The following is a 116,123-nucleotide window of genomic DNA, read 5'->3' on the forward strand; positions in this document are numbered from 1 at the left end:
AAAGGTACAAACCTTGTACCTATTACAAGTGTGTTTCCATACCAACCCATACGATTTGACAGTTCGCGCACGTGGAATACAAGGCTTGTACCTTTCGAGAAAGGCCCCAGATGGCAGCTTTCGTAAAAACTAGTGCCTACGCCAAATCTTGGGATAATTTGTCAAAGCGGACCCCAGGCTCCCGTGAGCCGTGGCGAATGCCGGGATAACGCAAGGAGCCCGATTGCTACTCAGCGGTAATAATTCTTTGTTGAACAGGGAATGAGCGGCGAAGTGTCTCGGGCCACAATTGTCACTGTGGTAAAACAGGCTACTATTGTGTATTAGTCGTTCTACATTCCTATAAAGACAAAGAATAGTTATTTGTTTTACAAGAGGGCAAAGTGGTTGTTTAACCGCACCTGCCAATATTTACACCCGAGCAAGCGAAAGATTCCAATATTGAAACGCGAGCGTAGCGAGTGGTTCAAAAATTGGAATCTTGAGCGTTGCGAGGGTTTCAAGGCACGAAGGTTAAACAAACTTTGCCGCCGAGTGAAACACAAAATTTTTCACCACACCAACACGAACAAAATATACTGACTATAAAACATCAAACTAAATCAAATCTATCGATCTATTCAATATTTATGATTCAAAATTATAATTTATAGGTAAATTCTACCAGTCAGCTAAAGACATCAAGTTAAAATTTGTATTGTAGCGAGACAAAATAACATCACGCGCGAGCGCGCGGATCCGAATACTTTCTCGCTCGCACATCACTACCTGTCACGATCAGCGGACCGATCTACCCGAGCGGGCGTGAAGAACTCCGAGCGGCGCGGGGAGCGCGGGCGGCGAGGAAACCGTAATAAAAGGCGCCGCGCGGCCGCCGATCAGTCATTCACTCGTTAGCGGTGAAGCTTGAGAGACGGCCTATGCTATGCCTCAAGCCTAACCAACAAATGAGCACGGGTCGAGACCGTCTACACGGACCGCCCATAAGTTCATATTCGGTTAGCCGTGAGTGGACAGAGCAAGGGGATGAGAATGCCGATGCGTACCGCCCCCGATCTTAAGTTGCGCCCAAGTGGGGCCCATGAATGACAACTACCCTCAATGTCAAAGAAGAAGTTGCACCTACCCTACAATATTTTCTGGAATAGAAATAAGGATGCAAGCAACGTATCACGTGCAAAGGAAGTTGTTTAGTTATCAATGCTGTTGAACACTACTGGACCAGCTTCACTCCAGGGGAGGGTTCTCACAAACCCTCACAAGCAGAGCAGTACAGTGTTTCGTCAACTCCATGGAACTGGAGTATAAACCGATCTACACACGTTTTGATACTCTCTCGTCTGCATACGTACCAGAGGGAGAGACAACACAGATCCTGTTATTCCTGGTACTCTCACGGGACGTCAAAGAGTACCAGAGGGGGAGAATGTAGCGAGACAAAATAACATCACGCGCGAGCGCGCGGATCCGAATACTTTCTCGCTCGCACATCACTACCTGTCACGATCAGCGGACCGATCTACCCGAGCGGGCGTGAAGAACTCCGAGCGGCGCGGGGAGCGCGGGCGGCGAGGAAACCGTAATAAAAGGCGCCGCGCGGCCGCCGATCAGTCATTCTCTAGCTAGCGGTCTAGCTTGGGAGACGGCCTCTGCTATGCCCCAAGTCCAACCAACAAATGAAGCACGGGTCGAGACCGTCTACACGGACCGCCCATAAGCTTCATAATCGGTTGGCCTTTGGTCTTGCAGTCGTCGTCCCTGAGGACCTTCAACTCATGTTTAGCTAGGTACTCCACTTGTATGATGATTATTTGTAATATTGGAAGTTAAACCAATAAACAACTGGTTCCTACTTGGCGTCTTATTCCAACCACCCTACAGTATGAAATTACTTTGCACTCTTGTGGATAAAATGCAATTTTGCTGTTTTCGAATAGCAAAGTAAGTCTACCAGTTGGTGTGGTGAAAAAATGTTTTTCTACTCCCGTGTTGTTATTCGTCATTTACAGTGTCGTGCATAGATCGTTAAAACCCTACATAAAAGATGCCCGCCCCCGCCCGGCGCCCCGCGCACTCACGCATACGATATAGCTCTTAAAGCAGTGTTAGGAAGCCTTTAAGGGATATAGCGGGCCGCGGGGCGCCGGGGGCTGGCGGCGGCGGCGGCGCGGGGAAGTGCGGGCGGTAGGGTGAGGCAGGAACAGAGGGGAGGCCGACGCGTCAAAATACAGGAAACAGTGTGAATTTCACGAAAGTTGTTCAAGAAAACTATTAAAAACTAAGTGCATGGTCGTAGAAAAAGTATTGTATGCAACGGTGTTTAACTGAGTCAAAAAATACTCGTGGCGTCTTAATAACAATTTTCGGCTTCGCCTCAAATTGTTACCCACGCCACTCGTCTTTTTTGACCTCCTTTAAACGCCTGTTGCATAAAATACTAATTCCTTACATGCGGTTAGTGACATACTAGAGCAAAGGGCGCCACCTCGTGACAAAAGGGTGCAATCACATGAGTCCTGAATTTAACGTGGGCCTTTGAGATTATCCAACTGACAAATCTCTTTCGCAACTTCAACATTTTCAACAAAGCAGTTATTACTCATTCAAGGGCATAAAGAGGGCGCGTCAGGCGCGGTGTAACATGAGGGAAACGAATAATTTTATCAGCGTTCCACATCACATTTGACGACTATAAAGTCATATAGGTACTTAAACTTTTTTTGGATTTTGCCTAGTTTCAGAGTAAGTTAAGAGTTATAAAAATAAATAATTCCTTATTATTTCATAGTACAAAATGCTACTTTGATGACGATGTTACCAATTTGACAACTACTTTTTAATTGAAAATATACCCAAAAAAAATATATTTTACCCTCACTGCTTCGGAAACACGTGTTTTATATCCTTTAATGCCAGCGGGTAAAAACGCATTTTATCCACTAGTGGGTAAAGTAATTTGACCTTGAATAGAGTCAAATTAACTGCTTTTAAATTTATAAAAGTAGGATCGAATCTAGTAATGAAAATCATTTACCACCTGTGGAACTAATGAAAGCAGTGATAAGCGCATTATTTGCGTTGTAGTTTCCTCGCTATAGTAAGGGGAAAATTTATTTATTTATTTGTGAACATCAAAGCAGTGAGTCTTCTGTACTTTTACTATTTTAATATATTCTCTGGCAATATTCGGCTTCCTCCCCACATTGCACAATGGACTAAATCATAATAGTACCTACATTACGATACAAGTGCGTAAAAAAGGAAGTTCGAAACGAGTGGCGATAAATTAAAACACGACCGAAGGGAGTGTTTTAAATCGACACGAGTTACGAATTTCCTTTTTGCACGTGTATCGTACGACGTTTTTCAGTACAGATGAGTCTTCAAACTTTCGACCTAGCATATAATGAACCACTTCTCGCACTAGTGCGTAAAAAAACACCATCTGTACTGAAAACAACTTTTTGACCCAAAATGATTGTTTTGTTTACAACATATCCTTCGTAATTAATATTCAGAGAGAATATCGGGGAGAAGAATAGAATATGCATATTGTAGTTAGAGTAGTTTTGATTGAATATTCGGGTTGCGAGCGGTCGTGCGTGCTTCAGACGTGTTACTCCATACGGTGTGTTTTCCTACGCAATCCCTGTAACTCCACTAAGGATTGTAATAAATAAAAATAAAATATTTTAGGACATTCTTACACAGATTGACAGAGTTCCACGGTAAGCTGAAGAAGGCTTGTAAAGTAAATATTTATTGCGAACCATGGTCCTTATGTACATTTTGTTTTTACACAGATTGTGTTGTGGGTACTCAGACAACGATATATGTAATATACAAATACTTAGGTATATACATAGAAAACATCCATGACTCAGGAACAAATATCTGTGCTCATCACACAAATAAATGCCCTTACCGAGATTCGAACCCAGGGTCGTGGCTTAGCAGGCAGGGTCACTACCGACTGAGCCAGACCGATCGCCAAAATGCCCTATATAAATTTCTTTGAATTTTCAATTAGGTCTAGTGGTCTACACACTTAGCTGAACTTACCTAAGTAGCTACAAAAAATATGAAACGAAATCAATATCATCAATAAGTCCGTAGGACGGTAAATGAAATAGCATTAAAACTCTTTGAGGTAATTGCCCGTGGGCGCAGAAGCTTTAATGCACCCACAAATGGTTTACGGCGAATTGGCGTTGCAAATTAAAATGTTACTGGTATCAGAGAGGGCAGAGAGCGGTTAACAGTAAGGATAGCAGCCAATACAGGTAACCCCCGACTGCGACAGTGTACCGATTTTCATGAAACATGGCTAAGAACACTCCCGATTAACACAGCTTTCAGACAAACGTTGACGTGATTTTTTAAGTGGAGATAGTTGAAGGGATGGAGAGTGACATAGGCTACTTTTTGTCTCCTTTTAATGCGAGCGAAGCCGCGGGCAAAAGCTAGTTGTATTTAAAGGCTACTGAAACAGAATAAACAATTTTTAATTAATTTTAATTAGGCTACGTAGTACCCTGTATTTCTGAGGCATACGCGGAGCTTCAGTAAGGGGTATTATGTAATGTATTGACAGTAACTATTATTTAGGTATCAGTAAACGTGAGCCAGGTACCTCATTGTGTGTAGCGAAAGCGAGAGGCTTCAGCTATTCGCCTAATTACAAACCAGACAAGTGCGAACACAGGGGATTACTAGAAAAAATATATATTACCCTAGTTCTGTGAGAATATTATAATGATATAGTTCCATACATAAACTGAAATAGATACTACTTATACACGAAAGAAAAACCGACCCAATCCATGTTAGATGTTGTGTAACAATGTTACCTATTGAACTAGGGAACAAATCAAATTATTTTTCCCCTCACTAGCTCGGAAACACGTGTTTTGTCCTTTAATACCAGCGGGTAAAAACGCATTTTATCTACTAGTGGGTAAAGTAATTTGACCTTAAATAAAATCAAATTAACTGCTTTAAAACTGATAAAAGTAGGTGAATCTAGTAATAAAGATGATTTACCACCTGTGGAACTACTGGAAGCAGTGATAAACGCATTTTTTTCGTTGTAGTTTCCTCGCTATAGTGAGGGGAAAAGTTTTGTGTTACACTCGGGTGCAAATAAATGTATTTTACTTCTCGTGTGTTAAAAAACTTGCAAGTTCAGGATTCTATTCTCGAACCACTCGCTTCGCTCGTGGTTCAACTATAGAATCCTTTCACTTGCTCGTTTTTCAATTTCACACTCGGCGTTAAAATATAACTTTGCCCCCTTGTATAACAAATAACTATTATTGAATATTTTTTGATTTGTTCTCTTTCAAGTAGTCACACTGCTTTCTATATATAATTTATAAATTGAAATAGATACACGAAAGAAAAAACGACACGGTGGCCGAGCCGGGAATCGAACCCTGGTCTTTAGCTTACGCGGCTAACGTCATTGCCACTAGACCACCCGCCCGCCACGGTACCCGACGAAATTTCTCTAGTGTACGTTATCTCTGATAAGGCTATACACTATACAGGGTGATTCATGAGTCGTGAGCAGGAGTGAACAGGGTACTGGGGAGGGTCACACTGAGCAACTTTCATAATGGGGCAACACTAAATTGTGATATTTTTTTTTCTTAACTATGACTTAATTGATAGTTAATCATCAATTAAGTCATAATTAGAACGTAATTAATAATTAGCTATCAATTAAGTACTTATCAATTAAGTCATACTTAAGAAAAATAATCACAATTCAGTGTGCCCCATTATGAAAGTTGCTCAGCGTGACCCTCCCCAGTACCCTTTTCACTCCTGCTCACGACTCATGAATCACCCTGTATAGGCGCCTTTGACCAACTCTAAGGGCGAGCAATTTGTGCTTGCACCTCCTTTATGAATCATTTATTAGGCCCACTTGCATCAATCACTTAACTCAGGGTTAGTGGGCTGTCATCTTTCAAATTCCATATAAAATGGTGGGTTAACACTCGGATTTCGTTGGTGCATGTGGCCCTTAAAGGATTACAGTTTGCGGAGGATTGCGGTTACTTATCGACACAGAAATAGGAATAAAAACGTCAGTGTCAAGTGTCAATTTCACAGTGGTGACTCACTCACTAGCCCACCGACTTGTTCTATGCTGCATCACGGTGTAGTATCTCCTGAACGTGATTCAGTTACTTTAGAGTGGTTTTCGACGCCGGCGTCTAGATCAACACTAGTCAAAAGAATATTTACTTACGATAATTTTATTATAAATTGAAATAGATATCATACACGAAAGAAAAAACGGCAAGGCCCACCGGTGGCCGAGCCGGGAATCGAACCCGGGTCTTCAGCTTACGCGGCTAACGTCTTTACCACTAGACCACACGCCCGCCGTGGTACCCGACGAAATTTCTTTCTTTCGTGTATGATATCTATTTCAATTTATAATTTATATATAGTAGTGTGACTACTTGAAAAAATAACAAATCAAAAAAATATTCAATAAAATAATTTGATTTGTTCCCTAGTTGATAATTTTATTTTCTCAAACATGGTATGAAATATTGATGTTATATGCAGCGAAGTATGACGTTGCAGGTGCGGCTAGGACGATTGATAGATAATGGAATTTCATACAAACCTTGCAGGCCAAGGCCGGCAAAGTCCTCTTTTTTAATTTCCAAACACAGATAATTGTGACATAACATCCAGGTATTTAGCCAATTAAAAAAAAAACTATAAGGGGCTTTATAGACGTACCGACTACAACTGGTACGGGCCCTAGACAATATTTGATTTTGGGTGCGTTTTCATACAAAAAAAAATTTTTTCGTTTTTCTTTTGAATTTTTTTTTTAACTTTTTGTTTTTTTATAAGCGTATACGGGGCATCAAAGGGGAACGAAAATTCGATTATTTTTGCGCTACGACGCACCGTTTAGGAGATACAGCCATCCAAAGTTACTATTTTCAGTAGACTTTATTTATTTCATACCATGTTTGAGAAAGGCACTATACATACCTCGGCGGGAAATGGGGTTGCCGGCCGAAGACATATAGACGGCCGAGCGAAGCGAGGCCGGATAGGTCTGAGTCTCTTTGTCCCGGCCTCTGTAGTAATGTACTATTATGATTATGAGTATTGACAGGTGGGATCTATTCCTGTACTAATTCCTCCTTTACCTATGCCAGCCTTTTGGCCTCTTGTTGACAGTATTTTTTCAAATTCTGACCACATTGATAATTCATTGGATCATCATTGGATCAAAGATATGATTAGGTGTTACTTAATTATATCTTTTGTGAGGTAACTGCGAATATTCTCCAGAAAAGCGTCTCCTTTTACACTGGTGAGTTCCTTCCATTTTATTCGGTGTGATCTGTCAGTGACGTTCTTCACAGGCTTACACTAATAAACCATTAAATACGAGTATATGAGGTGGCCATTTCTCAAAATTTTGGCACCGACAGGTGAAAGATTTGCTTTTTTTTTAATGTCGCATTTAAAAAAAAAATTGTAGGGATCGTTTGAATGCGTCTCAAACATTTCAAAAATGTCAAAGGCACCGATATCAATTAATTATTTTAGAAGTTATAATCGATTAAAATTCAGGTGAACGACATCATGATCAGGTGAAGGATAAATATACACAGGTTATCGACAACAGCAGCAGGTTAACGACAAATTAGTACAAATTTGTATGACACATTTGACAAGTTAACGACAAGCGTCGCTAACCTGCGTCCGTAGTCGATCACCTGTAGTTTGGTGGTCATTCACCTGATATGGACGTCATTCACCTGCCCATCAGCATTACGATAGTTTTTAACCGCCGCCCAAATCTCGAGGAAGGGGCTCATTAATATTTTATACCCGACCTTTAAATAAAATTATAATATAATAGCTACTCTGAAGTATAATGAAGTGACTTCACTTCAAGCAATCACTTGCTTACTTACACGGTATTTAGACTATAATTAATATTTAATTTTTTAAAGGGGGCAAAAAACATATGAAAAAATTAAAATAAGTAAATAAATCACAGAAGAGTTACTTTTAATTATAAAAATATAAGGATACTCATTATTATTATTATCATAATACTCATATTCTAGATTATGTTTTAATACTCATTATCATTACTTATTGATCCGATTGATCGCCCCTCGTAATGGTTCATCTGGCTTATGACAAGTGATCGACGTGTCGGTTTCCTGTCACTGAGTCGTTCACCTGGCTTTATCGCACAGGTGAAGGACACACACCACAAAAAAGCAACAATCCTTTGAGAAATGCAGCCTAAACCGATATAACAGTAATACTTTTCTCATTTAACGCACAAAACAAATATTGAAGGTGTAAAAAAGTATTATTACGATTGGTAAATTTATCATTATTGTCATCACCCTGTCCCAAAATGTCGTTCACTTGCCTATTTTAGCCAGGTGAACGATGCACAGGTGACCGACAAAATGCCAGTTATTTCGCCAAAACTCAAAAAGTATTTGCCAAACGAACTAAATATTTAGGTGCCTAAAAATAAGCAACAAAATACGAAACATATGTTACAGTTAATGCATTATCTCAAACAATAACCAGTTTATGATTGACAGAATAACGACTACTTACCCGTTACAAACTCCCGTTCGAGGTAATTAAAAATTTCTATTTTCTAATCAAGGCGTAGTGAGCACGTGCCGTTGCTTGCAGGTGATGGCCGATACTGGCGGCTTCGATTCATGCGGGGTGGGGTGGCAGAGGTGGAGTAGGGATCGCACAGTGCTTGCGAGTTTGTCTCGACAGGTCAACGACAAAAACGGCCGTGGACAAACTTTAAAGCCAAATAACTTGGAACATAAGTGTAATATTATTATCAGATACTCTAGTTTTAAAAGTTAAGGATATATGCAAATAAAATACAGCAATAAAGGTAAGTAAAGTCAATAATTTGTGTACTTTTAACAACTCGAAACATGAGTACTCCGCGTTGGGACACGGAAGGTGAACGACAAAACTTAGTTACAATTATTATTTATTTCATTAATATAAAATAAATCGATTTCAAAGCATCAGGCCTCTATGTAAAAACTGTCTTTTAATATGTATTGATAATTTATTTATGAAGATATTGTATACTAAAAAAAAAGTTCTAACATAAACGTACTGACAGGTGGGGGTGGCAAAATTTTGAGAAATGACCAGGTAACATCAGAAATACACACTGTGTAGTAAGTGTCCATACTTGGTAATAGAAGAACATCCATGATTCGAAAACAAATATCTGTGCTCATCACACAATTGGCCTCGCCGGGCTTCGAACCCAGAACCATCGGTTAAACAGACAGGGTCACTACCGACTGCGCCAGTAGACCGGTAATCAGGAACCCTTTAAGTGAGAATGCCACAAATACTCCGACTTTTATTTTTAGAGCGACATAAAAATGCAATCAGTTTTATATTAGAATTTATACTGATTCGGTCTAATTATTATTCCACGGTCCCCACTCTACCATCGGGCTCTTAGACGCACGGCCGGTTTCATCCTTAGTGCGTTTTCACATTATCCGATCCGATATCGGATGTCGGAAGGATTTCAATAGAAAAAATCCAAGATGGCGCCTCTAATGTATGCGATATCGGTCCGACATCCGATATCGGATCGGATAATGTGAAAACGCACTTACTTGGTAGATATTCCGCGAATTCGCATGAAATGCTTTGCTTCTTCTTTTCTTGCGCACTGCCGAGGAGTGGAATTTGACTATACCGGGTGGACCAAGCAAAAAAAAAACTGTAGTCTATACTGTTTATACTGACCGCATTGTTCAGCGACTTTAAAAAAAAATAACTTGTATTTTGATTTTTATTACCCTTGAAAGTTTTTCTAAGGAGTAATGTACTGCGAATTCTGTTAAGTCTAAAGTATGACAGACAACGTCAATGACTACAATAATGGCGTACATTTAAGCTAATATTTATTTTATATAAAAAAATAAAGTTTTGAATGATTCACGGTTATTTTCATTAGACTTATATTGACTGAGATATACACCGTGAAAGTGAACGCAGCCGACGCGCGCGAAGGAGGGTAGATCGCGCGCTGTCTACGCAACTTTGACATCCACCCGCCCTAGTCAGTTTCCCGTGATCATGATGCATGCAACTGCGTCGAAATATCGGGAGCTCGACAAAAATCAAAAAGGTAATCACGGTCTATATCCCGGTCAATATAAGTCTAATTAAAAACTTCATAATTTTTAAAAGTCGCTGAACAAATGTTGGTCAGTTTAAGGAGTATAGCCTACAGCAGGGTTAGCACATGATTGTCGCGAGAGTATGTCGCCGCGAGATAGACTACCCGTCCTTATGTCATTCATTGATTGCACGTAAGAAGTGCGCAAGTAATTGTAACGGGTTGGCACTGATTGACTTGCACGTTGTCTATTCGCGGATTGGCAAAGGAAAGTTCTAGTTTACGATTAACATGGATTTCCGCAAAGTAACGCCTGATTCCATCGATTATTTGTCATTTTATCGTTTAACTGTAATGCTGTGTAAATATTAAATAAAGAAATGAAATGAAATTAAATTAAATTAATACAGTTAGAAGAAGACGTGTCATCTATCTCGCGGCGACATACTCTCGCGGCCATCATGCGCTAGGCCTAATTATAAATGTATAATTTTTTGCTTTTGTTACAGGCCCTACCCTGTATACTATCTATTTATCTGTTCGACGTAGCTGGGAAGCAGTAACTTCGTTTAGCGCAGCGGCCTGGAATTCGACGCTTTCCGACCCAACAGAAAAAGGATTCTTTAGACATGAAATGTCACCTTAACTGTATAGACTGGGATTGCGTCATCTCCTTTAAATCAAATTAATTTATAATCCATATCCATACTAATATTATAAATGCGAAAGTGTGTGTGTGTCTGTTTGTTTGTCCGTCTTTCACGGCAAAACGGAGCGACGAATTGACGTGATTTTTTAAGTGGAGATAGTTGAAGGGATGGAGAGTGACATAGGCTACTTTTTGTCTCTTTCTAACCCCCCAACTGCCCTAAAATTGCGGGAGGAAGTTTGTATGGCATGCCGTAAATAGATTAAGATCGGGGGTAGGCCGATCTAAAGATAACCTCCTAAAATGGGGAATCAACCCGGGACAAAGTGACGCATATTGTGAATGTGGTGAAATACAAACAACGCAACATATGATGCAATGTTCCCTGTGTCCAGCTAAGTGCACTGCAGAAGACCTTATAAATGCTACCCCCCCGAGGGTTGGAGGTGGCAAGATATTGGCAAAATATTATTTAGTTTATAACTTATGATCCCTTCACACGATAAGAAGATAAGAAGATGCCGTAATTTTAGAATTAAACGCGAGCGAAGCCGCCGGCAAAAGCTGTTAAGTACATAAAGCTGTATTATAAACCCGTCTGTCATTTTAAACCAGTGCTTAAGAAGTGGGAAATATAAATGTGTGTCTCAAAATGACAATAGGGAGTAATGTGGCTCATTACGGAGGACTTAGTGCGTAAAACGATCTTTAGCTTACGCAGTATTACGGAGCGTTTGCAATCAAGTATTAACAGATCAAAATCGTATCGTATTTATGACGTTTATTAAAATTCCATTTCATATTAGCGCAAAAATGGTTCCGCTTACTGTTGAGTACTGTTAAGTAAATTATTCTTACGCATTAGTGCGTTTTCACATTATCCGATCCGATATCGGATGTCGGACCGATATCCCATACATTACAGGCGCCATCTTGGATTTTATCCATTGAAATCCTTCCGACATCCGATATCGGATCGGATAATGTGAAAACGGCCTTACACAGCAAAATGGATAACTTCGGAAATAAATATATATAATATAAAACAAATCGACAGGGCGCTCACCCACACACCTTACAACCTAAATGGTCGCGCACCGTACGGTTTCAGAGGAATTTCCTCCCACGAACGCTTCGGCTGTGGAATGAGCTCCCTGTCGAGGTATTCCCGATGAACTACAGTATGGGGTCCTTCAAAAAAGGAGTGTACAAGTTTCTAATGGGTCGGCAACGCGCACGTGACACCCCTTGAGTTGCGGGCGTCCATAGGTTGCGGTGACCGCTTTCCATCAGGCGGGCCGTATACCTGTTTGCCACCGACGTGGTATAAAAAAAAAAAAAAATGGATTCCCATTCAATGAATTATCTGGCGTATCCCAAACTAGGGTGAACCAGTTTTTTACAATCTAGAACTAACCTTGAAATAATAAACAGATATATTATTACAGTTTTAATAACTAGCTAGCTAAAAATAAGTTTTTTTGCAAAAATATCTCATGATATGGGACTGGGCTGGCCATGTCTGCCGAATGCCGGACGACTTGTGGGCCAAGATAACCACAGAGTGGGAGCCCCACGAGTCAAACCGGGGATCCGGCAGACCACACCGGCGATGGCGGGATAACCTGGACTCATTTTTGATTGGCTGGCCAGAAATAGCACTAGACAGAGAAGATTGGAAAAAGAGGGGGGAGGCCTTTGCCCAGCAGTGGGACACAGTGGGCTCTGAATAAACAAATAAATAATAATAATGTCACTTGATTTACATATGCGTGCAAAATTTCAGCTCAGTCGGAAACCGAGAAGTGGGGTCAAATTTAGTTTTTACGTTTTGACGCACACTAACATACTGACGACCGGTCTGGCGCAGTCGGTAGTGACCCTGCCTGCTACGCCGCGGTCCCGGGTTCGAATCCCGGTAAGGGCATTTATTTGTGTGATGAGCACAGATATTTGTTCCTGAGTCATGGATGTTTTCTATGTATATAAGTATTTGTATATTATATATATATCGTTGTCTGAGTACCCACAACACAAGCCTTCTTGAGCTTACCGTGGGCCTCAGTCAATCTGTGTAAGAATGTCCTATAAATATTTATATTTATTTATTTATATTTTATACTAACAAGGCAAGTTGAATAAAAACTTGTAATATACAAAGAAAAGAAAAGCAAGCACACCCTCCATTGAAGTGTCTGTGTATATGTGTGCACAAGCTTTAAGTATTCCCTCTTCCATCTACACATAATCTAACTTGTTGTTCCTATGCCACATCACGGCGTAGTTTTTGCGAAATGTGCTTCAGATACTTTAGAGTGGTTTTTGACGCCGGCGTCTAAATCAACACAAGTCAAAAAAAACCGGCCAAGAGCGTGTCGGGCCACGCTCAGTGTAGGGTTCCGTAGTTTTCCGTATTTTTCTCAAAAACTAATAAACCTATCAAGTTCAAAACAATTTTTCTAGAAAGTATTTATAAAGTTCTACTTTCGTGATTTTTTTCATATTTTTTAAACATATGGTTCAAAAGTTAGAGGGGGGGGGGACGCACTTTTTTTTCCTTTAGGAGCGATTATTTCCAAAAATATGAATATTATCAAAAAACGGTCTTAGTAAACCCTTATTAATTTTTAAATACCTATCCAACGATATATCACACGTTGAGGTTGGAATGAAAAAAAATATCAGGCCCCACTTTACATGTAGGGGGGGTACCCTAATAAAGCATTTTTTTCCATTTTTTATTTTTGTACTTTGTTGGCGTGATTGATATACATATTGGTACCAAATTTCAGCTTTCTAGTGCTAACGGTTTCTGAGATTATCCGCGGACGGACGGACGGACGGACGGACAGACAGACATGGCGAAACTATAAGGGTTCCTAGTTGACTACGGAACCCTAAAAATATTAACTTACTAGCTTCTGTCCGCGGCTTCGCTTGCGTTAAATTCTAAAATTGTAGGATTCTCCATACAAATTTCCAACCCCAATTTCAGGGAAGTGGGGGTTAGAAAGAGAAAAAAATAGCCTATGTCACTCTCCATCCCTTCAACTATCCCCTTTCCTTTATCCAACTATTCAATTTTAAAAAGCGCTTTGGTGTAAACGGTAAGCTTGTAAATATTTGAATAAATAAATAAATAAATAAATCAATAAATATTATAGGACATTCTTACATAGATCGACTGAATCCCACGGTAAGCTCAAGAAGGCTTGTGTCGTGGTACTTAGACAACAATAAATATAATATATAAATACTTATATTACTTAGAAAACATTCATGACTCAGAAACAAATATCTGTGCTCATCACACAAATAAATGCCCTTACCGGGATCGAACCCGGGACCGCGGCTTAGCAGGCAGGGTCACTACCAACTACGCCAGACCGGTCAAACGATGTAGGTTCAGTTGATAGGCGCTGGAAACACAACCTGACATTGCAGTACCACAATTTCGTCTTCTTTCAACGACTTATTGCTAGATTTCGTTACCCTCTTTAACTCTTTCCTCTCATTTACTCAAAGGTTAACCGGAAGAAATCCCTCTAAGGGATAAGTCCGCCTTTGTACTTCGCATCTCAATGTATGTTATTTTAATTGTGTTTTTGTACAAATAGAATAGCTTTATTTGCATAGAATAAGTATTACATGATTTATGTCTACAGATGTTATTTTGACAATTTGTTGCTTATTCTGCTATATGTATTTAAAAATACTAGCATGCAAAATTTTACAAAATACTTAATAACTATTTTTAATTAATTAACAATTTTGCTCCTGCATGTTTTCTTTGAGAAAATCATCGTGGCAATAATATTTTTTATCTAATAAATAGCCAACAAGAACTTTTTTAAACTTATTTACATGTAACTCTTTCATGCTTTTTGGTAACTTGTTATACAATTTAATGCACATTAAATGCACAATAAAGAGTTACTACTAAGTACTACTATTATTACTTAATTGCTAAAATTTATTGAAATGTTTGTGTGTGTTCCTCTATCAGCTGCTAAAGTCGATGGAGAAATATGAATGAATTCATTGATAGATTCGCCATGCACTTTTGCGGCTGATAGTACACTTCTTAGGTTGTGCAATAGGGTGACTTTGTATTGTATTGTAGTGTAGGCCGTTTTCACATTATCCGATCCGATATCGGATGTAGGAAGGATGTAAAATGTAAGATTTATGCGCTTCCAGGTCTTCATTTATGTATTTAATAGATCACACTATTACTAAAAAACGATATAAAACGCAAAAATTGCGGATTTAATGCCGATGGCACTTTCCTACAACAGTTTTTGTCCGAGGCACCATCGAACTGCCGATATCGGCAGGACGCTTCCGACATTTTTTGGCATGCCGGACCCCCCGCCAGTTGTCGGGCGATAATATTTGTATGTGTGCGTATATAATGTATGTATACGTTTGTAGTAGTATGCGTGAAAAAATGGCGTCTATTAAACAGCTGTTAATGATGAATTTCTGTTGAAAAAAAAAGATTGTAATTCATCGGTCCGAATTGCGGATACTAATTTCTTTATGTTTTAGGTAGATATAGTTAAATGTAAAATTATTTATTTTACCTGCACACACTTGAGTATTTTTATGCTCGTTATTTTAATTTTACAATAAAATATTTGAAATATAGTGCTTATAATTATTAAATATAAAACTTTTTAAAAATATTTTTTGATACAAAATCATACTTCATTGATTTGGAACAATGCGTTTTATCGGACCGACATCCGACCCTATCGGAAGCGTTTATCGGGTGTAGGATGTTGGTCCTACATCCGATATCGGATCGGATAATGTGAAAACGGCTTTAAGACTAGTACTAAAACTTGAGCAGTTTCATAAGCTCTACTTACCCCTTTTGGGCATAGATTTTTTCAAGAACGGAATGATCATTGGGCTAGGTATAATCTAACAATGGCTGATGAGTAAACAGATGTAGAGTTTACGTACACGGTACATCTCGACGCTGACAACACGTCAAGGGGATGGCAAACATCCGTGAACGGCCGCCACTCACACCGCTTGTTTTATTAATTTTCGATATGATATGGATAGCCTCATCATCCTCCTAACATTATCCTAGCATTTGTCACGGCTCATGGAAGCCTGCGGTCCGCTTTGACAATCAATCCCAAGACTTGGCGTAGGCACTAGTTTTACGAAAGCAACTGCCATCTGACCTTCCAACCCGAAGGGTAGAGGCTTTCTTGGAATTAGTCCGATTTCCTCACGATGTTTTCCTTCATCGAAAAGCGACTGGAAAAATATCAAATGAAATTTCGCACATAAGTTTCGAAAACTCATAGGGCCGAGCCGGGATTCGAGCCTGCGACCTCCGGATTAAAAGCCGCACTCTCTTACCGCTGGGCCTCCAGCGCTTAAATTGGCTTCCATGGCTTTATCTCTTCTATTTTTAACCCCCGACGCAAAAACGACGGGGTGTTATAAGTTTGACGTGTCTGTCTGTCTGCCTGTCTGTTTGTCTGTCTGTGTGTGTGTGTGTGTGTCTGTCTGGGGCATCGTAGCTCCCGAACGGATGAACCGATTTGATTTAGTTTTTTTTGTCTGAAAGCTGACTAGTGCTGACTAACTTCAGCACGGGAAGCATGGTCGCGCGATAGACGATAAAATATCAGGCCGTCCCTATCGCACTTACAAATAGTGCGATGGGGACGGCCTGCTATTTTATCGTCTATCGCGCGACCATGCTTCCCGTGCTGGAGTGTTCTTAGCCATGTTTCATAAAAATCGGTCTACTATGGGGTTTTTTCAAAATTTAATTTTGTGGTTAGGTTAGTGCATGTTAAAAAAAATCCAATTTACTTTAAATAATCTCTTCTCCACCAGTTGACCAAGAACGCTGTAAAAGGTTTGAAACGTCAAGAACTCGAGTTGTACTGTATATGCAATATAATAAATAAAATAAATATTTATTGCAAACCATGGTATGTACAGTGGGTGTTACAAAATGTTACAATATATATAAAAAGATTCACATGGACCTCGGTGGGGTGTAGCAAAGTCCTTATAACTAGGGTTTACAATATAGAACTTAACTAGGTACCTACTGTAAAATAGGAATACTTATTGTACGGGAAAGGTAAGATTATGTTTTTCTGTCTTCCATAAATTCTTGTATCGAATAATCCGTTTCCATAGTTTTATTTCATAATTCTTTCTAGTCAATCCTTTTCATACGGTGTGACCGGCGCCCGCCCATTCTTCGTTTTGCCTTAAACAATTATTGTCCGGTCCCCCCCCCGCTCCCCCTCCTCCCCCCGCCCCCATTAATGTCATTATTATCTCACGGCGGAAGTAAGCCTTTGATTTGTTTTCTTTATTTTATTTGCGGGTGACAGTTTTTTTGTTTCTTGTTCTAGCGATGGCTGTCAAGTTGTATTTGGGTGATTAATTCTATAATTTAGGTCTGATCTGATGTCTGGGACTTTTTTTTTGTTGTTTTTTAGCACAGTGGTGAAGAGAATATTTGAACGAAATTTGAAGGAATAAGTTATTACACCGTTTTCACATTATCCGATCCGATACCGGATGTCAGAAGGATTTCAATGGAAAAAATCCAAGATGGCGCCTTTACATGTATGGGATATCAGTCCGACATCCGATATCGGATCGGATAATGTGAAAACGCACTTACAGATGGGTTGGTTTTTCAAAAAAAACTAATATTTTTTTTTTTTATCATGCATAAACGTCTGCGAGCGATATTACATAATTATTTTTAAATTTTTAAAGGAAAAATGGAAAAATTCACACCTCCGGCAGAACTCCACCTGCGACCATTGGCCTTGCCGGGGCCATCGCACTTACCAACTGCGCAGGTTCGAGTCCTGCCGGAGGTGTGAATTTTTCCATTTTTCCTTTAATTTAAAAATATGAAACTAATACATACTTAATGGTGTTTTTTCCCTAACTAGGTAGTGCGCAAAGTAGTGTACCTATTGCTTTTCACCTCGAAACTTAAAAAGCGATATACCGGGCCCATTTCTCCTAAGCAACAAGTTACAATTTACAAGTGGTAGTCAATGTCTTTGTCTAATATGACAAGTTGGAAAGAGACTTCCGCTTTCAACTTGTAACTTTTTTAGTTTGGAGAAATGGGTTCCTGATAGATTTTGTTAAATTAGGCTAGTTTCCAATTAAAATATTTTATTAGACTTATATTGACCGGGATATAGACCGTGATTACCTTTTTGATTTTTGTCGAGCTCCCGATATTTCGACGCAGTTGCATGCATCATGATCACGGAAAACTGACGAAGGCGGGTGGATGTTAAAGTTGTATAGACAGCGCGCGATCTACCCTCCTTCGCGCGCGTCGGCTGCGTTCACTTTCAGCGTTACCACTGGTCGCGTTCACACTCGATGGTCTGTCCAAACACACTATACTCACAGTGTCACTACGTTTGTTCAATTCTGACTTCACCGGTTTTTTACACAAACAAATCACTGGATTCCATACATTAGATAGTTTGAAGCCATCCTCACGATTGAAATTTTTATATTTGTGAATCTCAATGGCTTCTCTTACCAATCTCGGTATGTAGTGGCGTTCCGTCGAAATTACCTTAGGACTATGCAACTCGATCCAATGATTTGCACCCGACTCAATGAGATGTTGAGCAATAGCAGACTTGCGAGTATCGTTCTTTTTGACTGCAGCAATGTGTTCTTTAATTCTGCAGGCAATAGTGCGCTTGGTCTGCCCTATGTAAGAACTGCCACAACTGCACTCAACTTTGTACACACCAGGTTTTATCTAATGTATGGAATCCAGTGATTTGTTTGTGTAAAAAACCGGTGAAGTCAGAATTGAACAAACGTAGTGACACTGTGAGTATAGTGTGTTTGGACAGACCATCGAGTGTGAACGCGACCAGTGGTAACGCTGAAAGTGAACGCAGCCGACGCGCGCGAAGGAGGGTAGATCGCGCGCTGTCTATACAACTTTAACATCCACCCGCCTTCGTCAGTTTTCCGTGATCATGATGCATGCAACTGCGTCGAAATATCGGGAGCTCGACAAAAATCAAAAAGGTAATCACGGTCTATATCCCGGTCAATATAAGTCTAATGAAAATAACCGTGAATCATTCAAAAAACTCTTATTAAAATATTTTATTTAATTAAAATAAAGACCACCACATAATTAAAAGAAAAATATAGACCGTAGTTATGTTTAAACATAATTTCTATTTAATAAGACAAAGAGAAAGATATAAAGTAAATAAATTGACCTCGTGACGTCACTCCTCGGTATTTCATAGTAATTCCATATTAGCAAATCGTTTTGACAGTTCTTTAAAAAACTGATTTGACTAGTAGGAAACTAGCCTGGATTCCGCAAAGTATTAACGCCTGATTCCACGGATATCAAAACAATCGGGCTGTATAATGCTTTCATACACCGTGTGCATATCTTGTAACAAGTGTCAGGTATATTACTGGCCCTGGACTGTAACTATCGTTATCGTGTTTGTCCTGTTTCAGTAATTACGGAGTCAACAGGCGCGACGCCGAGTGGAGCTACTGGCGATACTTTGTATGTTAATGAGTCTAATTCAATATTAATTAAGACTTCATGTACCTTTTAAAACTCCGTATAGACAAACAAAACCGGCCAAGAGCGTGTCCGGCCACGCTCAGTGTAGGGTTCCGTAGTTTTCCGTATTTTTCTCAAAAACTACTGAACCTATCAAGTTCAAAACAATTTTCTTAGAAAGTATTTATAAAGTTCTACTTTTGTGATTTTTGTCATATTTTTTCAACATATGGTTCAAAAGTTAGAGGGGGGGGGGACGCACTTTTTTTTCCTTTAGGAGCGATTATTTCCGAAAATATTAATATTATCAAAAAACGATCTTAGTAAACCCTTATTCATTTTTTAATACCTATCCAACAATATATCACACGTTGGGGTTGGAATGAAAAAAAAATCAGCCCCCACTTTACATGTAGGGGGGGTACCCTAATAAAACATTTTTTTTCCATTTTTTATTTTTGCACTTTGTTGGCGTGATTAATATACATATTGGTACCAGATTTCAGCTTTCTAGTGCTAACGGTTACTGAGATTATCCGCGGACGGACGGACGGACGGACGGACGGACGGACGGACAGACGGACATGGCGAAACTATAAGGGTTCCTAGTTGACTACGGAACCCTAAAAACGTACCTCGGAAAGAAGAATGTATGATGGCCATCTAGATGTATGTGAGCAGTGTGATAAATCAAGAAGACTACGATGTTGCTTTTTATTAATTTCTACTCTTCTTTCTTTTTTTTCTTTTGCCAAGATGTATTTGAGTGTTCGAAACGTCGGGATGAATTTTAAATTCATTATACGCCATTTAATCCGTTTCCATAGTTTTATTCCATGAGTAACTATCGCGGTAACCGAGGACAATATTATGTATTTGATGTTTAACACGTTAGTATTTTGCTTGTGAAAAATTTTGTGTTTTATTCGGTCGCAAACTTTGTTTAACCTACGTGCCTTGAAACCCTCTCAACGCTCAATATTCCATTCCACTTTTCGAATCACGAGCAAATATTGTAATATTTCGCTTGCTCGGGTTTATAATAGAACTAGCGGTTTTAAACAACTTTGCCCCCTTGTAAAACAAATATTTACTTCTTGACGTTTCCTTCATCATTTTAAATTCTCATTTTATTACAGAAAGGAATCCTAATTTGCTTATCATATTAATCTAATCATTGAATCATAATGTCTGTCTCTGCAACTTTTCTAATTAATTTGCATTAGCATGGCTGTCCGTCTGTCTGTCTGTGGCTCCGCTGATTCGTAACGACATTATAATGAGCTGAGAACTTGGAGAATAATTATTAATACATTTTATTCGGAAGGGCCGATTCGAAGTCAAATATTATATCTAGATACCATATGAATCGGATATGTAGGCATCAAAAATTACATTTTAGTTTGAGTAAACCACTTTTTTTTTATTATTATAAATGGGCTTACTCTTGACCACAGAGTAGCCAAAGGCAAAGACGTGGCCTACGATGGAGTGAGCTCGCCCAGAAGATGCCTGTTCACTCTTGATTTGAAGGTTGCCGGGTTATATGAGCTCGGAAATATAGCCGCCGGCAAGGAATTCCACTCCTTGGCAGTGCGCATAAGAAAAGAAGCAAAGCGCTTCGTGCGGATTCGTGGAATATGATACCTGCTTGTTTGCTATAATTACTTATGTATGTGGTATCGACATCGCCTCGTGATACATCCATACTTAATATTATAAATGGGAAAGTGTGTGTGTCTGTTTGTTTGTCCGTCTTTCACGGCAAAACGGAGCGACGAATGCACTTGATTTTTTTAGTGGGGATAGTTGAAGGGATGAAGAGTAACATAGGCTACTTTTTGTCTCTTTCTAACGCGAGCTAAGCCACGGGCAGAAGCTAGTTTCATTATATTTGAACATTAGATTATTAATGATATATATTTAACATCTAAAACGGAATAGTTTAATTTTGCAGTGAACCCGCAGTTGTAGTATATTCATATTCATACTCAAATTCATTTATTTCTTGCTATTACGCTAATAACACATTTTGTGCACAGATGTGCATTCGTGCTTAAAGATGTGTTTATTTAAAGATAAAATTATTGTAGTATACTGAGTTTCCTAATTTAAATGTTCGCGCTTGCGCGGTAATACGGATATTCTCCACCTGATATAATGCTCCCTTCTGTCAAGTGTGTAGAACTAATAAAATGTAATAGTTTATTTAATTAATATAAAATATATTGGTGTGTTTCTCAGAAGTGATTTGTGTATTAATTAATTGCCATCCTCCATACAATTTGTGTTCGGCGTAAGAATTAGGTTATACATTTTTAATTGATTATCTATACTTAAACATTATTTCGTATTGATTATTTCGTATTAAATTTTAAAGAAGTTGTATTGTTTATCGATTTCAAAAATAGATTCCAACGTTACTCCGATGCGCTGTTAATATTTAATCACGTTGGTTCAACTGGGCCGGCTGTTTGTTTTAACTTTTACCTATAACTCAAAGAGAACTCGATATCGAAACTCTAAATTTACGGGTCGGGTATAGGGCGTAGAAATTATTATGAGATGATGAATTGCACAAAATATCAATAAAGAAACCGGCCAAGAGCGTGTCGGGCCACGCTCAGTGTAGGGTTCCTTAGTTTTCCGTATTTTTCTCAAAAACTACTGAACCTATCAAGTTCACAACAATTTTCCTAAAAAGTAGTAGTAGTAGTAGTAAAACACTTTATTGTACCAGAAAATAATACAACACACAGGAAAAAGAGCTTATTATAAGTACAAAGGCGAACTTATCCCTTTAAGGGATCTCTTCCAGTTAACCTTTGGGCAATTGAGGGAGAATTGGAGATGGTAGGCATACAGTACAAACGGCGCAGGAAACGGATTCTAGGTAATAATAAATTATAACTTACACTAACATGCAATATATACGAATAAATACATAATATACAACTATACAAATAGCAAATGACATAAATATATAATATATAAATTAAATATATATTTACATAATAAAAGCTACAACTACAAAACCGCATACATCCAATACCTTAGTCTTCATCAGAGAGCCAAAGCTTTTTTAGATTAGCCTTCAGCGACGCGACCGACTGACACTGTCGAAGAGATAAAGGCAAGGAGTTCCACAATTTAACTGCGTAGATTGTAAACGATTTATTATAGGACCTATGTTGGTGGGGCGGGATACTCAAAGTGAGATTCACACTGGAACGGAGCCGGTGCCCGCTACCGTCAGCCAAGTATTTAAATCGTTCTGAAAGATAGGGAGGGGAAGTAGGAGAAAATAAAACATTATACAGGAGAGAAACCACGTGCATGTCTCTACGGCGACGGATGGGCAGCCACTCCAGCTGGGAGCGGAAATGAGAGATGTGGTCAAATTTTCTTAAATTAAAAATGTATCTGATGCACACATTTTGCAAACGTTCGAGCTTGTCAAGTAGCTCCTCGGTAAGGTCCAAAAATGCGATATCCGCATAATCCAGAAGTGGAATCAAAAGCGACTGCGCAAGGACAACCTTTGTACGGAACGGAAGGAAGCTTTGGAGACGTCGAAGCGAGTGAAGAGAGGCAAAGAGTCGCCTGCTAATTACAGTCACATGGGGTGCCCACGAGAGAGTCTGATCAATGACAATACCTAAGTTCCTGACGGTAGAAGAGAAAGGAATGAGTGTTCCATCGAAGAAAATTTCAGGCACTGTCACTTCAGACAACTTGGAGATGAAATGAGGACTCCCAATCAAAATCGCTTGCGACTTCTTCGCATTAACCATAAGGCCAAAAGAAGCTGCCCAAGAACAAATAGAGTCGAGATCCCGGTTGATTCGGCTTATTAAAAAATCTAAATTGTCTATGCTTGCCGCTGAGTAGATTTGCAGGTCATCTGCATAGAGATGATAAGACGAAGCAAGAGACTTCGTGATCCCATCGATAAACAACGAAAAAAGTAAAGGAGATAGCACAGCGCCCTGCGGCACCCCCGCAGACAGATCGCACCAGGAGGAGACTGTGTCATCGACCATGACCCGTTGGCGTCTTCCAAGTAGATAGTCACGAAACCAAGAAAGAGTTAAAGGAGATAGGTTATAATTACGAAGAATAGCCAGAAGAATATCAAAATCCACGGAGTTAAAGGCACTGCTGAAATCTAGGAGAACCAGAGCTGTAACCTCTTTGTTTTCTATGTTCAGGCGGAAGTCGTCAGTAACCTTAACTAATGCCGAAACAGTACTATGCCCTGGGCGGAAGCCAGATTGAAAGGGATTAAAGAGATTATGTCTGTTAAGAAACGAAGAGAGAAGTCTGTTGGCATAGTGTTCAATTACTTTAGAGAGAATTGGGAGAATAGAGATTGGGCGGTACTGGGAGAAAGAAGTCGGACTAGAGACCTTTGGTAGCGGGATCACGTTAGCGAGTTTCCAAGATGAGGGAAAGGAGCCAGAAGCAAAAGAGAAATTGATGATCTCGGCCAGGACAGGTGCGATAATATCCGCCACTAACATGATCATGGCCAGACTGAACCCATCTTCTCCGACGGCTTTAGTTTTGATGGTTCGCAGAATAGCAAGAACCTCCTGTGGTTCAATAGGGCGGAACTGAAACAGAGACGAATCGGGTCGAGGAACACTGGCTAGAAGGGAGAGAGTTCGTTGCTTAACTGAAGAGTCAAGTTCGACCGGAGAAGAACTGAAATGTCGATTAATGGCATCTAAGTCAAGGCCACTCACCGGATCTTGCTGAGTTTTGCCCACCCCAAGAGATTTGAGAAATTTCCACAGCTTTGTGGGGGGACAGTCATCAATTGCCTGGTGTATATACCGACGTCTTGCATCTCTACATGCCTTATTACAACGGTTGCGTAAGGTCATGTAAGCACTCTGATTAGCACACGAAGGATCATTTCGGAGTCTGACGCGAGCACGATTCCGCTTCGCCATGAGGGCCTTAATCTCATCTGTAAGCCATGGCGCGGGGTAGTGCTTGACTCGAGTAGGCTTTAGAGGAGCGTGCTTATCAAAGATCGCGAGCAATACGTCGTTGAAAGTCCCCAGTTTTACGTCAATATCATCAGCCAACTGTAAGGCTGACCAATCAGCCATGCGCAGGTCATCTTGGAGAGCCTGTATGTCAACGTCTAGAAGGTTTCGGCGCAGCACTATTTTATGACGCTTTTTGGGGGGACGAATTTTGAAAGAAGCGAAAATAAGGTCGTGATTAGAGAAGGCTGGTGCGTTAAATTGTCCATGCCGTGCCACTATTTCGGCGGAAGAAGTAAGAATTAAATCAAGTTGGGAGGGAGGACCATTATGTGGAAAGTGAGTGGGGCCGAGGGGTAAGATTTCAAAATTTAGGGAGGATGCCAGTGAGTTAAGCTTGCGAGACCGGTGATCGTTTTTTATGAGACACGTATTGAAATCCCCCATAATAATACGATGATCAAAGTTAGGCGATAAATCCACTAGAGCATTCTCAAGTGCATCGAAATAATTAACCATAGAAGAGGGGCTGTAAAATACTCCTAGAAGAACTTTGCTGTGATGTAAGATGACTTCCAGGAAAAGATATTCCGGAGCGTTTGAGTAGACTGCGGGAGATTGAGAAACTACTTGACAAGCTATATCGCTTTTAATATATATGGCAACACCGCCACCGCGAACTATGCTGCCGCCATTACCATCTCTAGTGCCGATTCGGTCATTTCGGAGTAGACGGTAGCCAGCTAGCGGGTATAGTGTTGACGGCAAAGAGGGCTTAAGCCACGATTCCGAGATGAGGATTGCGTGTATGTTTTTAACGTCAAAAGTGGCTAATAAATCAGGAAAGTGTGCAGGTATACTTTGTGCATTGATGTGAACAATATTGAAACTCTTCCCCGCGTTATCGAAAGTGTCATGTAAACGCTCATTCAAATCTGGAATATCGGGAGCGTCGCTAAAAGAATCGTAAGTGCTGGACGAAGACAGTGAAAAAAACTCGCTATCAAGACTTGTATTCAAAATATCAGACATCTGCGGTAAGTAGAACAAAATAAATAACTATATATATAAATAATTATTATTATTATATTCCTAAAACTAAAAATGTACACTTGCAAGCAGAAAAACGTATCTAAAAAGAAATTAAGACGAAAAAAATTAAAGCTATATTCCGTAAATTCACCTCAAATGCTCGCCAGCAGCTGAACAGTCAAATAAAGCATAAGAAAAGTACATCATATTCATTTGGATATTACTTAAAGCATTTAAACAATAGGGCAGTAATTAAGAACTACTTATTAAAATAATTGGATGGAAAAAAGTAGAGAAATTATACACTTCACCAAATACACTAGGGGAGAAACGGAACGCAATTGTCAAACCATTTTGACAGTGACGGCGGTGACAGTGACAACTTAAACTTGCAAACACCCTGCAGACAAGATTACTCGAGAATTGAATATCATTTAACCTACATAATTGCCGTACAGAGTTAAAGTAAATGTGACGTGATATCCGGAACTTCGAATGGCTGACCTTGAGAGTACATATTAGGGAGAAGTGCTCACACAGAAGAATTAAATATATTAGTTAAGAGATCATTGCAGTTAAACCCCCATATACAGTTGAATAAATGACACTATGCCGTCGATTGCGACTGACATCGAGACTTCACTTTCGCGAGCCTCGATTTGGAAGGACCCTGCGCTCCGCCGAGGTGGCAGTACTCCTGGCAGCGTTAGGCAGCACGGGTACACCGCTGAGCTGCTCATCTCTATTAGTGGACGTCACTGGGGCGGCTCCGAGGGCGTTCGATGGCACCGGTAGTGCACGGAGCTCCATCAGAGTTGTAATTTTGTGTCGCGAGCCATCTGGACATATGACAACAACCCGGCCATCGCTAGTCCAGCTACCTTTGACTCCGTAGATGCGCCGGGCTTCAAGGAATACGGCATGCCGAGTGTTGGTTAGGAACTCTGATAAAGTGTAACCGGAACCTTTAAGATGTTTCTTGGCAGCCCATACAGCGTCCCTCGTTTTAGGGCAGGAGAATTTTATAAGTACTGCCCTGGGCTTGGAGGCCACTTTGTTCACAAAAGTTTTTAGGACAAATAAAGATTAGGCCATCCATTACACTATGCCAAGTACGATGTTATGCTAATTGATTATTAGGTTACATGCCCATTAGGCCAAAACGGTTAGGCCAAGTGATAATAGAACTAACGTTCTTAGGAATGTAGAGGGACACCCGTACCCTAATAAAACATTTTTTTCCATTTTTTATTTTTGCACTTTGTTGGCGTGATTAATATACATATTGGTATCAAATTTCAGCTTTCTAGTGCTAACGGTTACTGAGATTATCCGCGGACGGACGGACGGACGGACGGACGGACGGACGGACGGACGGACGGACGGACGGACAGACAGACATGGCGAAACTATAAGGGTTCCTAGTTGACTACGGAACCCTAAAAACAAATCAAATCAATAATAAATAAACTAACGTACATATTAGTATAATATATATAAATAAAATACATATATACATAAATAAATAAATGTACCTAGTGCGAGACATCACGGTGTAGACTTTCATCTCGAATGTTTCCAAATAAGTGCTTAGGCAACTTGCTTTTAAAAGAGAGTTTACTCTGAGCTTGCCTGACAGGCAGAGGATGGAATTCCATAGACGAATTGCCTGACAGCTAAAGGACAAGAATCCAGTACGATGAGGGAGGACAGCCAGTTTCAGCGTACGAGAAGCACGAAGCACACAACCCGGACGAGCCGCTAACCGCCGAACTTGTTGAGCTTGAATGTTGCTTGAATATGTTCCTTGATTTTTTTATACGGTAGAAGGCAAACGAGCCGCCTGATGACAAGTGATCACTGTCGCCCGCCCGTGGACACCCAAAACACCAAACGGTGCGTTGCCGGCTTTAAGATGGGTGTACGCTCTTTTCTTGAAGGTTTGAAGGTCGTATCGGTCCGGAAATACCGCAGGCGACAGTTCAGTTTCACTGTTTAGTTGAGCGAGGCGTGAAGTGTCTCGAGAAGCTCACAGTTGAAGACTGCCAGCCATCCGTGATGGTTCTTTAGATATTATGAGTCTCAGGAAATTGGAGCGAAAGGGTTGAAGATCGATTGTTTCATTTTGTAGACACTTCTGCTCACATCGCTATGTAATTAGTAATGGTACCTACGTTGATTGCGTTGGCGTTGACGAATTACTACTAGCTGGAAAAAATGCGGTATTAACTGGTGTAACTTGGTACCTATACTGTAAGAGAGCACGCGCGGACTCATGACCCCCTGGATCCTAGGTTGGCCATATAAATAGACTACATGACCCCCCCCTCTGGTTCCAGGGCCTTTACCACGTGCCCCCCCCCCCCCCCCCCCCCCTGGGCTCGAAGCCGAATCCGCGCTTGTAAGAGAGAATGTAAAAGAGCGTAAAGAAAGGCTTACTTTGCTATTCGAAAACAGATAGCAAAATTTCATTTTATCCACAAGAGTGCAAAGTAAATTCATACTTTTAACTTGATGTCTAAAGCTGGGTGTTGGAATTCACGTATAAATGATAATTTTGAATCATAAATGTGAATTAAATTGAAGTATTTTATTTAAGTATTTTGATGTTTTACAGTTCATAACTATTTTCATAGTGTTGGTGTGGTGAAAAATTTTGTGTTTCACTCGGTGGAAAAGTTTGTTTAATCTTCGTGCCTTGTTACCCTCGCAACGCTCAAGATTCCACTTTTTGGAATTCCACAATATTGGAATCAATATTGGCACGTGCGGTTAAACAACAACTTTGCAACCTCGTAAAACAAATAACTAAAAATCCACCACAATGACTGTATAGTTCGGAATTTCAATATCTTCGTAAGGAAGGTATTTCAACTTCGTAAAGGGAATAGATATAAGGGCCTCCGGCCTGAAATAAACGTATAAGTATGTATGGCTTACATTTGATTGTGCGCATCGATTGTAGTTTAACTCGATTTACTTTTTTACCCACCGAGGCAAAAACGATGGGGTGTTATAAGTTTGATGTGTCTGTCTGTCTGACTGGCTATATGTGTGTCTGTCTGTGGCATCGTAGCTCCCGAACGGATGAACCGATTTCGATTTAGTTTTTTTTTTGTTTGAAAGCTGAGTTAGTCGGGAGTGTTCTTAGCCATGTTTCATAAAAATCGGTCCACTATATTGCGGTCAAGGGTTTTTTAACCGACTTCAAAAAAGGAGGAGGTTCTCAATTCGACTGAATTTTTTTTTGTATGTATGTTACTCGATATCTCCGAAAATCGTGGACCGATTTTCAAAATTTTTTTTTTGATCGAACGTGTATACCCCCGGGATGGTCCCATTGGCACCAAGTCGGGGTCTGATGATGGGATCTTGGAGAAATCGAGGGAACTCTTCAAATGTTATAGGCACATGTAATGTTTTTAGTGTATTTTTCAAAGGTACCGTCTACAAAAATAATTGATTTGTTTATAATTGGGATGTTTAGATTATTGCAATCCGATAAGAAGTCTGAATTCAAAGGTTTATAATTTTTGGCTTTTTAGTTTCTCCGTGTTTTGTAACACGCTTATTTTTGAAGGCGGTTTTATTTTTTGTTAAAAAGTTTATTTATTTTAAATTTTAATGTATGTTGGGTGCATTGCCAAGCGCCCAAGAGCGGGTGATGTTTGGGTCACCTGTTTCCGAGCGATATTTTGGTCGTGTGATACGTGCTTAATCGCAGGGGTTAACAATAAAGGGCCGCAGGTGTGTGTGCGAGAGTGCTGTCACTGCTCGTTGTCGGCCCGCTGTATCCAAATGATGCACTACTTAGGTCGGAAAACTACATAAGTGTCTACATATCCCTTTTTAATTTAATATTGCAGGGTGGCGAAAAATATGTTGGATTTTTTTAAGGATTTTTTTAGTGCGATTCACATTATCCGATCTGATATCGGATGTAGGACCGATATCGCATACATTAAAGCCGCCATCTTTGATGTTTGCCTTTGCAATCCTTCCGACTTCCGATATCGGACCGGATAATGTGAAAACGTACTTAGGTCTATTATGAAATGTAATTGAAACTGCAATAATTTAACTGAAATAATGGGTATAGATATCAACTCAAGCAACATCAGCCTATTTTCTATTTTACGTTACACGACACGTGGAACGCATTTTTTAAATTTTAAACTATAGGTTCACTCCTTCCTACGAGTATACATTTTTTGTGGTTATAACATACCAGCTTTTGCCCGCAGCTTCGCTCGCGTTAGAAAGAGACAAAAAGTAGCCTATGTCACTATCCATTCCTTCGACTATCGCCACTTAAAAAATCACGTCAAATAGTCGCTCCGTTTTGCCGTGAAAGACGGACGAACAAACAGACATACACACTTTCCCATTTAGTATGTATATAGGTTATTTAGATAGGTATAAGTATTAGTATGTATAAGTTCATTCCTATACATTTTTTGTGGTTATTACATATTTAACTGACGATCGGTTCGTTCAGCTTAAGAAAAACGTTGATTTGTTTTTGCAATTGCAACAAATTCAATTTGATATCACTTGTTATGATTTGATATCAATATTAAATACCATCAATAATTGTGACGGATTTAAAAGTAATATCAAAACAAAATCAAGCCCAAAAACAAATTTCAAAACCTGTTCCAGCCTCCTAAATACAGTTTTCAAATCATTGCTCACAAAGCGACCGAGCGGTCAGACCTCGGTAAACGGCACTCTCGGAAAGGAAACTAGGTTTCGCTGCAATCGCGCACTTTACAGAGTTTAGTTATTTACATATTCCATGTTTCCCCGGCACGTGTCAAGGATGCTCAAACGATCTCGGACAGAGATGCATTGTGTTGCAAAGTTAGGTTACACTGACACTTTGTTTATAGTGGGAAAGTAATAGTAAGTATTTTATACTCATACTCATTTATACTCATTTATTTATGATATATTATTGTTACATATTACACGTCACAATTGATTTAGGTACATAATTATTATTATGGTATTTATATTAAAATTAAAATTATTATATTAGTATTCGTAGTTTGATTTGTCGAAATATGGTAATACATTTTTAACCGCCTTCCAAATCTCAAAGGAAGGGGTTCTCAATTCGTCTGTATTTTTTTTTATTTTTTTTAATGTTTGTTCCTCGATATCTCCGTCGTTACTGGACCGATTTTGAAAATTTTTTTTTTGATTGAATGTATATGCATACAGATTGGTCCCATTTTTCTCAGAACCCAGTTCTGATGATGGGATCCTGGAGAAATCGAGGGAACTCCTCAAATCTGAAGGGCATACATATGGTGATTTTTGTGTTTTTAAAGGAACAGCATGCATTTACGTACGGAACAGTGACATTTGGTGCAGTGGAACTCCTGATGATGGTCAGAATGGAACTCCTCAAATCTGAACGGCACACTTATAGTGACTTTGGTATTTTTATAAGAACAGCATGCACTTACGTCCAGAACAGTGACATTTGGTGCAGTGGAACTGCTGATGACGGTCAGAACGGAACTCCTCAAATCTGAACGGCACACTTATAGTGACTTTGGTATTTTTATAAGAACAGCATGCACTTACGTCCAGAACAGTGACATTTGGTGCAGTGGAACTGCTGATGATGGTCAGAACGGAACTCCTCAAATCTGAACGGCACACTTATAGTGACTTTGGTATTTTTATAAGAACAGCATGCACTTACGTCCAGAACAGTGACATTTGGTGCAGTGGAACTGCTGATGAAGAGTGAGCCGCCCCTGGTTAGAGTTCCGTTCTGATAATCATTCTCATCTGTAAGTACCTCAGAATCATCTAAATTTCAAAATTGGTTCAGAAATGACGGAGATATCGAATAACAAACATTAAAAAATATACAGACGAATTGATAACATAATCCAACATTTGAAAGTATTTATCACCAGATTTATCAAAGGAAGGCGGTTTTTTTTTCTTAAACATTATTTTAATAGCACAAGTTATTTTTTTTTTTTTTTTATGAGGAACAGGTAAACCATTTGACCGCAATCTCACTTGATGGAAAGTGCCGATGCAGTCTAGGATGAAGCATGTTTACCCAAAAAATATCTATTCACTCTTGATTTAAAAAGATCCAAATTATAGTGGGTTATTATTTTAATTAAAGGATAATTTAGCATGTGTCAATTAGAATAAACAGGCTAGATGTTTATATGATTTATCGCGCGACCATGCTTGCCAGCAGTTAGCAGTAAGAACTTTAAGCAAGTCCCTCCATAGGCTCCATGTACTTAAAGTTTCTACTATAAATACGTGGTTCTTCGAGCCATTCCATAACTATTAATCGAAGTATCTAATATCATATATGTTATATCATATCATTATGCATATGTTGTTGCTTAATTTCTTATTTGAATTGTTGTATTTATTGACTTAATGTGCAAAATAAAGAATAAATAAATAAATAAAATAAAAAATAAAAAAGCCTTATATTTCTTACAACTTATAAAACGATAAAATACAATTTAAACTTATTTCTACATAATCTAATCTAATACATTTTACATACTAATACTTTTAACTATTGCGGTTTGTAAGAAGCCCTACTCGAAGGTGAAGGCCTCCTCTAGTGATCTCCAAGCGTTTCTATTGTTTGCTTTATGCATCCATTGATCACCAGCAAGTCTTACTATGTCGTCAGTCCATCGGGCTTTGGGTTTGCCTTGCTCTCTCGTACAATAAAGAATATTAAGTATTATTATTATTTGTATGTCCCTTCCAGCTCTCGGGACCATGGGGCCCCGGACTTTATTATGATTGTTATCATAATAATATATTTTGCGCTTTATTTTTCTCATACCTAAAAAAAGCTTATTTAATCAAGTCAAAGGTCATTTACGAATTATCTCGAGTAATTCATGGATAAACAGTTCGAGATTGTAGACTCCAAGACAATATTTGAGGGCCTCTTGTTTCCCGACTTGGAACTGCAGGTAAATATTTGTTTGTTTGTTTAGATCCTGTTCGTAAATAGAAGGCGTTTATATTTTTAACGATATATTTTTAGTGTTTTTGGAAAAGGTAATAAAAAATAAATACAGTTATGCACTTATGTAAGTTAAGCTAGTTAATACCCAATCGTAGAAAATTTAAATGTGGGTTCTATGTAACTTATAAGATTAGACCACAAATTGTTCAAATCGTTAAAACCAATGCTCTAAAAAGTCACATGGCCACAATTTCATCTTACTTGTAGGCAATAGAGGTAGCCATGCGTGGGGCGGAAATAACTTTTTGTTTCCTCAATTTACTAGTAATAGCCTAACCACAAAATTAAAATTTTGAAAAAACCCCCGACCGCGACATAGTGGACCGATTTTCATGAAACATGGCTAAGAAAACTCCCGACTAACTCAGCTTTCAAACAAAAAAAACTAAATCGAAATCGGTTCATCCGTTCGGGAGCTACGATACTACAGACAGACACACACACACACAGACAGACACGTCAAACTTATAACACCACGTCGTTTTTACGTCGATGCACTTTCATACGATCTTATATGAAAACCAAACAAATACCTGTGCTTACGTCGTTCTAAGCGAAGTCGTTCTAACCGGACTCTACTGTAGTTCTAATGAAATATCGCAACATGGCGCGTAGCTACATACATTTCTGGTCAGACCTGTATCTAGTTGATCTAGTGCATTCGTATGACACTCCATAAAATTTAATAAGTAAGCTGTGCAATTCCCGTTAAGTTTGTATTAGAGATGGGCCGAATATTCGGTATTCGGCATATTCGGCAAGATTTTCAATGTTCGTATTCGGCCGAATAGTTCGGTTACATTGCCAAATATTTACCGAATAAACAATAGTTATTTGTTATACAAGGGGGCAAAGTTGTATTTTAACGCCGACTGTGGAATTGAAAAACGAGCAAGTGAAAGGATTCTATAGTTGAACCACGAGCGAAGCGAGTGGTTCGAGAATAGAATCCTAAACTTTTGCGAGTTTTTTAACACACGAGAAGTAAAATACATTTGAACCCGAGTGTAACACAAAACTTTTCCCCTCACTATAGCGAGGAAACTACAACGCAAAAAATGCGTTTATCACTGCTTCCAGTAGTTCCACAAGTGGTAAATCATCTTTATTACTAGATTTACCTACTTTTATCAATTTTAAAGCAATTAATTTGACTTTATTAAAGGTCAAATTACTTTACCCACTAGTGGATAAAATGAGTTTTTACCCGCTGGTATTAAAGGACAAAACACGTGTTTCCGAGCTAGTGAGGGGAAAAGTAAATAACTAATGAAGATCTTACGTATTCCATTGCATAATAAGCTCCTATTTTTGTAACTTTCAAAGGAACTACTAAAAATGCGTCAAAATATAAACAATTGTTTTGTAAAAAAGTTAAAAAAACCGTCGTTTAAGAGTTGAGAAGAGTTCAGAGTTGTTTTTACTAAGTTTTAGTTATCCACTAAATCATAAGAACATAGTTGTAGTATGTATAACAATTATCAATCATTTAATAGTTTTAATCTTACCATTCGCTTTCTAAATATGGCGTAACCGAATATTCGGCCGAATGTTCGGTTCGGTAAGAGCTGAACCGAATGTTCGGCCGAATATTCGTATTCGGCAAAGTCCATATTCGGCCCATCTCTAGTTTGTACATTTGGAGCACGTCTCCGATTTGGATAAAAACTGCTAGGCTGATAGAGTCCATGATGCTGAGCAAGATCCACTAGGTCTCCCAAAACGTCCTATGTAGTTTGTATGAAACCTTCCTTTTTTGTTACCAGATTTCTATACATTTTCGGTAACAAAAAAGGAAAGTTTCATACAATCAACCTAGGACATTTTGGGAAACCTAGTAAATCTTGCTCAGCATCATGGATCAGCCTACCAATTTTTATCCAAATCGGAGACGTGATCCAAATGTACAAACTAAACGGGAATTGCTGAGCTACGGTTTTCGTAGGTTGTTTTGGTGGTTTATCTTTGGGTACATTAATAAAGAAAACTAGGAAATAAATCAAAATATACACTTTACTGTTGTATTTACAAAAACAATGTATGGAGGTTTAACATACCGATTTTATTTACATGTACTTATTGTAAAAGAAAATGTAGATCATCATCGCCTGTCAACCAAAAACTTAGAATATCATTTTAAACTTATACACGTTTAAACCAAACCTTATTCACTAAATTAACAAAGGGTCTCTAAAGTTCACAATAAACTATAAGTTCGATAATATTTTGTGATGGCATTTGTGTGATGAACACAGATATTTATTAGGAAACATTAGGTAAATAACACAGTCCATACTTATACATACCACAACTTATACAGACATTTATTAGGAAACAGGAAAATATTTAACAGTTCACCTGATATATCGGAGCGGTCAAGCTGATCAGAAATATCTGAACACAATTTTATCGTCAAGGTTAGTGCGTTTTCACATTATCCGATCCGATATCGGATGGACGAAGGATTTCACAGGAAAACATCAAAGATGACGGCGTAAATATATGGAATATCGATCCGACATCCGATATCGTTGAACGTCGTGGCCACATCGAGATATATCTAGCGACTGAACATATAATAAGTTACACGTTATGTCTATTTTTTATCCAATAACTTTCAAGTTCATCTACCACTGAGTCATATTGCAAGTGTGATGAAAAACATTGTGTAACTCTGGGCGTAAGAATATTGCAAACTCGAGTCGTTATATCGCTCATGTCACGGTCAAGGTGATCATAAATAACTAAACACACTTTTATCGTCAAGATGTTCGGGCGTGTTCAGATACTTTTGAACGCCCCGTCCGTTGGCGACAGTAAATATATAAGTAAGTTACAAATTGTGTATTTTTTTTTTATTTAATCACTTTCAATATCATCTAACACTATTGGAGAGTCATTCGTCATCAACTCACTCAAGCCCCCCACCAGCCGGTCTCTAGCGAGCCCCCCTCTCCCACTCCCTCAACACCCGCCCCCTGTCGGGCGCGGTGACCAAACTCTCCACCGCTCCCTCCTGCTGCTCTTCTAACAACTCATCTCGCTGTTTTTGCTCTTTTAAGTCTGTGTAAGGTATGGGTGCGTTACATTCTTGCGCGATGTTATGCAGGATCACACAAGCATTTATTATGTTCCTAGCTTTGCTTTCCTGTAATGGGGTAGTGAGTCTTCTCCAGCGTAGTCTGATGGTGTGGAGGGTTTGTTTGATGGAGTTCCAGGCGCGGTGGTGGAGGGAGTTGTAGAGGGTTTGGGCGCGGGAGGAGGGGGAGGGGAAGGGCGTCATGAGGGTTTCGCGCTGGAGGTAGCCGGAGTCACCTGTAATAGACAATTTATGTGAACACTACGGCTCAAATTATCTTTTTAGTGAGCTGAAAAGTCAACAATCGATGCCACTAAGCTTAGAATACGTTTAATAGAGTTTTTTCAATCAATCAATCAATTATTTATTCGTGATAACTACAAAATACACAAGTAAGAAAACAGAACAGCAAATAAAAGAAATGAAACATATAAGTTACCACGAAATGGTCCCGACTCAGCATAAAATGCTAACACGACGGTCAGCGCTGGTCTTCCATCGGGACCATTTTGTTGGTCACGAACGCAGCTGTACGACGCGGACCTTTTTTGCCTTTGTACCTTTTTGATTTTAACCCAAAAATAAATCAAGGCAGGCAAGCAAGGTCGATAAATAATAAAACATCAGGCCGTCCCTATCGCACTATTTGTAAGTGTTTTAATTTGATGAGATCACATCACTTATCATCGTGGGTTTAATTGTGGAGTAGGCGAGAGGCTGGCAACCTGTCACTGCAATGTCACAATTTCGTTTTAGTTTAACCCCTTCCCTTGCAAGTGCCACTGAAACTTGAGTAGTCTAATGTGCTCTGCCTATCCCATTGTAGGATACGGGCGTAACGCTGGAAGTTGCCAGCAATATGCGGAGGTGAGGCTATTTCTTGGCACATCATTTTTTATGTCAGTGTAATAGTAAAAAGTAGTGTTTTTTATGTCAGTGTGTAGTGTGGGTTAAATTGTGGCGTAGCCGTGAAGCTGGCAACCTGTCACTGATGTCAGTTTCGTTTTCTTTCAACCCCTTATTTGCCAAGAGTGGCACTGAAGCTTTAGTTGTTTCATGTGCTCTGCCTACCCCTTTATGGGATACAGGCGTGATTGTATGTATGTTTGTTATTTATTTAGAATTCACTGTAAATTTTATTCAATGACGTTATGTTTCGTTTTCGAATGTCTTTATTGCAGGTTTAAGCAGCTGTACAAGCTTCCAAACGTGCTTGGCGTGGTGGACGGGGTGCATATAGAACTACGCGACTGAAACTACTAAATTTCATGTGTTCTGCCTACCCCTTTATGGGATACAGGCGTGATTGTATGTTGTTGTATTAGTTATTTGTTATACAAATGCAAAGTTGTATTTTAACGCCGAGTGTGGAATTGAAAAACGAGCAAGCGAAAGGATAGTTGAAGCCGCCCTACAGGCTGTCCTACAGGTGTACACTCACCCAGCATGTGGAGCCGCTCTGGCTGTCCTACAGGTCTACACTCACCCCCGCTCTGGCTGCCCTACAGGTGTACACTCACCCAGCAGGTAGCCGTCCTGCAGCCGCTGCAGGTGGTGATGCAGGTGGTGCGCAGTCCACGCGGTGCAGTCGTGCGTGCAGCCGCCCTGGCTGCTGTCCACGCTGAGTATGTTCAGGTCCGCGTCGCAGATCTATGACAAAATTAGTTGGTAAGCTTAGGAATTTTCTATAACTATATTTTTACACCCGCTCTCGGTGTAAAAATAGTTACCACCTGTACCACGCGACCAATCGACCTGTCTCTCACTCATACAAGCATGGTACGCGTTTACACGAGCTTAGATTGTGTGCGTAGGAACGCGCTTCTTTCATATATTTGATCGCCAGTGTCCGAGGTGTGCCGTTAGATTAGTGATATTATTAGGTGACACAGTGGGTTAGGTTAGATATGTATGTGACCCTACTAGTTGACACCGTTAGGTTAGTAATATTACTAGTTGACACCAATAGGTTAGCGATGTTACTAGTTGAAACTGTAGGTTAGGTTAGATATGTATGTGACCTTACTAGTTGGCACCATTAGGTTATAGTTTATCTTACTAGTTGCACGTTGAGCGAGTGAAAGCCCGCTCGATTGAGGAAGACGCCCTCATGTCCCGGAGGCCAGTCGCGTAGCTCTATATGCACCCCGTCCACCACGCCAAGCACGTTGGAAAACTTGTACAGCTGCTTAAACCTGCAATAAAGACATTCGAAAACGAAACATAACGTCATTGAATACAATTTACAGTGAATTCTAAGGACTCTGATATTAAAATTTTAATAGCATATTCGGGCCATTTTTTTTCAAAGTTGTCCCCCAACTTTTTTTTTTTATTTGGAAATTTAATGTGGTTATTCACTCGGAATCGCGAGCTCTTTCAATTCTAATAGGAGAAAAAGTGTCCCAAGGCTTTTCCCTAATTCCGTTACCATTTTTTCATACATTTTGTATGGCGGTAACGGAATGGAAGGTTCGAAAAAATGTATGGAAGTGTTGGGACATTTTTTTTTCTCCTATCAGGATCGAAAAAGCTCGTGATTCTGAGTATTAATAGTATTAATCGTGTAAAAAATACCCATGTTACAAAAAAAGTGGGGTGGACAACTTTGAAAAAAAAAATGGCCCATTCATATTAATTTATTTCGTAAATGCAGATACATTACACGCCTATCTATTATGGGAATTTACAAAACAATTTTAACTATGTGTTGTGTTCCTGTCGGTGAGTAAGGCTGCCAGAGCTCAACGAGGGTGCGGTGTGCTGATGACGGGAGGACTTACGGAACTAACTTGTTCCGTCTATTGTACTTTGAGTCGTCGGCAACCCGAACCCTCCTTAGAACTTGTACACTCCTTTTTGCTGTGTTAATTAAGTACACTAGTGTACAAGTTTCTAATGGGGTGGCAACGCGCATGTGACACTGTTTGAGTTGCAGGCGTCCATAGGTTACGGTAACCGCTTTACATCAGGCGGGCCGTATGCTTGTTTGCCACCGACGTAGTAAAAAAAAAAAAACTATAAAACTCCCGTAAGACTCAAATCATCATCCTCCTTGCGTTATCCCGGCATTTTCCACGGCTCATGGGAGCCTGGGGTTCGCTTTTGACAACTAATCCCAAGATTTGGCGTAGGCACTAGTTTTACGAAAGCGACTGCCATCTGACCTTCCAACCCGAAGGGTAACTAGGCCTTATTGGAATTAGTCCGGTTTCCTCACGATGTTTTCCTTCACCGAAAAGCAACTGGCAAATATCAAATGACATTTCGAACATAAGTTCCGAAATTCATTGGTACGAGCCGGGGTTCGAACCCGCAATCCGGATCGAAAGTCGCACGCTCTTACCGCTAGGCCACCAGCGCTTCGCACAAGCATAAGGCATATTTAATTCTCTGAAGAAGAACGACGTATTATTAAACTACAATATAATTTATTGAAATTAATTTCTATAGAGTACCTACCTAGTCTGTTAATAATTTTTTTGATGAATACTTTTGCATGTTACATTTTATCTTGTTATTTAATGCATGTTAATTATAAGATGTAATGTTTTGAAAAGAAGTGGCCCGCCGAGTTTCTTGCCGGTCCCATAGTGGATACCCCCCTCTCAACTGAGGGGGGACTGAAATCTTCTCGAGGCTGAGGCGTAGGGTTAGAGCCGACGTAGCTTTATTTCACGTTCATATGCGCATTGTAATATGCCTACTTGAAAAATAAATATTTCATTTTAATTTTTTTTTTCATTTTACCTTTTTTTGATTTTCTCCCGTTGTTCCTTCTCCATTGGGAAGGTGATATACTTATTGTAGAAACTCTGATGGTTGAGCGCGTCGATGACTTGCGCGGCGCCCGCCAGGGGGCGCGCGGCGTCCGTCGCTAGGTAACGCAGGCAGGACAACACCTGATAATAAATACTAAAAATAGTAACAGTGCGAAAAAAAGGAAGTTGAGATAAATTAAAACACGATCGAAGGCACTAGTGCGAGAAGTGGTTCATTATATGCCAGGTCGAAACTTCGGAGGGCCATCTGTACTGAAAAACGTCGTACGATACACGTGCGAAAAGGAAATTCGCAACTCGTGTCGATTTAAAACACTCCCTTCGGTCGTGTTTTTATTTATCGCCACTCGTTTCAAACTTCCTTTTATACGCACTTGTATCGTAATGTACTATTTCGAGCACATGCATAAATAGCTATTTTTATGGGACTGATAGTGAAGTTCTAAATTAAAAACCGGCCAAGAGCGTGTCGGGCCACGCTCAGTGTAGGGTTCCGTAGTTTTCCGTATTTTTCTCAAAAATTACTGAACCTATCAAGTTCAAAACAATTTTCCTAGAAAGTCTTTATAAAGTTCTACTTTTGTGATTTTTTCCATATTTTTTAAACATATGGTTCAAAAGTTAGAGGGGGGGGACGCACTTTTTTTTCCTTTAGGAGCGATTATTTCCGAAAATATTAATATTATCAAAAAACGGTCTTAGTAAACCCTTATTCATTTTTAAATACCTATCCAACGATATATCACACGTTGGGGTTGGAATGAAAAAAAATATCAGCCCCCACTTTACTTGTAGGGGGGGTACCCTAATAAAACATTTTTTTCCATTTTTTATTTTTGCACTTTGTTGGCGTGATTGATATACATATTGGTACCAAATTTCAGCTTTCTAGTGCTAACGGTTACTGAGATTATCCGCGGACGGACGGACGGACGGACGGACGGACGGACGGACGGACAGACAGACATGGCGAAACTATAAGGGTTCCTAGTTGACTACGGAACCCTAAAAAAGCAAAAAGCACTAGTCCGGAAAAGTAATACTATCCGTACGATTTTGCTTTATAAAAAACGCACTTTTCGATCTTGTAAAAAACATTGCTAACTTGATCCGTGTGGTGACGGGTTAAGAATTTCACCACCCCTTTCGTCCCGTGGGTGTCGTAGAAGGCGACTGTGGGATATGGGTTAAATTGCGGCATAGGCGAGAGGCTGGCAACCTGTCACTGCAACGTCACAATTTCGCTTTCTTTTAACCCTTTCACTGCCAAGAGTGGCACTGAAACTTGAATAGTTTCAGAATATATTCAGAAACAAACAGTCATACATTTTTTTTTTCACAATAAAAGGAACAGAAAATAGACCTATAGTTTCATTTATGGTATATAGGCGTAGGGTATGTATTTATTTGTTTTTACATCCATACTAATATTATAAATGTGAAGATGTGTGTATGTCTTCGTTTGTCAGTCTTTCACGGCAAAACGGAGCGACGAATTGACGTAATTTTTTATGTGGAGACGGTTGAAGGGTTGAAAAGTGACATAGGCTACTTTTCATCTCTTTCTAACGCAAGCGAAGCCGCGGGCAAGAGCTAGTTATTTAATAAATCTTACCTTCTTAATGCAGTGTTCCTGTATATGTGGCGCTAGCTCGTGCGCCAGCGTGCGCACGCGCCGCTTGGGCAGGCGGTAGTGGGCTACGAAGTCCGCTTCCGACAACGCGTCCCAGTCGAACTGCTGGCTTCCGGGACTTACTGATGGCGTTGGCTGAAAGAAACGGCATTTAGACACCTGTTACACAAAACCCATAAGGTACAGCAGAGCTAATCTCGACTGGGGGCAAAATGTAGCTGGTCCATTTTTTCCATGTTTTACAATATTTGCATTATTAAATAGAGTGTCCACTGGTTATATATAGTAGGCGTGTTCAGTGATCATGTAGAACTCAAAAACATAGTGTAATAATGGGATAAATGGATTAGTTACAATTGCCCTCCAGTCGAGATTTGTCCCGCTGTACCTTACTGATATTATAAATGGGAAAGTGTGTCTGTTTCTTTGGTTTGTCCGCTCTTCACGACAAAACGGAGCGACGAATTGACGTGTTTGACGAGACGAGTTTGACGTTGTTTGTCAATTTCATCTTAATGTTTATCATAAGTCATAACAAATTGAACTCGTACCTAATTACAACCTTGTCATTTTGAATATTGGGTTTAAATTTGCTTACTGCGATTACCTGTCCAATTTGAAGTTTACTGTGACAAAGCTTTAAAGTGTTTTACAGTGACATCTTAGCTGTCTATTGGTAAACCTTATATCGTTGCAGTAACGTACACAAATAAATAGTTTTATGGTTTATGGTGGAAGTTAGCAATTATTTTATTGAGTGTAGAGCTAAAAGTCAAGTAGAGCTGTACAGAAAATTAAAAATTCAATTTAAAAAAAAGTAAACATCAGATTAAAAGATGAATACTCTAGATGAGTTTAAAAAAATAAAAATCAGTTGGGGTGTCTGAGGTTTTGAGTGTTACCGGAAACACGTTGTATAGTGTACACCGATTTTCATGAAACATGTCTAAGAACACTCTCGACTGACTCAGCTTTCAGACAAAATAAACTAAATCAAAATCGGTTCATCCGTTCGAGAGCTACAATGCCACAGACAGACAGACAGACAAACAGACAGACAGACAGACAGACATACACACAGACAGACACGTCAAACTTATAACACCCCGTCGTTTTTGCGTCGGGGGATAAAAATAAAATATCAAAGAATCTGACTACGTGGAAAGTAACCCACGACGGGTTACTTCCAATGATTTAAAAATAAAATAAGGATTACCGGCTCAATCGGCTCCAGTTTCGGCGTGGTTAGTTCTGGCACTTTCCGCTTTAATATACTCGGCCTGAACGATTTGGTCGTTGGTATATCCGACTGTGGATTCTGCAGTGGCTTCCGATCACAGGATTCATCAGGATTCAACGATAATTTTGACGGTGGATTCGGCGACGCTAGATTAACCGCCGGCAGTTTCGACGTTACATGTTTTCGAGCTAATTTCGATTGTTGTCTCCGTAAGGATGGTCTAAACCGTTTCGCTGGTATTCGAGTAGACTTGTTTTGTAGTGAAGCAGGCGCGTTTTCTTCTTGAGGTTTTGTTTCTTTTTGTAATATGCGTGGTTTAAACTTTGGCCGTTTCGTCATTCTTTGAGCTGTCAGTTTAGTTGGTATTGAAGTATTTATTTGAGCATCCGACTTGGTTGGCACTGAGAGACTTCCAGTAGTTTCGCTTGGTGAAGTCCTTTCTACTTGAAGTTTAGTTAGTGATTTCATCCCTGGAGGTAACTTTGTGAATCTCCGCTTGATAATCGGGTTCTTCAATGATGGCGTGGACGCTATCAGATCTGTGACTTTTATGGCTTTTTTAATTCTACCTAAATGTAATTTTGCCCATTTCGATGTTTTTTCCGTTTCGGTTGAATTCGATGGTTTTTCATCAATCGATTTGGCTAATTCTGAATTTGGCTTGGAATTTACTGAAGACTCAGCAGATAGTGAATTCTCGGAGACTACTGGCGGAGTCGGCATGGATGTAACTTTTTCCGATTCCGGTTTCAACTTTGGTCGTTCGGATTCAGACGGCGTAAGTTTCGATGTAGATGGTACAGGATCAGTTAATGATCCTGTTTCTGATTGAACAGCGGATCCTGAATCTATCGATATGGGTGACATTGGTGGGGTCAGATCGGATTCAGAATCAGACACTGTTATCGTTAACGTGTTCGTCACAGGTCTCCTGTCTGCTGAAATCAACGCGCTTAAAATCGGCGCGGTGGCTACAACTTGTTGCCGTGGTAACTGCCTCGGCGCGGCGGAGATCATGGCGCTGAGTATCGGCGCGGTCGGCGTGGCGGGTTTGTTTGTCGGCGTCGGCGGTTTTGGGTGGAGGCGGCGCGTGAGCTCGGCTAGAGGCGATTCGATGTCGGCCTCGCCTTGTAGGATGAAAGAGCCGCTGTCTAAACGCTGGAATATTTCATTTTATTTCGTTTGTTTAAAAACAATCATCAAAGCACTTACTAATTATTGTCCCAGATTTGTAAGAACCTCTTTTTGATACACGACAGCGCCCACAAAACGTAAACTCGCGGAACCTAATGAAATTTTAAATAAAATCCTTTAATATTATTAAAAAAAATCAAGTACTTAAAAACAATATTTCGCTGACTTTAAATATAATCTAACACATGTTACATTTTTGCGGATCTTCGTTAGTGAGTAATTTACGATATTAATTTATCACCCAGGATTTACTTGTTATGTCATTTATCATTCATTTTTATTAACCGACTTCAAAAAAGGAGGAGGTTCTCAATTCGACTGAATGTTTTTTTTTTTAAACTAGTGCTGTGGCAGAGTCTGTAATTTCGATTCAAATGACATTTTAGTAAGTTGATAGAAATCGTATATTTGTTTAAGCACCTCCTTGTACATAGGGCCTAATCGATTCAACCAATTCGAAATTAATCGTTACATTTGGCAAACGATAACGTCTTAGCCACATCACAACATACTTCAAAACAAATGTGTCAAAAATGTGTATTTACAAATCTGGGACAATATAACCACATTATAGTAAAAAAAAATACGATACAAGTTCGTAAAAGGGGGAATTCAAAATTAGTGATGGTAAGGAGTGTTTCAATTGAGACGAGTTAAGAATTTCCTCTTCGCACCCTAGGTAACACCATAATATGCACTCATCAATCTCATCATCCTCCTTGCGTTATCCCGGCATTTGCCACGGCTCATGGGAGCCTGGAGTCCGCTTTGACAACTAATCCCAAGATTTGGCGTAGGCACTAGTTTTACAAAAGCGACACCATAATATGCACTGAAAATAATATTAAAAATTATACATTAAACATTGCACAAAGTACGTTTTGCCGTTTTTACTGTTATGGTGTGTCTGTCCCTTTATACTGTATTTTTGAGTAACAAATAAATAATGACATAATGATTCAGAGATAATTATATTGTTATAAACAACTGACCTGCGATAGTATCGGGTGCAACCTCCCATTCCCCAGACAGTAGAACTGCAGGGCAGCCCCGCGGTTCAGCAGCCTCTGACACGCCGCCGCAGATTCCACTGCTACCAACATCTGAAAAACCATACATCGATTATGATGACCATGAGATTCTGTCAAAAGAACAGCTCTCAGAAGGCATTTCCATTGTTCACGGTCCGACGGTCCGACACCTGCAGGCGACCAACCGACATTATTTGACGGGTTACCCTCATCTGGCAAAATAATTTTAGTCCAAAACACACTTCGCATAACATGTTTTGCAGAAACACATTCAGTCGAATGGTAATTTTGCAGAAAACTTAATTGACATTATTACTACCACGCATAAGCCACATTTGGCAGAATATTGTTTTACAGAACATCACTTTGGCCAACTTTAATTTAGCATAATTGTATGTACCATAATAATCTCATTGTAAAACTCCCGTGAGACTCATACATATTTAAAAATATTTTAAGCGGGTTACTCACGTATTAAGTCGATATAGCGTTCGACATGTTTCGGTTCAATTTCGAGAACCTTTCTCAAGAGTAGCGACCCCGCCTTTACATGTCGAGAGCGCGACGCATACTAGTATCAGTAACGCTATATCGACTTAATACGTGAGTAACCCGCTTAAAATATTTTTAAATAATCTCATTGCATAATATTACAGAAATATTACTCGCTATCAAAAAAGAAAAGCTGCCCCAGAGCCACCGTTAGGTACGACGACGAGCGAAGCGAGATTTGCGAGAGATTTGACATTAACACGGGATTGAGTCATACAGCCAGTCTTGCTTACTATTTTTCTTTGAGTCACTCAATTTAAAGAAAACGGAAGACTTATGGGGAACATCAGTTAAAGTAATTAGTCATGTCATAGATATAATAGCACCTTACTTGGCCGTAATATATAATATTTCAATTTCACAAGGCACCTTTCCAGATCTTATGAAATGTAGCAAAGTCATACCGCTTTTTAAATCGGGTGATTCGAGTGATATAACCAATTTCCGTCCCATATCAATACTTCCTGTACTAAGTAAAGTCTTTGAGAAGCTAATGTTAAATGATCTACTGGGACACTTCAACAGACATAGATTACTTACAAGCAAACAGTTCGGTTTCACAAGGGGCCGTTCCACGACCGATGCTGCTTCGGTACTCATTAAACATATATATAATTTTTGGGAAAATTCTTGTGATGCAATTGGCATATTTTGTGATCTTTCAAAAGCCTTTGATTGTGTGGATCATGGAACGCTCATTTTGAAATTAGAACATTATGGTTTGTCTATAAATGCCCTAAACTTTATGTCTTCTTACCTTAGCAATAGAACACAAACAGTAGTTGTTAACAAAACTCGCTCTAGCGGGACTGTAGTCCAATTAGGAGTGCCACAAGGCTCAATTTTAGGTCCATTCCTGTTTTTGGTTTATATAAATGATTTGCCATGTATAGTGAAAAACTTTTGTGAAATAGTACTTTTTGCTGATGATACATCACTGCTTTTTAATGTTGACCGAAAATCTACGGATTACAATGTAATTAATAGCACGTTAGCTGATGTACTGCAGTGGTTTACTGTCAACAATTTACTTCTTAATTCTAAGAAAACCAAATGTATTCGATTTTCTCTGCCGAATGTTAAACCAATCGATACAAAAATACTTTTGAATGATGAATGCTTAGAGATGGTAGATACAACACTGTTTCTTGGTTTAACATTGGACAAAAATCTACAATGGAGTCCTCATATAAAGAAACTAGCAAGCAAATTAAGTTCAGCCGCATACGCCGTTAGGAGAATCAGGCAACTGACTAATGTTGAGACAGCTCGCCTAGTGTATCATAGTTATTTTCACAGTGTAATGTCATACGGTATTCTGGTTTGGGGCAAAGCAGCTGACATACAGACTATCTTTGTATTACAAAAGAGAGCCATTCGTTCTATTTACAACTTAGGAACACGTGAATCAGTAAGAGAACTCTTCAAAGAAATTAATATCTTAACTGTAGCTTCCCAATACATTTATGATAGTATAATTTATGTTGTTAAGAATTTAGACTGTTTCACTAAGAATTCTGATATCCATAATTATAACACTAGAAACAAAAATAAGCTTGCCATAAAGAAGTTTCGTGTCCGTAAAGTACAGAAGTCATTTGTTGGGCAATGCATTCATTTTTATAATAAGTTACCTGACACTGCTTTGAGATTACCCCTCCCAGCTCTTAAGAACTACTTAAAAAAATCATTGATGTTAAAGGCTTATTACAGAGTCGAGGACTATTTGACAGACAAACATGCATGGCCCGAACCAGAAACTACAAAAAACGAATAGCAATTAAAATAATTGTATTATGTATAGAGGACACAGTTCAGATAAGAAAGCACATCAAATATTTTATATTTTATGTTGTGTAGGTAAATTACATATTTAATGATATTGAGATTCATATTATCTTTTTCTTCTATGACAATTTGATGTTTTCTCTGAAGAAGAACGACGTATTATTAAGCAATAATATAATTTATTGAAATTGATTTCCATAGAGTACCTAGTCTGTTCATATTCTTTGATGAATACTTTTGCATGTTAAATTGTATGTTGTTATTTAATGCATGTTAATTATAAGATGTAATGTTTTGAAAAGAAGTTGCCCGCCGAGTTTCTTGCCGGTCCCATAGTGGATACCCCCCTCCCAACTGAGGGGGGACTGAAATCTTCTCGAGGCTGAGGCGTAGGGTTAGAGCCGGCGTAGCTTTATTTGACGTTCATATGCGCATTGTAATATGCCTACTTGAAAAATAAATATTTCATTTTCATTTTCATTTTCATTTTTATTTTCATTTTCATTTTCATTTTCATTTTCATTTCATTTTCATTTTCATTTGATAACCGATTCCTTTTTTTCATAAACTGGCACTTATTTACCATCACCGTATTATACACTCACCATAGCATATGTGAGAGGGGAGTCGAGAACCTTCTGGTACAGTTTTTCTTGGAATGTCACGTGCGGGGCCGCCTTGCCGTCTTCCGCTGTCTGCAACAAAATTTTCATTTTAGACTAGTTTTTTCCCGCGGCTGCGCCCGCATACGTAATCATACAATACGTTTTTTCATACAAATTTTCGATCCCCATTCCACTCCCTTAGGAGGTGAATAAAAAAAAATCCTTTCTTAGTGCTCCTCCACACCTTGCCAAATTTGGAATCTCTTCTCTAAGACCAGCGGTTTCGGCTGTGCGTTGATGTCAGTCAGTCAGTCAGTTTCTTCTTTTATATATTTTTTTTATTTTTCAAGTATTTCTCAAGTAGGCATATTACAATGCGCATATAAACGTCAAATAAAGCTACGCCGGCTTTAACGGCCCAGCCACGACATTGGTCTAAGCGCGACAGCGGTGAGCGGCAGCCATACGCGCGAATGAAAAGTCCCATCGCTGTGTCTCGCTCCAATGTATGGCCGCCGCTCACCGCTGTCGCGCTTAGACCAATGTCGTGGCTGAGCCGTAACCCTACGCCTCAGCCTCGAGAAGATTTCAGTCCCCCCTCAGTTGGGAGGGGGTATCCACTATGGGACCGGCAAGAAATATATTTAGATATCAATATTACACCTTACACAAAATCATAGATCAACCTAGCCCCAAACTAAGCAAAACACTTGCGTAAAATAAACTTTTTAACAAAAAATAAAACCGCCTTCAAAAATAAGCGCGTTACAAAACACGGAGAAACTAAAAAGCAAAAAATAATAAACCTTTGAATTCAGGTTTCTTATCGTATTGCAATAATCTAAACATCCAAATTATAAACAAATCAATTATTTTTGCAGTCGGTACCAGACCTGTTCGTCGCCTTGCTATTGCCTGTTTGCCCCACCCAACCATACGCAGGCTGGCACCGACTCCAAAAATAATTGATTTGTTTATAATTTGGATGTTTAGATTATTGCAATACGATAAGAAACCTGAATTCAAAGGTTTATTATTTTTTGCTTTTTAGTTTCTCCGTGTTTTGTAACGCGCTTATTTTTGAAGGCGGTTTTATTTTTTGTTAAAAAGTTTATTTATTTGTTGATTTTTAGTGGTTCCTATTGATATTATACGTATCAGTCCGAATACATGTACACTAGTGAAAGAATTATCCTTTAACTCCTAACCATTGAGGAGTTGACCTTCCATCATCAGCTCAGCCACATAAAATTATTACTATCAGGCGTAAATACTGGTTTACCTTTGAAAAATACACTAAAAACATTACATGTGCCTATAACATTTGAAGAGTTCCCTCGATTTCTCCAGGATCCCATCATCAGACCCTGACTTGGTGCCAATGGGACCATCTCGGGGTTATACCCGTTCGATCAAAAAAAAATTTTTGAAAATCGGTCCACAATTCTCGGAGATATCGAGGAACATACATACAAAAAAAAAAAAAAAAAAAAAAAAAAAAAACATTCAGTCGAATTGAGAACCTCCTCCTTTTTTGAAGTCGGTTAAAAATATATTTAAAAAAGTAAAATGTGGCACTTAAGACGCACCAACGTGCGCCTTTAGTTCAGCCGCCAGCCCTGCCTTCTAAAACACAGCTAACCGCGGTACTTACGACACCAGCATTGCAATGGACGAGAATGGAGAATAGAGAAGCACCGAATATTCGGTTACTATTCGGTATCCGGCCTATTCGGCCCTTATTTTAATATTCGGCCGGATGCCGGATAGTGACGTACTCCGGATACCGGATGTGCTATTTTTTATTGAATGATTTTGGGGTAGACAAATGAAATGTAAAAAAAAACAGTTACGGCTATAATACTTCTAACCATAGCCCTTAATTAAAAAAAAAAAAACAATAAATAAATAAACAAAAATAAACGCGAAGTTCTCTACGAAACAACGCGCCCGCTCCCTGCTTAAATTGTAGGTATTGTAGGTAAAATTCTGCTGCCGAATATTCGGCAGCCGGATACCGAATATTCGGCCGATGGTTGGGCCGAATATTCGGTATCCGGTATCCGGCCAAATAACTATTCGTTGCATCTAATGGAGAACATACTTAAAGTCCACCTGGCTCTTTCACAAGGTATGACGGCGAGAGTGGTAATAGACTCCAGTAGAGGGAGTCTTAAGCTAAAAAAAGGTATAATTATACTCACTGGCAGGTCCAGTCGGACCCTAGGCCTCAACGCCCATATGGCGGCCTTCGGCGGTGGCTTCTGTTGGTCAGACACCACGAGGTGCCCCTTCAGCCGCCAGCCCTGCCCCGGGCCCGTGCACAGAACGTAATTGAAGTCCACGGGCCGATCCTTCACTAGGTATGACGGTGAGAGAGGTAATGTTTTCCAGTCGAGGAAATCGAGAAAATCTGAGGATAAAACATATTTATCTGTGACATTCATAATGTACAGGCAAAAAAACGGGGAACAGAGGCATTAAATCTGAACCTAAAGTAGGTATAGGGATTAGAGGAGGTAGGGCATAGTGAATGATATTCCGCTTTGTGTGGTAGGGCACAGCACAGCGGATATCGTCTCGCTCGAATCTAGAGCAGAGCCCAACTGGGGTAGTACCTCCGCCTTACAGAAGACCGCAGCCAAATAGCACTAGACCCTACTCATAGTGTTGTGTTCCTGCCGGTGAGTAAGGCTGCCAGAGCTCAACGAAGGTGCGGGGTGCTGACGACGGGAGGACTTACGGAACTAATTTGTTCCGTCTATTGTCCTTTGAGTCGTCGGCAACCCTAACCCTCCTTTGAACTTGTACACCCCTTTTTGCTGTGTACTTATACTTAACACAGCAAAAGGGAGTGTACAAGTTTCTAATGGGGTGGCAACACGCATGTGACACTGTTTGAGTTGCAGGCGTCCATAGGTTACGGTGACCGCTTTCCATCAGGCGGACCGTATGCTTGTTTGCCACCGACGTAGTATTAAAAAAAATAGGAAATAATGATACTTAGCGAAACAACTTTTTGACCCAAAGTTTTGAGTATATTTAGCGTTACTCAAAACAATTACCAAGAAATCGAATCTCTAATTAACAGAGTTTCAGTTAGGTCTAAAAGTTGAATGTTTGAAAACTTGAATATTTTAACACAAGTCAAATTATATTCTATTGAAAATATTTCAACTTGTGTTATACCAACCTGAGTTTGGTTCACATGGGGGGCAAGAACCACACCGTTCTACCCTAGGGATGGTCAGAGGGCGCTACGAGTCCTTGTATAAATTACTCATATGAGAGATAATTTCGACCTCAGCAGCTGTGACCTGGGTGGCCGAGCGGAAATAGGCATCTGCCGCGATTGCAGTGTACGCTGATTCGATTCCAGCCTCAGGCACTGGAGGCCTTGGTCACTTTTTCTTTCGTATGTGTAATTTACTTCGGTTTTAATTTATATATATATAGTGGTGTGACTACTTTAAGATAGCACAAGTTGAAATATTTTCAATAGAATATAATTTGACTTGTGTTAATTAGAATTTTAACACGCGTTACAAAGAAACTATCACAATTAGGTACATTTTTCCAGACTAACTACGGTACCCGAAATTTATCATATAAATATTCTATGAAACTTCAGTAAAATACAACTATTCACTTACTTTTGTATGAAATATTGTGTGTATATTTTTTCGGTATCATTTTAAAAAGATTCTCAACAGGGACCACCTGGAGCAAATCAATATTTCCCGCAGTTTTCAGAACACTGTTACTTAAAGCTTTCGTGTCTCCGTTTTCGTCCACTGTACCGCTGGTGTTGGAAGTACCTTCAACTGGGGTTTGTTGTGTTTTAGAACCTGTAGAATCTTCAAGTTTTGGTTGAGTCCTATTAGAATCATCAGTAGGTTGTATGATTTGCAATACTGAGCCACATAGCAAAGCTTGGTTTGCAACAATGCTAGACTGTGGGTTCATAAGTATAGTTGGTGTGTTAACACAAGAAACTGGGTTAACCATAAATGGACCAGGTTGCGGGCCAGTTACAAATTGGTTCATAGGTTGATCTTGCTTAAGGACTATGCCATGGAAATTTTGAGCGAGTAAAGTCCCGTCTATCGTTAGGCTTGGCTGGTTGATATTTGTTTGCCTCAATGGTAGTACTCCCGCCATATTGGCGACACCCCAATTTGGAATGAAAATTTTTGGTGTCTCTATATTTTGCGTAATATTTTGTATTGCTATGTTCTGTGTTGGTATATTTTGCGTTGGTAAATTTTGCATTGCTATATTCTGTGTTGGTGAATTTTGCTTTGCTGTATTTGGTGTTGTTGTATTCTGTGCTATTGCTGCTTCTCTTGCGATTATATTCTGTGTTTCTGGAACTTCATTTGTGTCCTTATTTTGTGTCTGTAGATTCTGTATTGACAAACTTTGCATTGTTGTATTTGAAGCTAACAAAATCTGTGTTGCTATCGTGGCTGCTAATTCATCTGCTATATTTGCATTTGGTTGAGTTTGATTTTGCATAGCTATATTTTGCGTTACCATATTCTGCGCTGTTACATTATGTATCGGTGTATTTTCCATTGCTATATTCTGTGATGATACGTTTTGTGTAGCTACATTTTGTGGTGATATATTTGATAATTGATTTGGTAGTATATTTTGTGCTTGAGGCCAATCACTTGTTATATTTTGTTGTTGTGGCCTGTTTATATGTGGTCCTTGTAACACAGGATTCGATAATAAACCTTGTAAAGGATTAAAATTATTCAGTGAATTTTGAGAGTTTTGTACAAAAGTCCCATTTTGAGATTGCAGCAAAGACTGAGTTGATGGATTTATTAAATTTTGTGTAGATTCGGTATGTAATGAATTCTGAATAGTCTTGCGAATGAGCAAGTTTTCTGACAAGGAAGTTTGCTCTGATTCTTGCGTCGGAGTCCGTGCCCACGGCGGTGGGACCGATGGTCGGAATGTATTATGTAAAATATTTGTTCCAGAAGCTTGCAAAGTCGATGATGCTGAAGGACCAAAAACTGTCGATGGCAAAATGGCAGAATCGTTGTAGGTCTGATTTGGCCGCACACGCTTAGTCGCATCCTAGAAGCAAATAAGTTACTTAGTTTTTTCTTAATAAGTTATTTTTTAATAAGAAGACTTTATGCTAACATACCTGTATAGGCATCATTGGTGCTACTTCAGCCGTCGCTATACCACGATTATTCCTTCTCACTATCTCCATATCCGGCAGTCGAACCCTTTTTCTACCTCCCCCCATTTTTTTATCCTCTTCATCCACCCTTCTTAAAGACACCATACAAGGCTTGCATTGTTTTAACAATTCTTTATTCGTCTCATAGAAAGATCTGGATATATTTTTCTCATAGGCTAACCTAGCTCTATAATCTCTATATCTACTGCTAGAAGGTTTATTTATAAATTCGTTCCTCTCATAAGACAATCTACTGTATGAAGTTTCAAAAGGTTTATTGGAGGTGGATTGTCTACGGATTGGTAAAGGAGGGTTGTGAATTTTTGGTTCGTCGATTCTTCTTAAAAGTACCACTGGACACATTAGTAGTTTGGGATCTGAAAACGAAATCATAATTTAGGAAAAACTACAAAATAATATCTTATGACAATATAAATATAAACACAGATTTTAAATTCAGAACTGACTCAATTACTAGTTAAATCTATGATAAAATTGACAGAAATTTAATTTAAAAAAAAACTCACCAATGCCACTTGACTCTTGATTCGTGTCATTTATGTATTCGCAATGTTTAGTTACTACTTCGCCCTTTAATCGGTTTTCTACTTCGTCAAAATCTTTGCTCATCGAACTATTTTCAATTTCACTATCAATATCATTATCACTATCATTTTTGGTACGCATAACGTTCTCTATTTGTTTATTTAGATCAGGAGAAGAACATTTATTTTTCTTATGCCTTTCAATTAATTCTTCTTTTATGTTATGTTCATGGATATCAATTTTTATATCTTCTAATTGGCAATTATCTTCATTTTCTTTGAATTCTATACTGTCGTCATCATCGTCTTCGTTATTTTCAAGTTGGACTTTCTGATATGAAACTGAACTATTTATATTTTGAGGCTCTTCATATTCTTCACCCTTACCCATTTCAAGGTTAATAATAGTTTTCACATCTTCTTCATCACTTTCATAAACTATCATTGCATCTACATTACTTAAGTCTATATCCTGAATAGCATCAATAATATTTTCCTTCGGACTCGGAACGTCATCTTCAATTTCGATTACTTCTGGTTTTATTGTTACATCTATATTTTTATCACAGTTCTTACTCGTGGAAGTATGTCTGTTCAGAATTTTATTTCTTTTATGAGCTGCATTAATTATGGCACTGACTGAGGCCTCTATATTTTTTCCCAGATCTGCAGTACAGAAATAAAACAGTATAAGAATTTATATCGGTGCAATTAAGGACTCTTGTTTATCAAAAACAAGAGTCCTTAATAAATAAATAAATATCATAAGACATTCTTACACAGATTGACTGTGGCCCACGGTAAGCTCAAGAAGGCTTGTGTTGTGGGTACTAAGATAACGATATATATAATATATAAATACTTATATACGTAGAAAACATCCATGACTCAGGAACAAATATCTGTGCTCATCACACAAATAAATGCCCTTAACGGGATTCGAACCCGGGACCGTGGCGCAGCAGGCAGGGTCACTACCGACTGCGCCAGACCGGTCGTCAAAATACTTAAATAAAGTATAAAATTTCATGTGGATTGGAACTTAGAACGTTATCGTATAACTACATTCAATTAAAAATAAATTAATAGTTTAAAAAACACTATAAAACACGCTTTTATAAATGCACGTAAAAGCCAAAAATAAATTATGGATCGTTCAAGTTGTCTCTATTTGTGAGCTGAAGTTTAAAAACTATGTGCTTTTAATTATAATATTTGATTGTAAAAGCGTGGGGCGCTGGAACAGGAAAGACTTTTTGTATAACTTGCTGATAAATCAAATTATGCTATGTTACGGGAAGGAGGTTACACAGATTGACGCGCTAACTGGAGTTGCAGCATGACTAGTAGGTTCTACATTAAACAGTCAAATCAATTAAAAGTCAGTGTTCAAAGTAGGTACCAGTTTGTCGAACTCAGACAAAATATGCGCTAGTAGCGAGGAGAGTCGACAGTCACCGACACTTAGAACGCCGCTTTTTTCCGGTAATCAAAGTACAAAAGGGGAAAGTGTCTACAGTGACAGGATGCAGAGTTCTTGTTCGTGGACGAGATATCTTTGGTTCTCTTTGGTAACCCTTAGGCGGCATATGTAAACGTTATGTTCTTATGCAACTTCATTCGCCAGGAAGTTCGGATTAGTATTTGTTTACAAGAAAGTCTTTCCTGTTCCAGCGCCCCACGCTTTTACAATCAAATATTATAATTAAAAGCACATAGTTTTTAAACTTCAGCTCACAAATAGAGATAACTTGAACGATCCATAATTTATTTTTGGCTTTTACGTGCATTTATAAAAGCGTGTTTTATAGTGTTTTTTAAACTATTAATTTATTTTATACTTTTTAGTCATTAATAATGAAATACTTTTAACATTTATACATAAATTTATTTCAAGTAGGCGGATTTTACATGCCATTTGTGGCTTAACTGTATTTATTGCTAATTGCTACTTAATAATAACTAGCGGCTACCTTCATATTACGGTATTATCATAAAAATGTTTATACCTAGTAAGTTATCCGTAAAAGATAGACAATATAGACATGTGCCATCGCGGACTTTTTGAAGACATTAGAGAGACATACTTTCGCCATACATTGTTTTGAAGCTCTCAGCTAGTGGGATTTTGTTTGACTCGATTAGAAAAAAATATTGTCACATTTCAACTAATTCAAACAAAATTTAAGTATTTCTTTTTTGCCGAGCCCCCCTTTATTTGCTCTTGACGGTCACAGGAAAACCATTACCCAACTTATTTTAAATACAACGATGATCTTTCTTTTATGCGGGGGGCTTCGCCCCCCGAGCCCCCTTTGTTTGCTCTTAAAGGTCACAAGAAAACCTTAACCCAACTTTTTTTAAATACAACGTTGACCTTTCTTTCATGCGGGGGGCTTCGCCCCCCGAGCCCCCCTTTTCTTTACTCTTAAGGATGACAAGAAAATCTTAACCCAACTTATTTTAAATACAACGTTGATCTTTCTTTTATGCGGGGGGCTTCGCCCCCCGAGCCCCCCTTTTCTTTACTCTTAAGGATCACAAGAAAACCGTAACCCAACTTATTTTAGATACAACGTATCTTTCTTTTATTCAGGGGGCTTCGCCCCCCGAGCCTCCCTTTGTTTGCTCTTAAAGGTCACAAGAAAACCTTAACCCAACTTTTTTTAAATACAACGTTGATCTTTCTTTCATGCGGGGGCTTCGCCCCCGAGCCCCCTTTTCTTTACTCTTAAGGATCACAAGAAAATCTTAACCCAAATTATTTTAAATACAACGTTGATCTTTCTTTTATGCGGGGGCTTCGCCCCCCGAGCCCCCCTTTGTTTGCTCTGAAAGGTCATAAGAAAACGCTAACCCTACTTATTTTAAATACTACGTTAATCTTTCTTTTATGCGGGGGTTTTCGTTACTCTTAAGGGTCACAAGAAAACCCTAACCAAACCTATTTTAAATACTACGTTGATCTTTCTTTTATGCGGCGGGCTTAGCCCCCCGAGCCCCCCTTTGTTTGCTCTTAAAGGTCATAAGAAAACGCTAACCCAACTTATCTTAAATACTACGTTGATCCTTCTTTCATGCGGGGGGCTTCGCCCCCCGAGCCCCCCTTTTCTTTACTCTTAAGGATCACAAGAAAACCTTAACCCAACTTATTTTAAATACAACGTTTATCTTTCTTTTATGCGGGGGCTTCGCCCCCGAGCCCCCTTTGTTTGCTCTTAAAGGTCACAAGAAAACGCTAACCCAACTTATCTTAAATACTACGTTGATCTTTCTTTCATGCGGGGGCTTCGCCCCCGAGCCCCCTTTGTTTGCTCTTAAAGGTCACAAGAAAACGCTAACCCAACTTATTCTAAATACTACGTTGATCTTTCTTTTAAGCGGGGGCTTCGCCCCCGAGCCCCCTTTTCTTTACTCTTAAGGATCACAAGAAAACCTTAACCCAACTCATTTTAAATACAACGTTTATCTTTCTTTTATGCGGGGGCTTCGCCCCCGAGCCCCCTTGTTTGCTCTTAAAGGTCACAAGAAAACGCTAACCCAACTTATCTTAAATAATACGTTGGTCTTTCTTTCATGCGGGGGCTTCGCCCCCGAGCCCCCTTTGTTTGCTCTTAAAGGTCACAAGAAAACGCTAACCCAACTTATTCTAAATACTACGTTGATCTTTCTTACATGCGGGGGCTTCGCCCCCCGAGCCCCCCTTTTCTATACTCTTAAGGATCACAAGAAAATCTTAACCCAACTTATTTTAAATACAATGTTGATCTTTCTTTTATGCGGGGGGCTTCGCCCCCGAGCCCCTTTGTTTGCTCTGAAAGGTCATAAGAAAACGCTAACCCAACTTATTTGAAATACCATGTTAATCTTTCTTTTATGCGGGGGCTTCGCCCCCCGAGCCCCCCTTTTCGTTACTCTTAAGGGTCACGAGAAAACCCTAACCAAACTTATTTTAAATACTACGTTGATCTTTCTTTTATGCAGGGGGCTTCGCCCCCCCAGCCCCCTTTGTTTGCTCTTAAAGGTCACAAGAAAACGCTAACCCAACTTATCTTAAATACTACGTTGATCTTTCTTTCATGCGGGGGGCTTCGCCCCCGAGCCCCCCTATGTTTGCTCTTAAAGGTCACAAGAAAACGCTAACCCAACTTATTATAAATACTACGTTGATCTTTCTTTCATGCGGGGGGCTTCGCCCCCCGAGCCCCCCTTTGTTTGCTCTTAAAGGTCACAAGAAAACGCTAACCCAACTTATCTTAAATACTACGTTGATCTTTCTTTCATGCGGGGGGCTTCGCCCCCGAGCCCCCTTTTCTTTACTCTTAAGGATCACAAGAAAACCGTAACCCAACTTATTTTAAATACAACGTATCTTTCTTTTATGCAGGGGCTTCGCCCGCCGAGCCCCCTTTGTTTGCTCTTAAAGGTCACAAGAAAACCTTAACCCAACTTTTTTTAAATACAACGTTGATCTTTCTTTCATGCGGGGGCTTCGGCCCCCGAGCCCCCTTTTCTTTACTCTTAAGGATCACAAGAAAATCTTAACCCAACTTATTTTAAATACAACGTTGATCTTTCTTTTATGCGGGGGCTTCGCCCCCGAGCCCCCTTTGTTTGCTCTGAAAGGTCATAAGAAAACGCTAACCCAACATATTTTAAATACTACGTTAATCTTTCTTTTATGCGGGGTTTTCGTTACTCTTAAGGGTCACAAGAAAACCCTAACCAAACTTATTTTAAATACTACGTTGATCTTTCTTTTATGCGGGGGCTTCGCCCCCGAGCCCCCCTTTGTTTGCTCTTAAAGGTCATAAGAAAACGCTAACCCAACTTATCTTAAATACTACGTTGATCTTTATTTCATGCGGGGGCTTCGCCCCCGAGCCCCCTTTTCTTTACTCTTAAGGATCACAAGAAAACCTTAACCCAACTTATTTTAAATACAACGTTTATCTTTCTTTTATGCGGGGGCTTCGCCCCCGAGCCCCCCTTTGTTTGCTCTTAAAGGTCACAAGAAAACGCTAACCCAACTTATCTTAAATACTACGTTGATCTTTCTTTCATGCGGGGGGCTTCGCCCCCCGAGCCCCCCTTTGGTTGCTCTTAAAGGTCACAAGAAAACGCTAACCCAACTTATTCTAAATACTACGTTGATCTTTCTTTTATGCGGGGGGCTTCGCCCCCCGAGCCCCCTTTGTTTGCTCTGAAAGGTCATAAGAAAACGCTAACCCAACTTATTCTAAATACTACGTTGACCTTTCTTTCATGCGGGGGGCTTCGCCCCCGAGCCCCCTTTTCTTTACTCTTAAGGATCACAAGAAAACCTTAACCCAACTTATTTTAAATACAACGTTTATCTTTCTTTTATGCGGGGGGCTTCGCACCCCGAGCCCCCCTTTGTTTGCTCTCAAAGGTCACAAGAAAACGCTAACCCAACTTATCTTAAATACTACGTTGATCTTTCTTTCATGCGGGGGGCTTCGCCCCCCGAGCCCCCCTTTTCGTTTCTCTTAAGAGTAACAAGAAAACCCTAACCCAACTTATTTTAAATACAACGTTTACCTTCTCTTTATGCGGGGGCTTCGCCCCCGAGCCCCCTTTGTTTGCTCTGAAAGGTCACAAGAAAACGCTAACCCAACTTATTTTAAATACTACGTTAATCTTTCTTTTATGCGGGGGCTTCGCCCCCCGAGCCCCCCTTTGTTTGCTCCTAAAGGTCACAAGAAAACGCTAACCCAACTTATCTTAAATACTACGTTGATCTTTCTTTCATGCGGGGGCTTCGCCCCCGAGCCCCCCTTTGTTTGCTCTTAAAGGTCACAAGAAAACGCTAACCCAACTTATTCTAAATACTACGTTGATCTTTCTTTCATGCGGGGGCTTCGCCCCCGAGCCCCCTTTTCGTTACTCTTAAGGGTAACAAGAAAACCCTAACCCAACTTGTTTTAAATACAACGTTGATCTTTCTTTTATGCGGGGGACTTCGCCCCACGAGCCCCCCCCCCCCCCTTTTCTGTTCATATCTTCCGGCACCATCATCAGGCCTTGAAACCTAATCGTAGTCATAGTTCATTACAAGACTTTTCTAAGAAGCCCAAAAACAGCTATGATACGATGTTCCATCATGTAGTTCCATTTCATATCTTCCGGCTCCATCATCAGACCTTGAAACCTTATCGTAGTCAAAGTTCATTACAAGACTTTTCTAAGAAGCCCAAAAACAGCTATGATACGATGTTCCATCATGTAGTTCCAGTTCATATCTTCCGGCTCCATCATCAGACCTTGAAACCTTATCGTAGTCAAAGTTCATTACAAGACTTTTCTAAGAAGCCCAAAAACAGCTATGATACGATGTTCCATCATGTAGTTCCAGCTCATATCTTCCGGCTCCATCATCAGACCTTGAAACCTAATTGTAGTCAAAGTTCATTACAAGACTTTCCTAAGAAGCCCAAAAACAGCTATGATACGATGTTCCATCATGTAGTTCCAGTTCATATCTTCCGGCTCCATCAGCAGACCTTGAAACCTAATTGTAGTCAAAGTTCATAACAAGACTTTTCTAAGAAACCCAAAAACAGCTATGATACGATGTTCCATCATGTAGTTCCAGTTCATATCTTTCGGCTTCATCATCAGACCTTGAAACCTAATTGTAAGTAGTCAAAGTTCATTACAAGACTTTTCTAAGAAACCCAAAAACGGCTATGATACGATGTTCCATCATGTAGTTCCAGTTCATATCTTCCGACTCCATCATCAGATCAGCTCAACAGTACCATATTATTGTATTGTCATCGGAACTACATAATATAGCTGCCAATTTTCATTACGCTACGATCCTTGGAAGATGGTTAAATTAGCCTCCGCAGATTCCATTACATAGTTAGTTACATACACGACGACCTAATAAAAGCGTGTTAATTAAAAAATGACTGGCAACATACGGGGATTCGCTGCAGCGCACTGAGACTGTATGAAGAGTTTTTGTAGGATTCGTTCCTGTATGACGAGAACTTCATGGAAAATGTAAAATTTGGTTATAGTAAGATTTTATTTTTCCATGACATTTAAACTATCGAGCAAGTAATGTTTTCTAAAAACTTCAAAAACTCATAATAGCGGCTCTCTTTAAAACAACGCCTGGGGTTCATTCGCCACCATACAACACGAGATTCGACAGCTCCAATATATTTGATGGCGACTGTGATATCCACACTAATATTATAAATGGGAAAGTGTGTGTGTCTGTTTGTTTGTCCGTCTTTCACGGCAAAACGGAGTGACGAATTGACGTGATTTTTTAAGTGGAGATAGTTGAAGGGATGGAGAGTGGAGAGTGACATAGGCTACTTTTTGTCTCTTTCTAACGCGAGCGAAGCCGCGGGCAAAAGCTAGTATTTGATATATTTGATTCAGAAATGTGAATGGCATACGTACCGTGTGTTCGCGCGGGTGTCACACGAGACTCGCCCGGCGCCGGCCCGCGCTCGCTCTGGCACATACATTTGATAATTATGGGTTAATGCGACATTAATGGTTTATAAACACTTAACATTTTTTTTAAACTATAAAACTGCCGTGAGACTCATACATATTTAAAAATATTTTAAACGGGTTACTCACGTATTAAGTCGATATAGCGTTCGACATGTTTCGGTTCAATTTCGAGAACCTTTCTCAAGAGTAGCGACCCCGCCACAAACGTAACATAGTGGGTAGCTCCGATCTCGCCACGGTGACGTCGCCCGCGCCGCCGACCCCCCCTGCGCCCGTCCTCAGCAGCCGCGCGCACCGAGCAAGCGCCCGCAGTATGCGTCGCGCTCTCGACATGTACTCGTAAAGGCGGGGTCGCTACTCTTGAGAAAGGTTCTCGAAATTGAACCGAAACATGTCGAACGCTATATCGACTTAATACGTGAGTAACCCGCTTAAAATATTTTTAAATACTTAACATTTTTTTTTAATAATTGTTATTTGTTTTACATTTTTAGGTGCCAAGAACATTGTTCAGTCTAGCAACTGCACATTGTTTCATTTACGCGGCAACCTACTTAATGCAGAGCCATATTTATTATTTTAAGTAAAGGTATTGTTAATGCGTACCAAAGACCTATATAACTTCGTATAGACCGATAAAATCTAAGAAAAAAAACGTACCTCAAAACCATACAGAAAAAGGAAAGGTGAGCTAGATGGCGATACACCTTTCGGGTACGCTCAGCTAGATGGCGCTAATATTAATATTTGACATTTTAAAACATATCAAGCTAAGAATATGGGCCAAATTATCAAAACTGAGGTTCAAAAGTTTTAAGCCTGTGTCGAGAGATGGCAGTCTATGCACTGTGATTACACATTTTACTTTGACAGTAACTCTAATACTCGATCCTCTTTGATGCGTACTTAACTCTCTTACAATAATCATCAACTAAGGGAACTGCCAATTAAATAACCCTATTTGAATAAGTAATATTTTGACTCTTGACTGATGTGTCGTGTAAATGACAAATAAGGGTGCCTTTCTACAACAGATGTGCTATACTACGTGGACGTGTTTGATCATGTTCATTGTTCCACAAAGCATAGCCCTAGTGGAAACGGGTTCGACTAGGGTTGCAAAAAAACGGTTTTTTTCTGGCTTGTAAAAAAAACATGAAAAAAAAACCGTTTTTTCTGGAGGATATTTTTTTCTAATGTACGAAATCTCAAAATTTGCAAAGCAGTTAAATACTTTTATACGGTTTTTTTCATTTAATCAAATAACTTTAATTTTTGGTCTTATAAAAGTAACATTTACGAAATCTGTAGTTGGTAGTTTATCACTATTTACTGTTGGCAACACCACCGCCTCTCCACGCTGCACGCCGCATCGGGGATTCCCCAATAAACGTTTGTATACTGAATGTTAATCGAATTCAAATATGCGTTATTGTTATTGAAACACGTTACAAGTCACGAAAAACCGTTATTGTCGAATTATTTGTTGATCAGAAAAAAAACATATTTAGAAAAAAAAACCCATGGGGCTCGGTTTTTTTTTTCATAATTCTAAAAAAAAATTGTTTTTTTTTCTATGTGCAACCCTATGTTCGACTAAGCTGATTGGTGGATATCAGGCGCATCCGCAACGTGACGTAGCACATCTCTGGTGGAAAGGCACCCTAAAACTACACGAGTAGAAAAACTTTAAAATCACAATAGGCGAGACGACTAAAAAAAACTAATTAGTCCGTCAGTTAGATTATCAAAAAACTTTAGAGATGTATTTTTTTCTTTTTGCTCGTAAAGGAAAAATGACGACGGTACAGTGCGTTGAAGTTTCGCGTGACGTCACGCCTAGGTACAATTTTTCCTTAGAAGTGACGTCACAAGCCCCCACTCCGGAACTTTGATGCTCTATAACTTTGTATTTTTTCATTCATTAGAAAAAGCGAAAAATATGTGTTCAGAATTTTTGGACGATCTAACTGACGGCCTAAACAGAATGACATTTTTTTATGTAGTCGTCATCCCTATAGGCTACTAGACTCGTATCGAATTTAGCACATCAAGTTATTGATTTCTGTAGTATTTCACTTAAGAAATCAATATTTATAGCCTGCGGGGATTAAAAGTGCGTGATGACTGCGTATTTTTAATTAAAGATGTGTGTATGTTTTTTTTTCATTATGAACTCCGAAAACGGTGTTGGCCATTAGAGTGACGTCACATAATTCAAATCAACTATGGAAATTAGGGGTACTAATCTAATCTCCATAAGAGCAACCTCTATTGTATTACAATTCATAGTCGTTGCTCGGCTGTGACAGTGGCAAATATTTTTTTCTAAATCGATTTACGTCATGTCATAGATATTCTATAGATTAAGATGGCTGATGTTATTTTTGCCTGATCACGCGTAAAAGTAAACTTTAAATTATTTTTTTGCGGGTTTTTAAGTCGTAATAAAATATTGTACTCCTTTTTTCGTTTAATTAGACAGTAATTAATAATATAAGACATACTATGAAAAATATATTGTAATATTTACCGTCGGGGAGGTCACCTTCCCGGCAGCCACCAGCTCTCGCCAAGTTGCCTCCGTGCTTGTCACCACGCGAGGGTATCTGTCACCAATGTACGTATTTTGACTTAAATCAATTGTTTAACACTTTAATAGACAGTACCTGGGCGGAGCTTCACTCAGTGTTAATCCATATTAATCCATATTAATATTATAAATGGGAAAGTGTGTGTGTCTGTTTGTTTGTCCGTCCTTCACGGCAAAACGGAGCGACGAATTGACGTGATTTTTAATGTGGAGATAGTTGAAAGGATGGAGAGTGACATAGGCTACTTTTTGTCTCTTTTTACCGCGAGCGAAGCCGCGGGCAAAAGCTAGTTTTATTATATGTGAGTGTGCGCGGGAGAACGTCCCACTTTGTCGATTGCTATAAAGCCGTTTTGTCAGTTTATTCATATAAAGATACAAGTAGATCTCTCCTTAATGGTAACCGACAAAGTGGGACGTTTCACTAAACACACTCACATATCGTGTTTTTAGATATATCATAATACAATGATATAACGTATTTTGCGTCTAATATTGCAAAAGAAAAAACTCATAAAAACTCGAAAATTTCCGTTTTAACGCCATGTCTTGCGTGGGCGACGGTCGCGCGACCGTCGCCGTCGCGTCTCATGCTTCCATATCGATAAGGTTTGATTTCGTATGAGTCGCAACGCCGTCGCGCGACCATCGCGCGACCGTCGCCCACGCAAGCCACGGCGTAAGAGATTCTTAACCCCGAAAAACCGCAAAACGAAACGAAATCGTTAGACCTGTTCCCGAGATCGCCTGTATATTTTAAATTAAATTATAGCGAAAAAGGAACACAAGTACAACTGAATTGACATAAGTTTGCACACTCTATAAACTGAAAATAGATACCATACACTAAAGAAAAAGCGATCAAACCCACTGGTGGCGAAGCCGGTAATACCCGGGTCTCCAGCTATCGCGGTTGACTATGATATAAACTGTAACTGTTGACGATACATTACATCTGTGCATTTACGAAACAAATGAATATGAATAACTTAATGACTACCTATCCCTAGTACCATCGGGCCTAATTTTGCAAAAAAAAACGTTTTTTTTTTCCTGGCTTGAAAAAAAAAACATGAAAAAAACCGTGAAAAAAAAAACAGTTTCTTTCTGGCGTAAGTTTTTTTTCTAAAGTACAAAATCTCAAAATTTTCAAAGTAGTTAATACTTTTATACGGTTTTTTAGACTTAATGTTAACTATTAAACGAATTTAATCAAATAACTTTGATTTCTGGTCTTATAAAAGTAACATTTATGAAATCTGTAGTTGGTAGTTATCACTATTTACTGTTGGCAACACCACCGCCTCTCCACGTTGCACGCCGCGTCGGGGATTCCCCAATAAACGTTTGTATACTGAATGTTAGTCGAATTAAAATGTACGTTTTTGTTATTGAAACACGTTACAACTCACGAAAAACCGTTATTGTCGAATTATTTGTTCATCTGAAGAAAAAAAAACATATTTAGAAAAAAAAAAACAATGGTGCTCGGTTTTTTTTTTCATAATTCTGAAAATAAAAACATTTGTTTTTTTTTTATTTGCAACCCTAATCGGGTTTTCCTATTTGAAATGAAGTATGAGTCGAGTTTACCTTTTGGCCACAGCCTCGTGTATGGGCCACAGGAGCGCGCGGGTGGCACATGCGCGTTGCCGCGTGTCCAGCTTTATTTCGTGCCAGCGCCGCTGCAGCGCCACTGCTGACAGCACCACGCCACTGTCGACAAAAAAACTAGCTGTAACATCGCGGAATTCGCGGATATATGGTTCGGCCATTTTCGAACAATCCATAAGCCAAATCGAAAATATTAGAGATGCACCGAATATTCGGTTACTATTCGGTATCCGGCCGAATAGGCCGTCAGATAGTGACGTACTATCCGGCCGGATACCGGATGTGCTATTTTTGATTGAATGATTTTGGAGTAAACAAATTAAATGTAAAAAAAAAACACAGTTACAGTTATAATACTTATAATCATAGCCCTTTATTAGTAAAAAAAATAAACATTTAAACAAAAACGGACTCCGCGCGAAGTTACTACGAAACAAGTCAAAACCTGCACGACGCGTCTGCCCCCTGCTTAAATTGTAGGTATTGTAGGTAAAATTCTGCTGTCGGCGGCCGGATACCGAATATACGGGCGATGGTTAGGCCAAATATTCGGTATCCGGTATCCGGCCAAACAACTATTCGTTGCATCTCTAGAAAATATATATCGGTTTAAGGCACTGGTCCCAAAGGCGAGTAAGAGATGAGCTATCGGCGATAGAAACGAACGAAAGATACTGTCTCCCGAGTAAATACAAAATTAAAATTCTGAAAAAACCCCCGACCGCGACATAGTAGACCGATTTTCATGAAACATGGCTAAGAACACTCCCGACTAACTCAGCTTTCAGACAAAAAACAAAATCTAAATCGGTTCATCCGTTCGGGAGCTACGATGACACAGACAGACAGACAAACAGACAGTCAGACAGACAAACAGACACGTCAAACTCATAACACCCCGTCGTTTTTGCGTCGGGGGTTAAAAAGAGACGCGATGATATGGCGAGCCAGTAATACTGAACTTTTACTGACTCTCGCTGTTTTGGTGGGACATGCTCCTTTAAGCAAACCACTGGTGGATCAGAATTATCACTAATTGTTAACACTTACTTCTTGCAATGCAGCAGTCTGCAGCACTTATTGCTCAGAAGCTACAGCCGCTACAGCGCCATCTTTTATCTTCACCTGGAACTTCTGGATCATCTCTAACACAATCTACACATACTTCTTGCAGTAAGACTCTGCAACACTTTTCCACTGCTCAGAGGCCACAGTTCCCCCATTTTCTAGCTTCACTTGGAAATGCTGGATCAGTTTTATCACTAATTGTTACCACTTACTTCTTGCAACCGCAGTCTGCAGCACTTCCATTGCTCAGAAACCACAGCGCCATCTTTTATCTTCACCTGGAGCTTCTGGATCATCTCTAACACAATCCACACTTACTTCTTGCAGTAAGACTCTGCGACACCTTGCAGTAAGACTCTGCGACACTTTACACTGCTCAGGAGCGAAAGTTTTCCCATTTTCTAACACCTGGAAGTTCTGGATCAGTTTTCTCCCTTATTGTTGACACTTCTTGCAATAAGCTTCTGCAGCCCGACTCCACTGCTCAGGGGCCACAGTTCCCCCATTTTCTAGCTACACCTGGAAGTACTGGATCAGTTTTCTCTTTAATTGTTCACACTTACTTCTTGCAATAAGCTTCTGCAGCCCGACTCCACTGCTCAGGGGCCACAGTTCCCCCATTTTCTAGCTACACCTGGAAGTGCTGGATCAGTTTTCTCCCTAATTGTTGACACTTACTTCTTGCAATAAGCTTCTGCAGCCCGACTCCACTGTTCAGGAGACACAGCTCCCCCATTTTCTGGCTGCAGCTGAAACTGCTGTACCAGCTGGAATGTACGCTCCAGTGCTGCCACCTGTGCGTGCTGGGTGAAGCTTGTCTGTTGAACAGTTTATAGATTAACATAATTAATAATAATAATATTGTCCTCGGTTAGCGCGATAGTTATTCATGAAACAAAACTATGAAAACGGATTAGTTAAACCTATCATCGTATAGCAGCAGGATATCCACAACAGTCCACTTAAATATCGTTAGTCGCACGTCTGTCGCCGATATGTCGTTCGTCTGTCGCCGATATGTCGTTCGTCTGTCGCCGATATGTCGCTATTATCACCTAGCTGATATTGACTCACCGTAGTGAGAACGGACGTGTCGTACAGAAGGAGGGTATCCACGACGGCCCACTCGAGTGTTGACAGTTGCTCGTTTGTCGCCGACATGTCGCCGCGTGTTAAATGTGCGCGCAGTTTAAACAGGGACATCGCTCGCAAGGTGCACCTGTATAGGAAATTATAAATAAATAAATAATAAATAAATATTATAGGACATTCATACACAGATTGACTGAGGCCCACGGTAAGCTCAAGATTCTCAAGAAGGTCTGTGCTGTGGGTACTAAGACAACGATATATATATTATATATAAATACTTATATACCTACTTAGGAAACATTCATGACTCAGGAAGAAATATCTGTGCTCATCACAAATAAATACCCTTACCGGGATTCGAATCCGGGACCGCGGCGTAGCAGGCAGAGTCACTACCGACTGCGCCAGACCGGTCGTCAAAAATTATAATACTTGAGTTGATTAATCATACAAATAAATGATTAATAAGACATTTTCACAACACGATTTAAAGGGCCCTTTTCTTCCCTGCTAATAGGAGGAAAGTACCACTTTTCCTCCCTATTATGAGGGAGCAAAGTGACCCTGGTACCCTGTGTCCGTCTGTTTCGTGATAAGACAGTGATGTGTTGCCTCGTGCGAACGCGTCTGCCTCGTCACTTGCTGTTACTACTAGGCTTGTGTCGTTCACGAACTATGAATTGTTAGCAATAAAATCCCGTTAATGACCGAAATGAACTGAATCTTTCCGTGCTCCGTGAATCAGTCTTTGCTCATTTAATCCAGTTTAGGATCGGCGAGCGCGAGCGGTTTCGATCGAGAACGAGTGTGTGACTGCGCCGATCGAGAGCGAGAGCTATTTAGCAGAGAAACACAAAAACGTCAAGTTTTCATATGAAGCTTTACTTAGCATACAACCTTTCGGTCCGGAATTGTTATTATCTGTGGACTATTCGTATCATTTTGACACTTGCCAGTCCCATTCGTTCTCTCCGACCGTAGTGGTCGCTGGTCTGGCTGAACTAAATGAGCAAAAGACCTAAAAGAGCGAACTAGTTCGTGGGAGCGCTTGAACGAGATCGGAGCGCTCCGATAAACGAACGAAACGGCACAAGCCTACTTACCACACTGACTCACCACAGTCTATACATCTTCTGGTACCCGCCCTCCATCTGCCACGCGATGAGACGGCCAGCCGTTACCTCGAGGCTTGATCGCGTTTGCCTCGTAGCTTGCTGTTAGCACTCACCACAGTCTGTACACATTCTGGTACCCGTCCTCCATCTGCCACGCGATGAGACGGCATGCCGTTGCCTTGAGGCTTGATAGTGTTTGCCTCGTGACTTGCTGTTAGCACTCACCACAGTCTGTACACATTCTGGTACCCGTCCTCCACCTGCCACGCGATGAGACGGCAAGCCGTTGCCTCGAGGCTTGATCGCGTTGTTTGCCTCGAGCCGCTTGCCACGCGCGCCGCGGCGCGCAGCGCGCACACCACGAGGCACATGAGGTGCCGGTCGCGGGGAGAATAGTGCTATTGATATTTAAAAAATAATAATGTAGCAAGCTTTAAATACAACAAAAACGAAAACTGTACACAATAGGCTACTAGTACTGCTTATATCAAAATTGGGACAATATATGATTGTTTAAAGTGAATTTAAATGAAATATTTATTTTCCAAGTAGACATATTACAATGCGCATATGAACATCAAATAAAGCTACGCTGGCTCTAACCCTAAGCCTCAGCCGAGAAGATTTCAGATCCCCCTCAGTTTTCTATAGTTATTAACTTAAGAAACTGACAAAGCGTCTTTAAAGCAATCGACTAAGTGGGACGTTTTCCCGCGCACACTCACATTTATAGGTTTGAGATATTAAAAGTGCATGATGACAATGAATTTTTTGACTATAAATGATTGTTTTTTTTTTAAAACACTGTCGGAGACGTAGTGATGTCATAGGACTCATAGGATTCCAACCTATTTCATGTCGAATCATAAATGAAATTTGTTACAACACAAATTTCATTTATGATTTAAATGTCAGAAAATGTTGTTTTCCAGCAGAATGACGACATTAGAGATATTCGATAGGCTAACATGGCTGATGTTGTTTTTGCCTGATTAAATAAAAGTATAATTTAAAAATTTTTTTGCTTTTTTCAAGTCATAATAAAATATGGCAATATTTTTTTTCGGTTCATTGATATTTTTTTTTTATGAAATAGGCAGCAAACGAGCAGGCGAGCCGCCTGATGGAAAGCAGTCATCGCCGCCCATGGACATTTATAAGCAACATCAGGGGAGTCACTTATGCGTTGCCGACCTTTAAGAACCCTAAATATAAGATATAAGAGAGACTTTAGAAAAGGGTCAAGTAGCCTGAATGAACTTTGTACAGTCAACCAATTGGAGCCCTAGGCCTCTCTACAACCATGTCAAAATGGCAAGCAGTAAGAGATTTCTCACAATCAGATTTATAACGTCACTATGACATAGTTCTACAGTGGCTTAGAGTTCCAATTGGTTGACTGTATGTACAGCATCAGCGGCTAGTCCATACAAGCCGATTCCCACCGGCTTGCCTAAAATGTATTACTATTGTCCCGGAGCTGTAAGTTCACATTTTTGACACATTTGTTTTGAAGTATGTCGCGATGTGGCTAAGACGTATCGTTTGCCGAATCTAACGATTAATTTCGAATTGACTGAATCGATTAGGCCCTATGTACAAGGAGGCGCTTAAACAAATATACGATTTCTATCAACTTACTGAAATGTCATTTCAATCGAAATGACAGACTGCCACAGCACTAGTTTAAAAATAAAAATGAATGATAAATGACATGATAAGTAAATCCTGCGTGATAAATTAATATCGTAAAATACTCACTAACGAAGATCCGCAAAAATGTAACATGTGCTAGATTATGTTTAAAGTAAGCGAAACATTGTTTTTAAGTACTTGATTTTTTTAAATATTATTACAGGATGTTTAATGATGAACTAATTGAGCGGACTGTAATTTAATAAAATATCTTTAAGACGAAATTGACAAAGATAACTCGAAATTTTAGAGATTTAAACAAACACTTACTGGGGAAAAAACAGTGCATATGTCACATACCTTTTAGCATGAGGTTCCAGTGGGTTGGTTTCAGCTCGCTTACCATCAGCCTTGGTATGCAAGGCGCACGTGCGGGCCCGGCTTACCGTCTCCTCGAGCCCAGAACTGTTCTTGGAGCAGAGCTTTCTTCCTGTCCACTTTGATAATGTGACTAGCACTGAGTTTAAACTTAATTTAACGATAATTGTTGGGAAAATGTGACTTTAACTATTTAATTAGCAATAAATGGCAATTTTAATGCAGCGACGCGTTCGCAAGTTAGATCGAGAGCGAAAAGAATGTGAGGTAATGGCTACCGGAAATGATTAGTGCCGGGCTAAACACACCGGAAGCTAAAGACAAAATAGTGTTGTTTCTTTAAAAAAACCGATATTCATACGAAAGTTGAACATACCGCTCACCTAAATATGCAATATTTACTCTACAAATAGTGCTAGAGTTCGACAAACTACTTAAAAACTATAATGTTAAACTAAGTGATAATACTAGAACGACGAAAGTTAATTTGAAAGTGGTAAAGGACACAGCTTCACAACTGGTCTTCTGTACTGACCAGTAGCAGTTTGAATTGTGACCACTCTACAGACACCGTCAACTCCGGGATGTAGAGCAACGATGCGCCCAAGGGGCCATTTTAAAGGGCTTGTCTGTTCGTTGATCAACAAGACCAAGGAACCCACGACAATGTTTGTATTTATTTTATTACATTTCGTCCTCTGTTGTAGAGTATGGACGTACTCAGCGTGCCATCTACGCCAGAAGTCTTGATGCATTTTCTGTATCATTTTCCAACGATTACAGACACTTACTTTTTTATCTACAAGATTTTCCTCTGGAACAATCGACAACGGTTCCAGAGTTAAAAAATGGCCTGGAGTTAAGGCTGAGAGATCACTAGGATCCAAGCTAAGAGGTGTCAATGGACGAGAGTTGAGCATAGACTCAATCTGAGTCAGAATTGTATAAAATTCCTCGAAGGTTAACCTTTGATTACCTACAACCCGTGCGAGGTGAGTCTTAACCGAGCGTATCCCGGCTTCAGCTAATCCGTTAAAATGAGGCGTACCCGGAGGGTTAAACGAGAATTTAATTTCTTGGGCATCAGCAGCACCTTTCATGAGTGAACCAAGATAGTTACTAGCGCCCACAAAATTCCTACCCTGGTCAGAGACAATGTTACTGCATCGACCACGACGAGCGACAAACCGTTTAAGAACACAGAGGAAAGCTTCTGTCGACAACTCTGAAGCAAGCTCTATGTGAATGGCTTTGGTACTAGTACATACAAAAACACAGATGTAACCTTTGTACGTTTTCGCACCACGGCCACGACCGAAAGCGATATCAAATGGTCCTCCATAATCAATGGCGACACTCGAAAAAGGTTTAATTTGCGAGACGCGAAAAGTAGGCAAATTTCCCATAAGCGGCGGAGATGCCGCAGAGGGATTGGCACGAAAGCATTTCACGCAGCCTCCAATCACTGCCTGAATTGCTCGCTTTGGCGACAAAATCCAAAACGTTTGCGCAAGTAAATTTTGTAAAGTTTGGGCACCTGGATGTAAAAATCTTTTATGATATTCGTCAATTATTAAAATAGTGAGTCGGTGGGAGCGAGGCAATAAAATGGGATGTTTGACAGAAAATTTAATAGGAGAATTTGCCAAGCGACCGCCCACCCTGACAATACCCTGACTGTCAATGAATAATGAAAGCTTGCGCAAACCCTTTGGCAATGCGTTCAAACGATCCTCCCTTAATTGATTGATCTCTACACTGAACGAAGTGAGCTGCACATGTTTTACTAAAAACATGAGAGCTGCAGTGGTTTCAGCTGACTGTAGAGATCCGACAACTTTTCCATCCTTAGCTGACCGTAAAAAACGGAAACAGTAGGCTAACACACGCTTTAATGTGAAAAGCGAGGAGAACCTGCTAAGGACTTCATCAATTAAGTTAGGATCGGCCGTCACGAGCAAGCTACAAATACGTTGTTCCTCTACAATACAGTCATTGCTTGGATCGTGCAAAGGTGAGCAAGGCCAATCCTTCTCTTCCTTTACCAACCACGACGGACCCTTCCACCAAATATCACACTCTACCAAATCTTCAGGCAGTAACCCCTGGATCCTGCATCAGCAGGATTGTGGTGTGTACTGACGTGACGCCAGCGATCAGGAGCAACAAGATCCTGGATATGGCTCACACGATTTGCAACAAATGTTTTCCAGCGTGAAGGGCACGACTTGATCCAAGCTAACGTTACGGTCGAGTCTGACCATGCAAATATTTCCTGAACAACATAGAGAGGTTTTAATGCCTCTTGTGTTGACTGCATCAGGTCTGCCAACAACACGGCAGCCTGCAGTTCCAATCGAGGAATTGATAATTTACGCAGAGGCGCAACCTTACTTTTGGCACAGCAAAGCTCTACAAAAGTAGAGCCTTGTGTGTCATCGACACGACAGAAGACGACAGCAGCGTAACCACGCTCCGACGCATCACAAAATCCATGCAATTGTAATGAAACAAACGAATGGATGATGCGACGGGGAATAACGACAGATTTCAACGACGGAAGTTGATCGGTAAATTTCATCCATTCTGATGTGATTGCTTCTGGAACATCATCGTCCCATTGCACCCCAGATGACCACAAGACCTGCATTAAATATTTAGCGTGAAACGTGACAGGACATAAGAATCCTAGCGGGTCATATATGCGCGCTATATTCGATAAAATAGTACGTTTAGTACATTTCTGATCACGTGGTGTTGCAACCTCAAATTGGAACGAATCTGTTTGTGGACGCCATAACAATCCCAATATTTTAAGGGACAAATCCGAAAGTTCATCAAAATGTTTAAAATCACTCGAATACAACTCAGAAGATGGAAGGTCAACGATAAAACCTTTATGGTTGGAGGTCCATTTTCTCAAATGGAACCCACCCGACGACAAAATTTCAGATAAATCTGATCTAATTTTTAAAGCTTGCTCAATAGAGTCAGCGCCTGTCACGACATCATCAACATAAATGTCTCTCCCAAGCACTTGTGACCCTTCAGGATAGGAGTCAGCAGTCTCCTCCGCTATCTGTGCTATTGTGCGCAAAGCTTGATACGGAGCCGATTTCACACCATAAGTTACCGTCCGCAAACGATAGTCTTTAACTGGGCCGTCAGTCGAAGGTCGCCACAATATCCGCTGATACTCAGCGTCCTCGTTTGGCACGAGGATTTGACGATACATGGCCTTTATGTCACCCGTAAAGACTATTTTATGCCATCGAAACCTAGTAAGGACATCAAAAATATTAGTTTGTAACTTAGGTCCAGCTAGTAGTGTATCATTAAGCGAAATCCCATTGCTGTCACGACAACTTGCGTCAAAAACGGCTCTCAGAGGTGTACTGACAGATTCGGGGCGCAAAATACCATGATGTGGGATGTAATTAAAATTCCCGACACTAGAGACAGGCGGCGCAACCTGCTCCATATGACCACTGACCTCATACTCTTCCATAAAGGAGGCATAAGCTTTACGAAAATCCGCATGCTTTGTAAGCTTGCGTTCCAACGAAAAAAATCTCCGCATTGCAATTTCACGAGTGTGCGAAAAGGTAGGCTTGTTCGAAGGATCGACGAAAGGTAGAGGTACCTCGAACCGGCCTTCACTCGTGCGACAATAATTTGCACGGAAGTTATCTTCACATAGTTGATCCTCTTTCGACAAGATAGGTTTACTCGGACCACAAATATTTTCTAGTTCCCAGAACCTTTTAAGAGAATCATCCAACGACAGCGACAAGTTTGATTGTGAAGCATTCGACACGAAAAAACAATCTTTCCGACAATTAGTGAAAGATTGTGTACGAGAGGCATAACAGTCACCCATCAGAACCCATCCGAAAACAGTCTCCAAAGCCTTTGACTGCCCCTTCCGGCCCTCCTTCTTACCACTTAAAATGGAAGATGCAAAGATCTCTGCATTTAAGAGTAAATCTATTGGGCCCGGCTTCGCAAAGTCAGGGTCCGATGTATTGACTCTATAGTATGGTTGCTCCGGACAGATAACTGGAAGCACTGACGCTTGGAAGTCAAAATTAACCATTTCTGATCCAATAGGTTTAACAGAGCATGATAACATACCCTTAGGTGCAACTTCAGATAGTCCAATTCCAGTAATTGGCTCGCTAGTATCATCTACCTGTAAACCTAATCTTCGAGCACAGTCATGGGAAATAAAATTGACACCACTAGCACCGTCCAAAAGAGCACGAGCTATTTGATAATTGCCTGAACTATCCCGAACAGCTACCCGAGCAGTAGCAAATAAAACTAATCCATTACTTTGGACCGACGTCAAAGTCACTTTGCTATTTAAACCGCTCACCGTTGGCTGAGGTGCTGGTTCAGCCTCTGGCGAAGCCGGTTCCCTTTTTCCAAAGTGTAATAAAGTGTTGTGGGAACAACCGCATATACTGCACCGACAATCCGATCGACATTGTTTAACTTTATGAGTTTTGGAGAAACAACAAACACACAAGCCCTTGTTTTTCACCACCTTGAACCGCTCCGAAGTGTCTAAAACTTTAAATTTTTTACAATTTTCTAAGTTATGCAGTTCAGTACAGAAAACACATATATTTTGTTGTGTGGCAACTAGTGTTACCTTGCCTTTACCTTTAATGGCACTTGTTACGGGCTTAACCTCCGTTACTTCCAGAGCGCGGACTTGTTTTTCAACAAACTCTTGTAGCAATTCAAACTTTGGAATTTCATTGGAATTGAACTCGAGGAGGAAGGCCTCCCGAGTCGCCTTGTCCAATTTTCCCCACAACAGATGAAATAACATAAAGTTTTTATCGGGTAAGTCGAACCTTTCTAACACTTGTAATGTTTCTCTAAAAACACGGTTAACTTTATCTAGTTCAGTTGAAGACTTGGTCTTCACCTGTTCACAAAGTAAAATCTTTTCATAGTACCCAAAGGCAATTTGCCGTTTTCTATTGTAAAAATTGTTTAAAGCATTGTAAGCATCCATGTAACTGTTGTCCGAAATTGGGTAATTCTTAATCAAATCTAAAGCCTTACCTTGACACGATGTCATAAGATAATGCAGCTTTTCAATGTTCGAAATATTCCTTTTATGAATTAAGGAATCAAAGAGTTCCTTAAATGACAACCAATTGTGCAAGGAGCCATCAAATGGTTTCACAACAATTTTAGGTAACTTCGCTGAATTATTACCACTACTATCATGTTTGTCAACAGTTTCATGTTTGCTTGTAATGACAGGCTCAGCTTTCCTTAACCTTGTCAAGATTGACTTTACTTTTTGTTCAAAATCGACAGTAACCGAGAACTCCGTATTTACATCCTTTGTTTTCTTCATTATAGCCTTTTGGGCACGATGAAAGTCTTCAACTATTGGGTTTAAGTCGGCCGCGACATAACCCTCTAAATCTATACAATCAAAGATTAACTCTAACCGCATAACCGCGTAATTGCGTTCAACCCTATCCATGTCAACGTCTCTATTGCTCACATCAATGTCCGACATTTTTCACGTAATAATCACTGTTGATTTATCGAAAAACGAGAACGAAAATATAAATAAACAGTTTACGTTACTCAATAAAATTAACTTGTTGACTTTGACAATGACAGATGAGATGACAACCGAATTGTTGCCATACACCAAAGCATAGACTAAGACCGAACGAGATGAGCGGATTGAACGAACTGTCACACTGCTACCAACCTAAATTCTACTATAAAAGTCACACTTCCGGTCAGCCATTAACCGAATCGAGAATTAAAAGTTTTACCCACCAATTTATTAGAAAAATATTACGACACGACAAATTTGATATTTTACTAAAAATAGGTAACTTTTCAACGGATCCGGCCGAAGGAACAAATGTTTAATGATGAACTAATTGAGCGGACTGTAATTTAATAAAATATCTTTAAGACGAAATTGACAAAGATAACTCGAAATTTTAGAGATTTAAACAAACACTTACTGGGGAAAAAACAGTGCATATGTCACATACCTTTTAGCATGAGGTTCCAGTGGGTTGGTTTCAGCTCGCTTACCATCAGCCTTGGTATGCAAGGCGCACGTGCGGGCCCGGCTTACCGTCTCCTCGAGCCCAGAACTGTTCTTGGAGCAGAGCTTTCTTCCTGTCCACTTTGATAATGTGACTAGCACTGAGTTTAAACTTAATTTAACGATAATTGTTGGGAAAATGTGACTTTAACTATTTAATTAGCAATAAATGGCAATTTTAATGCAGCGACGCGTTCGCAAGTTAGATCGAGAGCGAAAAGAATGTGAGGTAATGGCTACCGGAAATGATTAGTGCCGGGCTAAACACACCGGAAGCTAAAGACAAAATAGTGTTGTTTCTTTAAAAAAACCGATATTCATACGAAAGTTGAACACAGGATTTTATTTAAAAGTTCATTAGGTTGTGCGAGTTTGCGTATTGTGGACGCTGTCATGTGTCAAAAAGAGGTTCTTAGAAATCTGGGACTATAGTAAAGTACCTAATGTTAAGGTAGGTTTCTTTTTTGCTCAGTGTTGCCTAGCAGAAATTTTCACTAGCCGCCACTGATGTACAGTCAACCAATTGGAGCCCTAGGCCACTCTACAACCATGTCAAAATAACAAGCAGTAAGAGATTTCTTACAGAGGACTTCCGGTTGGGACGCCATCTTAGCGGTTTCGTGTCGTGAATAATTTATTTTTCCCCTCACTAGCTCGGAAACACGTGTTTTGTCCTTTAATACCAGCGGGTAAAAACGCATTTTATCCACTAGTGGGTAAAGTAATTTGACCTTGAATAAAGTCAAATTAACTGCTTCAAAATTGATAAAAGTAGGTGAATCTAGTAATAAAGATGATTTACCACCTGTGGAACTACTGGAAGCAGTGATAAATGCATTTTTTGCGTTGTAGTTTCCTCGCTATAGTAAGGGGAAAAGTTTTGTGTTACACTCGGTGCAAATGTATTTTTCTCGTGTGTTAAAAAACTCGCAAGTTCAGGATTCTATTCTCGAACCACTCGCTTCGCTCGTGGTTCAACTATAGAATCCTTTCACTTGCTCGTTTTTTAATTCCACACTCGGCGTTAAAATACAACTTTGCCCCCTTGTATAACAAATAACTATTTCTTTACTCATTAATGTTGTTTAAAGTGTAATATTGATAGCTTATTATGCAGTAAACTAATGGTGTAGTGAGAAGCTGATGAAGAATTGTTCTCGAAACGCGTTTAGCCTCTTTTTTGTCGTAAACGGCCGGTAGTCCACGTACTCTTGTAAAATCTAGCTATCAATTTACAAGTGCTAAGTCACCGTACAATGTCATACTTACTGTACAAAAATTACTAATATTAGCTCATATCACCTTGACACTGGCGAAATAGTCCCAATGGACTGAAGCCATTTAATTTTAAAAACTGAACTGAACTGAGATTTCTTACAATCTGATTTATAATGTCACTATGACATAGTGCTATAGTGGCCTCGGGTTCCGAATGGTTGACTGTACAGTCTACATCTCTGTTGGGGTTTCTAACTTCAAACACAAAACTTGATTCTAGCTAGGATCATCGTGAATTTCTTAGACTGCCAAATAAAGTCAGTGATCACCAAATTTTACATAACACATAGCAAAGTAGAGTGTCAGCAGGATGTCACTATTATATCAATCAATTAATCAATTTATTATTCGTGATAACTACAAAAAATATGTGCATAACATTGTCTTAAACTTTGGAGCATTATATATGAAGGCAACTCAATCTACCATACACCTAAGGTGTCATTGTCTTATATGTATAAGCATTCTAGAAGAGTCCTATGCTCAGCAGAGGGTTGTAAAGGGCTGATAATAATAATGATGATATAAGCGTTCCCATGGAAATGTGTAAATGAGGCTAATAATATATTTGGAAGCCTAGCTCTATCTATTTTTTATCGAAAAGGATTCATTGTACCAACCTTCTCCATCACGCTAGAACCACTAGCCTGCTCCATTGTACTCTCCAGAAGGTTCACAATACGCAGATATAATCACATTCACTCGCAAATAAATGTTGAACATGTTTTGTTGATCAACAACATCTTTCCTACACGGACTTACGAAACGTGTAAGAGAGCCTTTACAAATAGTTTTTGAACTTCTAGTAATGAAAACATACTATGTAAGGTAAGTTTAGCTAATTCTTAAGCCGATAATGCGTAGAGTTTCACAGAATGGAATAAAATAACATGGCATAGTGGGCAAATGAAATGGGAAAATGGGAAACAAAGTGAAAGAACTGTCACTTTTGACAGTGAGTGACAAACTCGGAGCTGTTTAAGCCAATATTATTAAAGCTCTTCCTCTCTACAGCTGTTTTGCGTCACTAGAAAGAAGCGGCAAATTTAAATGTATGTATGAAGGGTTGTCGCTAATAATTATTATTTTTGTCGTCCCATGGAAACGTTGAATTTTATTTTGAGACTTTTTTCGTGGCAACTGATTTGTCGAATTTGTTACCAAAACTCGGCACTACAAAATGGCGCGAAGTTCTAATTTTCTATGGGAATTAAACCTTCGCCCCTACATTTTCAATCAATTTTTAATAGGGAACTTGACTGTAGTAAAAATAAAATATTTTATACCATGTACGAAATAAAGTATCGGATAATTATAAGAAAAACATGGACAGAAGTTATTTTTAAACCCAATTTCTTAAATCAGGTAAAGAAACCTGAATAGTTCTCTGCCTACCCCTTTATGAGATACAGGCGTGATTGTTTATAAGTATGCGCGTTTTTTTAGTGCCAATGCCAAGATTTGGTTGGCAATCTCTATAACATCAACACAGTCGGCATTAAATGCACCTTGACAAAGATTTATTTAAATATGAATTTTGACATGCTGTCAATAGAGTCAATTCCTTCAGGTCTTTGTTGACTTACTATGGTGTCGTCTGTCGCCTAAGAATGAAATAAAACATCAAATTATAAAGATACATTACTTTATTTACATTGTGCTATAGTTTCATAAAATTTTACTAACATAAGGTCAATGTGGATAAGACCGACATATGTAGGTATAACCTTTTTGACAGACTCGCATTGTATGGTCACGGTCACTCAGACACCGGCATAAAGGAAGAGATTAGTTCCTTAGCTCTACCGACCTATGCCAAACAGAAGCGACTAAAGTCCTTATAGTCGGTCTTATCCACAGGGACAATAATGTAACTTTTTTGCACTAACCACGGTGACTGTTTTAATACAAATTAAATTGAAGATGAAAACGAATAAGTAACTTTTTGAATTACATGGCGACATTATTTTCGTATATAATATTATGTATACTTAAACTTAATACATGTAAGTTATACAAGTATAGTAAATTATACTATTATGTTAAAAAGAAAATCTAAATAGAAAAAATACAGGACTTTAACATTTCGTTTCAGTTTATATTCTCCAAATAAACAGTTCCTTGTTATATTAAACCTAATTATTAAATATAATAATTTTACACAGTCGTACAGTCATGTTAAGAGTGTTGTTTCTTTTAAATCACACAACTAAACTTAAATAAGAATTACCTATATTCTTTGGAAGTTTAGTTCATTCTTAAATCAAAACCTAACAATTGATATTTTATTGGTACGCTAAAGATCGTCAGATCGTCAGTCCTTATGGCTAATCGCCAAAGAGAGAGGGAGGGACATACATACCTACATTCATTTTACTGTCTAAGAGGGAGGGAGGGGGGGGGGGGGGCGACGAACAGATAGAATAACTTATTGTTTAGAAACAGTGACAAGGACAGAATAAAATAGTTTTCTTCTCTATTCCTACTGCAAATTATGTAAGTGGAAGGAGTAGTAATTCATTTCGGTCATACCCTTCTTACCCTATACTATACTATCATAGGATTTACGAAACATTGTCGCTAACTATACACACTGTAGCTAGTGCTAATTTTAATATTTTTTTATTATAAAGGTATTAGCTAAAGCTATCACTACAGTATTTTACATATTTATTCCACATTCATAACATTATGTTAACGGGTAGATGATTGAAAAAAAAAAAAAAACATTATGTCATTTTCTAAAATAACTATCGCTCATTACTCTCATTAGTAAAAACACGCAACATATACCTCTTACAGACATACAATCGAATAAACTACAAAATTACATTATATTTTTTTATCTACATTTAAATACAGTACACGTTTGTGTCTAAGAATTAGCACTCAAACCCCAATTTTCTGGTTAAGACCGTCACATGGTAAAGTCAGGCCACCATAGGATAGCAATGATTTTGATAGCCCCGCCTCTGTACGGGATAAGAATACGTCATAAAACCGAAGTTTTCCCAAATAACTATTTATTAATCTGTGAAACTAATTTAAACTCATAAAAAGAAACTTTGGCGCCGCTGCCGAACTCGTTGTCAACTGACTCTAAGTATATATAAGCGTGTAAGAGCTTATTAGACGGTCTTACCTCATCGACTGTTTTTGACATAATAATTATACTGTATTTTTTAAATCCTAGACAAAGTAATAACAATCACACATTTATTATTTAGAAACAATATTCAGTTCTTTAAATATTTACATCTTAAAATTAGATATTATAACATTTTTAATACTTTAAATTCAATTTTTACTTGAATTATCCCCATTTATAAAATCACGTCAACACGTCATGCAACAATTACGGAATGCTCCGTACAAACTCCCATCCCCCATTTTAGGGAAGTGGGGGGTTGGAAAGAGACAAAAAGTAGCCTGCCACTCTCCATCCCTTCAACTATGTGTACTTAAGAAATCACGCCGATTCGTCGCTGCGTTTTGCCGTGAAAAAAGGACAAACAAACAGACACACACACTTTCCGATTTATAATATTAGTATGGATCTTATAAGCTACGTATAAGATGATTATTCAGTCTTCGTCGCTCAGTTCGATCACGTCGTTCGGTTTGGTGTTCACTTTGGTTGCCGTGGTAACCGTGGGGCCGCCACTCTGCTAAAAATACACAAATTGTTTAAATACAAGCAAAAAGGATAGAGTATTATAGAGAGTTACTGTCAAAGTAAAATGTGTAATCACAGTGCATGAACTGCCATCTCAGTATTGACAATTTCGCCCATATTCTTAGCTACATATATATGTGTTAAAATGTAAAATATTAATGTTAGCGCCATCTAGCCGAGCGTTCCCCAAAGGTGTAACGCCATCTAGGCCACCGTGTCTTTTTCTCTAAGGCTTTGAGGTACGTTTCTTTCTTAGACTTTATCCGTCTATACGGAGTTATATAAGTCTTTGATACAAGTATACAAAACCGGCCAAGAGCATGTCGGGCCACGCACAGTGTAGGGTTCCGTAGTTTCCCGTATTTTTTTTTTCAAAAACTGTTCAACCTAACAGGATCAAAATAATTTTACTAACAAGTCTATACAAAGTTCTACTTTTGTGATTTTTTTCATATTTTTTAAGCATATGGTTCAAAAGTTAGAAGGGGGGGGGGTTTACAAAACGATGTTAGTAACAAACTTCGAAAGGTCGAAAGGAAACGAAGTCCGAAAGGTCTGTTTATATAATGGGTCCCTCGGTATATAACCAAAGAGCGGAATTCTTCATATAGCAAATATCAAACTGTGAAAGGGATTGACCTAACTGTTTTATCGACTTATCGATATCAACTTGAGTTTTCATGAGTGTATTCCGTGCCGTGTTACTAAAATGGTTAGTAAATTATTAAATAATATTAATAAATTATTAACCATTTTAGTAACACGGCACGGAAATCACTCATGAAAACTCAAGTGACATAAATGAAATATATAACTCTGACATGATTTACTTTAATATGGAGATGCAAGTTGCTTATCGAAAAAGTCAAATGTTACAGAATAATCTTTTAAGTTGATTATGGATACCTAATATGATATTATTCCGTAACATCGATAAGTCGATAAAACAGTTAGGTCAATCCCTTTGACAGTTTGATTTTTGCTATGAAGAATTCCGCTCTTTGCAGATTACCGCAGAACGTTAGGGACGCAGCTTCCACCGGAGCATTTCGGGCTAGACTACTGATAATTTGGTTTGTTCCCTAGTTGTATTATAAAATTTGGTTGTAACTAAGAGATGGGCCGAATATGGACTTTGCCGAATACGAATATTCGGCCGAACATTCGGTTCAACTCTTACCGAACCGAACATACGGCCGAATATTCGGTTACGCTATATTTTTAAATTGAATGTTAAGATTACAACTAGATGTTAATTGATTGATAATGGTTACATTTATGTTGCTACAACTATGTTCTTATGATTTAGCGGATAACTAAATATTCGTTAAGAGGATACGGTAGCGAAAATGCTAAAATGGAAAGGAGCCCCCCTTTCTACTTGGGAATTTTAGTTAAATATACAAGTGTTATTAACTAGATTTATCGAAAAAAAATTGTCCATTAAGAACAACTCAGTCAAAAGATATTTCAAAAAAATCTTTAAAATCGAGGTTCCGCTCTCGACTCTTTCCTCTTTCAAAACTTAATCAATCGGAACGAAATTTGAGAATCGAAATAACAATGAAATAATCTATGTCGGACCGTTTAGCTTTTTTGGTTAATTGTTACCAATCTTGAGTATCACACCTTTTTTTGCGCCACAATGAAAAAGGCCGTTTTTGGAAATTTTTGATTGGCTCTAGAATCGATAAAAAGCAGAATATCAAAAAAATCAAAACGGTCCGACACAGATAAAAATAATAACAATCTGTGTTGAAAAAATCATTGCTCTATCTTCAGAAACCAGGGAGGAAATAGTCGAGAGCGTTTGTATGGAAAATTGACCCCTACCGTATCGTCTTAAACAACTCTGAACTCTACTCAAGTTCTCTTAAACTACGGGTTTCTCACTTTTTTACAAAAGAATTGTAATTATATTCTGTCGTATAGACAATTATATATTTTTAGTACTTCCTTAGAAAGTTACTAAAATCGGAGCTTATTCAATGGAATACGTAAGATCTTCATTAGTTATTTACTTTGTTTATTCGGTAAATATTCGGCAATGCAACCGAATTATTCGGCCGAATACGAACATTGAAAAACTTGCCGAATATGCCGAATACCGAATATTTACCGAATATTCGGCGTGGTTCGGTCATGTAATGAGGAGGGATGAATGTCATATAGGCAAAAGAATGTTGGAGATGAAGGTTGATGGATGGAGAGGGAGGGGTAAACCCAAACAACGCTAGATGGATTGTGTGAAAGAGGATATGAGGAAGAAAGATGTGAGTGTTGAGATGACGAAAGATAGAGGAGAATGGAAGAGGAAGACGTGTTGTACCGACCCCATATAACGTGGGATAAGGGTAGGAGGAAGAAGAAGAAGAAGATTCGGCCCATCTCTAGTTGTAACGAACCGTAATCAAATAAATAAGTATTCTTACCAGTGTGTTTATGGTCTTATTCGATAGCATATTGAGCAGCACCGCATGCGCGTCCTGTGGCTTGCCCGGCTCCTTGCTGGATTGGCTGGAGTGACCTTGGATGGAGTGACCTTGGCTGGAGTGACCTTGGCTGGAGTGACCCCGGCTGGAGTGACCTTGGCGTGTTTTACTGGATAGTTTGGTCGTGTTTTCGATGGCATTGATCATGCGCCCCGCGGTGTTCCGGACCTCAGTTATGTCTTTATCTGGGCTTCCATCGGAATCCTGAGAAAATAATAGCGTTTAAACACAATATGGAAATGAAAAACGAAAAAATATTGTATTTTTTTCCAAAAACCTTCAAAAAATATTTGTCAACTTGTCATCTGTTGACAGCGCCATCTATGAGAGCATTTCTTTTTTTTTTGCCAATTTTATGAAGTGTGATATTCTTGAAAAAAAATTGCTATTTCTACTCAGAATTACTAGCTTTTTCAATCCTAGTAGTTAAAAAAATTGTCCCATACGATTTTTTCTTATTTTGTTACCATTTTCCGTACATGTTGTGTGGGGTAACAAAAGAGGTATGTAACAAAATGTATGGAAATTCTGGGACACTTTTTGTCTCCCAGTGAGATTGAAAGTACTCGTGATTCTGAGTACAATTGACCTAAAATTCCCTAAAACAATCAATTTTTTTTATTGGCAAAAAAAAAATGCTCATGATTGCTTTTATAAACTATTCGGAACCCTAGATGGCTTTCCTCAAGGATCGCATGTTCCCAGTCGATATAGGTCACTAAGAGAGTTATGTAGTTCCCAATACAGCCGACAGGTATCAGATACGGGACTCATTCTTCCCGTATTGTTAGCGTGTGTTAGATATTTGTCTCACCTGATCCCTATTCACTTTGTCACATGTATTCTAGACTCGCTCATCACTATAACTAGTAATGTTCATGAGATTATACGGGTCACTTCCTTCCCGTATTCTAAAGGGTGTTAGATAGTTGTCGTTGTTGAAGGATTGTAGAGTCGCTTGACTAGTGTTAGCAACATTTCTGAGATCATACGGGTCACTTCCATCCCGTATGACATTTAGATACAGTTCTCAATCTTCCCGTAATGGTAGTGTGTCAGTTTCACTTGTTCCGTATTTTCTTCCTCATAAGAAGGATTGTAAAGATGCTTTGCGAGCGTATTACACCTGAGATCATACGGGTCATTTATCCCGTATTGTTAAAGTGTGCGTGTGTTAGACAGTTGTCTCACCTATTCTAAGTCAACTTCGACTTCGTCGCAAGGATTGTAGAGTCGCTTGACTAGAAGTAGTAATGCTTCTGCACCCTTGAGCTCATACGGGTCAGTTTCTTCCCGTACGACAGTCCGATACAGGTCACTTCCGCCCCGTAGTCTAAAGAGTGTCGGATTCAGATATTTGTCTCACCTGCTCTAAGTCCACTTCGTCGTAAGGATTGTAGAGTCGCTTGGCGAGCGCTAGTAGCGCTCCTGAGATCTCCTCGTCGCCAGTGAGGGTTATACGGGACACGTCATTCTTTGGCTGAAAAAATACATTGTCTTTAAAAAAAATGTCTTCATTCACACGAAATACTGTAGGAGGTAGGGCATAGCGAATGATATTCCGCTTTGTGTGGTAGGGCACAGCACAGCGGATATCGTCTCGCTCGAATCTAGAGCAGAGCCGAACTGGGGTAGTACCTCCGCCTTACAGAAGACCGCAGGCAAATAGCACTAGACCCTACTCATAGTGTTGTGTTCCTGCCGGTGAGTAAGGCTGCCAGAGCTCAACGAGGGTGCGGTGTGCTGATGACGGGAGGACTTACGGAACTAACTTGTTCCGTCTATTGTCCTTTGAGTCGTCGGCAACCCGAACCCTCCTTAGAACGTACACTCCCTTTTGCTGTGTACTTAACACAGCAAAAGGGAATGTACAAGTTTGTAATGGGGTGGCAACGCGCATGTGACACTGTTTGAGTTGCAGGCGTCCATAGGTTACGGTGACCGCTTTACATCAGGCGGGCCGTACGCTTGTTTGTCACCGACGTAGTATAAAAAAAAAGAAATAGTCGATCAAGGAGAAGCCAAAGTATCGAAGCCTTTGGTTAGTCTGTGGTCAAGAGTAAGCCCATTCATAATAAAAAAAACAAGTAAGCAGACGAGAACCGACACAGACGGAAACTGTTCGGTGTCACTGGCTTAGGAGTTCGATTGTTTTGATCACAGACCTTGTGGAAAGAAGTAGGTCTATTTTTAACCCCCGACGCTAAAACGACATCGTAGCTCTCGAAAGGATGAACCGATTTAAATTTAGTTTTTTTTTGTTTGAAAGCTGAGTTAGTCGGGAGTGTTCTTAGCCATGTTTCATGAAAATCGGTCTACTAAATAAATAAATATTATAGGGCATTCTTACACAGATTGACTGAGGTCCTCGGTAAGCTCAAGAAGGCTTGTGTTGCAGGTATTCGGGCAACGATATATGTATATAATATATAAATACTTATATACATAGAAAACATCCATGACTCAGGAACAGTTATCTGTGCTCATCACACAAATAAATACCCTTACCGGGATTCGAACCCGGGACCGCGGCGAAGCAGGCAGGGACACTACCGACTGCGCCAGACCGGTACTATGTCGCGGTCGGGGGTTTTTCAAAATTTTAGTTTTTTTTTTAAATTTATTTACTCAAAAAAGGTTACACAGTATTATTCTAAATATCTGGGCAACCGAGCTTCGCTCGGTTTGTTTCATATCCTTGACATGTGTCGCCATCTAGTTCAAAAATGAATAATACCTACATCGAGCGAAAGAATTCTCAGCCTTAACAACACAACTACTCCACACGAGATGGCGCGCATTTCGCCACAAAAACTTAAATAGTGTATTTTTCTATTCGTTTTAGCCTTGACCTGTGTCGCCATCTAGTGTTTGCAATAAATAGTACTTACATCGACCGAAAGAATTCTGTCTTAACAGTACAACTACTGCACACGAGATGGCGCGCGAAGAAAAACGCATGAAAACTCGAAAATTCGCGTTTTCCGGGACCTAAGGATAAGTTCGACCGATTTTTCACCCCCAAAAACCCCCACATAACAAATTTCTGTGAAATCGTTAGAGCGGTTTCTGAGATCGTCAGTGTAAATAAATATATAAATAAATAAATAAATAAATAAATAAATAAATATACAAGAATTGCTCGTTTAAAAGTATAAGATTATAGTATTTTCGCCAAACTTAGGTTAGGTTTAGCCCAAGTAACATTTTAGTGCTATAATTTTGGTTTTCGACGCCAAAAGCTACTATAGATGTCGTATAAAGGTTTTCGGCGTGACCGCTTGTCGTATAAAAGCCTCCAGTAACACCTTTTAGCTCTATAAGCTTATACCGCTAAAAGGTGTTATTAGGAAGTGATGTAAACGTTTATATCACCATTTTATAGAGCCGCTATAGGCCTGGTCTATAACAGAATCAAATATAACTACTATAGATCTATATTATTGTATAATAGTGTTAGGAATCACTGCTATGCAATCAATTTGCGCTATTAAGGTTCCCGACAAGCTGCTATAGTTGTTGCGTTATACAGCTAAAAGGTGTTATTAGGAAGTGATGTAAACGTTTATATCACCATTTTATAGAGCCGCTATAGGCCTGGTCTATAACAGGATCAAATATGACTACTATAGAACAATATTATTATATAATGGTGTTAGAAATCACTGTTATGCAATCAATTTGCGCTATTAAGGTTCCCGACAAGCCGCTATAGTTGTTGCGTTATACAGCTAAAAGGTGTTATTAGGAAGTGATGTAAACGTTTATATCACCATTTTATAGAGCCGCTATAGGCCTGGTCTATAACAGGATCAAATATGACTACTATATAACAATATTATTATATAATGGTGTTAGAAATCACTGTTATGCAATCAATTTGCACTATTAAGGTTCCCGAGAAGCCGCTATAGTTGTTGCGTTATACAGCTAAAAGGTGTTATTAGGAAGTGATGTAAACGTTTATATCACCATTTTATAGAGCCGCTATAGGCCTGATGTATAACAGGATCAAATATGACTACTATAGAACAATATTATTATATAATGGTGTTAGAAATCACTGTTATGCAATCAATTTACGCTATTAAGGTTCCCGACAAGCCGCTATAGTTGTTGTGTTATACAGCTAAAAGGTGTTATTAGGAAGTGATGTAAACGTTTATATCACCATTTTATACAGCCGCTATAGGTCTGGTCTATAACAGGATCAAATAACCTACTAAAGAACAATATTATTGTATAATAGTGTTAGGAATCACTGTTATGCTATCAATTTGCGCTATTAAGGTTCCCAACAAGCCGCTTATAGTATTTTTAGTAGTCGTATTTTAACAGAAACTAAAACCTAACTATACCACTATTTTGGGATATAGTGGCTTTGGAAAACACTGCTACAGTATTTAACACTGTAGTAGTGATATGAATACCATTATAGAGCTATTTTGCTGTATAATGAAGTTTTCAGGATACGTTTATATAGCTTTGAAAAGCGTTAATAGTCGTTTTCTAATGCCTTTTATATCTCATCGCCGTATACGTCACAATTACTCTTTTATATCACAGAACTGTGGAATAATGGTTTCGGTATCTCTTTTAAAACACAATAGCGTTATAGCTGAGTTTACTATATGTTTTATAAAAAAAAAATTGTTTAGAAGATCTTTCTATAGTAAAACATTGAAAACAAGTATTGTTTTCTATATAAAGAACTTATAAGTTAAACTGGATCATAGTTAAAGTCTCATGCAATCCTAATTGAATCCACAATGGCGGGCTTATGGCAGTGAATGCGTATGATAAGTGACATAGTCGAACTATAAAAGCGTATGTTTTACTTCTTGGATCCATAGTAGAAACTATGGTGCCAATAATTTTATTGTATTAAATTATATTTATTTATTTTATTCAAAACAGGTATAAATCGAGGGCGCACTTAAAATACTCCATTAAACTAATATTCTTTTAACGGTAAAATTTCCATCGCATACCTTTTTGCAGTAATGATGGAATTATACGAAATCCAAATTATTTTGATTGACACTAAACTTCACAAGTTCACACGCCACTTTTCATAAAGTTCCTCGTTTGTTAAATATTACACACATTAAATTATTTTAGAAATTTCATTCATTCGCATTAAAAGGGACGGCAACTGCTATTACAGAACAAAAAACCTGTATAACGGAATCTCAAATGCTACTATAGCATAAATTGATACTATAATAGCGTTACTGTGTCCTCTATGTCAACAAATTAGCACAATAGTCATCATCACATCACCATTATAGACCTTAAACGTCACGGATGATACTGCTATAGCCCTATTATATCACTAAATGGCTGCATAATTGCGCCAAATCGGCTCTACAGTACCAATATGGACTATTTATAGGACCATTTAATGTGATTTAATTTGGTGCTCTCGACCACTATAGGACCAGAAATTGTTACTTGGGAGGTTAGGTTATTATTTTGATTACTAACCTCGGCCTCCAGAGGGTACAGTTTGCCAGTCTTGAGACAGTACATCTGTATCGGCTTGCCGCGGGTGAGCAGCGCTCGGCATGCCTTAGTACTCGGCACCGCTACCAGCAGCTGAAATATTTAAAAAATAAATATAGGACATTCTTACACAGACAGCCTGTGTGGTGACGGGTTAAGAATTTCACCACCCCCTTTCTTCCCGTGGGTGTCGTAGAAGGCGACTGTGGGATATGGGTTAAATTGTGGCGTAGGCGAGAGGCTGGCAACCTGTCACTGTAATGTCACAGTTTCGTTTTCTTTCAACCCCTTATTTGCCAAGAGTGGCACTGAAGCTTTAGTAGTTTCATGTGTTCTGCCTACCCCTTTATGGGATACAGGCGTGATTGTATGTATGTATGTATTCTTACACAGATTAAGCGCTGGTAGCCTAGCGGTAAGAGCGTGCGACTTTCAATCCGGAGGTCGCGAGTTCAAACCCCAGCTCGTACCATCGTTTTTCGAATTTATGTGCGAAATGTCATTTGATATTTTCCAGTCTTTCGGTGAAGGAAAACATCGCGAGGAAACCGGACTAATTCCAATAAGGCCTAGTTACTCTTCGGGTTGGAAGGTCAGATGGCAGTCACTTTCGTAAAACTAGTGCCTACGCCAAATCTTGGGATTAATTGTCACAGCGGACCCCATGTTCCCATGAGCCGCGGCAAATGCCGGGATAACGCAAGGAGGATGATGATAACGATAGAAAGCTCCAGAAGGCTTGTGTTGTACTCAGACAACAATATAACATCATTATCTATATTAGTAGAGATGCATCGAATATTCGGTCACTATCCGGTATTAATATTCGGCCGGATACCGGATAGTGACGTACATACTGCCGGATACCGGAAGTGCTATTTTTGATTGAATGATTTTGGGGTAAAAAAATTAAATGTAAAACAAAAACATTTACAAAACTTTATTATTAAAAAAATAAACATTTAAACGAAAACGGACTCCGTGAGAAGTTCACTCTGAAACAAGTCAAAACCTGCACGACGCGCCTGCTCCCTGCTTTAATTGTGGGTAAAATTCTGCTGTCCGAATATTCGGCGGCCGGATACCGAATATTCGGCCGATGGTTGGGCCGAATATTCGGTATCCGGTATAGGGTTGCAAATAGAAAAAAAACCAAATGTTTTTTTTCAGAATTATGAAAAAAAAACATGAAAAAAAAACCGAGCACCATGGTTTTTTTTCTAAATATGGTTTTTTTTTCAGATGAACAAATAATTCGACAATACCGGTTTTTCGTGACTTGTAACTTGTTTCAATAACAAAACATACATTTTAATTCGATTAACATTCAGTATACAAACGTTTATTGGGGAATCCCCGATGCTGCGTGCAGCGTGGAGAGGCGGTGGTGTTGCCAACAGTAAATAGTGATAACTACCAACTACAGATTTCGTAAATGTTACTTTTATAAGACCAGAAATTAAAGTTATTTGATTAAATTCGTTTAATACTTGACATTAAGTCTAAAAAACCGTATAAAAGTATTAACTGCTTTGCAAATTTTGAGATTTCGTACTTTAGAAAAAAAACATACTCCAGAAAAAAAAACTGTTTTTTTTCATGTTTTTTTTCAAGCCAGAAAAAAAACCGTTTTTTTGCAATCTTAATCCGGTATCCGACCAAACAACTATTCGTTGCATCTCTAATTATTAGTAGTCAAAGCGGACCCCAGGCACTCATTAGAATGCAGGATAACGCAAGGAGCATAAATAAGGCCCACTTGCACCAACCACTTAACTCCGGGTTAGTGGGCTGTCAACTGTCAAATTCCATATAAAATGGCGGGTTAACCCTCCATTTTCGTTGGTGCAAGTGGCCCTAAAGGGGTTAAAAATAATCTAAGTCTCACCTTGGCATAAACTAGCGGTTCATCGCTCATCTTTTGATAAATCAGATTGTTGACAAACACTCTCGCCGGTGCTAGAAACTTGTCGGGCTTTTCGGCCTCGTTGGGGGGTCTATCGGCCTCGGTGGGGGGTCTTTCGGCCCCCTGGGCCGGGTTTTCGGAGAACTTGCGGGCTTTGTCCGGGTCCGGGGCAAGACGGGCAAATGCCCTCACTTTGAGGTAACCTGGAGAGAGGTATTATTCTAGAATTGCACTTGGAAGAAAACTTGCATATTGTTTTACAATATTTCAGAAACGAATGAGAAAATTGCTTTGTATTCAGAAGAATGCAAAGTAATTTCATACAAATTTTAACTTGATGTCTAAATCTGGCTGTGCAAAATGACATTTAAATAAAAATAAATATTTGGGACATCTTACACAGATCTACCTAGCCCCAAACTAAACAAAGCTTGTACTATGAGTGCTAAGCGACGATATACATACCTAAATAGATAAATACATACTTGTATACATAGAAAACATCCATGACTCAGGAACAAGTATCTGTACTCATCACACAAATAAATGCCCTTACCGGGATTTGAACCCAGCAGCTTAGCAGGCAGGGTCACTACCGACTGAGCCAGACCGGTATACAAATAATACGAATACGGTAATAAAGTGACTCACTTGGTTTGGCAGCAGCGGGCTCCGGTGCGGGGTTCGATCCTGTCTTCGCTCGCTTCGCCGCCGGTTCCACTTCACTTTCCCCTTCGTTGCCCTGACGAAAACAATACACGGGGTAACATGAGGAAACCGAATCAGCAGTTCTCGAAAAGTTTGTACAAAAATTAAGGAAAGAGCTAAATTTGCTTTTTTATTCCCTTTTGTTACCAAGATTTATTTAATGAATTGAGATTTCAGTAAGTTTTATTTGGTCATTAAGGTTCTCTAGTATCTATATTTTCTTAATTATAACAATTATCCTGTATATATCTTACGAGAGTCGACTTAAATCACAAAATGTTGGTAACAAAATAGGATCAATTAAAATATTTAATATTTTGTGTGTAAATATGGACACCTGTCTGAAATAAATAAAATATTTCATTTATTTCATTTCAAAATTTGCTGACGTGGCAGGCGACATAATGGACCGATTTTCATGAAACATGGCTAAGAACACTCCCGACTAAATCAGCTTCCAAACAAAAAAAAAACGAAATATAAATCGGTTCATCCGTTTGGGAGCTACGATGCCACAGACAGACACACATACAGACAGACAGACAAACATACAAATATACACGTCAAACTTATAACACTGCGTCGTATTTGCGTCGGGGGTTAATAACTTTAACTTAGAAGACTAAAATGTCATACCTAAGTATAAACTTTTTTGGATTTTGCCTGGTTTCGTAATAAACAATTCATTATGCAAAATGCTGAAAACCGGATAGTAGAGTAGTCCGGCCGAATACTGATGATTTAGTGCCTAATATAACTCTAGTATTCGATATTAAGCCGGATACTACTTTACTAGTCAGTTTTAGGCCGGATAATGCTGTACTATCCGGTATTGGACCGGAACACAGGATACCATTTTCCGGCCTGATACTAATATACTATCCAGCCGGATAGTGACCGGATATCCATCGCGACTGAAAAAAAAAACGCGCTACGTTGAAGCTACATACCGGTTACGTCAGCCTGACTCTGGGCCTCAGCGATCAGTATTCGGCTTCAACTGTTCCGTTCGTGTTATAGTGACATTAGTGACCGGATAATCGGTACCTGGCCGGATAGTAACCGGATGTCTGGTACACGGCCGGGTAGTAACCGGATCCGAGTTATATGACCTGATAGCAAAGACATATATAACTCCGTATAGACAGATAAAGTCTAAGAAAAAAACGTACCTCAGTACCATACAGAAAAAGGTACGGTGGCCTAGATGGCACTACACCTTTGGGGTACGCTCAGCTAGATGGCGCTAATATTAATATTTGACATTTTAACACATATCAAGCTAAGAATATGGGCCAAATTGTCAAAACTGAGGTTCAAAAGTTTTAAGCCTGTGTTAAGAGATGGCAGTCTATGCACTGTGATTACACACTACTTCGACAGTAACTCTCTATAGTACTCGATCCTCTTTGGCTGATAGTAATCGGAATCGGTCTCTTTAAAAAAAAAAAAAAGAACAATGTAGCTACATACCGGTAACGTCAGCCTGACTCTCGGTCTCAGAGACCAGTATTCGGCCTCGGCCGGCGGTTGCTCCTCCTCAGAGACCAGCAGGTAGTTCTGCCTGTCGGCGCGGATGAAGCAGACCCGGCCGGTGCACAGAACAGCGAGGGTCGTGGAGTCGCGCCCGCGGCACCAGGCGGCGGAGGACAAGGGAGGCTGGGACCAGTCGAGGCGGGACGACATTATGACTGCGGGGAAAAACAAGTAGCTTTATACAAAATCATTTATTCAGCAAATAGGCCACGGGGGCACTTTTACATGTCAACATTACAGAGTATTCATTAAAGTTAAACAAATTAAATTAATAGAAATATTAACAATTAACAATATTAATCGTAAGCAAATCAAAATTTATCCCTTAAATGCTAGATTTTTTTTCTATTGATGTGAAATTGATATAATTATGTGATGGACAATTGTTTTTTGACTCTGGAAAAAATAATAAACAGTTACTTGCGCTGGTGGCCTAGCGGTAAGAGCGTGCGACTTTCAATCCGGAGGTCGCGGGTTCAAACCCCGGCTCGTACCAATGAGTTTTTCGGAATTTATGTGCGAAATGTCATTTGATATTTGCCAGTCGCTTTTCGGTGAAGGAAAACATCGTGAGGAAACCGGACTAATTCCAATAAGGCCTAGTTACCCTTTAGGTTGGAAGGTCAGATGGCAGTCGCTTTCGTAAAAACTAGTGTTTACGCCAAATCTTGGGATTAGTTGTCACAGCGGACCCCAGGCTCCCATGAGTCGCGGCAAATGCCGGGATAACGCACGGAGGATGATGAGTTATTTGTTTTACAAGGTGTAACGTAGCAAATTTTTTGATAGTCGGAATTAATATTTTGGATACATTTAATTTTTGAATGAAACACTTCCTTCTCGTTCATTGCATTATCTGTTGCACTTCAAATGCAAATATTTATGTTTATCTGTTGTAGGGTTGCCATACAACAAGTATTATTCGAAATTGTAGGTATTTTGGCTGTCATTCCAGAAAAACTTTGTATTATTTTGATATAGTTTAAGTATTGATTTTTGGAATATATAATATTTTAGAAACATGATAACAAATGTTATCATAGGTTTTTTAAGGCTGTTCTGGAATGACATTTGTTGGGTTTTGTTTACTTCAAGGTCTGATACAGAAGTAGAATTTAACAAGAACTTTTACAATTTTGATGTGCAAGGAAACTTTCTTTGGCGTTACTGGCGCAAGGTGCCTTTGGACCTTGTTTTCGTATGGAAGGGTCAGCCCTGTCCACGTGGCGAGGGGGCGTCAGCACCGGAGTCCGGGGAGCAGCCGGCTCATCCCTGACAAGGTGTCTCCTGCCGTTTCCTGCCGGTAATGCTGTGTAATTCAGGTTTTAATTTCTGTGTAAAGTAATTTCTGATTTCATTTATTTTGAGAATTCTGGTGCATAACTTTAGGTAAATTCATATTTAGTTTTTGTAGAATAAATGGTTGTAAGAAACCTTTTCCTGGACCCTCTTAAAGCGGCCCAGCTTTACCACTGAGCGTAGTTCATATTTTTATATGGTGTCGAATTTAGTATAACTCACTAATTTCTGTTTAGGCAAGAATTAGCTTATATTTAATAAAGTTATAAAATGTTATCTTGTTTAATTTGTTTCTCCTCTAGCTTTCCTCCAGCAAGTATAGAGACACCATTTAGCTTTTGTTTTATTATAAATTTTGTGCTAACGTGGGTGTATTTACTTTGAACTAGCCGGAGCTTCCCATTCCATTTTATTTACCCCCCACCAAATACACCACCGTTACAAAGGGGGCAAAGTTGTTGTTTAAGCGCACGTGCCAATATTAATATCCGACCAAGCGCAAGATTCCAATATTAAAAAAGCGGAATCTTGAGCGTTGCGTTCATCAGACGCGGGGTTTTGCTGAGCCGAGTTAGGTACCCCCGAGGGGTTAGACTGCGTCCAGGGGGGGTTAGATTGTGGACCGAATAAACCTACATTCTAAACATGCTTCGTCAAAACACAGATGTAATCCGCCAAAGCATCGTCACATGCTTATCCTACATAACTATAAAAACAAACCGGCCGGATAGTGACTGCATATGTAGTATCCGGCCGGATAGTTGCCGGATATCCGGATTCCGACCGAATAGTTACCACAAAATCTGCAACAAGCTTCGTCAACACGCAATAATCACTTACTTTCACTATCATCCGCCGTATCCTTCGACGCGGTTAGCTCGGGGGTCAGGCTGCGACCAGGGGCCCATTTCTCGAAGCTACAAGTTACAATTTACAAGTGGATGTCAATGTCTAATATGACAAGTTGGAAAGAGACTTCCGCTTGTAACTTGTAACTTTCAGTTTTGAGAAACGGGCCCCAGGGCGGGGTTAGCTTACGGGCCGAATAAACCTACATTCCAAACTAGCTAAAGCTTAACTTTTTTAAAACAAAAAATAATAATTTATTCATAATCAAATAAATAAACGTGATCTGTCACATGCTTCGTCAAAACACTTCCCTTAAAGGGATAAGCTCGCCTTTGTATAAGTACTTAACCGTGATAATTATTCTCTGTACATGTAATTTGTTCTGTAACTTCTGTTCAATAAAGTGTTTACTATTATTACTACTACTGCTACACATGTAATCTAGCCAAGCATCGACACACACTTATCTGTTCGACCGGATAGTTACCGGACGTCCGGTATCCCGCCGGATAGTTACCGGATATCCGGCCGGATTTTTACCACCAAATCTGCAACAAGCTTCGTCAAAGCACAAAAAGCACTTACTTTCACTACCATCCGCCGTATCTTCGTCCGACGCGGGGTGTTGCCGGGCCGCGTCAGCCGCGGGGGGCGCCCCGGGGGGGCGGTGCGGGGCGGGCGGGCCCGCGTGCACGGAGCGCACGAGCATGGGTGTCGCGTTCAGCGCGTGACCTGATGGTATACGTACAACCATTCAATTAACACAAATTAGTGTTGTGTTCCTGCCGGTGAGTAAGGCTGCCAGAACTCAACGAGGGTGCGGTGTGCTGATGACGGGAGGACTTACGGAACTGACTTATTCCGTCTACTGTCCTTTGAGTCGTCGGTAACCCGAACCCTCCTTGGAACTTGTGCACTCCTTTTTCCTGTGTATTTAACACAGCAAAAGGGAATGTACAAGTTTCTAATGGGGTGGCAACGCGCATGTGACACTCTTTAAGTTGCAGGCGTCCATAGGTTACGGTGACCGCTTTCCATCAGGCGGGCCGTATGCTTGTTTGCCACCAACGGAGTATACAAAAAAAAAAAAAGTACCGTTTGGTAGCCAAAATTTCGTAACCGGCTACAAACCGGGAATCCTCATTCCCATATTGTAACCGGTTACTTATGGCGCCAGAGTAGTACCGTTTGTTAGACTTATATTGACCGGGATATAGACCGTGATTACCTTTTTGATTTTTGTTGAGCTCCCTATATTTCGACGCAGCTGCATGCATCATTGAGAAGCCATTGAGATTCACAAATATAAAAATTTCAATCGTGAGGATGGCTTCAAACTACCTAATGTATGGAATCCAGTGATTTGTTTGTGTAAAAAACCGGTGAAGTCAGAATTGAACAAACGTAGTGACACTGTGAGTGTAGTGTGTTTGGACAGACCATCGAGTGTGAATGCGACCAGTGGTAACGCTGAAAGTGAACGCAGCCGACGCGCGCGAAGGAGGGTAGATCGCGCGCTGTCTATGCAACTTTAACATCCACCCGCCTTCGTCAGTTTTCCGTGATCATGATGCATGCAACTGCGTCGAAATATCGGGAGCTCGACAAAAATCAAAAAGGTAATCACGGTCTATATCCCGGTCAATATAAGTCTAATGAAAATAACCGTGAATCATTCAAAACTCTTAGTACCGTTTGGTAACTAAGTTTTGTAACTGGCTACAAATTGGGAATCAAGATTCCTGGTTTGTAGCCGGTTAAGGTAACGGACCCAATCATGGACAGTTTAAGAAAAATTTCGCCTATTTTTGATATTTCACTCATAAATGTAAAAATTCTACCGCTAAGCGTGTTAAATCTTGAATGTCCTATCCTTCTTTTACATTTCAAGCGTATTGCAGAATGGATACTCCTATTAGTTTCTTCATACTGAACAAATTAAAACTAGGTGTTTTTTCTCCAATTATGGACGGCAGTTCTCCAGTAATGGATCCCCCATTATGGACAGTGAAATAAGTTTAAAATTTTACTTTTAAAGCCAACTGATACTCAATGAGTAAATTTTATATACCATAAATACAATTAGTTTGAGTTATTTTAACATAGGATTGTTTCTTGTAAATTTTGGTTTTGTAAATTGTTCCTTGTCCATCACAGGAGGTAGGCAGTTTTTGGGTTCCAGTAATGGACACTCTCAAAATAACGCCTTTTCTTTATATCTTTGGAGCAACAAACTAGTATGTTTTATACCTTATCTCATGCTTAATGCAGTAAGTAAAACGCATTCAAGTTTACACCGAGTATTATTTTTTAATTATTTTATACATGAACTCAACTCTCTTAGCAAAATTACTAAGAATTCGTCTTGATATTTTTTTCAGTAAACTGATGAATTTTATCTTGTCGCCAAATCCTTCAGAAATAACCGAATTAATTGAAACTTCAAAATGAAACAGCTCTACAACTCTAGTTTATGGTACATAGCCGTCAGTTTTTAGAAACTAATTTTAGATACTTATTTTTAAGGATTTGTGTTTTTTTGTCCATAATGGCATCACCGTCCATTATGGGGTATTTCACATTACGTATTGGGCCAGCGTGGTACCGTTTGGTAACTAAGTTTTGTAACTGGCTACATAACGGGAATACAAAATACCGTTTGTAGCTGGTTTCGTATTGCGCCCTAGTTATTGATCGGAGTTTCTACCGAATCGAAGCTAGGACGGTGTAAATACAGACAGACGGACAGAGCGAAACTATAAGGGGTATAGAAAAATTGCCCCTCTTTAAAAAACACTTAAAAGTATATTTAATTAAAAAATGTTACTATAATTTAAACGAGTATTTTGAAGATACAAACGAGGAGTGAAAATGTTGATGGCTCTCTCCCTTACATTAAAAAGAATTTATGTGCATGTTAGCTTTAAGTACTGTGCCCTTGCAGGGTGTCACATGTATACCGCACTATCTATTGTACTACCTAATTATGTAATGTGATGAATGCAATAAATAATTTGAATTTGAATAAGGGTCCCTTGTCAACCTAGTTAACTACGGAACCCTAACAAAATTACTCAATGTCAGCATAATTTGAATAAATCTTGTGTTCATGACGGCTAAAAAATCCCATTTTGTAACCAGTTACAATACGAGATATTTTTTCCCGTTTCGTAGCTGGTTACCAACCATCGCTACGAATCTGTAATGAAAATGAAATATTAATTTTTCAAGTAGGCATATTACAATGCGCATATGAACGTCAAATAAAGCTACAAGCTGTTATGATTTAGTCTCATTTTGTAGCCGGTTACAACACGGGATTCTTTTTCCCGTTTCTAAGCCGGTTACCAAACGTGGTTACAAATCCGTAATGGGAAAGACCCAATTTGAAGACAGTTACAAATTGAGATTATTTTCCCCGTTTTGAAGCTGGTTACCAATTTTTAGTTACGAAACGGTACTAAAGGGGAACGGTACTAAAGGGGAATATTAACTAGGTCAGCAAATGAATGGTCGTTTAGAGGTGTAGAGGAAATGCTTGGAACACAATTTTTGGCTGCATAACTTTTTTTAGACTAGTTAGGAGCTAAACAAATGTAAAGGTCCCGGCCCTACCCCAGGAACCGTAAACTCCCCTCTACGGTTCCTCTATATATATCGATATCGGAAACCGCTCTAATGATTTTGCTGAAATTTGTTATGTGGGGGTTTTCAGGGGTGAAAAATCGATCTAGATTAGCCTTAGGTCCCGGAAAATGCGAATTTTCGAGTTTTAATGCGTTTTTCTTTCGCGTTAATAAACGCAAAATATCGTCGCTAATTTCGTCGTCCGCGCATCGACGGCACGTAGCTCAGTCGTAAGAGGGTCGGTCTAATATTCGCAGGCACATCGCTTGTGTCAGGGTTTCGAGTCCCGGCCAGAAATAAAGTTTTTATTTTGTATTTATAGTTTTTTTTTTTATCTAAAGACGTGATATAATAAAATAGAAGCGAGCGAAGCTCGGTCTCCCAGGTACTTGTATTAATGAGATAAGGACGGGTAGTCTATCTCGCGGCGCCATACTCTCGCGCCAATCATGTGCTAACCTTGCAGATGTGATGGTAACCATACTTTGTATATGTGGCATATGACAGTACTCACCTGGCATAGAACTAAACAGCATACTAGGTTGCGACGCCGTCACTACCGTAGACGCCTGCGGCACAGCGCACATCTGCGTCGAATTCAACAACCTGAACTGTTGAGTCGACTGTCCCGCCAACACAGAGTTCAGGATCAATGGCGGCCTTTGACCTGATGTCACTAAATACGGACGAGATGTGGCAGTCTTGGGCCTGGCTTCTATCCCTTGGATAATACTGCCAGATACTATTATACTTGGTTGGAAGTTTAACACTGTGTTTTTTGTATTTGATTGATAGTTTAAAACTGTATTTTGTGACACACTTGTATTTGGTTGATAGTTTACAACTGTATTTTGAGACACACTTGGACTTGGTTGATAATTTAACACTGTATTCTGAGACGTACTTGCATTCGGTTGATAGTTTAACACTGTATTCTGAGACACACTTGTGTTCTGTTGATAATTTAACACTGTATTCTGAGACACACTTGTGTTCGGTTGATAGTTTAACCCTGTATTCTGAGACGTACTTGCAATCTGTTGATAATTTAACACTGTAGTTTGAGACGTACTTGCATTCGGTTGATAATTCAACACATTCGGTTTAGACACGTTTGGTTGATAGTAAATGTGTTTAGTAACATTTTTAAACACTGTATTTTGTTGAGACGTGCTCGGTTGATTCAAAACAGAATTTTTTTGTGGACTCTGTGATACAACTAAATGTAAAGCTTGACCTTGCTTGCTTGGTAAACTTACTCCGCCAGCGACATTTACCAGCTGCGGTAAGTTCTCAGTATCCTTACATCTACCTTCTTGCTTTTTCTGACTTTTCGGCGCTGGTATTATTATAATACTCTTGGTGTTATTCGTGTCCTTTTTATTAACAACTGTGAACTCATTCAGGTCGGGCATACTCCGCGCTTGGGCGACCATGCAAGGTGTTTTTGGAAGACAGGCAAGCGATTGCACATTAGTTATAAGTGGTTGAAAACCTTCGTTATTCTTTGTCGTAGTCATTAATGGTACTGTACGGATGTGTACATTAGCATTTGTAGTCTGTATTTTATCTACGGCAGGTTTTATAGGCACGAAATCTAACGAAGGAGCTAATGCGCCTAGTTTTTTATTAATGTTAGCGACTGCGGAAGGGTTGAAGAGTGTAGGGGCGGTGCTGGTGGAGGGTTTGAAGGCCGAGGTGGAGTCGAGGCCGGCCTTGGAGAGGTTCGCCTCGGTTAGTGGCATGACGGTGGCGCCCCCCATTTGGTTGGTCAGTAGTATTGTGAACTCGTTTTGTTTCAGCGGTGGTTTTGGTGCCTGAAAGATATTGAGAAGCATTTATCAATAGACGTATAAGCATTCATCACACTCAAATTCAATTAGAGGATACCAGAACCTGAATAAGTGAGTAAAGTTTTAGCTCGATTTAATGATTGTATTAGAGGATAAACAAATATATAATAAAGTGTTGCCGATAGCTTCAGTTTAGAGATGGGCCGAATATTCGGTAAATATTCGGTATTCGGCATATTCGGCAAGTTTTTAAATGTTCGTCTTCGGCTGAATAATTCGGTTGCATTGCCGAATATTTACTAAAGAAAGTAAATAACTAATGAAGATCCTACGTATTCCATTGGATAATAAGCTCCTATTTTAGTAGCTTTCTAAGGAACTACTAAAAAGATATAATTGTCTATGCGACAAAATATAAATACAATTGTTTTGTAAAAAAAGTTCAAAAACCCTAGTTTAAGAGTTGAGAAGAGTTCAGAGTTGTTTTAACTAAGTTTTAGTTATCCACTAAATCATAATTAAGAACATAGTTGTAGTGTAGTAACATACTTATATGTAACCTACTTATACTTATTTTGTAAAAATTGAGTATGACTATTACAGGTGAATAGTTCATAGCATAAAATATTATTAAAATTATAATTATATTCAAATTTATATAAATATAGATACAAAAACTATAAAATGATTTGTTTTGTATATTTTGTAGCTGCGCTCTCTCGGAAGGGTCTCCACGGAAGACCAGCGTCAGGGTCCTCCAGGGTCCCTTGGCATGAAGCTGAGTGGAGACCTTTTCAGTTACGCTTTAATACAATAATATTTATTATGTTAGTGTTATTAGTTAAGTTTAAATTAAGCGTTTTTGAATAAAGTTTCTTCTATTCTATTCTATTCTATTCTAACCATTATCAATAATTTAACACCTAGTTTTAATCTTAACATCCGCTTTAAAAATATGGCGTAACCGAATATCCGGCCGAATGTTCGGTTCGGTAAGAGCTGAACGGCCGAATATTCATATTCGGCAAAGTCTATATTCGGCCCATCTCTACTTCAGTTATAGGTTGTATAGTGGCTGGTGCGCTGTCTTGAACCACAGGAGCGATCTTCTTGTAACTTCTTGGTTTGATGCCGAACTTCTCAGCGACTATATTCTTCTGTGCCACTCTTAATACACGTCCTAGCTTAGTTATAGTATAAAAACCAAGAAATATTTACCGTATCATTGTTAGCTTCAGTTATAGGTTGTATAGTGGCTGGTGCGCTGTCTTGAACCACAGGAGCGACCTTCTTGTAGCTCCTGGGTTTGACGCCGAACTTCTCGGCGGCGATGTTCTTCTGGCGCAGCCACTCGCGCGCCGCGGCTTCCGCGTCCACGGGGAAGGGGGGCGCGCGCGGGCGGGAGGGGGAGTGGGGGCGCTTTTTGCTCTCTGGAAAATAGGTTCAGTCATATTCATTACATATTTATTTTTTATTTATTGTATTTATGTATGTATGTACGGGGACTACCTCTACATTCCTAATGACGTTTGTTCGAAAATCACTTGGCCTAACTCATTTGGCCGAATTATGAAATGCCTAACGCTCTTTTGGCCTAACGATCATTTGGCATAATTTAAATTTTGCCCCAAAAATGACATTACCCAGAACCGATTCGCTGTTAGAAAGGTAGGTTTAGGTTAGGTTAGAACAAGTTCATAGACTAAGGGTCACTGATTGATAACTATTAGGTTTGCTAATTTAAGAAAAGTGTTTTTTCGCTCCACCTTAACGGGTAGTCTATCTCGTGCTAACTCTGCTGGCACAAAGGTGAATAAAAAGTGGCAGTTACTTTTGGATCTCGGTTTCATCTCTGAGGCCTTGGTGGTGACTTCTGTATGGGCGGTCGTGGAGGCGGTGGCGACCACGATGGCAGGCACGGCGGTGGTGGCAGTCGATGTGGTAGGAGTTGGCTGAAATATAATAGTACATTACGATACGAGTACAAATGCAAAAAAAAGGAAGTTCGAAACGAGTGGCGATAAATTAAAACACGACCGAAGGGAGTGTTTTAAATCGACACGCGTTACGAATTTAGCACTAACCATTCTTATATTCAGGTATTATGTTGTCCCCTTACATTTGGCCATCACCTGACCCTACGTACAGGTACTGCCGGTTACTGCCATCCATGCTGCTACATCGACTGCCACATTTGTTAGAAGTGATACTACTATGTCAGTAGTTACTTACCACAGGCGCTCTAGCCATCCTTGCAATTTCGCTTCGTGTCCGCTGACTGGCGGAGCGGACGATACCCGCGACGCGCATCGCGCAGTATGTCTTGTTAGAAGTGATACTACTATGTCAATAGTTACTAGGCTTACCACAGGCGCTCTAGCCATTCTTGCGGCTCTGATTTTGCAGTTTCGCTTCGTGTCCGCTGACAGGCGGAGCGGAGAGTACCCACGTCGCGCGTCGCGCAGTTTGTCTTGTTAGAAGTGATACTACTATGTCAATAGTTACTAGGCTTACCACAGGCACTCTAGCCATCCTCGCGGCTCTTCGTAAGAGCTGTCTCTGCAGTCTCGCTTCGTGTCCGCTGATCGGCGGAGCGGATAGGACGCGTGCGGCACAGTTCGCACAGTTTGAAGATAACACGGCGGCCGCGGGACTGTAGAATAATCTTTTTTTTTTATTTATCCATACTGAATGTCAATCAATCACTTGACACTAACTTGAATGTTGTTCTTAAGGGTCTTTCACACTGATTATGTCTGAAAACGATGATATTTTTTTGCGACTATTACTGAAAGTGATATACCGGGTGGTTCCTTTCCTGATAAGGAACCTAACGACGCGTCGAATTAAAGGCAAAACAAAAAAAAACAAGGTGTATTAAAAAATGAAAGTCACAATAAATAATGAGTGACGGGTTAAGAATTTCACCACCCCCTTTCTTCCCGTGGGTGTCGTAGAAGTCGACTGTGGGATATGGGTTAAATTGTGGCGTAGGCGAGAGGCTGGCAACCTGTCACTGCAATGTCACAGTTTCGTTTTGTGTCAACCCGTTATTTGCCACTCTTGGCGAACTTGGGTAGTTTCATGTGATCTGCCTACCCCTTCACGGGATACAGGCGTGACTGTACAGTCAGCAGCAGAAGTTCCGTAACGGGCAAGGTGTTCATAATGATCCTAACACGCTTTTATTGTCTTAAAAATAAGATCGTGTCAAGTTCATTTTGAGCACCTTGCCCGTTACCATAGATTAAATATAACAAGATCATACCATCCCATACATTAAAATGCGACCGCCTACGAACGCGCTTACACTCCACCACACATAGATGGCGCCACAAAAAAATGCCTTGTTGCCACCGATTATTTGTAGATTGGCATTAAGTGTCAATTCCGAGCCGTAAATCTATGTCAAAAGTGACACTTAACGCCATCAGTCTACAAGTATAATCGAAAGCTACAAGACATTTTTTTTGTGGCGCCATCTATGTGTGGTGTAGTGTAAGCGCGTTCTTAGGCGGTCGCATTTTAATGTATGGTTTGGTATGATCTTGTTATATTTAATCCATGCCGTTACGTAAGTTCTGCTGCCGACTGTATGTATGTATGTATGTATGTATGTATGTGTGTGTGTAATAATTAATTTGTACTCACCCCCGCATACTGGTGCATTTAATGTGAGTGCAATCTTTGTCGCCCTCTATACCCTGTAATAACAACATTTTGTTACTTTATAGTTTACAAATTTTATAAAATAGTACATTTCGATACAAGTGCGAAAAAGAGGAAGTTCGAAACGCGTGGCGATAAATTAAAACACGACCGAAGGGAGTGTTTTAAATCGACACGAGTTACGAATTCCCTTTTCGCATGTGTATCGAACGACGTTTTTCAGTACAGATGGACCTCCGAAGTTTCGACCTGCCATATAATGAACCACTTCTCGCACTAGTGCGTAAAAAAAACACCATCTGTACTAAAAAATCTTTTACACAACTAGAGATGGGCCGAATACGGACTTTGTCGGTGAGTAAGGCTGCCAGAGCTCAACGAGGGTGCGGTGTGCTGATGACGGGAGGACAATACAATACAAATACTCTTTATGCTTTTCTTTAAGCTATCTAGTAACCGAATGTTTTTATAACCTCGAGGACTTCTTTCATGAAACACAATTTATTGATTAACACGCATGTATACTTACTCTGACTATTTTCGACATTAATTATTATGTAAATGAGCTGATGTAATATAGATTTATAATGATATGAGATATTAAATAATAAATAATAATGTAGTTCCTATATAATAATGTACCTGACTGTTTTTATTATTTAAGTTAAATTTTATTTAGTTATAGGAATAATTATGTATATTGTATACCGTAAAACGGTTGATTGTGACACAAGCTATAATTGTTTATTAATATTGTAACATCTGTAAACTGATTTGCACAATCTGACAATAAATGATTACTTACTTACAAATACTCTTTATTGCACACCTCAATACACGAAACAACATAGCAAGTATAAACAACAACTTAAGAGGTAAAACAAGAGGCGGTCTTATCGCTAAAGAGCGATCTCTTCCAGACAACCTAGGTAGTGGAGAATAATAAATTTAACCTACGACTTACGGAACTAACTTGTTCCGTCTATTGTCCTTTGAGTCGTCGGCAACCCGAGCCCTCCTTAGAACTTGTACACTCCTTTTTGCTGTGTACCTACTTAACACAGCAAAAGGGAATGTACAAGTTTCTAATTGGGTGGCAACGCGCATGTGACACTGAGTTGCAGGCGTCCATAGGTTACGGTGACCGCTTTACGTCAGGCGGGCCGTATGCTTGTTTGCCACCGACGTAGTACCAAAAAAAATACGAATATTCGGTCGAGCATTCGGTTTAGCTGTTACCGAACCGAATATTCGGTTGAGATAAATACATTTGCACCCGAGTGTAACACAAAACTTTTCCCCTCACTATAGCGAGGAAACTACAACGCAAAAAATGCGTTTATCACTGCTTCCAGTAGTTCCACAGGTGGTAAATCATCTTTATTACTAGATTCACCTACTTTTATCAATTTTAAAGCAGTTAATTTGATTTTATTCAAGGTCAAATTACTTTACCCACTAGTGGATAAAATGGGTTTTTACCCGCTGGTATTAAAGGACAAAACACGTGTTTCCGAGCTAGTGAGGGGGAAATAACTGTTCTACTCACGGCCAAGTCGTCAAGCACTCTCTTCAGGTCAGCCTCGTTGACCCGTCGCCGGCACTTGAGCTTGCGGAACTCTGACCCGTCGGCGTTGCGCCGGCGCACCACGGAGATTAGGTCCTCGTCGGAATCGAACCCGTCTGCGGGCATCCCTTCTGGAATAGTAAGTAGTGTCACAGTTTTGAGGTAGATGTCGCTAGGAGTCACTATTACACAGTATAATAAAGCGTAATATCTAAAAACACTGAGCAAGCGCCCGCAGTATGCGTCGCGCTCTCGACATGTAAAGGCGGGGTCGCTACTCTTGAGAAAGATCCTCGAAATTGGATCGAAACATGTCGAACGCTATATCGACTTAATACGTGAGTAACGCTTAAATTATTTTTAAATATGTATGAGTCTCACGGGAGTTTTATAGTTAAAGTCATAAGTCATTTATTTGCGAAAGATAGGATATACATAGGTGTTTGTTTACAATAAAGTGAGTCAATCTACCTTGTCACACAGTGATATGCAAATCTCAGATTGTACCTAGGTCTAGTACTATGCATGCACTTAAATAATACCTATCTAAAGCTAGATTATATCGTACAGCGTAATATCGTACAGTATGGCCACATTGGCCACTCCCGCTCCCCGCTAAGGGTGCCGCCCACCCCCTCTCGGTTACCTCACAGTTACCGCCTGTCAAAAACGCGAACAGACGACCTGTCATTATCTCATACAAGCATGGTACGCGTTCACCTATGATGAGTGAGATATGACAGGTCGTCTGGTCGCGTTTTTGACAGGCGGTAACTGTGAGTTAACCGAGAGGGGGTGGGCGACACCCTTAGCGGGAGCGGGAGTGGCCATATTGTACGATAGTACTCTTTATTAGACTGTGCTATAGTGGCACAAGCAAGTAAATTTTCTAGATCTAAGAGACTCAAAAGTTGTTGCGTGTGCAAGTTGTGGAATTCTTAAAAAAAAACGGCTAAGAGCGTGTCGGGCCACGCTCAGTGTAGGGTTCCGTAGTTTTCCGTATTTTTTTCCAAAACTGTTCAACCTATCAAGTACTAAATAATTTTCCTAGAAAGTCTTTATAAAGTCCTACTTTTGTGATTTTTTCACATTTTTCTTGGACCATTTTTTTGCTTTTGGAGCGATAATTTCCGAAAATATTAACAATATCAATAAATTATTTCTGTAAACCCCCATTCATTTTTAAATAGCTATCCAACAATATAGCACACGTTAGGGTTGAAATGAAAAAAAAATCACTCCCAACTTTACGTGTATGGTACCCTAATAAAACATTTGTTTCCACTTTTTATTTTACCACTTTGTCGGCGTGATCGATATACATATTGGTACCAAATTTCAGCTTTCTAGTGCTAACGGTCACTGAGATTATCCGCGGATGGACGGACAGGCATGGAGACACTATAAGGGTTCCTAGTCGACTACGGAACCCTAAAAAAAGGGGTGGAATGGGGGTCTAAAATTGAATATAAGATTACTTTTAGAAACCGCGGGAAAAATCGACTTTATAATAAAACTGCTAAGGAATGGAACATGCTCCCCTCGTCTGTATTCCCGGGCGAATACAATCTGGGTGAATTCAAGTTAAAAGTGAATAGGCTATTACTGAACCAGTGAGCTACAACCTCGGCCTTGTCGTCACTTTCCATCAGGTGCGACTAAGGTCAATCACTGGCCAGTTTATAATTTAAAAAAAACCTCAGACGAAGGATACTATAGACTTGACGCAAGGGTACACCCGTAAGGGACAGATATAGAATAATGGAGCGAATTTAAGAATCACTTTCAAAACGGCTGACAGTTTACCATACACAACCTACGTAATTTGGGCGGATAATAAGCTTGACAAGTCACGTCCTTATCGTTTGCCACAAACTCGTTTGTGGCAGCGGCGGAAAAGTGAAACTATGACAAAGACAAAAAATAACATTTTGCTCTCTGTCACTCTTATTATAATTTGTATGTGACCATCTCGTTCGGTAGTGGTATTATTATCTGGCTGTCTAGTCTATAGTATCCTTTGTTTAAGAAAAAAACTGACCTGATTCTGAGCTCGATCCATCGGAGTAGGGTCTCTCGGGGCCCTCCCCGTCCGGCGTCTGTTGTCTCGCGTCGCCCGACGCCGCGCGCCGCGCCCGCCCGGCGCCCGGCGTCCAGTCCGAGTCGGAACCGCTGGACGGCGAGGGGGTCGAGTCCGATCTCTAGATACATAGAATACTCTTTATTGGCACACCTCAGCAAAAGATACAGTGGAGACAAAACAAATGATTATAAATAGAGGCAGACGACGGGCGGTCTTATCGCTTAAGAGCGATCTCTACCAGACAACCTTTGGGTAGCGGAAATAACAAACATAATCAAAAAGATTAGGTGCTTCGAAATAAAAAAAAAATATAATTATTCTAATGTCCAACACACAAATAGAGTCTGATCTCTATACGCATAAAAACATTTACATTTGTAGAGTTATCATAAGCTACTAGATCCATTTCGAATTTGGCACAATAAATGATTGTCTTCTGTAGTATTTGACATAAAAAGACAATATACTTAAAAGCAAAAGGGAATGTACAAGTTTCTAATGGGGTAGCAACGCGCGTGTGACACTGTTTGAATTGCAGGCGTCCATAGGTTACGGTGACCGCTTTACATCTGGCGGGCCGTATGCTTGTTTGCCACCGACGTAGTATAAAAAAAAATGCATGTCAAAACGATCACTGACACATTGAACTTTATGCCTTTATTTCATACTTAAAAAGTCAGAAAATATTGTTTTCGAGTAGAATTACCTGAGGCGAAAAGCTAGTCCATATTAATATTATAAATGGGTAAGTCTATGTGTCTGTTTGTTTGTCCGTCTAACACGGCAAAACGGAGCGACGAATTGACGTGATTTTTTAAATTGAGACAGTTGGAGGGATGGAGAGTGACATAGGCTACTTTTTGTCTCTTTCTAACGCGTACGAAGCTAGAAAAGCTAGTATGTTATAAAACTTACCCGCCTCGCCCGTCGCGGCGCCACTTGCGCCGTCAGCATGCTCCTGTTATTCCTCCGCACTTCCTCTATATCCGGTAACTCTATCTTCTTCGCCACTCTGTTACCCATTTTCCCCTTCTCCGCATCTACTCTTTGCAGAGGCACGGAACAGAACTTGCATTCTCTCAACAAAGGTAAATTATGTTTGTTGAAAACGAACTCTGGGGGTAATGTTGAAGCGAAGAAATGGAGTAAAGAGTCAGGTTCAGGTGTAAATATAAGAGGTGAAGGTGGTTTCAATGGGGGTGGTATTTCAGATAAGGGGGGAGGTATTTCAGATAAGGGAGGAGATATTTCAGCTAAGGGGGGAGGTGTATTAGATGAAAATCTAGGCAGATTAGATAATGACGGACATGATGGAGGTATTTCGGATGATATAGATTCAGATACCATTGGAGGTGGATCTAGTGGTGACGGGGTTAATCTAGATAAAAGTGGGGATGAAATAGGTGGGGATGGGGTTATTCTTAACAACAGTTGATTAGATGGTGATGTAGGTCCCACAGGTGATGATGGTTGTTCAGTTTTTATTGATAGATACTCTGGTGATGGAGATCGTAGTGTTTCTGTTGATGGTTTAGATGTTGGTAAGGCACAGATCCTTTCTAGGACTACTACTGCGTACATTAGCAGCTTCGGATCTGTGGGACGAAAGAATACGATTAGTAAAATAATTACCAAATGTACAGATTGCTACAGTTATTATGACTATTACCTAACCACAAAAAAAAAGAAAAAAAAAAGCTGACATAGTGAACCGATTTGCATGAAACATGGCTAAGAACACTCCCGACAAAAGACTTTCAGACAAAAAAAAACTAAATCTAAATCGGTTCATCCGTTCGGGAGCTAGGATGCACACACACAGCCAGACAAACAGACAGACAGACACACACGTCAAACTTATAACACCCCTACATTTTTTGCGTCGGGGGTTAAAAATAGACAGCGCTAAAGCCTTGAAATTAAAACAGAAAGCTATTTTAACTACGTGAAGTCACAGTACATAATTATTGTATCAGCATAATTTGAAGTACGCAGAAGTTAAATTTAAAAATTAATGACAGGCCTTAAGACAAAAAAAAAACAAAGACAAGAAAATTTCTTACCAATACTTGTCTCTTCTTCTTCATCATTTTCTTCTGAACTGTCATTGCTCCGGCTACCATCATCAGAACTAGACTCTTCTTCAACCACATTCGTATCTTCTTTTATAACATCACTATCCGTCTCCTTAATATTCTTTGTTACGCTTTTATCGTTTTTTTTTCTTCTTTTCTTTCTATTGCGATACACATTTGGAGTATATTCGTGAAAACGTCTATTATCGTACATGTTGTATTTAATTTTTTTCGTGTTTTCATCACTAGACTTACGTCTAAGTATTGGGTAATCATTGTCACTGCTTTCATAGTCAATGCCATCATCTATAACCAAATTCCCATTGCTCGAATCACTAGATTCCCTTTGACGTCTTTTTTCTGCTTTATTCTTCTGAGATTCATTGCCTTTCTCATGTGTACTAGCTAATTCACCAGGAACTTCAAGATCTTTTTCATTTGTTTTAGCATTCTTTAGAGAATCATTATCTTTATCATTTTTAGCATCATCCTCATCACTATCAAACGAGATTGTAGTTATAACATTATTAACGTCCAACTTATTCAAAGCTTCCAAAACGTCAGTATCAGGGCTCGGTGCGTCCAAATCTATTATTTCTTTATCTTTATCGATACTTTTATCAATTTTATTCAATTCTGGTGCATCTAGATCTACTATCTCTTTATTCTTGTCTATAGTTTTATCAATTTGTTTTGATTTCTTAGTTTTACTAGATTTTTCATCATTTTTATTTGTCTTTGCTTTGTGTAAGTTAACTGTAGGCTTACCAGACGCTTTACCAGTAACATCCACAGCCATTCCTTCATGTTTTATTTTCGTTTTATGACCAACTGATTCAGAAGTAAGGGCAGCATCTTTATTTTTATCTTCCTCTTTATTATCTTCTGATAAGTCGATTGTTACTAAACTTTTTTCTACTATAGCTACGTCGTCATCTTCGCCACGAGCTGTGGGGAAGTAAAGAGGGTGATTTGCAAACATTATTTTCACACAAGAATCTACTAATCAAATCAAAAATTCTTTAATGTCTGTCTGTAAAACTGAATAAATTCTGTATCAAGTCTTATGCTTAAAATGAAAAACTGATTACTTTACAAAAATAATAAATTAAACAACATGTGGTTTCTGTAAGTTTGTCATTGTTAATCTATCAATTGTATTTTTGATTGAATGGGCATATTGCAAAGTAAAAAAAAGTACTTACAAGAAAAATGATGAGTCGTTTAACTTCAAAATCAAATAAATCGAACAGGCTAGGCATTTGCTATCAAGACAGGTAGTTTTAGGGTGCCTTTTCACAAGCGATACGTTACGTGGATTACATAGCACAGCGCTGGTGGAAAGCCTAAGCCGATTAGTGGATATCAAACACATCCACGTAGAGCGTCTCTGGTAGAAAGGCACCCCTAGTTCAAAGTAAATAAATAAATAAATATTATAGGACAGGCACAGTTTGACTGAGGCCCACGCTAAGCTCAAGAAGGCTTGTGTTGTGGGTACTCAGACAACGATATATATAATATATAAATACTTATATACATAGAAAACATCCATGACTCAGGAACAAATATCTGTGCTCATCACACTAATAAATGCCCTTACCGTACCGGGATTCGAATCTGGGACCGCGGCGCAGCAGGCAGGGTCACTACCGACTGCGCCAGACCGGTCAACGTCAAGTAGTATTGTTATTTGTAGGCTAGTTTGCATTAATACAGGATGTAACATTAATGCTGGTGATCCATTTAAGAGCATAACCGGTATCGAATAGCGGTTACGAATACCACTTCCTTTTTTTTAAATAAACACCATGAAAATTAAAGGTACTATAGAAGGTAATGTATAAGCCGTATTTATCTTCGGCAATTATGTTACATAGTGTATAGTATTGATCGTGTCGTACCCGTGTCGGAGTCGGAGGAGTCGTCGTCGCCGATGTTCCGGCAGACCATCAGGTCCTCGCCCGGCGCTGGTCCGCGCTCGCTCTGCACATCAATCAAATCAAATCATAACCTGACCACAAAATTAAAATTTTGAAAAAGCCCCCCGACCGCGACATAGTGGACAGATTTTTTTTTTATGGGATAGGAGGCAAACGAGCAGACAGGTCGCCTGATGGTAAGCGATCACTGCCGCCCATAGACACCCGAAACACCAGATTTTTGAGCATTTCTTTTTTTTTTTCAATAAAATTTTTTTGATTGTTTTATTGAATTTTAGGTCATTTGTACTCAGAATCACGAGTACTTTCAATCTCACTGGGAGACAAAAAGTGTCCCAGAATTTCCATACATTTTGGTTACTTTCCTCTTTTGTTACCCCATACAACACGTACGGAAAATGGTAACAAAATAAGAAAAAATCGTATGGGACAATTTTTTAAACTACTAGGATTGAAAAAGCTAGTAATTCTGAGTAGAAATAGCATTTTTTTTTTTTTCAAAAATCTCACACACTTTATAAAAGTGGCAAAAAAAAAAGAAATGCTCTTTTATGAAACATGGCTAACGGCTCAGCCACGACATTGGTCTAAGCGCGACAGCGGTGAGCGACGGCCATACATTGGAGCGAGACACAGCGATGGGACTTTTCATTCGCACGTATGACTGCCGCTCACCGCTGTCGCGCTTAGACCAATGTCGTGGCTGGACCGTAAGAACACTCCCGACTAACTCAGCTCTCAAACAAAAATAAATAAATCTAAATCGGTTCATCCGTTCGAGAGCTATGATGGCACAGACAGACACACACACAGACAGACAGACAGACAGACAGACACGTCAAACACCCCATCGTTTTTGCGTTGGGGGTTAAAAGTCAAATATATATTTATTTCGCTAAGGTAAGGTAAGGTTTAAACGACAACATTTCATATTTTCGACTACTACTTTTTATTGTTTGGTTTGAAAGAACTCAATATTTAAAGATACACGTATTTTTTTATTTTTCCCAAAAACTGCTATTTTAATGCGAAAATCCCTTTTTATTACTGCTTCGAACAGAAAGAGCGTAAGTTACAAACGTCAAGACGCGGCTTTTTGACGTCACATGTGTTGTTTCATACACCTAAGAAAACGACAAAATCATTCCTAAAAAAAAAGTTTTAACATTCAGCTTAAACAGTCCGAGATGACTAACTGTCAAGTGTCACTATCAACAGTGTCAACACTATCAACAAACAAAATTTAATAACTATCGCATACCGCTGAATTTGTGCTTGTGTATATAAAAACAATATAAAATGCCTCGAATAAAGTATTGTTTCATGAAACGTTGCAAAAACAACACTAGTTTAACGCCGGGCAAGCAGTTTTTTACCGTCCCGAGCCAAACTAAACCAGAGTGGTGTGCAGCAGCCGGTTTGGAAGGAGTACCGACGAGGGATTGTTTATCTGCGAAGATCACTTGAATGTGAGTGCTTTCCGTATACATTTTAGTGCAGAATCGGCAAAAGTTATTTTATGATAATTATATTCAATACATTAAAAACGGATCACTCAAGTATTCATTCTTGAGGAGCCATGGTGCGCGCTTGAGCGTGGTGGCAGGCAAGCATGGTCGCGCGATAAACGATAAAACATCAGGCCGTCCCTATCGCACTTACAAATAGTGCGCTATCCGTGCTGATTTTAATATGTCTGAACCTGAACCTGACGGGACTTTCATATTTATTGTATGGTGTTAATATTTAATTGTTTTATTACAGTTGGAAGAAGACTTGGAAATTTTTTTATATTGGAAAACAACGAAAGTTCTAAGAGACTAATAGAAATATTGATATTGTAATCAAAATGAATTTTATCTAAGCAATGTATTTATAACTAGGTCATACAAAAATGTTAGTTTTAAGGTACTCAATTGATTCAAAGAACCTGTCTTTTCGAGTTATGATTAAATAAGTTTATACAAAACTGCAATTTTATTTTTCTATGTCATAAGTGAGTGTGTTTAGTAAGACGTCCCACTTTGTCAGTTACCATTAAGGCGAGATTTACTTGTACATATCGTCACTACTTTAAAAAAAACTTGTATCTTTGTCTGTCAATGAAAAGAAAATTGTAGTAAGTATGTATCCATATTCCATGGAATGCATATAGACTTACTGCGTTTTAAGTTTGAGGAGCAGCGTGAGATACGAGATTTTTCCAAAGTAGTGACGATATATGTATTTGCTTTGTATTTGTATATTAATAAACTGACGAAGCGGCTTTATAGCAATCGACAAAGTGGGACGTTGTCCCATGCACACTCACATATATTTTATTTTAACATAACTTCTCAATAAAATGCATACTACACATTTCAAAATAAATTTACCTATGATTCAAAATTGTGTCGCTTAACTCAAAACACGGGTAAATCCATTCTGCTGCAAGGTTGATTCTTTTCCAGATTATATATATTTTTACACATATATAATCAACCTTAAAGCAGAATGGATTTACCCGAGTTTGTAGTTAAGCGACACTATTATTGTCTTGTCTGATTTTAATGCTTGGTTACGGTTAAGAAGATAATTTTTAAACAAATAAAAACAGATCTTTTACTAATATATATTTCAATAAAAATGAATTTTTCCCAAAAACTTCTGTTCTTTTTACGAGCCACATCAACAAACACAAAGCATGTTTGCAACCGCCTTCCGCTGCTGCACAATCACGGCTCTGGCAAACAACATCCACAATAGTTTCTTCCTTCTCATCTATTTTGGCAACCACTTCGTACATTTTGTTCCGTACCCTGTTCTCTGGGGTTACGCGGCACTTTACGAAACATATTACATTTTCACGTTTCACTTCTACGTAGCCAACAGCATTTTGTACATATGACGCTCGCGAAGATAGCGAGGCTTTAGCACCTCTAATACCCGCCAGATTGTACTTTTCAGAGTTTTGCATAAACTCTATCATCACAATAGTCTCCACTCGAGGTAAGTTAGTGCTATCAGCCTTTACATATCCCGCGGTGTTTCTCATGTTAATATTCTTGTCTTGAGGAATCCGGGGTCGTTTAAAATATCAAAATTATCTGAAAATTCGTCAGAGCGTCGTCAAAATAAATTTGAATTGTAAGCGCCAAGTGTCACTGCCAAACTCAAGTGACATCCCAACCGGAAAATGTTTTTGGTTACCTATAGTGGCAGCTCTGAGGTAGCTACCTGACGTCACTTCCCCTATAAACTATTTTTAAGAATTTTTACTAAAAATACGTAATAAAAAAAATTAAAAAATATATTTTTGTGATCTACAGGCGTATATCTCGAAATGGTTTTCGATTTAGGGACATTGAAAATTTTGAAATGTTGTCAATTTCACTGCAAAACCCCGAACTACGATGCCGTTTGATAAAAGCCCGGAACGCGAAACATTTAATTTTGTTGTTTTAATTTGTTTTTTATTATGCAGAAAGGTCTGCAAGCGATACTATATGTTTTTAAATTTAAAAGAAATTTAAGGACTTCGGCAGGATTCGAACTTGCGAGTTTTTTAACACACGAGAAGTAAAACACATTTGCACCCGAGTGTAACACAAAACTTTTCCCCTCAATATAGTACAATTCCCCTCACTATAGCGAGGAAACTACAACGCAAAAAACGCGTTTATCACTGCTTCCAGTAGTTCCACAGGTGGTAAAACATCGTCATCACTAGATTCACTCATACAAAGATATAGATCAAAGTTCCGGAGTGGGGGCTTGTGACGTCACTTCTAAGTAAAAATTGTACCTAGGCGTGACGTCACGCAAAACTTCAACGCACTGTACCGTCGTCATTTTTCGTTTACGAGAAAAAATAAAAAATACGTGTCTA

General features: G+C 39.4%; 2 protein-coding genes across 2 annotated transcripts; both read right to left on the reverse strand.

Annotated features, from left to right (window-relative positions):
• Nucleotides 1-34,491: 34,491 nt before the first annotated feature.
• On the reverse strand, nt 34,492-78,428 carry LOC125238584. Its single transcript, XM_048145933.1, has 19 exons — nt 78,148-78,428; nt 68,362-68,534; nt 67,004-67,148; nt 66,608-66,747; nt 64,841-64,963; nt 63,188-63,263; nt 60,595-60,649; nt 53,134-53,817; nt 52,568-52,983; nt 51,054-52,494; nt 49,605-49,813; nt 47,401-47,490; nt 44,417-44,527; nt 42,207-43,388; nt 40,973-41,125; nt 39,326-39,477; nt 37,635-37,770; nt 37,096-37,225; nt 34,492-35,811 (listed from the first exon to the last, which is right to left on the reverse strand). Exons 1-19 carry the CDS (start codon nt 78,181-78,183, stop codon nt 35,435-35,437), a joined length of 5,829 nt encoding a protein of 1,942 aa, XP_048001890.1. The 5' UTR covers nt 78,184-78,428; the 3' UTR covers nt 34,492-35,434.
• Nucleotides 78,429-79,155: 727 nt separating this feature from the next.
• Nucleotides 79,156-112,293, reverse strand: LOC125238585 (flocculation protein FLO11-like). The gene is made up of 19 exons (XM_048145934.1): nt 112,217-112,293; nt 110,301-111,260; nt 109,153-109,832; nt 108,196-108,355; nt 106,137-106,285; nt 104,570-104,622; nt 103,433-103,571; nt 102,750-102,870; nt 102,137-102,348; nt 100,047-100,942; nt 99,640-99,920; nt 96,084-96,230; nt 93,288-93,505; nt 91,758-91,848; nt 91,089-91,309; nt 89,183-89,293; nt 85,062-85,175; nt 83,636-83,899; nt 79,156-81,195 (listed from the first exon to the last, which is right to left on the reverse strand). Exons 1-19 carry the CDS (start codon nt 112,263-112,265, stop codon nt 81,112-81,114), a joined length of 4,950 nt encoding a protein of 1,649 aa, XP_048001891.1. The 5' UTR covers nt 112,266-112,293; the 3' UTR covers nt 79,156-81,111.
• Between the last annotated feature and the right edge of the window lie 3,830 nt (nt 112,294-116,123).

Source organism: Leguminivora glycinivorella, chromosome 24, assembly GCF_023078275.1.
Source record: "Leguminivora glycinivorella isolate SPB_JAAS2020 chromosome 24, LegGlyc_1.1, whole genome shotgun sequence".
NCBI classification, from domain to species: Eukaryota; Metazoa; Arthropoda; class Insecta; order Lepidoptera; family Tortricidae; genus Leguminivora; species Leguminivora glycinivorella.

What these genes read in the sequence shown, in the direction of transcription:
- LOC125238585 (XM_048145934.1), bottom strand. Translation starts at nt 112,265, where the DNA reads ATGGTCTGCCGGAACATCGGCGACGACGACTCCTCCGACTCCGACACG. An exon ending in AAATGCACCAGTATGCGGGG is followed by an intron (nt 103,572 to 104,569) that starts GTGAGTACAAAT and finishes ATTATTCTACAG; the next exon opens with TCCCGCGGCCGCCGTGTTAT. An exon ending in TACGGCGGATGGTAGTGAAA is followed by an intron (nt 93,506 to 96,083) that starts GTAAGTGCTTTT and finishes TTTTCCCCGCAG; the next exon opens with TCATAATGTCGTCCCGCCTC.
- LOC125238584 (XM_048145933.1), bottom strand. Translation starts at nt 78,183, where the DNA reads ATGGAGCAGGCTAGTGGTTCTAGCGTGATGGAGAAG. An exon ending in GACACCCGCGCGAACACACG is followed by an intron (nt 53,818 to 60,594) that starts GTACGTATGCCA and finishes TCTGTACTGCAG; the next exon opens with ATCTGGGAAAAAATATAGAG. An exon ending in GGGTCCGACTGGACCTGCCA is followed by an intron (nt 47,491 to 49,604) that starts GTGAGTATAATT and finishes ATTTTGTTGCAG; the next exon opens with ACAGCGGAAGACGGCAAGGC.